Source organism: Mesoplodon bidens (genome assembly GCF_964165515.1).
Source record: "Mesoplodon bidens genome assembly, chromosome: X".
Lineage (NCBI taxonomy): Eukaryota > Metazoa > Chordata > Mammalia > Artiodactyla > Ziphiidae > Mesoplodon > Mesoplodon bidens.
Window position 1 is genome coordinate 28,468,182 of NC_138163.1, and position 123,489 is coordinate 28,591,670.

At 41.5% G+C, this 123,489-nt stretch overlaps 2 protein-coding genes across 5 annotated transcripts; one reads left to right on the forward strand and one right to left on the reverse strand.

Moving 5' to 3' along the window:
• The first annotated feature begins 31,765 nt into the window (after positions 1-31,765).
• ZNF280C (zinc finger protein 280C) lies at positions 31,766-91,452 on the forward strand. 2 transcript variants are annotated; one of them, XM_081221261.1, is made up of 20 exons: positions 31,766-31,877; positions 40,939-40,984; positions 41,108-41,154; positions 45,354-45,503; positions 56,210-56,275; positions 56,375-56,511; positions 59,516-59,630; positions 62,742-62,912; positions 63,053-63,162; positions 64,973-65,187; positions 68,552-68,709; positions 69,437-69,537; positions 70,292-70,438; positions 76,121-76,252; positions 80,088-80,386; positions 80,849-80,989; positions 86,208-86,270; positions 90,170-90,288; positions 90,707-90,743; positions 90,870-91,452. In XM_081221261.1, the coding sequence occupies exons 3-20, from the start codon at positions 41,124-41,126 to the stop codon at positions 90,883-90,885; spliced, it is 2,208 nt and encodes a 735-aa protein (XP_081077387.1). In that variant the 5' UTR covers positions 31,766-31,877; positions 40,939-40,984; positions 41,108-41,123; the 3' UTR covers positions 90,886-91,452. The 2 variants fall into 2 exon arrangements, with proteins under 2 accessions (XP_081077387.1, XP_081077386.1); XM_081221260.1 differs by lacking the exon at positions 31,766-31,877 and adding an exon at positions 31,894-32,123 and having other exon boundaries at positions 90,701-90,743.
• Positions 91,453-109,734: 18,282 nt separating this feature from the next.
• RAB33A (RAB33A, member RAS oncogene family) lies at positions 109,735-119,425 on the reverse strand (the record flags this gene model as incomplete). Of its 3 annotated transcripts, none has more annotated exons than XM_081221851.1 (2): positions 109,735-110,298; positions 119,168-119,425. In XM_081221851.1, 2 exons carry the CDS (start codon positions 119,423-119,425, stop codon positions 109,849-109,851), a joined length of 708 nt encoding a protein of 235 aa, XP_081077977.1. In that variant the 3' UTR covers positions 109,735-109,848. The 3 variants fall into 3 exon arrangements, with proteins under 3 accessions (XP_081077977.1, XP_081077976.1, XP_081077978.1); XM_081221850.1 differs by having other exon boundaries at positions 109,735-110,304; XM_081221852.1 differs by having other exon boundaries at positions 110,131-110,304; positions 119,151-119,425.
• Positions 119,426-123,489: the final 4,064 nt, after the last annotated feature.

Genomic DNA, 123,489 nt, shown 5'->3' on the forward strand with positions numbered 1-123,489 from the left:
GAGGGGCTTGCAAACAAAGAATTAAAAGGTGGTAGCTTGCTAGGTAGAGTAATCTTGGGTTGTAGGTTTTTCTTTCATCACTTTAAAATATGTCCTGCCACTCCCTTCTGGCTTGCAGAATTTCTGCTGAAAGATCAGCTGTTAAGATTAGGGGGATTCCCTTGTGTGTTATTTTTTTTGTTTTTCCCTTGCTGCTTTTAATATATTTTCTGTGTATTTAATTTTTGATAGTTCGATTAACATGTGTCTTGGCGTGTTTCTCCTTGGGTTCAGCCTGTATGGGACTCGCTGCGCTTCTTGAACTTGATTAACTATTTCCTTTCCCATATTAGGAAATTTTTAGCTATAATCTCTTCAGATATTTTCTCAGTCCCGTTCTTTTTCTCTTCCTCTACTGGGACCCCTATAATTCGAATGTTGGGTCATTTAATGTTGTCCCAGAGGTCTCTGAGACTGTCCTCAACTCTTTTCATTCTTTTTTTCTTTATTCTGCTCTGCAGTCGTTATTTCCACTATTTTATCTTCCAGGTCACTTATCCGTTCTTCTGCCTCAGCTATTCTGCTGTTGATTCCTTCTAGAGAATTTTTAATTTCACCTATTTTGTTGTTCCTCAGTGTTTGTTTGCTCTTTAGTTCTTCTAGGTCCTTGTTAAACATTTCTTTTATTTTCTCCATACTATTTCCAAGATTTGCGGTCATCTTTACTATCATTACTGTGAATTCTTTTTCAGGGAGACTGCCTATTTCGTCTTCATTTGTTTGGTCTGGTGGGGTTTTGCCTTGCTCCTTTATCTGCTGTGTGTTTCTCTGTCTTTTCACTTGCTAAACTTACTGTGTTTGGGGTCTCCTTTTCACAGAATGCAGGTTCCTAGTTCCCTTTGTTTTTGGTGTCTGCTCCCAGTGGCTAAGATTGGTTCAGTGGGTTGTGAAGGCTTCCTGGTGGAGGGGACTAATGCCTGTGTTCTGCTGGGTGGGGCTGAATGTTGTCTTTCTGGTGGGCAGGACGGCATCTGGTGGTGTGTTTTGGGGTGTCTGTGAACTTATTATGACTTTAGGCAGCCTCTCTGCTAATGGGTGGGGTTGTGTTCCTGTCTTGCTAGTTGTTTGGCCTAGGGTGTCCAGCACTGTTGCTTGCTGGTCGGTGAGTGGAGCTGTGTCTTAGCGTTGAGATGGAGATCTCTGGGAGAGCTTTCTCCGTTTGATACTACGTGGAGTGGAGCCCGGAGGTCTCTGGTGGACCAGTGTCCTGAACTCGGCTCTCCCACCTCAGAGGCACGGGCGTGACACCTGGCGGAAGCCCCTGGACCCTGTCAGCCACGCGGCTGAAGGTCAGGAACACCGTCCCCTCACTGGGGCGCCGGGGGGCGGTGTGTCTGGGAGGGGCGGGGGAAAGAGATCCAGTCGGAAATCGCAGTGGAAATCTAAAGGCTCACGAGATTAGCAACGGTCTGGAGGCGTGGACTCGGAGCGCGCCTCTGCGCGCGGATAAAGAAGGCTGCTGCGTCACGAGGGTCCGTACGTGCCGTGGCGCCCCTCCCCCGCGGCCGAGCCTGGCCGGGCGCCATACCTGGGCGTGTGCTCCGAGGAGCGACCGGGGCTCGGGCAAAACGGGGCGGGGAGCTCGGCGAGCGCCCCGCGTCTGCGGCTTCCTCTCGACGCCCGAGCCTCCGCGGAGCGAGCAGAGGACGCGCCAAAGAGCCAGTTCCCCGCGCCACGGCGCGCCCAGCCTCGCGGCCCAGCCCAGGTAACTTTCCTGCTTCCTGAGTCCTTTTTAGCATGATCCAGTGATCTTTCATATTTAACTTCTGATATGACAGGATGTTCCAGAATCATATTGTAATTTCCTGCTCCAATCCTAGAGTCAGCTATATCTCCAAGAAGACCTGGAAAAGATGATTCTCAATGGCTGCATCTTATGGATGTACGAGTTCTTATTTAACCAGTCCACTATTTGGAGGGAAAGAGCTTTAGATAGTTTCTGTAACTCTTCTGTAGTATAACTTAAATACTGAGATGTTTTATAGAAATAGTATATATAAGTGAGCGATGACGACCTTATAATTGTTTTCTCTATTATTTAATATTTTTAAAAAGCCTAGTCAGTTGACCCACCTAAGGCGTGACGCATAAACTGGTGTGCGTCATTCACCTGTTAGAGATATCTGCTTCTAGAGAGGGGCTTGCAAACAAAGAATTAAAAGGTGGTAGCTTGCTAGGTAGAGTAATCTTGGGTTGTAGGTTTTTCTTTCATCACTTTAAAATATGTCCTGCCACTCCCTTCTGGCTTGCAGAATTTCTGCTGAAAGATCAGCTGTTAAGATTAGGGGGATTCCCTTGTGTGTTATTTTTTTGTTTTTCCCTTGCTGCTTTTAATATATTTTCTGTGTATTTAATTTTTGATAGTTCGATTAACATGTGTCTTGGCGTGTTTCTCCTTGGGTTCAGCCTGTATGGGACTCGCTGCGCTTCTTGAACTTGATTAACTATTTCCTTTCCCATATTAGGAAATTTTTAGCTATAATCTCTTCAGATATTTTCTCAGTCCCGTTCTTTTTCTCTTCCTCTACTGGGACCCCTATAATTCGAATGTTGGGTCATTTAATGTTGTCCCAGAGGTCTCTGAGACTGTCCTCAACTCTTTTCATTCTTTTTTTCTTTATTCTGCTCTGCAGTCGTTATTTCCACTATTTTATCTTCCAGGTCACTTATCCGTTCTTCTGCCTCAGCTATTCTGCTGTTGATTCCTTCTAGAGAATTTTTAATTTCACCTATTTTGTTGTTCCTCAGTGTTTGTTTGCTCTTTAGTTCTTCTAGGTCCTTGTTAAACATTTATTTTCTCCATACTATTTCCAAGATTTGGGATCATCTTTACTATCATTACTGTGAATTCTTTTTCAGGGAGACTGCCTATTTCGTCTTCATTTGTTTGGTCTGGTGGGGTTTTGCCTTGCTCCTTTATCTGCTGTGTGTTTCTCTGTCTTTTCACTTGCTAAACTTACTGTGTTTGGGGTCTCCTTTTCACAGAATGCAGGTTCTTAGTTCCCTTTGTTTTTGGTGTCTGCTCCCAGTGGCTAAGGTTGGTTCAGTGGGTTGTGAAGGCTTCCTGGTGGAGGGGACTAATGCCTGTGTTCTGCTGGGTGGGGCTGAATGTTGTCTTTCTGGTGGGCAGGACGGCATCTGGTGGTGTGTTTTGGGGTGTCTGTGAACTTATTATGACTTTAGGCAGCCTCTCTGCTAATGGGTGGGGTTGTGTTCCTGTCTTGCTAGTTGTTTGGCCTAGGGTGTCCAGCACTGTTGCTTGCTGGTCGGTGAGTGGAGCTGTGTCTTAGCGTTGAGATGGAGATCTCTGGGAGAGCTTTCTCCGTTTGATACTACGTGGAGTGGAGCCCGGAGGTCTCTGGTGGACCAGTGTCCTGAACTCGGCTCTCCCACCTCAGAGGCACGGGCGTGACACCTGGCGGAAGCCCCTGGACCCTGTCAGCCACGCGGCTGAAGGTCAGGAACACCGTCCCCTCACTGGGGCGCCGGGGGGCGGTGTGTCTGGGAGGGGCGGGGGAAAGAGATCCAGTCGGAAATCGCAGTGGAAATCTAAAGGCTCACGAGATTAGCAACGGTCTGGAGGCGTGGACTCGGAGCGCGCCTCTGCGCGCGGATAAAGAAGGCTGCTGCGTCACGAGGGTCCGTACGTGCCGTGGCGCCCCTCCCCCGCGGCCGAGCCTGGCCGGGCGCCATACCTGGGCGTGTGCTCCGAGGAGCGACCGGGGCTCGGGCAAAACGGGGCGGGGAGCTCGGCGAGCGCCCCGCGTCTGCGGCTTCCTCTCGACGCCCGAGCCTCCGCGGAGCGAGCAGAGGACGCGCCAAAGAGCCAGTTCCCCGCGCCACGGCGCGCCCAGCCTCGCGGCCCAGCCCAGGTAACTTTCCTGCTTCCTGAGTCCTTTTTAGCATGATCCAGTGATCTTTCATATTTAACTTCTGATATGACAGGATGTTCCAGAATCATATTGTAATTTCCTGCTCCAATCCTAGAGTCAGCTATATCTCCAAGAAGACCTGGAAAAGATGATTCTCAATGGCTGCATCTTATGGATGTACGAGTTCTTATTTAACCAGTCCACTATTTGGAGGGAAAGAGCTTTAGATAGTTTCTGTAACTCTTCTGTAGTATAACTTAAATACTGAGATGTTTTATAGAAATAGTATATATAAGTGAGCGATGACGACCTTATAATTGTTTTCTCTATTATTTAATATTTTTAAAAAGCCTAGTCAGTTGACCCACCTAAGGCGTGACGCATAAACTGGTGTGCGTCATTCACCTGTTAGAGATATCTGCTTCTAGAGAGGGGCTTGCAAACAAAGAATTAAAAGGTGGTAGCTTGCTAGGTAGAGTAATCTTGGGTTGTAGGTTTTTCTTTCATCACTTTAAAATATGTCCTGCCACTCCCTTCTGGCTTGCAGAATTTCTGCTGAAAGATCAGCTGTTAAGATTAGGGGGATTCCCTTGTGTGTTATTTTTTTGTTTTTCCCTTGCTGCTTTTAATATATTTTCCGTGTATTTAATTTTTGATAGTTCGATTAACATGTGTCTTGGCGTGTTTCTCCTTGGGTTCAGCCTGTATGGGACTCGCTGCGCTTCTTGAACTTGATTAACTATTTCCTTTCCCATATTAGGAAATTTTTAGCTATAATCTCTTCAGATATTTTCTCAGTCCCGTTCTTTTTCTCTTCCTCTACTGGGACCCCTATAATTCGAATGTTGGGTCATTTAATGTTGTCCCAGAGGTCTCTGAGACTGTCCTCAACTCTTTTCATTCTTTTTTTCTTTATTCTGCTCTGCAGTCGTTATTTCCACTATTTTATCTTCCAGGTCACTTATCCGTTCTTCTGCCTCAGCTATTCTGCTGTTGATTCCTTCTAGAGAATTTTTAATTTCACCTATTTTGTTGTTCCTCAGTGTTTGTTTGCTCTTTAGTTCTTCTAGGTCCTTGTTAAACATTTCTTTTATTTTCTCCATACTATTTCCAAGATTTGCGGTCATCTTTACTATCATTACTGTGAATTCTTTTTCAGGGAGACTGCCTATTTCGTCTTCATTTGTTTGGTCTGGTGGGGTTTTGCCTTGCTCCTTTATCTGCTGTGTGTTTCTCTGTCTTTTCACTTGCTAAACTTACTGTGTTTGGGGTCTCCTTTTCACAGAATGCAGGTTCTTAGTTCCCTTTGTTTTTGGTGTCTGCTCCCAGTGGCTAAGATTGGTTCAGTGGGTTGTGAAGGCTTCCTGGTGGAGGGGACTAATGCCTGTGTTCTGCTGGGTGGGGCTGAATGTTGTCTTTCTGGTGGGCAGGACGGCATCTGGTGGTGTGTTTTGGGGTGTCTGTGAACTTATTATGACTTTAGGCAGCCTCTCTGCTAATGGGTGGGGTTGTGTTCCTGTCTTGCTAGTTGTTTGGCCTAGGGTGTCCAGCACTGTTGCTTGCTGCTCGGTGAGTGGAGCTGTGTCTTAGCGTTGAGATGGAGATCTCTGGGAGAGCTTTCTCCGTTTGATACTACGTGGAGTGGAGCCCGGAGGTCTCTGGTGGACCAGTGTCCTGAACTCGGCTCTCCCACCTCAGAGGCACGGGCGTGACACCTGGCGGAAGCCCCTGGACCCTGTCAGCCACGCGGCTGAAGGTCAGGAACACCGTCCCCTCACTGGGGCGCCGGGGGGCGGTGTGTCTGGGAGGGGCGGGGGAAAGAGATCCAGTCGGAAATCGCAGTGGAAATCTAAAGGCTCACGAGATTAGCAACGGTCTGGAGGCGTGGACTCGGAGCGCGCCTCTGCGCGCGGATAAAGAAGGCTGCTGCGTCACGAGGGTCCGTACGTGCCGTGGCGCCCCTCCCCCGCGGCCGAGCCTGGCCGGGCGCCATACCTGGGCGTGTGCTCCGAGGAGCGACCGGGGCTCGGGCAAAACGGGGCGGGGAGCTCGGCGAGCGCCCCGCGTCTGCGGCTTCCTCTCGACGCCCGAGCCTCCGCGGAGCGAGCAGAGGACGCGCCAAAGAGCCAGTTCCCCGCGCCACGGCGCGCCCAGCCTCGCGGCCCAGCCCAGGTAACTTTCCTGCTTCCTGAGTCCTTTTTAGCATGATCCAGTGATCTTTCATATTTAACTTCTGATATGACAGGATGTTCCAGAATCATATTGTAATTTCCTGCTCCAATCCTAGAGTCAGCTATATCTCCAAGAAGACCTGGAAAAGATGATTCTCAATGGCTGCATCTTATGGATGTACGAGTTCTTATTTAACCAGTCCACTATTTGGAGGGAAAGAGCTTTAGATAGTTTCTGTAACTCTTCTGTAGTATAACTTAAATACTGAGATGTTTTATAGAAATAGTATATATAAGTGAGCGATGACGACCTTATAATTGTTTTCTCTATTATTTAATATTTTTAAAAAGCCTAGTCAGTTGACCCACCTAAGGCGTGACGCATAAACTGGTGTGCGTCATTCACCTGTTAGAGATATCTGCTTCTAGAGAGGGGCTTGCAAACAAAGAATTAAAAGGTGGTAGCTTGCTAGGTAGAGTAATCTTGGGTTGTAGGTTTTTCTTTCATCACTTTAAAATATGTCCTGCCACTCCCTTCTGGCTTGCAGAATTTCTGCTGAAAGATCAGCTGTTAAGATTAGGGGGATTCCCTTGTGTGTTATTTTTTTGTTCTTCCCTTGCTGCTTTTAATATATTTTCTGTGTATTTAATTTTTGATAGTTCGATTAACATGTGTCTTGGCGTGTTTCTCCTTGGGTTCAGCCTGTATGGGACTCGCTGCGCTTCTTGAACTTGATTAACTATTTCCTTTCCCATATTAGGAAATTTTTAGCTATAATCTCTTCAGATATTTTCTCAGTCCCGTTCTTTTTCTCTTCCTCTACTGGGACCCCTATAATTCGAATGTTGGGTCATTTAATGTTGTCCCAGAGGTCTCTGAGACTGTCCTCAACTCTTTTCATTCTTTTTTTCTTTATTCTGCTCTGCAGTCGTTATTTCCACTATTTTATCTTCCAGGTCACTTATCCGTTCTTCTGCCTCAGCTATTCTGCTGTTGATTCCTTCTAGAGAATTTTTAATTTCACCTATTTTGTTGTTCCTCAGTGTTTGTTTGCTCTTTAGTTCTTCTAGGTCCTTGTTAAACATTTCTTTTATTTTCTCCATACTATTTCCAAGATTTGCGGTCATCTTTACTATCATTACTGTGAATTCTTTTTCAGGGAGACTGCCTATTTCGTCTTCATTTGTTTGGTCTGGTGGGGTTTTGCCTTGCTCCTTTATCTGCTGTGTGTTTCTCTGTCTTTTCACTTGCTAAACTTACTGTGTTTGGGGTCTCCTTTTCACAGAATGCAGGTTCTTAGTTCCCTTTGTTTTTGGTGTCTGCTCCCAGTGGCTAAGGTTGGTTCAGTGGGTTGTGAAGGCTTCCTGGTGGAGGGGACTAATGCCTGTGTTCTGCTGGGTGGGGCTGAATGTTGTCTTTCTGGTGGGCAGGACGGCATCTGGTGGTGTGTTTTGGGGTGTCTGTGAACTTATTATGACTTTAGGCAGCCTCTCTGCTAATGGGTGGGGTTGTGTTCCTGTCTTGCTAGTTGTTTGGCCTAGGGTGTCCAGCACTGTTGCTTGCTGGTCGGTGAGTGGAGCTGTGTCTTAGCGTTGAGATGGAGATCTCTGGGAGAGCTTTCTCCGTTTGATACTACGTGGAGTGGAGCCCGGAGGTCTCTGGTGGACCAGTGTCCTGAACTCGGCTCTCCCACCTCAGAGGCACGGGCGTGACACCTGGCGGAAGCCCCTGGACCCTGTCAGCCACGCGGCTGAAGGTCAGGAACACCGTCCCCTCACTGGGGCGCCGGGGGGCGGTGTGTCTGGGAGGGGCGGGGGAAAGAGATCCAGTCGGAAATCGCAGTGGAAATCTAAAGGCTCACGAGATTAGCAACGGTCTGGAGGCGTGGACTCGGAGCGCGCCTCTGCGCGCGGATAAAGAAGGCTGCTGCGTCACGAGGGTCCGTACGTGCCGTGGCGCCCCTCCCCCGCGGCCGAGCCTGGCCGGGCGCCATACCTGGGCGTGTGCTCCGAGGAGCGACCGGGGCTCGGGCAAAACGGGGCGGGGAGCTCGGCGAGCGCCCCGCGTCTGCGGCTTCCTCTCGACGCCCGAGCCTCCGCGGAGCGAGCAGAGGACGCGCCAAAGAGCCAGTTCCCCGCGCCACGGCGCGCCCAGCCTCCCGGCCCAGCCCAGGTAACTTTCCTGCTTCCTGAGTCCTTTTTAGCATGATCCAGTGATCGTTCATATTTAACTTCTGATATGACAGGATGTTCCAGAATCATATTGTAATTTCCTGCTCCAATCCTAGAGTCAGCTATATCTCCAAGAAGACCTGGAAAAGATGATTTTCAATGGCTGCATCTTATGGATGTACGAGTTCTTATTTAACCAGTCCACTATTTGGAGGGAAAGAGCTTTAGATAGTTTCTGTAACTCTTCTGTAGTATAACTTAAATACTGAGATGTTTTATAGAAATAGTATATATAAGTGAGCGATGACGACCTTATAATTGTTTTCTCTATTATTTAATATTTTTAAAAAGCCTAGTCAGTTGACCCACCTAAGGCGTGACGCATAAACTGGTGTGCGTCATTCACCTGTTAGAGATATCTGCTTCTAGAGAGGGGCTTGCAAACAAAGAATTAAAAGGTGGTAGCTTGCTAGGTAGAGTAATCTTGGGTTGTAGGTTTTTCTTTCATCACTTTAAAATATGTCCTGCCACTCCCTTCTGGCTTGCAGAATTTCTGCTGAAAGATCAGCTGTTAAGATTAGGGGGATTCCCTTGTGTGTTATTTTTTTGTTTTTCCCTTGCTGCTTTTAATATATTTTCTGTGTATTTAATTTTTGATAGTTCGATTAACATGTGTCTTGGCGTGTTTCTCCTTGGGTTCAGCCTGTATGGGACTCGCTGCGCTTCTTGAACTTGATTAACTATTTCCTTTCCCATATTAGGAAATTTTTAGCTATAATCTCTTCAGATATTTTCTCAGTCCCGTTCTTTTTCTCTTCCTCTACTGGGACCCCTATAATTCGAATGTTGGGTCATTTAATGTTGTCCCAGAGGTCTCTGAGACTGTCCTCAACTCTTTTCATTCTTTTTTTCTTTATTCTGCTCTGCAGTCGTTATTTCCACTATTTTATCTTCCAGGTCACTTATCCGTTCTTCTGCCTCAGCTATTCTGCTGTTGATTCCTTCTAGAGAATTTTTAATTTCACCTATTTTGTTGTTCCTCAGTGTTTGTTTGCTCTTTAGTTCTTCTAGGTCCTTGTTAAACATTTATTTTCTCCATACTATTTCCAAGATTTGGGATCATCTTTACTATCATTACTGTGAATTCTTTTTCAGGGAGACTGCCTATTTCGTCTTCATTTGTTTGGTCTGGTGGGGTTTTGCCTTGCTCCTTTATCTGCTGTGTGTTTCTCTGTCTTTTCACTTGCTAAACTTACTGTGTTTGGGGTCTCCTTTTCACAGAATGCAGGTTCTTAGTTCCCTTTGTTTTTGGTGTCTGCTCCCAGTGGCTAAGGTTGGTTCAGTGGGTTGTGAAGGCTTCCTGGTGGAGGGGACTAATGCCTGTGTTCTGCTGGGTGGGGCTGAATGTTGTCTTTCTGGTGGGCAGGACGGCATCTGGTGGTGTGTTTTGGGGTGTCTGTGAACTTATTATGACTTTAGGCAGCCTCTCTGCTAATGGGTGGGGTTGTGTTCCTGTCTTGCTAGTTGTTTGGCCTAGGGTGTCCAGCACTGTTGCTTGCTGGTCGGTGAGTGGAGCTGTGTCTTAGCGTTGAGATGGAGATCTCTGGGAGAGCTTTCTCCGTTTGATACTACGTGGAGTGGAGCCCGGAGGTCTCTGGTGGACCAGTGTCCTGAACTCGGCTCTCCCACCTCAGAGGCACGGGCGTGACACCTGGCGGAAGCCCCTGGACCCTGTCAGCCACGCGGCTGAAGGTCAGGAACACCGTCCCCTCACTGGGGCGCCGGGGGGCGGTGTGTCTGGGAGGGGCGGGGGAAAGAGATCCAGTCGGAAATCGCAGTGGAAATCTAAAGGCTCACGAGATTAGCAACGGTCTGGAGGCGTGGACTCGGAGCGCGCCTCTGCGCGCGGATAAAGAAGGCTGCTGCGTCACGAGGGTCCGTACGTGCCGTGGCGCCCCTCCCCCGCGGCCGAGCCTGGCCGGGCGCCATACCTGGGCGTGTGCTCCGAGGAGCGACCGGGGCTCGGGCAAAACGGGGCGGGGAGCTCGGCGAGCGCCCCGCGTCTGCGGCTTCCTCTCGACGCCCGAGCCTCCGCGGAGCGAGCAGAGGACGCGCCAAAGAGCCGGTTCCCCGCGCCACGGCGCGCCCAGCCTCCCGGCCCATCCCAGGTAACTTTCCTGCTTCCTGAGTCCTTTTTAGCATGATCCAGTGATCTTTCATATTTAACTTCTGATATGACAGGATGTTCCAGAATCATATTGTAATTTCCTGCTCCAATCCTAGAGTCAGCTATATCTCCAAGAAGACCTGGAAAAGATGATTCTCAATGGCTGCATCTTATGGATGTACGAGTTCTTATTTAACCAGTCCACTATTTGGAGGGAAAGAGCTTTAGATAGTTTCTGTAACTCTTCTGTAGTATAACTTAAATACTGAGATGTTTTATAGAAATAGTATATATAAGTGAGCGATGACGACCTTATAATTGTTTTCTCTATTATTTAATATTTTTAAAAAGCCTAGTCAGTTGACCCACCTAAGGCGTGACGCATAAACTGGTGTGCGTCATTCACCTGTTAGAGATATCTGCTTCTAGAGAGGGGCTTGCAAACAAAGAATTAAAAGGTGGTAGCTTGCTAGGTAGAGTAATCTTGGGTTGTAGGTTTTTCTTTCATCACTTTAAAATATGTCCTGCCACTCCCTTCTGGCTTGCAGAATTTCTGCTGAAAGATCAGCTGTTAAGATTAGGGGGATTCCCTTGTGTGTTATTTTTTTGTTTTTCCCTTGCTGCTTTTAATATATTTTCCGTGTATTTAATTTTTGATAGTTCGATTAACATGTGTCTTGGCGTGTTTCTCCTTGGGTTCAGCCTGTATGGGACTCGCTGCGCTTCTTGAACTTGATTAACTATTTCCTTTCCCATATTAGGAAATTTTTAGCTATAATCTCTTCAGATATTTTCTCAGTCCCGTTCTTTTTCTCTTCCTCTACTGGGACCCCTATAATTCGAATGTTGGGTCATTTAATGTTGTCCCAGAGGTCTCTGAGACTGTCCTCAACTCTTTTCATTCTTTATTCTGCTCTGCAGTCGTTATTTCCACTATTTTATCTTCCAGGTCACTTATCCGTTCTTCTGCCTCAGCTATTCTGCTGTTGATTCCTTCTAGAGAATTTTTAATTTCACCTATTTTGTTGTTCCTCAGTGTTTGTTTGCTCTTTAGTTCTTCTAGGTCCTTGTTAAACATTTCTTTTATTTTCTCCATACTATTTCCAAGATTTGGGATCATCTTTACTATCATTACTGTGAATTCTTTTTCAGGGAGACTGCCTATTTCGTCTTCATTTGTTTGGTCTGGTGGGGTTTTGCCTTGCTCCTTTATCTGCTGTGTGTTTCTCTGTCTTTTCACTTGCTAAACTTACTGTGTTTGGGGTCTCCTTTTCACAGAATGCAGGTTCTTAGTTCCCTTTGTTTTTGGTGTCTGCTCCCAGTGGCTAAGGTTGGTTCAGTGGGTTGTGAAGGCTTCCTGGTGGAGGGGACTAATGCCTGTGTTCTGCTGGGTGGGGCTGAATGTTGTCTTTCTGGTGGGCAGGACGGCATCTGGTGGTGTGTTTTGGGGTGTCTGTGAACTTATTATGACTTTAGGCAGCCTCTCTGCTAATGGGTGGGGTTGTGTTCCTGTCTTGCTAGTTGTTTGGCCTAGGGTGTCCAGAACTGTTGCTTGCTGGTCGGTGAGTGGAGCTGTGTCTTAGCGTTGAGATGGAGATCTCTGGGAGAGCTTTCTCCGTTTGATACTACGTGGAGTAGAGCCCGGAGGTCTCTGGTGGACCAGTGTCCTGAACTCGGCTCTCCCACCTCAGAGGCACGGGCGTGACACCTGGCGGAAGCCCCTGGACCCTGTCAGCCACGCGGCTGAAGGTCAGGAACACCGTCCCCTCACTGGGGCGCCGGGGGGCGGTGTGTCTGGGAGGGGCGGGGGAAAGAGATCCAGTCGGAAATCGCAGTGGAAATCTAAAGGCTCACGAGATTAGCAACGGTCTGGAGGCGTGGACTCGGAGCGCGCCTCTGCGCGCGGATAAAGAAGGCTGCTGCGTCACGAGGGTCCGTACGTGCCGTGGCGCCCCTCCCCCGCGGCCGAGCCTGGCCGGGCGCCATACCTGGGCGTGTGCTCCGAGGAGCGACCGGGGCTCGGGCAAAACGGGGCGGGGAGCTCGGCGAGCGCCCCGCGTCTGCGGCTTCCTCTCGACGCCCGAGCCTCCGCGGAGCGAGCAGAGGACGCGCCAAAGAGCCAGTTCCCCGCGCCACGGCGCGCCCAGCCTCCCGGCCCAGCCCAGGTAACTTTCCTGCTTCCTGAGTCCTTTTTAGCATGATCCAGTGATCGTTCATATTTAACTTCTGATATGACAGGATGTTCCAGAATCATATTGTAATTTCCTGCTCCAATCCTAGAGTCAGCTATATCTCCAAGAAGACCTGGAAAAGATGATTTTCAATGGCTGCATCTTATGGATGTACGAGTTCTTATTTAACCAGTCCACTATTTGGAGGGAAAGAGCTTTAGATAGTTTCTGTAACTCTTCTGTAGTATAACTTAAATACTGAGATGTTTTATAGAAATAGTATATATAAGTGAGCGATGACGACCTTATAATTGTTTTCTCTATTATTTAATATTTTTAAAAAGCCTAGTCAGTTGACCCACCTAAGGCGTGACGCATAAACTGGTGTGCGTCATTCACCTGTTAGAGATATCTGCTTCTAGAGAGGGGCTTGCAAACAAAGAATTAAAAGGTGGTAGCTTGCTAGGTAGAGTAATCTTGGGTTGTAGGTTTTTCTTTCATCACTTTAAAATATGTCCTGCCACTCCCTTCTGGCTTGCAGAATTTCTGCTGAAAGATCAGCTGTTAAGATTAGGGGGATTCCCTTGTGTGTTATTTTTTTGTTTTTCCCTTGCTGCTTTTAATATATTTTCTGTGTATTTAATTTTTGATAGTTCGATTAACATGTGTCTTGGCGTGTTTCTCCTTGGGTTCAGCCTGTATGGGACTCGCTGCGCTTCTTGAACTTGATTAACTATTTCCTTTCCCATATTAGGAAATTTTTAGCTATAATCTCTTCAGATATTTTCTCAGTCCCGTTCTTTTTCTCTTCCTCTACTGGGACCCCTATAATTCGAATGTTGGGTCATTTAATGTTGTCCCAGAGGTCTCTGAGACTGTCCTCAACTCTTTTCATTCTTTTTTTCTTTATTCTGCTCTGCAGTCGTTATTTCCACTATTTTATCTTCCAGGTCACTTATCCGTTCTTCTGCCTCAGCTATTCTGCTGTTGATTCCTTCTAGAGAATTTTTAATTTCACCTATTTTGTTGTTCCTCAGTGTTTGTTTGCTCTTTAGTTCTTCTAGGTCCTTGTTAAACATTTCTTTTATTTTCTCCATACTATTTCCAAGATTTGCGGTCATCTTTACTATCATTACTGTGAATTCTTTTTCAGGGAGACTGCCTATTTCGTCTTCATTTGTTTGGTCTGGTGGGGTTTTGCCTTGCTCCTTTATCTGCTGTGTGTTTCTCTGTCTTTTCACTTGCTAAACTTACTGTGTTTGGGGTCTCCTTTTCACAGAATGCAGGTTCTTAGTTCCCTTTGTTTTTGGTGTCTGCTCCCAGTGGCTAAGATTGGTTCAGTGGGTTGTGAAGGCTTCCTGGTGGAGGGGACTAATGCCTGTGTTCTGCTGGGTGGGGCTGAATGTTGTCTTTCTGGTGGGCAGGACGGCATCTGGTGGTGTGTTTTGGGGTGTCTGTGAACTTATTATGACTTTAGGCAGCCTCTCTGCTAATGGGTGGGGTTGTGTTCCTGTCTTGCTAGTTGTTTGGCCTAGGGTGTCCAGCACTGTTGCTTGCTGCTCGGTGAGTGGAGCTGTGTCTTAGCGTTGAGATGGAGATCTCTGGGAGAGCTTTCTCCGTTTGATACTACGTGGAGTGGAGCCCGGAGGTCTCTGGTGGACCAGTGTCCTGAACTCGGCTCTCCCACCTCAGAGGCACGGGCGTGACACCTGGCGGAAGCCCCTGGACCCTGTCAGCCACGCGGCTGAAGGTCAGGAACACCGTCCCCTCACTGGGGCGCCGGGGGGCGGTGTGTCTGGGAGGGGCGGGGGAAAGAGATCCAGTCGGAAATCGCAGTGGAAATCTAAAGGCTCACGAGATTAGCAACGGTCTGGAGGCGTGGACTCGGAGCGCGCCTCTGCGCGCGGATAAAGAAGGCTGCTGCGTCACGAGGGTCCGTACGTGCCGTGGCGCCCCTCCCCCGCGGCCGAGCCTGGCCGGGCGCCATACCTGGGCGTGTGCTCCGAGGAGCGACCGGGGCTCGGGCAAAACGGGGCGGGGAGCTCGGCGAGCGCCCCGCGTCTGCGGCTTCCTCTCGACGCCCGAGCCTCCGCGGAGCGAGCAGAGGACGCGCCAAAGAGCCAGTTCCCCGCGCCACGGCGCGCCCAGCCTCGCGGCCCAGCCCAGGTAACTTTCCTGCTTCCTGAGTCCTTTTTAGCATGATCCAGTGATCTTTCATATTTAACTTCTGATATGACAGGATGTTCCAGAATCATATTGTAATTTCCTGCTCCAATCCTAGAGTCAGCTATATCTCCAAGAAGACCTGGAAAAGATGATTCTCAATGGCTGCATCTTATGGATGTACGAGTTCTTATTTAACCAGTCCACTATTTGGAGGGAAAGAGCTTTAGATAGTTTCTGTAACTCTTCTGTAGTATAACTTAAATACTGAGATGTTTTATAGAAATAGTATATATAAGTGAGCGATGACGACCTTATAATTGTTTTCTCTATTATTTAATATTTTTAAAAAGCCTAGTCAGTTGACCCACCTAAGGCGTGACGCATAAACTGGTGTGCGTCATTCACCTGTTAGAGATATCTGCTTCTAGAGAGGGGCTTGCAAACAAAGAATTAAAAGGTGGTAGCTTGCTAGGTAGAGTAATCTTGGGTTGTAGGTTTTTCTTTCATCACTTTAAAATATGTCCTGCCACTCCCTTCTGGCTTGCAGAATTTCTGCTGAAAGATCAGCTGTTAAGATTAGGGGGATTCCCTTGTGTGTTATTTTTTTGTTCTTCCCTTGCTGCTTTTAATATATTTTCTGTGTATTTAATTTTTGATAGTTCGATTAACATGTGTCTTGGCGTGTTTCTCCTTGGGTTCAGCCTGTATGGGACTCGCTGCGCTTCTTGAACTTGATTAACTATTTCCTTTCCCATATTAGGAAATTTTTAGCTATAATCTCTTCAGATATTTTCTCAGTCCCGTTCTTTTTCTCTTCCTCTACTGGGACCCCTATAATTCGAATGTTGGGTCATTTAATGTTGTCCCAGAGGTCTCTGAGACTGTCCTCAACTCTTTTCATTCTTTTTTTCTTTATTCTGCTCTGCAGTCGTTATTTCCACTATTTTATCTTCCAGGTCACTTATCCGTTCTTCTGCCTCAGCTATTCTGCTGTTGATTCCTTCTAGAGAATTTTTAATTTCACCTATTTTGTTGTTCCTCAGTGTTTGTTTGCTCTTTAGTTCTTCTAGGTCCTTGTTAAACATTTCTTTTATTTTCTCCATACTATTTCCAAGATTTGCGGTCATCTTTACTATCATTACTGTGAATTCTTTTTCAGGGAGACTGCCTATTTCGTCTTCATTTGTTTGGTCTGGTGGGGTTTTGCCTTGCTCCTTTATCTGCTGTGTGTTTCTCTGTCTTTTCACTTGCTAAACTTACTGTGTTTGGGGTCTCCTTTTCACAGAATGCAGGTTCTTAGTTCCCTTTGTTTTTGGTGTCTGCTCCCAGTGGCTAAGGTTGGTTCAGTGGGTTGTGAAGGCTTCCTGGTGGAGGGGACTAATGCCTGTGTTCTGCTGGGTGGGGCTGAATGTTGTCTTTCTGGTGGGCAGGACGGCATCTGGTGGTGTGTTTTGGGGTGTCTGTGAACTTATTATGACTTTAGGCAGCCTCTCTGCTAATGGGTGGGGTTGTGTTCCTGTCTTGCTAGTTGTTTGGCCTAGGGTGTCCAGCACTGTTGCTTGCTGGTCGGTGAGTGGAGCTGTGTCTTAGCGTTGAGATGGAGATCTCTGGGAGAGCTTTCTCCGTTTGATACTACGTGGAGTGGAGCCCGGAGGTCTCTGGTGGACCAGTGTCCTGAACTCGGCTCTCCCACCTCAGAGGCACGGGCGTGACACCTGGCGGAAGCCCCTGGACCCTGTCAGCCACGCGGCTGAAGGTCAGGAACACCGTCCCCTCACTGGGGCGCCGGGGGGCGGTGTGTCTGGGAGGGGCGGGGGAAAGAGATCCAGTCGGAAATCGCAGTGGAAATCTAAAGGCTCACGAGATTAGCAACGGTCTGGAGGCGTGGACTCGGAGCGCGCCTCTGCGCGCGGATAAAGAAGGCTGCTGCGTCACGAGGGTCCGTACGTGCCGTGGCGCCCCTCCCCCGCGGCCGAGCCTGGCCGGGCGCCATACCTGGGCGTGTGCTCCGAGGAGCGACCGGGGCTCGGGCAAAACGGGGCGGGGAGCTCGGCGAGCGCCCCGCGTCTGCGGCTTCCTCTCGACGCCCGAGCCTCCGCGGAGCGAGCAGAGGACGCGCCAAAGAGCCGGTTCCCCGCGCCACGGCGCGCCCAGCCTCGCGGCCCAGCCCAGGTAACTTTCCTGCTTCCTGAGTCCTTTTTAGCATGATCCAGTGATCGTTCATATTTAACTTCTGATATGACAGGATGTTCCAGAATCATATTGTAATTTCCTGCTCCAATCCTAGAGTCAGCTATATCTCCAAGAAGACCTGGAAAAGATGATTTTCAATGGCTGCATCTTATGGATGTACGAGTTCTTATTTAACCAGTCCACTATTTGGAGGGAAAGAGCTTTAGATAGTTTCTGTAACTCTTCTGTAGTATAACTTAAATACTGAGATGTTTTATAGAAATAGTATATATAAGTGAGCGATGACGACCTTATAATTGTTTTCTCTATTATTTAATATTTTTAAAAAGCCTAGTCAGTTGACCCACCTAAGGCGTGACGCATAAACTGGTGTGCGTCATTCACCTGTTAGAGATATCTGCTTCTAGAGAGGGGCTTGCAAACAAAGAATTAAAAGGTGGTAGCTTGCTAGGTAGAGTAATCTTGGGTTGTAGGTTTTTCTTTCATCACTTTAAAATATGTCCTGCCACTCCCTTCTGGCTTGCAGAATTTCTGCTGAAAGATCAGCTGTTAAGATTAGGGGGATTCCCTTGTGTGTTATTTTTTTGTTTTTCCCTTGCTGCTTTTAATATATTTTCTGTGTATTTAATTTTTGATAGTTCGATTAACATGTGTCTTGGCGTGTTTCTCCTTGGGTTCAGCCTGTATGGGACTCGCTGCGCTTCTTGAACTTGATTAACTATTTCCTTTCCCATATTAGGAAATTTTTAGCTATAATCTCTTCAGATATTTTCTCAGTCCCGTTCTTTTTCTCTTCCTCTACTGGGACCCCTATAATTCGAATGTTGGGTCATTTAATGTTGTCCCAGAGGTCTCTGAGACTGTCCTCAACTCTTTTCATTCTTTATTCTGCTCTGCAGTCGTTATTTCCACTATTTTATCTTCCAGGTCACTTATCCGTTCTTCTGCCTCATCTATTCTGCTGTTGATTCCTTCTAGAGAATTTTTAATTTCACCTATTTTGTTGTTCCTCAGTGTTTGTTTGCTCTTTAGTTCTTCTAGGTCCTTGTTAAACATTTCTTTTATTTTCTCCATACTATTTCCAAGATTTGGGATCATCTTTACTATCATTACTGTGAATTCTTTTTCAGGGAGACTGCCTATTTCGTCTTCATTTGTTTGGTCTGGTGGGGTTTTGCCTTGCTCCTTTATCTGCTGTGTGTTTCTCTGTCTTTTCACTTGCTAAACTTACTGTGTTTGGGGTCTCCTTTTCACAGAATGCAGGTTCTTAGTTCCCTTTGTTTTTGGTGTCTGCTCCCAGTGGCTAAGGTTGGTTCAGTGGGTTGTGAAGGCTTCCTGGTGGAGGGGACTAATGCCTGTGTTCTGCTGGGTGGGGCTGAATGTTGTCTTTCTGGTGGGCAGGACGGCATCTGGTGGTGTGTTTTGGGGTGTCTGTGAACTTATTATGACTTTAGGCAGCCTCTCTGCTAATGGGTGGGGTTGTGTTCCTGTCTTGCTAGTTGTTTGGCCTAGGGTGTCCAGCACTGTTGCTTGCTGGTCGGTGAGTGGAGCTGTGTCTTAGCGTTGAGATGGAGATCTCTGGGAGAGCTTTCTCCGTTTGATACTACGTGGAGTGGAGCCCGGAGGTCTCTGGTGGACCAGTGTCCTGAACTCGGCTCTCCCACCTCAGAGGCACGGGCGTGACACCTGGCGGAAGCCCCTGGACCCTGTCAGCCACGCGGCTGAAGGTCAGGAACACCGTCCCCTCACTGGGGCGCCGGGGGGCGGTGTGTCTGGGAGGGGCGGGGGAAAGAGATCCAGTCGGAAATCGCAGTGGAAATCTAAAGGCTCACGAGATTAGCAACGGTCTGGAGGCGTGGACTCGGAGCGCGCCTCTGCGCGCGGATAAAGAAGGCTGCTGCGTCACGAGGGTCCGTACGTGCCGTGGCGCCCCTCCCCCGCGGCCGAGCCTGGCCGGGCGCCATACCTGGGCGTGTGCTCCGAGGAGCGACCGGGGCTCGGGCAAAACGGGGCGGGGAGCTCGGCGAGCGCCCCGCGTCTGCGGCTTCCTCTCGACGCCCGAGCCTCCGCGGAGCGAGCAGAGGACGCGCCAAAGAGCCAGTTCCCCGCGCCACGGCGCGCCCAGCCTCCCGGCCCAGCCCAGGTAACTTTCCTGCTTCCTGAGTCCTTTTTAGCATGATCCAGTGATCGTTCATATTTAACTTCTGATATGACAGGATGTTCCAGAATCATATTGTAATTTCCTGCTCCAATCCTAGAGTCAGCTATATCTCCAAGAAGACCTGGAAAAGATGATTTTCAATGGCTGCATCTTATGGATGTACGAGTTCTTATTTAACCAGTCCACTATTTGGAGGGAAAGAGCTTTAGATAGTTTCTGTAACTCTTCTGTAGTATAACTTAAATACTGAGATGTTTTATAGAAATAGTATATATAAGTGAGCGATGACGACCTTATAATTGTTTTCTCTATTATTTAATATTTTTAAAAAGCCTAGTCAGTTGACCCACCTAAGGCGTGACGCATAAACTGGTGTGCGTCATTCACCTGTTAGAGATATCTGCTTCTAGAGAGGGGCTTGCAAACAAAGAATTAAAAGGTGGTAGCTTGCTAGGTAGAGTAATCTTGGGTTGTAGGTTTTTCTTTCATCACTTTAAAATATGTCCTGCCACTCCCTTCTGGCTTGCAGAATTTCTGCTGAAAGATCAGCTGTTAAGATTAGGGGGATTCCCTTGTGTGTTATTTTTTTGTTTTTCCCTTGCTGCTTTTAATATATTTTCTGTGTATTTAATTTTTGATAGTTCGATTAACATGTGTCTTGGCGTGTTTCTCCTTGGGTTCAGCCTGTATGGGACTCGCTGCGCTTCTTGAACTTGATTAACTATTTCCTTTCCCATATTAGGAAATTTTTAGCTATAATCTCTTCAGATATTTTCTCAGTCCCGTTCTTTTTCTCTTCCTCTACTGGGACCCCTATAATTCGAATGTTGGGTCATTTAATGTTGTCCCAGAGGTCTCTGAGACTGTCCTCAACTCTTTTCATTCTTTTTTTCTTTATTCTGCTCTGCAGTCGTTATTTCCACTATTTTATCTTCCAGGTCACTTATCCGTTCTTCTGCCTCAGCTATTCTGCTGTTGATTCCTTCTAGAGAATTTTTAATTTCACCTATTTTGTTGTTCCTCAGTGTTTGTTTGCTCTTTAGTTCTTCTAGGTCCTTGTTAAACATTTCTTTTATTTTCTCCATACTATTTCCAAGATTTGGGATCATCTTTACTATCATTACTGTGAATTCTTTTTCAGGGAGACTGCCTATTTCGTCTTCATTTGTTTGGTCTGGTGGGGTTTTGCCTTGCTCCTTTATCTGCTGTGTGTTTCTCTGTCTTTTCACTTGCTAAACTTACTGTGTTTGGGGTCTCCTTTTCACAGAATGCAGGTTCTTAGTTCCCTTTGTTTTTGGTGTCTGCTCCCAGTGGCTAAGGTTGGTTCAGTGGGTTGTGAAGGCTTCCTGGTGGAGGGGACTAATGCCTGTGTTCTGCTGGGTGGGGCTGAATGTTGTCTTTCTGGTGGGCAGGACGGCATCTGGTGGTGTGTTTTGGGGTGTCTGTGAACTTATTATGACTTTAGGCAGCCTCTCTGCTAATGGGTGGGGTTGTGTTCCTGTCTTGCTAGTTGTTTGGCCTAGGGTGTCCAGCACTGTTGCTTGCTGGTCGGTGAGTGGAGCTGTGTCTTAGCGTTGAGATGGAGATCTCTGGGAGAGCTTTCTCCGTTTGATACTACGTGGAGTGGAGCCCGGAGGTCTCTGGTGGACCAGTGTCCTGAACTCGGCTCTCCCACCTCAGAGGCACGGGCGTGACACCTGGCGGAAGCCCCTGGACCCTGTCAGCCACGCGGCTGAAGGTCAGGAACACCGTCCCCTCACTGGGGCGCCGGGGGGCGGTGTGTCTGGGAGGGGCGGGGGAAAGAGATCCAGTCGGAAATCGCAGTGGAAATCTAAAGGCTCACGAGATTAGCAACGGTCTGGAGGCGTGGACTCGGAGCGCGCCTCTGCGCGCGGATAAAGAAGGCTGCTGCGTCACGAGGGTCCGTACGTGCCGTGGCGCCCCTCCCCCGCGGCCGAGCCTGGCCGGGCGCCATACCTGGGCGTGTGCTCCGAGGAGCGACCGGGGCTCGGGCAAAACGGGGCGGGGAGCTCGGCGAGCGCCCCGCGTCTGCGGCTTCCTCTCGACGCCCGAGCCTCCGCGGAGCGAGCAGAGGACGCGCCAAAGAGCCGGTTCCCCGCGCCACGGCGCGCCCAGCCTCCCGGCCCAGCCCAGGTAACTTTCCTGCTTCCTGAGTCCTTTTTAGCATGATCCAGTGATCTTTCATATTTAACTTCTGATATGACAGGATGTTCCAGAATCATATTGTAATTTCCTGCTCCAATCCTAGAGTCAGCTATATCTCCAAGAAGACCTGGAAAAGATGATTTTCAATGGCTGCATCTTATGGATGTACGAGTTCTTATTTAACCAGTCCACTATTTGGAGGGAAAGAGCTTTAGATAGTTTCTGTAACTCTTCTGTAGTATAACTTAAATACTGAGATGTTTTATAGAAATAGTATATATAAGTGAGCGATGACGACCTTATAATTGTTTTCTCTAGTATTTAATATTTTTAAAAAGCCTAGTCAGTTGACCCACCTAAGGCGTGACGCATAGACTGGTGTGCGTCATTCACCTGTTAAAGAGGGGCTTGCAAACTAGGAATTAAAAGATGGTAGCTTCCTGGGTAGAGTAATCTTGGTTGTAGGTTCTTTTCTTTCATCACTTTAAATATGTCCTGCCACTCCTTTCTGGCTTGCAGAATTTCTGCTGAAAGATCAGCTGTTAATATTATGGGGATTCCCTTGTGTGTCATTTATTGTTTTTCCGTTGCTGCTTTTAATATATTTTCCGTGTATTTAATTTTTGATAGTTTGATTAATATGTGTCTTGGCGTTTTTCTCCTTGGATTTATCCTGTATGGGACTCTCTGCGCTTCCTGGAATTGATTAACTATTTCCCTTCCTATATTAAGGAAATTTTCAACTATAATCTCTTCAGGTATTTTCTCAGTTCCTTTCTTTTTCTCTTCCTCTTCTGGGACCCCTATAATTCGAATGTTGGGTCATTTAATGTTGTCCCAGAGGTCTCTGAGACTGTCCTCAACTCTTTTCATTCTTTTTTTCTTTATTCTGCTCTGCAGTCGTTATTTCCACTATTTTATCTTCCAGGTCACTTATCCGTTCTTTTGCCTCAGTTATTCTGCTGTTGATTCCTTCTAGAGAATTTTAAATTTCACCTATTGTGTTGTTCCTTGGTGTTTGTTTGCTCTTTAGTTCTTCTAGGTCCTTCAGTGTGCCTTTTGTTCCAGAGGTTGCAGGATTGTAGTTCTTCTTGCTTCTGCTGTCTACGTGTATGAGGCTATCTCAGAGGCTTGTGGAAGTTTCCTGATGGGAGGGACTGGTGGTTGATAGAGCTGGGTGTTGGTGTGGTGGGCAGAGCTCAGTAAAACTTTAATCTGCTTGTCTGCAGAGATTTCAGAAACAGACTTTTGTTTACCAAAGGGGAATTGTGGGTGGGAGGGATAAATTAGGAGCTTGGGATTAACATACACACACTACTATGTATATTATAGGTAACCAGCAAGGACCTAGTAGGTAGCACAGGGAATTCTACTCAGTATTCCATAATAACCCATATGGGAAAAGAATCTGAATAAAAAGGAAAATCTATGTATATGTGTAATTGAATCACTTTGCTGTACAACTGAAACTAACACAACATTGTAAGTCAACTATACTCCAATAAAGTGAAAAAGAAAAAAAAGAAGTACATACAGGGACATCAGTACATTGGCTTGAGAGCCTGAGGACTTAGTGGGCAATCCCAGCTTGGCCACAGACACCCTCTGGGACCTTGGCCAAGTTAGATCAACTCTTTGTGTCTTTGCTGCTTTCTCGTAAATTTAATTAGAGTTTTCTTATCTTTCCCTATCTCACAAATATGTCATAAAATAAACAGATACCTGAGGTGAAAATATTGAATGTTTCTTTTTTGGGAGGAAAGGGAGTGGCAGGTAAAAGGCACTCTACATGAAGATTCAGTAGAAAGAAGCCTTTTGACCTTCAGTTTAGAAACCAATCAACTTCAAATAAATTCAGTACACATCTGTTGAGCACTAACTCTGTATATGCAGCATTCTGGGCTGTGTGGTATGTGGCCTTCATAGACGTTATAATCTAGTGGAGCCACATTCATTCCTGCGTACTCTGACCTTCTCCCAAGCCTGTGCCAGTTCCCAACCCTGAGTCTGGGCTGTTTTCATTCACTCTATTCATGCTCAAAGGCAGTGGAGCATTCTAGATAATGCACAAAATGGTGCTGAATTTGGGGTCCGCCACTTGAGCCTAAGCTGTGATTTGGGGTTCAGACATGTCAGATTACCTCAGTGACTGAGGAGCCTCCTGGGAGAGAACATGTCCTCAAGGAAGAAGGAGCCAAACACAATAAGCTTGAGCCAAAAGCAGAGCCCAGGTCATCAGAAGAGAGGGATCCTCCGACTCCAGTCCTGTGTTTCCTAGCCCATGTCTGAGTCCAGTGGGAGGTGGGGTAGGGATGGTGTGAGGGAAGGGGGGCCAAGGTGAAAGCTGAAATATCTGTTTCAAACTTTTCAAATCCCACACCTCATATTTATCACACATGCTTTCACTTCTTACTTTACTCCAAGGGATCAAGGAAGGCATCAGTACAAGTGCAACAGAATACCTGAGTAGAAATGACTTTTTTTAAATGGCTATGTTCTGATAAATCTTTTTTTAATATTTTTTTTATTTATTTGGCCTTGTCAGTTCTTAGTTGCGGCACATGGGATCTTTGTTGTGGCATGCGGAATCTTTTCCTTCTGGCACAGCCGTCTTCTCTCTAGTTGTGATGCATAGGCTCCAGGGCTCATAGGCTTAGTTGCCCCGAGGCATGTGAGATCTTAGTTCCCTGACCAGGGATACAACCCGCGTCCCCTGCATTGGAAGGTGGATTCTTAACCACTGGACCACCAGAGAAGTCCCCAGAAGTGACTTTTTAAAAATAAAGAAATGTATTAGCTCATAAAATAGGTTTGGGGGAAGATGGTTCCAAGATTGGTTAATTGGGTAGCTCAAGTATGTCATCGAAGACCCAAGTGGATTTCTTCTTCCTGCTCTGCCATCCTCAGAATGATGGTATATTTCATATCACTTCCTGGCAAGGCTACACCATGGCTTCAGCATTCCTTGATGTCAGATGCAAATGGGGGCATCCAGCAAAGAGCTGGGATATTGCCTCCCATACTTGTGATATTCATATTCTTTCTCTCTCCCCCTCTCCCCCTCTCCCCCTCTCCCCCTCTCCCTCTCTCTTCGGGGAACTTTGTTTCTCCCAGAAGGCTCGGCTTGAAATTCATGGCTCTCTCACAGGGACTAGAATGGAAACAAAACCTAAGAGCAATGCTGAGTTGTAAACTCTACAAAGTATATAACCCATGTTTTTGTCCTTCACAAACAACTACTATTATTAGTCTAAATTATTTTGATCTTTATATAATTCATAACATATTACATTTTTCATTGAGGCCATTGTTTCACACAATTACAGTTTCCAACAAGATAAGCACAGTGTAGGGCAATGTACTTGTGGTACTAATGCTTTATTAACAATATGCCATGTCAACTGAGTGGGCTAGGCCATGGATGGATGATAACAGCAAAAATGGAGCCTATATCTGATCCAAGTTTATGTATCATCAGAGTCATTCTCCTTTCTCTGCTCATCGTCAGAACCTATCAGATTATTCAGCAGAACGATTTGCAGATGCACCGTCAGGGGACAAAATATTTACTATTACTTACACTCCTTTGGCTACACTTGCTGGAGGATATGTAGTAAAGTAAAATTTTATTTTCTTTTTTTATGCTTCAAAATCCACCCAAGTTATCATTTCCATTTTTGCTCTTAGGAAAAAAATCTCCAAAAAAGTGCTACACTATATAGAAAATCAAAACTCCCTTGTTATATAGCAGTTCTGCTTCTGAGGGTATCATGGACCCTTGGTGTCTAATTTATCCTGACAGTGTCTAAAGTGGAAGTAAAGCAATTCAGAAATATGAGTCTGAGAAGGTGGATGTAGCAGAAGTGAAATGAGAGCGTTTAAATGAAATGTGAACCCCAGTCAGAGGGTGCCACTTCTAAATTCATCTTCAGCTCATTCCTCTTCTTACTTGACACATTCTACTAGGTGAGTTCACATACCCACTAACCTATCCCAAATCTTTATCTCCAACTCAGAATTACCTCTTGAGTTTTAGACTTCCATATATGATAAATTGCTGGACATCTTAATGTCCCATACATGATCCATAGAGCAACAACCCAAACATATCCTAAATGGAACTTGAAGCTGATGATTCCTCTCATATTCTCTACGCAGAAGCCCACACTACAGAACTGGGCCTCATCCTAGGTTCCACCTTCACACTTAATCCCCACAACCAGACATTCACCAAGTCCCTCCAGTTTTTCTGCCTAAATATTAATTAAATTCTTCTCCTCTTCCTTCCTATTGTCACTGTCGTTTTTATTCCTTTCTAAACCACCACAAAGGCATCTTAATTAGTCTTCGTGCATCTAGCCTTTTTTTCTGTTCTACTTAGCCAATACTTTAATTTTTTTAAGCTACAAGTGTAAAATAATAATAAAAGAGAAAAAAGATAGCAGTTATTGAGCTTCTACTCTGTATCAGGTACTATGCTAGGCATGTATTAACTATATTATCATATTTTATTTTAAAATGATTCTGTAGAGTAGATCTTCCCACCTATTTTAAAGATGAGGAAACAAAGGGTCAGACTAAATTACTTACAAATACTACAAATGCTACCATATTACAAATATGCATAATAAGTAGGAGAGGCCAGATTTAAAATCAGGTCTCTTGTTCATGCATCTAGCCTTAACTCCTTCAAGTCTCTCTTCCACTTTGAGTGCAGAGAGATCAAAACTAAATCACAAATCTGCACTTCATTCTTCTGTAAAAATTTTCAATGGCTCCCTATGTCCACAGGCTTAAAGTCCAAGTTCCTGTGTAAGGTATTCAGTGCCCTCAGTCATCTGCCCCACCCCCACCCGCATCTACCTCTCCACCTGATTTCCCTCCACTGGCCCTTACCCACAAGTAATACTGCATGATTTCTTGTTCTCCTCCATATATTTTGCTGCTTTGTGTCAGTTTAATTCCTCAGAAAAGCAGAGGTCAAGACAGGATTGGACATGCAAAATATTTATTGGAAGAACCATTTGTAAAGGATAAGAAGGGAGGGAGCAGCAGTAGTTGGGAAGAGCTTAGAGACCATGATGCAGGTCTGACACCTGTGAAAGAAGAGGAAAGAAGGATTGAGAAGGAAGAGCCTCATACTGCAATGAAGTTCTAAAAAAGTCTTGGACAAGGTTGACGGGGATTAACCAAGCAAAAGTTGCCCATTAAAAGAATCCAACAATGGGCAAAAAATGGACTGATACTAGTAACCCTGCTATGCCCAGTCTTTGAGAATCCCCCGGGGGGAAGCATGGCCTGATGGGAACACTGCAATGGATTCAAGGGTGTTGTAGCTAGAGTCTGTCATCAGTGATCTCCACAGCAGGTACTCTCATAGGAAGATCTGATTAGGCTGTTGCCATGGCTGCTACATGATCCTACTCATGTAGGATTTGCCCATGCTTCTCTCTGCCACTCTAACTGTCCTCCCCACTTTTGATTGGTTGAATCGTACCAATAATTTAAGCTCAGCCATCACTTCCTCCATGAAGCCATCCCTGACACAGCCAAGCTGAGTCAGGAGCCCACTTCTATCATAGCACTATTATGGTTATGAATCTGTTTCTACTACTTGAATATAAGCAACTTGAAGGCCAGGATTGGGTCCCATTTATCACAATATTCCCAACACATGACATTGTGCTCACTTAGCATTTGCTCCATGAATGAATGAGTAAATGAATAAATACCTAACTTCAGTTCCCTTACCCCTGATGCACAATATCTGCTCTAACAAAGTGGTCCATTTATTGAGTCATAGAAGCATTATCTATGGTTGGTTTCCTTCATGTCTCTCCTCTTACCTAAAATGCTCTTCTTTGTGTTATCAAGTTGCGTTCATCTTGCAAGACCCTGCTTAGTTTAAACTCATTTTCAGACCAGGCCTTCCACATCTATTTCCATCTGCTCTAATATCCCATTTCTCTGAATTCTCACTCTGCTTGACAGTCTGAATCACACACTTGATTATAAGTGTTCTTGCATTGCTCACTAATCATTTGTGGGGTGTTGAGCCTAGCTTGCCAATTAGATTGTAATGCCATAAGAGAAGGGTCTATGTTGTATACTTCCTTTTCCCCCCACCCTTTAACATATAGTATAATGCAAAGTACTGATTACAAAATTTTAAATCTTTCAACTTTGAAGGGCTAAGTCAATCTCTGCATACAGTTACCAGAGGAGTGGGAAGACTCTCTTTTCCTAGAAATTATATAAGTGGGCTGATATCCTTGAGACTTGTTCAAGAGCCCTCTACTAAGCCCTCTAAGTGGTTCAATCAGAAATGTGAGGGACATAGAAAGGCTTAACTAGAATCCTAGAGGCCTAGTTGATTAAACATATTTTTTCCCACCAAAATTTATGACAAGTGTGACTTTTTCTTAATAAAAGATTCATTCGACTTACTCTGTTGCACTTATTCTACATTGTTTGATGTTCCCGTTATTTGATATGTCCCCAAGAATCTCTGATCCCACTATCTACTATCTATTCATTCATTCATTCATTCAACATATATTTATTGAACATCTGAAGAGAAGTCAGTCTAATGGCTTAGATTCCAGATGCTAGAGCAGGAATGCCTGGGTTCAAATCCTGGCTTTATCACTTTCTAGTTGTACGACTGCAAAGTACTTACCATCTTTGTGCCATCTGTAAATGGGGATGATAAAAAGAGTACTTTCCCGATAGAATTGTATTGAATAATTAATATTATAAAGTACTGAGAACAGTGCTTGGCACACACTAAGTGCTATATAATTTTTTATAATTTTTTAAATTACAGTTGTAATCATTACTGTATACCCAGTGCCTCTACTGCTACTTCTCCTTTCTTTTTTTTTTTTTTTTTTTTACTTTTTGCGGTACGTGGGCCTCTCACTGTTGTGGCCTCTCCCGTTGCGGAGCACAGGCTCCGGATGCGCAGGCCCAGCGGCCATGGCTCATGGGCCCAGCCACTCCGCGGCATGTGGGATCTTCCCGGACCGGGGCACGAACCCATGTCCCCTGCATCGGCAGGCGGACTCTCAACCACTGCGCCACCAGGGAAGCCCCTCTCCTTTCTTTCTTGCATTCAATTTCTTCCATTCACTAAAATGTTCTGAGCGGGAATTTCTCTAGAAGGCCCCACTCATAATCAGCATACATTACTGGGAACTTTGGTTACTCCATCAGATATACTACTTGACATCTTTGTTTTTTTCATGGGATGAGAAACAAAACAGGGAAATTGTAATGTGGGACCATTGAGTAAAAATAGGAAGAGCATTAGACTGGGAATAGGGAAACCTAGGTTCTAGTACTTGCCCTGCCATTTTTCTCTTGTCCTTTGTGTGATATTGGACAACTCTTTTTAACCGTTCTAATTTTCCATTGACTCATCTTCAAAATTAGTTGGTTGGCCTAGAACAGTAGTTTTCAAATGTTTATTATTTATTTTATATCAGTGGAAACTTTTCTTCACATAAATATTAGGTAGGAGTTCAAAATATAAACATGGAGTTGATCCTTTGGTTAAAAAGAAGATGAGGCGCTTCCTGAGGCACCCCTTAGTTAAGCACTGGGCCACAGGCATTGAGACCACAGAATTTAATCAGTGTTGTGTTGGTAAATCGGTTCTCCTAGAACCAATGAACCCTAATTAGTAATTTTCCTACCATGGCCAACTTTCAAGGGTTAAAATTTGCCATACTTTTCTGTGTGCAACCACTCTTTAGGAGCAAAACCAGTCCATTGGCCCAGGTCAGTCAGTTACAATAGCTACCTAGCAAAGAGCAAGTCTCTGAGGGTTATGCTAGAGATAAGTAAGATTTCAGAGAAAAATAAGGGCAACAGATAAGAATAAAAAGAAATAGAATGAGACACTTTCTGGAGAAGGCAAGCTCAGGTAGGTATCATAAACACACAAAGGCATCATGAATTTCCAGGGTACTGGAGTGTGTTGGCAGTAGGGGAAGAAACATGGAAAGGGAAGAAGGAAAAGGAGTAGCAGACAAACTTGTTTCACAGTATCACCATTTTGCTTAGAAATGGCCTTTTTTAACCAGTGGAGGGAAATGGAATCAAGGGTATCCCACAAAAGATGCAACACTCACATGTTTTTCTACTTGAGTTTGGAATAATTTTTTATTTTCATTTGAATATATGTCTGTATCTCAATAGAGAACTATATCTCAATAAAGCTGTTTTTTAAGTCTTGTACACCAGTGTTCACAGCTGTATAGCTGTATTATTTATAATAGCCAAAAAGTGGAAATAACCCAAATATCCATCAGCTGAAGAATAGATAAACAAAAATTGGTATATCTATACAATAAAATATTATGCAGCCATAAATATGGAATGAACTACTGATACATGCTACTACATAGATTAACCTACCTCAAAAACATTATGGTTAGTGAAAGAAGCTAGACACAAAAAGCTGCATACTGTGATCCTATTTATGTGCAATGTCCAGAACAGGCAGATCTGTAGAGACACAAAATTGGTTGATAAAAAGTTGATAAATTATTCCAAACTCAAGTAGAAAAACATGTGAGTGTTGCATCTTTTGTGGGATACCCTTGATTCTATTTCCCTCCACTGGTTAAAAAAGGCCACGGGGTGTGTGTAGGAGGGAATTGGGAGTGGCTATTAACAAGTATGGGGTTTCTTTTGGGGGATGATGGAAATGTTCTGATTAAACAGTGGAGAGGGTTACACAATATTGTGAGTATATTAGAAATCACTGTATTTACACTTTAAAATGGTGTATTTTTATGTTAACTTATCTCAATTAAAAATTGCCCACAAAAGGCTATATAGGAGTAAATCCTGATGAATGGTGGTCCTGGAAGAAAAAAGAACACGTGGACAGTTAGTCAAGAGAATCAAAAGAGTGGTTTCCTAGAAGCTTGGGGAGGAGTTTTAAGGATAGAGTAGTCAAAATCATCCGAACAATTTCCCTTGTGCTGATTCCATTCTCACCAGGCGTCCTTTTTATTATAATTTGGCTTCTCATGTACATTTCCTTTTGAAAGAAAATTTGCTGACCAGAGTTTTTCAGTCTTCTTGGCTGTTACATTTTTTCCTGAAGAAAGAATAAATTGGATTGGAATTTTTGTTTGTTTTATAACAATTTCTGGTCCTCCCTCTGAGGCAGATTGACTCTCCCTCCTCCTAATTTTAGTTCAGATGTGCAGGCTCATGACACTATACACAGAATTTGAGAGAAATTTTATTACTCAAGGGGCCCCCCACGGAAAGCAGGGGGGCCAAAATGGTCAGGACTGTCTTGAGAGAGAGGCAGAGGGAGTGCGTTGGGCCTTTATAGTCTTTAGGCAGGGGACTGGGGAAAAGCACTCCCTCATTAGCTGTAGGTTTGCAAGTTTTAAATTTCCCACCTGCGCCAAAGGAGGAGTCAGGCTGGAGAGTTGCGAGTTTGAAATTTCCCACGAGGGTGAAGGCGCCAGGACTGTAAATTTGCTAGTTTTAAGTTTGCTACTGACAACATGGAAGAGGGAGCTGGGCTTTCTTATCAGCTTGTCCAGAAGTGGGGAGCAATCTATGAATACTTTAAGATTTTGGAACTTTAAACTTTCCAAGTTCGTTATTTTGATTATTCTCTGTATATCAGGGCCAGTAGCAAAGAGCAGTATAGGTGAGAAAGAAGAAACTAGCTCAAATAGAAGAATTGGTAGAGTTCAGTGGCTGATTGAGCTTACATGTGTGTTAAGGAACTACTGAGGCAAGATTTTAAGTCTTAAGAGGAGGAACACTAGTGCCATAGACCTTGTGAGGAAAATTGGGAGATAAAATTTTCTATACTGTTTAGTACACATTGTTTAGAATATGTCTGTGCAAGCAGTATCTTGCAAGTGTTTTTCTTGTAAATGTATTTTTTCTTAACATTTTAATAACTATTATAGACGACTATATGACCAAGTTAGGAATAATAGAGATGCAACCAAAATCATATTTTTAAAAGTAAATTTAGTAAAATTAACCAGTTATTTAAAATAACCTGATTTTTATTCCTTTCACTCATCTGATTTATGTCTTCACCTCTTGGGTACAGTATTTTTTTTAATTGGTGCTTCTAGCCCTTACACACTGGGAGGACCCAGAATTCACGTTTCCATGTGCTCACATTTCATGTGTAGCCCTGATTTCGGGATTGCAACACGGGCTAGACAGTTGTCTGGCCGAGGAGATAGGCATCAGCCCAGACCCTCGTCCTGACGCGCGGAATGTGGCCCACAGCACACCACCCGCAGGCAGAGCACCGCTGCCTTCGAGAATGTGTAAGGCCGCGCACATGTCCTCGCCCGCCCTCCCTGGTCCGTTAGAAAAGAAACCCGGATGTTTGGGGGGCGGGGGAGAAGCTGGCGTCTACCCATGAGTCAGCGCGCGTAGTTATATACTTCTCCCCTCCTCAGAGGTGCTCGTTCCGCGCCGATAGTCGCCCCAGGAGGTGGCTGTGGCTGAGGCCGCCGCCTAATTTTTTCACGCTCCTCCCTTTCCTCCTCCTCTTTCTCCTCCTCCGAGTCCCAGTCAGCCCGACCTGCTCCGCTCGCGGTAAGTGTCCCCCGCCCCCGCCTACGCCACGCGGAAGCAGGCAGGGGCTCTCCCGTGAGGCGACGGCCACCGTACTCTGAGGGCAGCTGAGGTGGCCCGGCCGTGAGGACTGCAGATCGAGGGTCTGGATGCTGGCGTGCGTCGCCAGGATGGCCCAGGGCGCGGGGGAGGGGACGGACTTGGGGGCGCGGTGGCGGGTGGGCCACCATCTTGCACCAGCCCGGCGGGGGGAGGCATCTCGGAAAGGTAACTGCTTGGCGGCAGCCGTTGGCGGCCTGAGGGCTGGGGTCACTCGGGTTGCCACTGCTGCCTCCTCACCTTCCGGGACCTATGTGTCGGTCGGTCCCAGCCTGGTTTTGGCTTTTCTTTCTGGAGGCAACTCCCTTTGGTCTTTTGTATATATTATGCCGATGTTTGGCGAGACCCGCCCATCCCCGGCTCTTCAGTCATAGGGATAGAAACCAGAGAGGGTTCCGAACTTTCTGGCCTCAGGGCCTCTTGGGCCCCTCCTTTCTTTCTGTCCTGATTCCCCCCCACCCAGGTTACTGGTCATTCTAATGCTCACACCCTTGTTCTTGCCAAAGGGACTTCTCTCCTCCGTCATAGAAATCGTGCTCCATTCCGTTATTGTCTAGAGGAGAAGAGCCCTGAGGAGAAACGTGGAGTTAAGAGACACAGTTTTTTTAAGTGATCTTTGCAGGTTTTACTTAATGAGACGGAAAAAATTATCTCATTCTGAGGTTTTATCCTTCTCTAGACACGGAGGGAGTTCCTCTTAACTCATCTCAAGTTTTAATGCTTTTTTTAAAAAGGAGAAATCAGAGAAGAAAATGTCAAGTGAACCAGCTTCTACAAGCACAGGAGGTCTACATCCAAAGAGTTCTCTTTGTTTGCAAAGATTTTTTTAATCTGTGAACTTAAATTTTGCTTTTATTATTTTCAGGTTTCAACTGTGATTTCTAATGCCTTTTAGTGCCATTAAACATAAAATTAAAACCAAGAAGTAGAGTTTTAACTACAGAAGTCTGGTCTTAGCATTTGTGATGTGTCTTGCTTTGGGGGGGTTACAGTGAAAGCTCAAACTGTCTCCTTAAGCAGAAGCTTTACTAAGCCTATGAAGACACTGGGTTGCTTATAAAATTAAGGCTGTGTGCCCTTGATGTTTTAACATTTGTACAAGTCCCACTGCAGTTGTATCTTGCATTTGTATATCTCATGGCTATTACCTCTTTTGAGGTGGGCTGTGGGGTGTTGATAGAACTGTTTAGAAGGTGAGGAAACAGCCTCAAGGAGGAGACTTTACCGAGGTCATGGAGCTAGGAGTGATAGAACCAATTCTCGAACCTAGGTCTTCTGACTCCTCACCCAGTGCTCAGTTCACTATATTATGATCCATTTTTTTAATGAGAGTGAGGTGGTCAAGGAGAATAAGCATGGAGGCTCACCTAAAATATATAAGTAACACTTTTCAATTCTCTTTTCCTTTATATTTAAAATATTTAAGACTTCATATCAACACAACATTGTAAATCAACTACACTTCAGTAAAATATTTTTAGAAGACTTCATATCTTTTCAACTTTTTTAATTTAAATAATATTGTTATTATTCCCAAGCATGTTGAAAAGTTGAAAAAAGTTCTACGTTGAAGGGATCCAAATTTCAGCTTCTTCTCTTCAACCCCTTTTCCCCAGTTGAAGGGATCCAAATTTCAGCTTCTCTTCAACCTCTTTTCCCCAGTTAAGTTTTCTAGTCCAATCTGATTTTTTCAGCCCAGGGTTTTACTTCTCAGCATCAGCTTTCTTAGTGGAAGAGGAGAGTAAGGGGAAAGGATATATAATTCTGTACCTCCTCTTCTATCCAATTTGTTTTCTTTATTCAAGAGGACATTTAGAACCATACCCAAATTTTTCTGTTGTTCTTGTTATACCAGTTGGACAGGGGCAATACCTAAATGAATAGCAATTTTTGTGAACAGAAAGTAACCCATAGTTTTAGTGACAGATAGGATATTGGAAATTTATATGGAAAATGTGCTTTATTTCGAAAGTGACTTTTCAAAGATCAGAAATATTTGACATATTCACTAATTAAATACGTAGCCCTGAATATTTTTTCTTCTTGCTTCAGAGAAGGACTTAAAATATATATGATTTTCAGTCAGGTTGTTTTAAATAATGACCCCAGAAGACTTGTTTTACTCAGTAATTTGTATTAAACGTGTCTAGACTTTTTAAATTCATTCATTGCAAAGCAGTTTTCTTTTAAGAAGTGTTTTTAATAATAGTATATCAGGAAAAGTAGTCATCCCTATGTACCATCTGGGTCCAATGGACAATTTTTATTTCATCTTTTATATTATAAGTCATTTTAGAAATAATTTACATAAGAATAAAGAAATAGTGAAACCAGTTTTATTAGGTATTTAATAAGTGTTTAGACATGGTGTACTTCTTTGTATATACCTAGAAGAACTAAAAAATACATTCCAGAAGCTGATAAAAGAATCCACTTTTCTTTTTTTTTTTTTTTTTTTTGCGATATGCGGGCCTCTCACTGTTGTGGCCTCTCCTGTTGCGGAGCACAGGCTCCGGATGCACAGGCCCAGCAGCCATGGCTCACGGGCCCAGCTGCTCCGTGGCATGTGGGATCTTCCTGGACCGGGGCACAAACCCATGTCCCCTGCATCGGCAGGCGGACTCTCAACCACTGCGCCACCAGGGAAGCCCTCCACTTGTCTTTTGTTAAGACAGATATTAAAGACACTTGCAAAAACGTAAATCATTGTCATTCTTCTCCTTAAATTTTTTGTTTTTGAAATTGGTTATTTTAATTAAAAATATTTATATGGACATGTAATGGACTTATTATTACTTTAAATAAATTAATATATATTGAATTTTTTCTCAGTTTCAATTTCTAATATGGTAAGTATCAAGAGATATAATCCACATAAACAGGAGGCTCATTGGGGTCCTCAATAAGTTTTAAGAATGAAGAGTGGACCTGAGCCCAAAAAAGTTTGAGAACTGCTGATCTGGTGTTCTTTATTTGTGACAGTATTTTAACAGTTCTATACGTGAACTAGAATTTTGTTTCTTCTTAGTGCTTATATTCATCAACTTGTATGATTTTCAGTAAAGAAGGAACATTTGAGCAAAATAATGCAAAGTATTGTACAGTAATTTTTCATGTGCTTCATTTAACCTTCCAGTAGTGCTGCAAGGAAGGTGTTACTGTTTTCATTTTACAGATAGAAAAACTAAGTTCAAAGAGGCCAGTTAAATATCTGTAGGTTTGGCAACCAGAAAGTGGTAGACTTCAAATTCCCACTCAGTTATTCAGCCCCTATGTCCAGTATTCCCATAATTGTGCTCCATATTTTTACTTGATATTTTCCCAGTGGATCAGTTTTATTCCTATAAAATGTGAATTAATTAAGAATATATACTCCCTGAAGTTACTTTAGGAATTAGTGATTATAGAATATATTATGAAAGGGACTTCCCTGGTGGCACAGTGGATAAGACTCTGTACTCCCAATGCAGGGGGCCTGGTTCGACCCCTGGTCAGGGAACTAGATCCCACATGCATGCTGCAACTAAGAGTTCACGTGCCGCAACTAAAGAGCCCACCTGCTGCAACTAAGAGATGGTGCAACCAAATAAATAAATATTTTTTAAAGAATATCTTATGAAACTTATTAAAACATTTATTATATAGTTTGTCTTTGAAAGGCCAATTATGCATTTGTCTTTTCTCCAGGTTATATCTTTTACATAGCAATTACAATAAAAACATCTTATAGATAAAATCTTTACCCTGAATATGATCTAAAAATTACTTTGCAGAAAGTAAATTTTATTAGAGGGGTGGTCCATCCCAAGAGCTAATTTTAAAATGTTTTAAAATATAGACAATCTTTGCAAAGTATTATGCTAATGAATTTTAAATCTTAGTGTCAACTAGCAATTTTCTACATATAGATGAAGTATGAAAGTCAACAGACAAAAGTTGAAAACTTAAATTAGGGGGGAAATAGTAGAGTTATTAAAGATCTGCTCAAAATGTACATGGACTTCATGTGTTCAGGCTTTCAAAAAAATAAATCATTTCCACAATATAAAAACTTCTTGGACAAAGAAAAGATGATGAGTCTATATTTTCCTTCTAAATTATATGTGATTTGTTCCCAAAACCTGGTTTGAGAGTTTGAATTGTTTAGGTGCCAGTGAAATTGTCTAAGAAACCAAGGTATAACCCAGTGTTTCTTGGATTTGAGTACCGTACCAATTAATTCCTATTATAAGGAAAACATTTTCACAGACACCCTCTTACTTAAAATGTTTAAATATTCTTAGAGTTCTTGTACAATCATAAAACAAAATAATGAAAACTGCAAAATCAGTGCCATTTGAATCAACTTTAATACATTGAATAATGTATTTTGGAGAAACAAAGTCACTGACTACTTTTTTTGAGTTTTTCATATCCATGATTCATATCTATCTAAACAGTAGCAAGATTTTTCTGTTTAAACTTTTTCAATACCTTCATTTCTCTAGCTAACCATAAATACTGTCATTTTCCTTGCATTTAGTATAAATGCCTCATTTAGATATTCCCTCCTTCTGTTCTTTTATTATTAGCCAGCAGCAGTAAAAGTGATAGTACTTGATGACAATGCAATAGTAAATACAGACAGAAACATGAGTACTGGTATGATCTAACAGTTCCTCTTCTAAGTATTTATCCAGAGGAAACAAAAACACTAACTCAAAAAGATATCTGCACCCCCATGTTCATTGCAGCAGCATTGTAGTATAATGTTATAATATTATTGTAATAGCCAAGACATGGGAAAACCTAAGTGTCCATCTTTAGATGAACAAATAAAGAAAATGTGGAATACTATTCAGCCATAAAAAAGAAAGAAATCTTGCCATTTGCGACAACATGAATGGACCTTTAAGGCATTACACTAAGTCAGACAAAGACAAATAACATATAATCTCACTGGTATGTGGAATCTTTAAAAACACACACACACACCTCATAGATACAGAGAACAGATTGGTGGTTGGGGGAGAGGGGGACAAAATTGGGTGAAGGTGGTCAAAAGGTACAAACTTCCAGTTATAAAATAAGTCCTGGGGATGTAATATAGTGTGGTGACTACAGTTAATAAGACTATTGTATATTTGAAGGTTGCTAAGAGAGTAGATCTTAAAAGTTCTCATCACAAGAAAAAAAAATTGTAACTATATGTGGTAATGGATGTTAACTAGACTTACTGTGGTGATCATTTTGCAATATGCACATATATCAAATCATTGTGTTGTACACCTGAAACTAATATAATGTATGTCAGTTATATCTCAGTTTTAAAAAATGTGAGTACTGAAATTATGTGACAGAGCTTCATTATAAAGTAGTCATTCAGATGATCCTTGGAGTATGCTTATGTTAATTTTTTAGATAGCAAAACAATGTATTGTTTTAGAGCTTTCTTGTACCATCTGGAATATAAGTATTTTCCCAGAGGTCTGTTAGTTTCAAAAATGTTGGGGTAATTTGTTGGAAAGTGCATTATTAATCTTGAATGTAAGTACCAGAAACTTAACTCAAAGTAGTTTGACCAGAAATGAACAATTATTCCCTCTCTTAACTGAAAAGTTCTAGTAGCTACTTTGCCTCCAAGCATGGCTTAGGTGTTTAGATGGTAGCAAAAGAACTTGAATGTCTCCCTGTCCTACCCTCTTTTTCTCTACTCCATAATCTTATGGTTTTGCTATTCTCTTTGTTGGCGTCTTTCTTAGGTAGTCTTTCTCCACATAGGGACTTCCATCACCACCAGACTTATATCCTACCAGCTTAATACATGCTTAACAGCTTTATTGAGCTATAATTCACATAACATACAATTCACCCATTCAATGTACAATTCAGTGATTTTAGTACATTCACAGTGTTGTGCACCCATCACCACAATCAATTTTAAAACATTTTCGGACTTCCCTGGTGGTGCAGTGGTTAAGAATCTGCCTGCCAATGCAGGGGACACAGGTTCGAGCCCTGGTCCGGGAAGATCCCACATGCCACGGAGCAGCTAAGCCCGTGCACCACAGCTACTGAGCCTGTGCTCTAGAGCCCATGAGCCGCAACTACTGAAGCCCAAGGGCCTAGAGCCCGAGCTCTGCAGCAAGAGAAGCCACCGCAGTGAGAAGCCTGCACACCACAACAAAGAGTAGCCCCCGCTCACCGCAACTAGAGAAAGCCCGTGTGCCACCATAAATAAATAAATATTTTCTAAAAAACAAAAAAAATTTAATCACCCCATAAAGAAACCCCCCATACCCATTAGAAGTCACTCCTTATTTTCCCCCCAACCCTCCCAGCCCTAAGCAGCCACTACTCTACTTTCTGCCTTTATGGATTTGCCATTTCTGGACATTTCATATAAATGAAATCATACAATATGTGGTCTTTTTGACTGGTTTCTTTCATTTAGTATAATGTTCTCAAGGTCGGTCCATCCATCCATCCATTTTGTAGTATATATCAGTACTTCATTCCTTTCTATGACAGTATTATTCCATTGTATGGATATATCACATTTTGTTTCTCCATTAATCAGGCATTTGGGTTGTTTACTTTTTGCTATTATCAATAATACTGCTATGAACTTTCATCTGCAAGTTTTTGTGTAGACATACGTGTTCAATTCTCTCTTGCTAGGAGTGGAATTGCTGGGTCATATGGTAACTTTAAGTTTGTGAGGAATTGCCAAAGTGTTTTCCACAGTGTCTGCACCATTTTATACTCCTACCAGCAGTGTATGAGGGTTCCAATTTCTCCATATCCTTGCCAACACTTGTTATTGTCTGTCTTTTTGGTTATAACCATCCTAGTGGGTGTGAAGTTGTATCTATTACTTTTTAAAATATTTTATTTTGTGGTAAAATACACATAACATACAATTAACTATTGTAACTATTTTAATCCACTAATGTTTTTTTTTTAATTTTTGTAGAATTAACTCTTAAAAGATAGTTGAATTTTAGATGCATAAAAGCTGAAACAAAATATATGTATGTAAATTATAATTATAATTATTTATACATGCAGTCTCCAAAAACTGAATGGGTTGTGCTGGAGGAGGTCTTTCATTAGTCAGTTACTTGGAATTAGTCAGTTACTTGTCAATAGCTGAGGTGGAGAGTTCTTTTCCGCTTATTTTGGTGCCAACTCTGAGTTGCAGAACCTAGAGACCGTTTGGAGTTGCTCTTACAGGGATTCTAAGATACTTCTTGCATATTTTGCTAGATATTCCATTTCTCTAACAGATGATTTAATGTCCCATGGAATTCCTTGCCTTGCCACCAAAACTGTTAGTTTTTGGGGGGGCTCAACTACCTTATTGGATAGCACAGCTTTAGACTGAAGTTATGGTTCTAATGGCATCTGAGAGTGTTTATGAATGTACCAATTGAGGCTCCTTGGTGGCTGCTATCAGCCTCAGAAGGTACCGCTGTAGTCATGGGCAGTGGATATGACTTGTTTATATAGACTACTTGTACATTTAGTACCAATTTAGGGTATTTGTACCAATAGATATTGTATATGATCATTTAATAAAAGGATTCTGTATGAATCTCAAATGCTGTACAGTTGTGACTCTTAAAAAATGTTCTGTATTCTTCATAGCAGTAGGTCCTTAATGCTGAGCGAGAATTGTCGTGTATTTATCTACTTGACATATGCATTACCTTAATTCTCGTTTAGGGACAAGCAATAACTATTCAAATAATTGAGTTCAGAGGTTTCAATAGCCAAACCTCAGAAATAGGGGTATTTACTTAAGTACAGAATTCACTAGAGATTCTTGTAATAGTAATTCAAACATTTATACCAGTAACTTCTTCTGGAGTTAAAGTCGGTTTTTTCCTTTGATCTAATTCAGTCTAAATGATTTGGAATTGGAAAAAGCAAGAAAGCTTGCTTTTGCTACTCTGAGGATTATGACAAATGTGGAAACTCAGTTAACTCTATTTATCTTAATACTTTAGATTATTGATGTTTAAGTTTTAACTTTTTTAAATAGCTGAAATAGTTTTTTAAGCATGTTTATCTTGTATGTAAAAAGATGTGTATGTGCATGAGAATTCAGAACAGAAATTCCTGTTTTAAAGAAAGCAATTTAAATGTTTTTTTGAAAATGTTTAATGTAACAGCTTTTTTTTTTTTTTTTTTTTTTTTGTGGTACGCGGGCCTCTCATTTTTGTGGCCTCTCCCGTTGCGGAGCACAGGCTCCGGACGCTCAGGGCAAGTGGCCGTGGCTCACGGGCCCAGCCGCTCCACGGCATGTGGGATCCTCCCGGACCGGGGCACAAACCTGTGTCCCCTGCATCGGCAGGCGGACTCTCAACCACTGCACCACCAGGGAAGCCCTGTAACAGCTTTTTTAAAAGCCCAAAGAAACATAGACATTATTAGATTGTAAACTTCTGAAGGCAAGGACTATGATTTCTTCATCTTAATTTTTTCCCTAGAACTGAGCACATTTCATTGAGTACAGAAGGCAAAGAGTAATTATTTTTAATGAGTTAATCTATGATCAAATGTATCCAACTAATTTTCTGTTCTTTTGTTAGTGTTGATAAGAAACAAAACCTAAAAATTTCTTTGAATGTGTTTTTTTATAATATTAATTTATTTCTGAAATGTAAAGAACAACAGTTAAAGATTAATATTACTTAGCATTTCAAAATTCAGATTTACTAAAGCATGTATTACAGGGTGATTACTCATTTACAGAAGGGTCTCTTTCAAAAATTATTTGTAATTTAATAATTTCAGATTTCTTCAAATAATAAATGCTTATTACATTCAGCATTTTATTTACAAAATTTGCATTCATTCAGGAATGAGCCAATTATGGAAAGTGAGTAGCATGTGTATATCAAACTCAAAAGGTAAACTTTTTGTAGAGAAAAATATTTAATGTGTGTACATTTAATTTAACAAATCCACCCTAATAGTAAGTATCTTTATTTTATAGGGCAGAAAACTAAGACCTAACTTGCTACCTTGTGTGGAGTCACGTGGTGAGTTTCTGGAGATTGAAATTAGACCCAAAGATTTCTGAATCCCAAGTATCATGTTTCAGTATATTTGGTGTTACTTAAAGTGACTCATAAAATTGATTGATGTCATGTGTTAATGCTTAGGTGAGTCTGCAACTTGATGGACAACGACAACCCTTTTCAACCAAAAAGTAAGTATTGCTGCTGCAAGTGATACTAGTGTACGTGGGTCTTGTACTGATAACCTTGCTTCATGAGAAAAGGTGAGAGAGACAGAGGTGGGCACGTTAAAAAAGCACACAAAAACATTAAAGTAATACCATAGTAAAAAAGAACTACATACAATAAAAATGTCAGTAAAGTAGAAATGAAGTGTTTCTTCCTCATTTCCAGAGATAACTACTATTATCGGTTTGGTATGCATAATCACAAACTGTTTTCTATGCATAGACAAAAAATAAATTATTTCTAAATAAGATCATACTGTATATGCTATTATGTGCCCTTAAAATTTTTTACTCAACCACCTATCTTGAATATATTGACAGTGTCGGTACCCAGTTAAAAAGAATGAGGAAGACCTATGTATCAACATGACATTAAGACCATGGTATTAACGTAGATATAAATTTCTTTATTATCAGTATACATGGGTCTCTCATTTTTTAAACTTGGCATTGCCTGACTTTGCCTAGTTCCTTAGCCCTTAGATTACCGCATGTTAAGTGCCTACTGCATATCCAGTAGACTACTGTGTGTAAAAGGAAATGTAAAGGAAGAAGAAAATATGTTCTTTACTCACAAGGAGCTTACTTTGGAGCTAGACATGTACAGTTAAGACACATTAAGAAATAGCAGTTGGAGATTATATATAGTATATTCTGAGTTGCCTGGCATAGGCTGTCAGTGTAGTAAAAGGTGGAAGAAAAACAGGGTCTAATAGTTTATCGAGGAGTTACAATTGAACCAAGAGTTGGGAAGGAGTAGGGAATTAATATTTTGTTGAGTATTGCTTGAAGTTAGATACTTCATATAGCTTTTCCCTAAATCTATATTACCACTTCTATTAGGTAGATATTACACCCATATTTTAGGTGAGGAAACAGATTCAAGTAATTTCTCCAGAGTTACATTAGAAATGGTGCAATGAAGATTTGAACTATTCAATTTGATGTCAAGTCCATGCTCTTTCTACTATACTTGAATAATATGGACAGTATAAGGTAAGGAGGAAGGGTATTTTAGATGGAAAAACAGTACAAATGAGGGCTCTGAGGGACACAATATGCAAATGCTAAACTATGAATTACACTTTTAATTATTTCACTTAGAACATTCTGTATATATTTTTTTAAGTAAGGTTTGGAAAAGAGGTTCTTAAAATTGGTTACATTTGGGAGAGTGGAAGATTTTTTTATTTTGTTTTATGGTAGGTGAACTACTAAGCATTAAACAACACTATGCTAAGAAATTATTTGTATAGAAGGGGAAACTACATTTTAAAAATTTGTTAGAAAATAGCACCAATTTATTAAAGTGTTTCTTTTGTATGCCATCCCCAAATCATTATATTCACATGGTACCTTTTAATTTTGAGTCAAAAGTAGAAATGACATTGTTTTAATCTAGTAAAATTACCTTTAGAAATTATTTAAAAGATAAATGTTAGATATCATTGTCTAATAAAAAAAGGATATCACTGTCTAAGCCAGAACTCTAGAGTTATTATTTTGTTTTGTTTTTATTTTTTCAAAGTTGTTAGCCCATCCACATCTTACTCCATATATCTAGTGCCACTTATATCCATCTTCATTGCTATTATTTTAATTTGGGTGAATTTTTAAAAATAATATATAATTTTAAAAAGACAATCAGAAATTTATAGGTTGCATACCCACAGATTCTTGAAAAGTGAGAGAGCAAGCAAGAGAGAGGTGTGTGTGTGTTTTGGGCCTATGTACTCCCTGTTTTTTCAAGACATCCACTTTGAATAGTTTAGCTGTTTTTCTAATAATTAGTTTCATATTTCTAAATTTTTGAAATATGTACTGCTGTCTCTTGAATCATCAGTTTTTGACATTATCTAATGATTTTTCCATTAAGGAATAGGAGGATTTTAGTTTTCGTACACTTAACCACCACCCCCAAGCACCTCCCAATGTAGTTATATCTCAATTTTTGGTTAAATCATATTTGATGTTTTTATTGTGATGACTGTAACAAATATTGTTTGCTGATGAGCATAGTATTGATATGATGGTAATAATATATTATGGATACATTTCCTTTTTTTAATATATATCCAGCAATTTAAATTTTTTGGTTTTTAAAATTTGCTAAATTTTATTAAAATTTATAGCCAAGTCTTCTCACACCCTTTTGTAGCCTCTTAAGTTGATTTTCTATATGGTAAAACTTGTCAGGTAATCTAACAATTTGATTGTTAATCTGTGTGTGTGTGTATGTGTATGTGTGTGTGTTTGGTCTCCTAGAGACATTCCTCCTGGGAGTAATGGTCGTCTCTACTCTGGCTGGTTGCTTTCTAGACCTGTTGAACAGCTATTGTCGTAGGACTTCCCTTTGTCTTTGTATTGTGTTCAATGTCATGTTTTCTGCATTCTGTGTCTTCCTCCTTAAGTCTCATATTTTGCTGGGGTCTTCCTAAGAAAGAAAGGGCGAATGGGAGGTAAATTTTGTGTGATGTTGCTGGTCTTTATTCTTTTTTTTTTTTTAAAGGTTGTGTATTTATTTATTTATTTTATTCATTATTTATTTTTGGCTGTGTTGGGTCTTCGTTGCTGCTCATGAGCTTTCTCTAGTTACAGCGAGCGGGGGCTATGCTTCGTTGCAGTGTGCTGGCTTCTCACTGTGGTGGCTTCTCTTACTGTGGAGCACAGGCTCTAGGCACACTGGCTTCAGTAGTTGTGGCACGCAGTCTCAGTAGTTGTGGTGCATGGGCTTATTTGCTCCGTGGCATGTGGGATCTTCCCGGACCAGGGCTCGAGCCTGTGTCCCCTGCATTGGCAGGCAGATTCTTAACCACTGCACTGCCAGGGAAGTCCCACTGGTCTTTATTCTTGCTGAAAGAATATGTAACTTCATGCTTGACAAAAATCTTGGCTGGGTATAGAATTCTAAATTGAAAATTATTTTTACTAAGACTTTTGAAATCATTATTCCAACTTTCTTCTCTCCCTCTCTCTCTCTCAGATTTTAGGATATTCTCTTTATTTCCAGCATTCTGAAATTTCATGATTTGTCCATCTACTGTAGGTTTTTTTCTTCATCATTGTGCTAGGTGCTGGTGGGCCCTTTCAATCTAGAGATTTATGTCCTTTAGAACTGGGAATTTTTCTTGTATTTTTCCTTTGATTATATCCTCTTTTTTCCTCTGTTCTTTTCTGGGCCTTTATTACATGAGTTGTACCTTTGAAATTGATTTTATAGCCAACTTGTCTTCTCTATTTAGTATATGTATACTTTTTGAGTTTTTCCACTTATGGGCTGTTTACCCAAATTTGGCATTTTATTTTTCTTTACTGAATTTTGGCTATTTTTAATCTTTTTGCTTTGTGAATATTACTATTTATAACGTTCCTGTCTTATCTCTTTAAAAATGCTAATTACAGTCTCTAATGTTTTCTCTTGTTCTCTGTATTATCTGTGTTTTCTTTAATATCTTTTGGTCCATTTTATTACTTTGGTCTTTCACATTGGAGATTTCAGTCATATTTCTGGGGCTTATTGGGTGTCTATCCATATTTAAGAATGAGGCACTAAAATGCTTCCTGGTATCTCTGTGTGATTGGTCAGCATTTGTAGGCTGGTGGTATCCACAGTATGTTCTTTACTTAGTTTCTTGAGGTGAGAAATGCGTAATCTGCTCTGGGATGGAATAAGCCTCACTTAATTATCCTATTTTCGTTCCAGCATCTCATCCCTGCCTTGTCCTGTGCCTGGTATCCCTGAATCTGGTTCAGTTTTTCTAGCATATCTCCCACCTGTTGCTTCTTATTCTCAGTTTATCTCCCTTTTGTTAATACAGAAGTTTGTGGGGGGGTTTCAGATAATAGGTACAGTTCTTTCATGGATATAATCATATTCTAGTCATAAAACTGAAACTCACTTTGATTGGATTTGATTGTTCCTAAAATTTATTAGCCACTGTAAATAACTACTGTCATCCATTATCTATCTAGCTAGATTAATTTTACTAGTTTAGATATTAGAGGTTGAGTTCCAAGTTTCATACTTCTGTTACCATTTACTGACAAATACCAGTTCAGTAATTGCTATCAGAATATTAAAGTACATCTTAAATATCATACTATGTATTGCAAAAAAAAGTGTTTAAAAAAATAAAATTTGATTCTCTCTTTTTGAAAATTAGATAATTCCAAAATGGCACAACTGTTCATGGAATGTGAAGAAGAAGATCTGGATCTATGGCAGAACAAAGTAGTAACAAGTAAGGATGAAGATGAGGAGGAGGAGGTGATCTTTATTGGAGAGGTAAAACCTTCAAGACCAGCCATTTCAAGTAAGCATTCACTTTGAGTGAAGCAAAGCTTTATAAGATGTTGCTTCTAATGGAAAACCTGGGGCTGTCTTATATGTCCTTGTTACTCTATAAGGAGCTGGAGGTGAGAGAGAGCATAGAGGTCAGTAAGAATTTGTGAGAATTGGAGGGAGAATGTGGTTGGGGAGTTGAACAAGGAGGTTGTGAGAGGTAAAAATGTCATATGAGAGAAAAGGAAAATGTTAACTAAATTACCTAAAGGTTAAGATTACCTAACAACATTGTAGGCCTTTTGAGATTAGAAATCATAATTTTATTGAAGCCAAGTAGCCTATTTACTTGTTTGTTAATTTTTCTTTTTTTCCCTTAAGCTCAAATGTACCCAGAAAAGGAAGTGTTGGAATGTTTTGCTTAAAATATCAGACTACTAAATAAGTTTTTGTTAGTCTCTGATGGAGTTTCTTACACACAGGCAAGTGCCTCATCAGAGTCATCTTGATTCATGGCTACAAAAATTAAAGGTGCTGGTCTGTGTGCCAACATGGCCGGTAGCTTCTGGCCACACCCATCTTTCAGCAACTCCTGATTACTGTATATTCATGAAGAATATACAGTGGCCTGATCTTCAGCTGCTATATTGGGATGATGCAAGCAGTCAGCACACTTAATCCTTAATCCACACTTTCTAGGAGAATATGTCCAGTGCCTTTGTGGATTTCTCGTAGAGTAATTAGACTTGACATTGTTATAATGTTAAAGTGAAGATATTAATGATACTTGTTAAGATGTCCAATCAGAAACGTGTAAAATGCAGAGGAACAACATACTGAGTTTCAGCGGAGAATGAAGAAACAGATTCTCATTATACTTACTTTTGTTAAGCCAGGAGAATTTACCAAAGAATGTAGCCAGCCTACCAGTGTTTTCTTACTTACTATGGCAGTGCATAATAGTGTAGTTTAGAGAAAAGTTTGTAACTTTCTGAAAGCCTAGTTCTTACTTCTCTTGACTCTAAACTTAGAATAGCACTTCTATTCAGTTTTATAAAAGGTAGAATAATTTAATTTAGTTTAATTCTCGGTATCACTTCCTGTGGCAAATTGAGAGATGCTAAGTGGAGTGCGACTTCAAGGAAGTAGGCATGTTGGCATACTTGCTGCTGATAGAGAAACAGAATATTATATTCTCTTAATGATTCCTAGTCACTGTGATTATTTTTATACTGAAATATCACCATATTTCAATATTATTCACATCATCTTATTGAAAGCATGACAGTTCACATTGGATTTATATCAGTTATAGATGACTAGTACTCAACTAGAATAATGTGTATTAGTTTTTTTTTAAATATCTATTTTTTAAATTAATTAATTTATTTATTTATTTTTGGCTGCATTGGGTCTTCATTGCTGCGTGCGGGCTTTCTCTAGTTGCAGCAAGCGGGGGCTACTCTTCATTGCGGTGCACAGGCTTCTCATTGCAGTGGCTTCTCTTGTTGTGCAGCACAGGCTCTAGGCATGCGGGCTTTAGTAGTTGTGGCACATGGGCTCAGTAGTTGTGGCTAGTGGGCTCTAGAGTGCAGGTTCCATAGCTGTGGTGCACGGGCTTAGTTGCTCCGCGGCATGTGGGATCTTCCGGGACCAGAGCTCGAACCCTTATCCCATGCATTGGCAGGCAGATTCTTAGCCACTGCACCACCAGGGAAGTCCTGTATTAGCTTTTTTTTTTTTTTTTTTTTTTTTAGTTTCTGCTTTATAACAAAGTAAATCAGTCATACATATACATCTGTTGCCACATCCCTTCCCTCTTGCATCTCCCTCCCTCCCACCCTCCCTATCTCACCCTTCCAGGCGGTCACAAAGCACCGAGGTGATCTCCCTGTGCTATGTGGCTGCTTCCCACTATCTATCTACCTTACATTTGGAACTGTATATATGTCCATGCCTCTCTTTCACTTTGTCACAGCTTACCCTTCCCCCTCCCCATATCCTCAAGTCCATTCTCAAGTAGGTCTGTGTCTTTATTCCAGTCTTAACCCTAGGTTCTTCATGGCATTTTTTTCTTAAATTCCATATATATGTGTTAGCATACAGTATTTGTCTTTCTCTTTCTGACTTACTTCACTCTGTATGACAGACTCTAGGTCTATCCACCTCATTACAAATAGCTCAGTTTCGTTTCTTTTTATGGCTGCGTAATATTCCATTGTATATATGTGCCACATCTTCTTTATCCATTCATGCGATGATGGACACTTAGGTTGTTTCCATCTCTGGGCTATTGTGAATAGAGCTGCAATGAACATTTTGGTACATGTCTCTTTTTGAATTATGGTTTTCTCAGGGTATATGCCTAGTAGTGGGATTGCTGGATCATATGGTAGTTCTATTTTTAGTTTTTTAAGGAACCTCCATACTGTTCTCCATAGTGGCTGTACCAATTCACATTCCCACCAGCAGTGCAAGAGTGTTCCCTTTTCTCCACACCCTCGCCAGCATTTATTGTTTCTAGATTTCTTGATGATGGCCATTCTGACTGGTGTGAGATGATATCTCATTGTAGTTTTGATTTGCATTTCTCTAATGATTAATGATGTTGAGCATTCTTTCATGTGTTTTCTGGCAGTCTGTATATCTTCTTCGGAGAAATCCCTATTTAAGTCTTCTGCCCATTTTTGGATTGAGTTGTTTGTTTTTTTGCTATTGAGCTGCATGAGGTGCTTATAAATTTTGGAGATTAATCCTTTGTCAGTTGCTTCATTTGCAAATATTTTCTCCCATTCTGAGGGTTGTCTTTTGGTCTTGTTTATGGTTTCCTTTGCTGTGCAAAAGCTTTGAAGTTTCATTAGGTCCCATTTGTTTATCTTTGTTTTTATTTCCATTTCTCTAGGAGGTGGGTCCAAAAGGATCTTGCTGTGATTTATGTCATAGAGTGTTCTGCCTATGTTTTCCTCTAAGAGTTTGATAGTTTCTGGCCTTACATTTAGGTCTTTAATCCATTTTGAGCTTATTTTTGTGTATGGTGTTAGGGAATGATCTAATCTCATACTTGTACATGTCCATGTCCACTTTTCCCAGCACCACTTATTGAAGAGGCTGTCCTTTCTCCACTGTACATTCCTGGCTCCTTTATCAAAGATAAGTTGGCCATATGTGTGTGGGTTTATCTCTGGGCTTTCTATCCTGTTCCGTTGATCTATCTTTCTGTTTTTGTGCCAGTACCACACTGTCTTGATTACTGTAGCTTTGTAGTATAGTCTGAAGTCAGGGAGCCTCATTCCTCCAGCTCCGTTTTTCATTCTCAAGATTGCTTTGGCTATTCGGGGTCTTTTGTTTTTCCAAACAAATTTTGAAATATTTTGTTCTAGTTCTGTGAAAAATGCCATTGGTAGTTTGATAGGGATTGCATTGAATCTGTAGATTGCTTTGGGTAGTAGAGTCATTTTCACAATATTGATTCTTCCAATCCAGGAGAATGGTATATCTCTCTATCTATTTGTATCATCTTTAATTTCTTTCATCAGTGTCTTATGATTTTCTGCATACAGGTCTTTTGTCTCCTTAGGTAGGTTTATTCCTAGATATTTTATTCTTTTTGTTGCACTGGTAAATGGGAGTGTTTTCTTGATTTCACTTTCAGATTTTTCATCATTAGTGTACAGGAATGCCAGAGATTTCTGTGCATTAATTTTGTATCCTGCTACTTTACCAAATTCATTGATTAGCTCTATTAGTTTTCTGGTAGCATCTTTAGGATTCTTTATGTATAGTATCATGTCATCTGCAAACAGTGACAGCTTTACTTCTTCTTTTCCAATTTGAATTCCTTTTATTTCCTTTTCTTCTCTGATTGCTGTGGCTAAAACTTCCAAAACTAAGTTGAATAAGAGTGGTGAGAGTGGGCAGCCTTGTCTTGTTCCTGATCTTAGTGGAAATGGTTTCAGTTTTTCACCATTGAGGACGATGTTGGCTGTGGGTTTGTCATATATGGCCTTTATTATGTTGAGGAAAGTTTCCTCTATGCCTACATTCTGCAGGGTTTTTATCATAAATGGGTGTTGAATTTTGTCGAAAGCTTTCTCTGCCATCTATTGAGATGATCATATGGTTTTTCTTCTTCAATTTGTTAATATGGTGTATCACATTGATTTGCATATATTGAAGAATCCTTGCATTCCTGGAATAAACCCCACTTGATCATGGTGTATGATCCTTTTAATGTGCTGTTGGATTCTGTTTGCTAGTATTTTGTTGAGGATTTTTGCATCTATGTTCATCAGTGATATTGGCCTGTAGTTTTCTTTCTTTGTGACATCCTTGCCTGGTTTTGGTATCAAGGTGATGGTGGCCTCGTAGAATGAGTTTGGGAGTGTTCCTTCCTCTGCTATATTTTGGAAGAGTTTGAGAAGGATAGGTGTTAGCTCTTCTCTAAATGTTTGATACAATTCGCCTGTAAAGCCATCTGGTCCTGGGCTTTTGTTTGTTGGAAGATTTTTAATCACAGTTTCAATTTCAGTGCTTGTGATTGGTCTATTCATATTTTCTATTTCTTCCTGATTCAGTCTTGGCAGGTTGTGCATTTCTAAGAATTTGTCCATTTCTTCCAGGTTGTCCATTTTATTGGCATAGAGTTTCTTGTAATCTCTCATGATCTTTTGTATTTCTGCAGTGTCAGTTGTTACTTCTCCTTTTTCATTTCTAATTCTATTGATTTGTGTTTTCTCCCTTTTTTTCTTGATGAGTCTGGCTAATGGTTTATCAATTTTGTTTATCTTCTCAAAGAACCAGCTTTTAGTTTTATTGATCTTTGCTATCGTTTCCTTCATTTCTTTTTCATTTATTTCTGATCTGATCTTTATGATTTCTTTCCTTCTGCTAACTTTGGGGGTTTTTTGTTCTTCTTTCTCTAATTGCTTTAGGTGCAGGGTCAGGTTGTTTACTCGAGATGTTTTCTGTTTCTTAAGGTGGGATTGTATTGCTATAAACTTCCCCCTTAGAACTCCTTTTGCTGCGTCCCATTGGTTTTGGGTCGTCGTGTCTCCATTGTCATTTGTTTCTAGGTATTTTTTTATTTCCTCTTTGATTTCTTCAGTGATCACTTCGTTATTGAGTAGTGTATTGTTTAGCCTCCATGTGTTTGTATTTTTTACAGATCTTTTCCTGTAATTGATATCTAGTCTCATAGCATTGTGGTTGGAAAAGATACTTGATACAATTTCAGTTTTCTTAAATTTACCAAGGCTTGATTTGTGACCCAAGATATGATGTATCCTGGAGAATGTTCCATGAGCACTTGAGAAAAATGTGTATTCTGTTGTTTTTGGATGGAATGTCCTATAAATATCAATTAAGTCCATCTTGTTTAATGTATCATTTAAAGCTTGTGTTTCCTTATTTATTTTCATTTTGGATGATCTGTCCATTGGTGAAAGTGGGGTGTTAAAGTCCCCGACTATGAGTGTGTTACTGTCGATTTCCCCTTTTATGGCTGTTAGTATTTGCCTTATGTATTGAGGTGCTCCTATGTTGGGGGCATAAATATTTACAATTGTTATATATCTTCTTCTTGGATCGATTCCTTTATCATTATGTAGTGTCCTTCTTTGTCTCTTCTAATAGTCTTTATTTTAAAGTCTATTTTGTCTGATATAAGAATTGCTACTCCAGCTTTCTTCTGATTTCCATTTGCATGGAATATCTTTTTCCATCCCCTTACTTTCAATCTGTATGTATCTCTAGGTCTGAAGTGGGTCTCTTGTAGACAGCATATATATGGGTCTTGTTTTTGTATCCATTCAGCCAATCTGTGTCTTTTGGTGGGAGCATTTAGTCTATTTACATTTATGGTAATTATTGATATGTATGTTCCTATTCCCATTTCCTTAATTGTTTTGGGTTCGTTATTGTAGGTCTTTTCCTTCTGTTGTGTTTCTTGCCTAGAGAAGTTCCTTTAGCATTTGTTGTAAAGCTGGTTTGGTGGTGCTGAAGTCTCTCAGCTTTTGCTTGTCTGTAAAGGTTTTAATTTCTCCATCAAATCTGAATGAGATCCTTGCTGGGTAGAGTAATCTTGGTTGCAGGTTTTTCTCTTTCATCACTTTAATTATGTCCTGCCACTCCCTTCTGGCTTGTAGAGTTTTTGCTGAGAGATCAGCTGTTAACCTGATGGGGATTCCCTTGTGTGTTATTTGTTGTTTTTCCCTTGCTGCTTTTAATATAATTTCTTTGTGTTTAATTTTTGACAGTTTGATTAATATGTGTCTTGGCGTATTTCTCCTTGGATTTATTCTGTATGGGACTCTCTGTGCCTCCTGGACTTGAGTAACTATTTCCTTTCCCATATTAGGGAAGTTTTCAACTATTATCTCTTCAAATATTTTCTCAGTCCCTTTCTTTTTCTCTTCTTCTTCTGGGACCCCTATAATTCGAATGTTGGTGCGTTTAATGTTGTCCCAGAGGTCTCTGAGACTGTCCTCTGTTCTTTTCATTCTTTTTTCTTTATTTTGCTCTGCATCAGTTATTTCCACTATTTTATCTTCCACCTCACTTATCCGTTCTTCTGCCTCAGTTATTCTGCTATTGATCCCATCTGGAGTATTTTTCATTTCATTTATTGTGTTTTTAATCTATGCTTGATTCATCTTTAGTTCTTCTAGGTCCTTGTTAACTGTTTCTTGCATTTTCTCTATTCTATTTCCAAGATTTTGGATCTTGGAAATAGAATCTTGGATCATCTTTACTATCATTATTCTGAATTCTTTTTCAGGTAGACTGCCTATTACCTCTTTATTTGTTAGGTCTGGTAGGTTTTTATCTTGCTCCTTCTCCTGCTGTGTGTTTTTCTGTCTTCTCATTTTGCTTATCTTACTGTGTTTGGGGTCTCCTTTTTGCAGGCTGCAGATTCGTAGTTCCCGTTGTTTTTGGTGTCTGTCCCCAGTGGCTAAGGTTGCTTCAGTAGGTTGTGTAGGCTTCCTGGTCGGGTGGGGGGACTAGTGCCTGTGTTCTGGTGGTTGAGGCTGGATCTTGTCTTTCTGGTGGACAGGTCCACGTCTGGTGGTTTGTTTTGGGGTGCCTGTGGCCTTATTATGTTTTTAGGCAGCCTCTCTGCTAATGGGTAGGGTTGTGTTCCTGTCTTGCTAGTTGCTTGGCATAGGGTGGCCAGCACTGTAGCTTGCTGGTCGTTGACCGAAGCTGGGTGCTGGTGTTGAGATGGAGATCTCTGGAAGATTTTCCCCGCTTGATATGTGGAGCTGGGAGGTCTCTTGTGGACCCGTGTCCTGAAGTTGGCTCTCCCACTTCAGAGGCACAGCACTGACTCCTGGCTGCAGCACCAAGAGCCTTTCATCTACCCAGCTCAGAATAAAAGGGAGAAAAAGTTGAAAGAAAGAATTAGTAGAAGAAAGAGAGAGAGAAAGAAAGGAAGAAGGAAAGAAAGGAAGGAAGAAAGAAAGGAGGGAGGGAGGGAGGAAGGACAGAAAGAAAGAAAGGAGGGAGGGAGGAAGGAACGAAAAAGAAAGAGTGAAAGGAAGAAGGGAGTTAGGGAGGGAGGAAGGAAAGAAAGGAAGAAAGAAAAAAAGAAAGAGAAGGAAAGAAAGACAGGAGGGAGGGAGGGAGGAAGGGAAGGTATGAAAAAAAGAAAGAGCAGGTAAAGTAAAATAGAATAAAGTATAAAATATAGTAGCATTATTAAAATTAAAATAATTATTGAAAAAAAACTGATAGAACCCTGGGACATATGGTGGAAGCAAAGCTGTACAGAGAAAATCTCACACAGAAGCATACACATATACATTCACAAAAAGAGAACTGGGGAAAAAAATCGAAAATTTTGCTCTCAAAGTCCACCTCCTCAATTTGGGATAATTCGTTGTAAAAAGAGGAAAAGGGGAAAAAGTCTGAAATCTTGCTCTCAAAGTCCACCTCCTTAATTTGGGATAATTCGTTGTAAAAAGAGGAAAAGGGGAAAAAGTCTTAAATCTTGTCCTCAAAGTCCCCCTCCTCAATTTGGGATGATTCGCTGTCCATTCATGCACTCCACAGACACAGGGCACATCAAGTGGACCGTGGAGCTTTAATCCGCTGCCTCCGAGGCTGCAGAGAGATTTCCCTGTCTCTGCTCTCACAGCTCCCGGGTCTCAGCCTTGGACCTGGCCCCGCCTCTGTGCGTAGGTCGCTGGAGGGCGTCCGTTCTTTGCTCAGTCAGGACGGGTTTAAAGGAGCCACTGATTCGGGGGCTCTGGCTCACTCAGGCCGAGGGGAGGGAGGGGCATGCAGTGCGGGGCGGGCCTGCGGCGGCAGAGGCCAGCGTGACATTGCACCAGCCCGAGGCGCTCCGTGCGCTTTCCCGGGTAAGCCGTCCCTGGGTCCCGGGACCCCGGCAGTGGCGGGCTGCACAGGCTCCCCGGAAGGCGGGGTGGACAGTGACCCGCGCTCGCACACAGGCCTTGTGGCGGCAGCAGCAGCAGCCCCAGCGTCCCACGCCCGTCTCCGGGGTCCACGCCTTTAGCCGTGGCTCACGCCCGTCTCTGGAGCTTCTTTAAGCAGCGCTCTTACTGCTCTCTCCTCGTGCACCAGGAAACAAAAGGGAAGAAAAAGTCTCTTGCCTCTTCGGTAGCTCCAGACTTTTTCCCCGGGCTCCCTCCGGGCTAGCCGTGTTGCACTAACTCCTTCACGCTCTCTTCCTGCCGCCAGCCCCAGTCCTCTCCCTGCACTCCGACTGAAACCCGATACCCGAGCCTCAGCTCCCAGCCCCACCCGCCCCGGCGGCCGAGCAGACAAGCCTCTCGGGCTGGTGTGTGCCTGAGGGCACCGGTCCTCTGTGCTGGAATCTCTCCGCTTTGCCCTCCACACCCCTGATGCTGTGCTCTCCTCCGCTACTCCGAAGCTTTCACCCTCCGCCACCCGCAGTCTCTGCCAGCGAAGGGGCTTCTAGTGTGTGGAAACGTTTCCTCCTAAATGGCTCCCTCCCACTGGTGCAGGTCCCGTCCCTATCCTTTTGTCTCTGTTTATTCTTTTTTCTTTTGCCCTACCCAGGTATGTGGGGAGTTTCTTGCCTTTTGGGGGGTCTGAGGTCTTCTATCAGCGTTCAGTAGGTGTTCTATAGGAGTTGTTCCATGTGTAGATGAATTTCTGATGTATCTGTGGGGAGGAAGGTGATCTCCGCATCTTACTCTTCTGCCATCTTCCTCCGGTCCCCAACACCAATCTTTTTCAAGTTCCACGTGCTGATCCAGACGTTTAGGACGGTGTTGGAGTCGCAGGCGCAGCTACGTTAGCTGCAAGTTGCGCACCTCTTCCCCGACTCCTCATCCAGAGTCCTAGCAGTGGCGGGCGGGTGAGCTTCGCAGCTTCCCCCGCCGGCCCCGCCCCACTCGCTCCCCTCCCACCGGCCCCAGCCTCAACAGAACCCCACAGGCCGCGCTTCGCCGGGGTGTCCCAGAGGCCCTGCCGCCCCCTGCAGCAGGATAGGCAACACTACCGCCCCTCACGGCCTTGCTCTACCAGGCCACCCGCCTAGCAAACCGCTCACCGCCACTGGGCGTTGGGGGCTGAGGCAACTCTCCCTGTATTAGTTTTAAGTGATTCTGTCAGAAAGAAAATTGACCCCAGTGAAATATCTTTTCTAAATAACTCAGAATTTAAATGATTTTATTGATGTTTTATGTGTGAGCCATAAAATATTTTAGCATATGGAACATGAGCTAAATATTTTAAAAGAACCACTGTAAGAGGGGGGATAAAAACTTGTGTTTGATACACTGCATTCACCAAAAAGTACTACAGGAATAGCTCTTTACTGGCTTGGGTAAGTACTTACCTTGAATTTCTGAACGAAAACAATACCAAGTTGTTTGAATGAGCAGATTTTTCTCCTAGAAGACTTCTGTAGCGCTTAGTCAGAAACCCTACTTTTGTGTGACCCTTTACTTTATAGAATTATTTTATGAGATCTGGTTCTTTTCTACTAGGAGGGGAAAAAGGAAATTTTTTGATGTCTTATGGGATTTTTTTGTCTGCTTTGTATCTTCTCCTGATTAGCAATTTTCCAAATTTTCATTTGATTTCTCAATAACCTAGACGTTATGGGTTCACATGGGTATAAGAGTGAGCAATTTTAAACTGATAGAGAAGGTCATGTCAGGCTCAAATTGACTTTTGGTGTAGTAGGTAGATATGAGATACTTTTGTAAACTCTAGATTCAATTTAGTCTGCAGTCTATGATGGTATCCCTTTCAGAAGTCAAGAGTAATGGTACAGGTAACCCATCAGCTTGCCCTTAATGAAACTTCCAGGCTTTTAGGGGTGTGAATGCGGCATGGAGATTGGGGAAGGGCTTGATTTCCAGTCACAGTAACCCAATTCTATGTACAACCCTGTCACCATTAAGAGAAAAAAATATACTTCAGCTATTGGTTATATATGGATATATTTTTGGAAAGTTTTTTCTATTATCTTAATATATATTTCATTCAAATAAATTTTTTTTTTTTTTTTTTTGCGGTACACGGGCCTCTCACTGTTGTGGCCTCTCCCGTTGCGGAGCACAGGCTCCGGATGCGCAGGCTCAGCGGCCATGGCTCACGGGCCCAGCCGCTCCGCAGCATGTGGGATCTTCCCGGACTGGGGCACGAACCCGTGTCCCCTGCATCGGCAGGCGGACTCTCAACCACTGCGCCACCAGGGAAGCCCCCAAATAAAAATTTTTTAAATAAATATAATTTTTACAGATATTTTGAACAGAAGTAGTCCCCGCTCATCTTCAAATGGAACGAAGAATGAGACAGTCAGACAAGGTATAGTATTATTGTATTACTTTAATTTTAAAGTGAAATATTTTGACAAAATTGGTTGTGTAGAGAAGTATTCAATATTTGTGTAATCTTAAAATACAGGTGTTACTGGTGATTTGCAGCCTACAAGTGAATACTACAGACACCCGACGTCAGATCCAGTGGCTGCCTTGCCTAGATTTCGTCCTGAATCTAAATCTTCACGTAGCTCTGGTATTGTTCAGAGCATGTCTGAACCTGTAAGTGTTTCTAAAACTACAGAATTAGATCAGAGACACAGTGGATATTATTATACCCAGTCAGAATTGTGGACTATCATAGTTAGTCACCATCCCAGTAGAAACATAATCACTATCAGAAAATGTCACCATCTTCAAAGTGAGAGAGTGGCATGGACATATATACATTACCACATGTAAAATAAATAGCTAGTGGGAAGCAGCCGCATAGCACAGGGAGATCAGCTCGGTGCTTTGTGACCAACTAGAGGGGTGGGATAGGGAGGGTGGGAGGGTGGGAGATGCAAGAGGGAAGAGATATGGGGACATATGTATATGTATAACTGATTCACTTTGTTATAAAGCAGAAACTGACACACCATTGTAAAGCAATTATACCCTAATAAAGATGTTAAAAAAAAAAAGGAGCAAGGGAAAGTGGAAGGGCTATTATAAACAAGGAGTCTGTGATTGGGAGATTGGGATTGACACATATATACCATTTTTTTAACATCTTAGAGTATAAAAAAAGAAAAAAAAATGTCACCATCTTTATGATGGCTCAGCCAATACCCAAAATAATAGCTGCAGGAACTAACTATCCAACCTGTCAATAAATCAGGTAATATTCTTAAATTAAATAGGTGTAATATTGAAAACTATGCTATCTAAAGGTGAGTAAGTATAATCAGTAGTGAATATTGCATAATGGCAACATTCTTAAGACAGTAAACTGTGAACCAGGCATTCTTAATTGGGAAGATTTTTCCAAGGTCATTATTATTTTTTTTTTTGCAGTACGCGGGCCTCTCACTGCTGTGGCCTCTCCCGTCGCGGAGCACAGGCTCCGGACGCGCAGGCCCAGCGGCCACGGCTCACAGGCCAAGCCGCTCCGCGGCATGTGGGATCATCCCAGACTGGGGCACGAACCCGCGTCCCCTGCATCGGCAGGCGGACTCTCAACCACTGCGCCACCAGGGAAGCCCCAAGGTCATTATTGCTGTTTATTTTGAAAACATACTTTCATAGTTTAGTTTTTAAAACTTTTAACAGAAATAATAGATAATGGTAATATTAAACATTTGTTAGTCTGTCACCATGGGTAAGTCTTAGTTCTAGGTGCTATACATAAATTAATCTCTTTTAATTCTTATGACTTTCTTATGAGGTAAGTGCAGTTATTTCCCCCATTTTATAGTTGAGGAAACTGAGGCTCAGAGAGTCTAAATGATTCTCTCAAGGCCACACAGCTGGTAATGATGGATCTGGGATTTCAATCCAGGTTAGCCCAGAGTTTTTAAAATATGCACATACACACATCCATACATACATTTAAGTATGTGCTTTTAAAAACAGAAGCATTGCCTTGGAGCAGTGGTGTATTTCACAGACCATTGGGGTTCCCTGAGACCCTCAGTAGTCTGTGAGGTCAAAACCATTGTCATACTAACACTAAGACATTTGCCCTTTTCACTCTGTTAACATTTGCACTAGTGGTACAAAGGCAATGGAGGGTGAAACTGCTGGTGCCTTAATATGAGTCAAGGCAGTGCCACCCAACTGTACTAGTAGTTTTTGTATTGGTGGCCACCAAGCACTCACAGTAGAAAAATTCCACTTTCACTTAAGAATATTCTTGAAGAAGTAATAAATTGTTTCTAGTTTTATTAACTTTCAACCCTTGAATACACTTCTTTTTAAATATTCTGTGTGACAAAATGGGTAGTATGCATCATAAAGCTTTTCTGTATCTGCAGTATGAAGTTTTTCTTGAGGAAAAGCACTTGTGAGATTGAATTGCAAGCTGAACTAGCTGGGTTTTTTTTTTTAATAGAATGCCATTTTTACTTGAAAGGATGACTGACAAAGCACCATGGAGTAATTATTTATTGCTGCTTAACAACAGTACCACCAACTTAGAAGCTTAAAGCAATATATACTTATTATTTCATGGTTTCTATGAGTCTGGAGTCAGGGTATGGCTTAACTGCGTCCTCTGCTGGGCCAGGCTGCATTCAAGGTGTCAGGCAGAGCTGCAGTATCAGTTAATACTGCTCCCAAGCTCACATTGTTGTTGGCAGTATCCAGTTCTTTGTGGGTTGTCAGACTGAAGGTGTCAGTTCTTGCTGCTGTCAGCTGGAGACCGTCCTCAGTTCCTTGCCATGTAGGCCTTCCTAACATGACTTGCTTGCTTCCTCAAAGCCAGCAAGGGAAAGATGGCCTATGTAACATAATCTTGTACATCCCTTCACTTTTGCTATACTCTCTTGGTTAGAAGCAATCACAGGTCCCGCCCACACTCAAGGGGAGATTATACAAGTGTAAATATCAGGAGGAAATTATGGGGGCCACCTTTAGAGTCTGTCTGCCACACACAGTTTTTCAGTACTCAGACATATACAAAACATGCCTATCATGGAAGAAAACTGATAATATTCTTGCCAATGATAAAATTTGAGCTTTGAAGCAAAAAATTCAATTTTGGCAAACCTATATCTGTATTCCGAAATTATTATCAATCATAATATGAGCCCTGGATTAATGGTCCAAGAAACCTGGATTGAAAATGAGACTTGAATGCTGATTCTGTCTTTGTTCCTAAGTAGAGCATTGTCACAACCTCTGTGGGCCTCACTTTCTTCATTTCTAAAATGACAGCCTTTACCCAGACCACTGGCTCTCAAACTTGGATTTAAAGCCCTTGATAGATACTCCCAAAATTTCCTTGCAGAAAAGTTATACCAAAATATAACCTTTACTTTGCTAGTAATATTATCATTATTTTTAAATGTTAACTGTTCATTTAAAACTAACTTTAGATCTTCAGAAAAATTACAAAAATAATCCAGAGTTCTCATGCACCCTTTACCTAGTAGATGCTGATTTTGACAGCAAGTAATAAATATCTTTGTGTTTTATAACTTATTAGTAATTGAATCATTAAGGTTATCTTTATAGTATTGACATACAGTTAAATTTACCTTTATAAAACTTTGTAAAACAAAATAATTATAACTTATTACAGGATTTTACAAAGAATCCATCACAAGGTGATTTGGATGATTCTTCAGATCTAGTGTTCGACTTGATCCAGGATACAATACCACCATGCCAAGGTGGATCACCAGTTTATGTAGAAGGTGTGGTTTGGCAGTTTTTATAAATATAATAAAAAGAGACTTGATGAATATATATATACGATGGATTTCTATTTTGAGGCCTGTATCTTCATGCTATGTTTTTCATATATTGTAAAATGGAAGCTAATCATTCCTGAATGTCTTTCTTGGGTGATTTTATATAAAATCGTATTTAATGATAGAATATTTTATTTCTTTTTATTAAGTTGGCTAACATATTCTTTGAGCTCATTCTCACTTGGAGCCAGCCATGCACTGAAAAATCTTAATATAATTTCTGTGAGTTAGGGAAGTCCCCTGATACCCTAATACTATGGTTTAAAAAAAAAGTATTAATTACTTGGTAATTAGTATGAGAAAAAAATGCATGGCTATAGTTGATTTCTTAATAGGCTAGAGTCTTTCTATCGAAATTAATGTCGTAGATGTGATAGTTAAATATGGTTATAGGCTAGTAGTACAAAATGGCAATACTAAAGAAATAAGTGATTTGCACATAGTAACTACTCAGTAAATATCCATTGAAGGAATAATGAAAATTTCCAATTGAAGAATTACAATTCTTTGATTGTATACCATAACAAAGTTCTTCATTAACCTGAAATAGTATGCCATGAAGGAGTTTCATCTAGTTGAAAAATTCCCTGTTATCAAAGCAATTATTGTTTCTATGTTAGCAAATTTGATGTATTTCACTAACTGGAGAAAGGTACACAAAAATTTTTTGTGAATATTTAAATTGTTTACTAACAAATTATTATATATTTACAAAACCAAAATAGAAATTTATAGTAATATGTGTGCCAAAAACATTTTCCCTTGATAATACTTGGTTTGATAATCACTTACCTAGGCGCCACTTATCTAGTGAGTAAAATAACCAAGAACCAAAATAAATAAGAAGATGAAATAGATGTCTGAAATCTGATTTTATAATGCGCACAGTCTTTATTCATAGAAAAAATCTGAATTCTTGAAGCTTCCACTCTCTCTCTCTCTGAGTTGTTATACTGCAAAGAGTGGAACTTTGCCGTGATGGTAAATAGGGTTATAGTTGATTAGGAAGATATAGGCTTGAGCCTCTATTCTAAATATTTCTGTAGCCTTTATTAAATCACCTAACCTCTTTACACCTCAATTTTCTCATATTATTAAAATAGATATTTTTATTTTTCTCACGTAATGCATTCATTTTCTAGACCTGAAATCAGCCATTTAGCTATATATTTTTTTTTTTTTTTTGCAGCACGTGGGCCTCTCACTGTTGCAGCCTCTCCCGCTGCGGAGCCCAGGCCCCAGACGCGCAGGCCCAGCAGCCATGGCCCACTGGCCCAGCCACTCCGCGGCATGCAGGATCTTCCTGGACCGGGGCATGAACCCGCATCCCCTGCATCGGCAGGCAGACTCTCAACAACTGCGCCACCAGGGAAGCCCTAGCTGTATAATTTTGATTCTTGCTCTGTTTATCTCAGGGCTTTTTTGAGGCTCAAATGAGATAAGTGAGAAGTGAAAAATTCATTAAAGCTTTAAAAGACTTGACAATAAACATTGTTAGCATGATAATTATGAATAATAATATGCACTATATGTTCAGAAGCATGATTAATGGACTCCTGTCTAGGATGATCATAGGATCTTGGAGACGGCTGGATTTGAACTTGATTTTGAAGGAGGAGAATGGGATTTTTATTGGCACTTGAGGATAGCGAACAGCACAAGCCAAAGGCAACACAGATAAATAAGTTGAAGAATCAGAATTTAAAACTATTGAGCTCAGAGTGGTTTTATTTAACTTGGAGATTTATGCATGCTTAAAAAATTATATATAAAACAGCCTATTAGATAACTAGTTGCCTAGTCCAAAATACCAGCACTCATTGGTTGTTCAGTTAACCTAAGCAACTGGGAAGAATGTTAGTGTGATTACACAGAAATCAGTCCTAAGTGTCTGCAATATAGCTGTCAGTAATCATGTGCTTGAAGATGGAAAAAAATCATTTCTGTGTTATCTCAAAGAATGAAACGCAGATTTGACAGAGGAGCCCACTGGTGTAATACTCTTATTTTCCTGGCATATATCTATTCTGCTTCTCCTATTAGTATACAGTTGGGAGCATTAAAACATGTGCAGTTTTAGAATCTTTATCACAAAGTACAGTTGTGTGTTATTTTCAAAAGGGACTTTTTCTGGGTCTGGTTATAGCCTAAATAGCCCCACTTCTCTTGCAAATACCCTGAATTGCATAATTCTTTAGCCTTTAAGGTGATGGTTTTCAAACTCAAAACTATTTTTAGCAATGAAATCTCTATTCAAACAGAATTTTATGTAAACGTCTCATTTTTTTTTAAAGTAAAATGAGAATTTCTCTATCTGACATGCCCACTGAATTCCCTAAAGCAGAACCATTAGGCTCAGGGGAACATAGTTTGAAAGCCATCATACTGACTCCAGACCTTTTCATATGAATAAGTGAGGTATTGTCATTCAAGATATTTAAGATTAGTTGTTTCTACTTTGCATTTAGGAATTAAATAGATAATTTAAACTACCCATAAGGTTGTTAAGTGGGAAAAGAACCAACTTGGTTTTCCATTAGATATCTTAGGATTGTTTTTAAAGTATCTTAAGGAGTTTCTCTAAATTTTTAGATTAGAATATAAATTGTTTTTGTTTACAAGCTCAAATGCATTTAAGCATCTGAAGAGAAATTCATTTTTTGGAACTGAGCTTTTAGAGTATTCTCTCTGCTGCCTTTTTTTTGGGAGGGGGTGCTTGGGATTTTTTGGTCTGACTTCTTTCATGATACCTATTTATATATTAATTTGAAAGCATCTTTAGAATTTTCTTGCATAAAAAGTTTATTTCATGAATTGTTCAAACTGTAGTCCATAATAATGGTTATTTGTGCAGTTTCTTTCTACCTAATGATCATATAAATTTTGGTCATTCTTTATTGTCAGTTGTATGATATGGTAATTAAATTATATTACCTTTATCTCCAAAGTATTCTCACTTAATTCTATATGTAAGGCCATTTTAGTAGCATTTGTAAGCAATATTCTATACTAAAACAATTTCAAATATCTTTTCCACTATTTTAATCATTGTAGGTCTAGATGAAACTCCGCGTATAATAGAATGTTCTTCTATTTCTGAAGTAATCAGTGTTAATCCAGAAAAGCCAAAGACCAGCGAAAGAGTTTCTGACAGAAATCCTTGTGCTTCATTGTCTTTAAAGCACTCTCCTTCAGTGACATCCTCCCATATCTTGGTATCAAAAGGTAAATATGAATCTGGCATATAAAAAAGAAATTGTATTATTTATACATAAATTGTGATGAAGTTTAAAACTGTTATTACTGGTTGGGTTTAAGGTTAAAAAAGGAGAATTTGACTCATGAAACTCCTTAATTTATTTTAGGTACAAATACCTCACCAAGTCTCTATAGAACTGCAGCACCTTTACTAAGATCTTGTCCAAAGTGCAATGTTCAGTTCAATCTTTTGGATCCTTTGAAATATCACATGAAGGTAAAACTTCAAAATTTGATTTTTAAAAATATTCACAAATCTCTGAAAATATTAATATTAAAATACTAAGGATTGATATATAGTAAATGCTAGTTTATCCAGATGTTTAGATAAGAAATCTTCTCATTGGTGTTTTCATATAACTTAAGTAAAAATTGATACTCATAATGATTAACTTGATAAGAGATTTAAAAATCCTTCCCAATCATTAAATTATTTTATTTATTTATTTATTTATTTATTTTTGTGGTATGTGGGCCTCTCACTGTTGTGGCCTCTCCCGTTGTGGAGCACAGGCTCTGGACGCGCAGGCTCAGTGGCCATGGCTCACGGGCCCAGCCGCTCCACGGCATGTGGGATCTTCCCAGACCCGGGCACGAACCCGTGTTCCCTGCATCGGCAGGCAGACTCTTAACCACTGCGCCACCAGGGAAGCCCCCCAATCATTAAATTATTAAAACTAAGTTTACAAACACTTCATATTATATTTTAATTTTTAATGAAATAATATATTAATCAGAATATTTTATTGACTAGGTCATGCCATTCTTCAAACTTCTTGTAAAGCAGGCATTTTATTAGGTGCTTAATCTTTCATGTAACTTAATTCCTTTTTTTTACGTTATTTTTTGTCCATGGTGATATATGCATGTCACATTACTCAATGAAAATCTTAGCCTTGCATTTTAATTTTTAGCACTTAGACATAAACTCCTAATGGTGGAGCATTTCATATGAAATGATAGTTTTAACTCAATCCAGAATATAGTATGTGTAGTTGTTATAAATTAATTCTAGATTTATATTGGTGTAAGAAGCTCTTGAAATTAGGTTTTAGGTAATTTTCACAGTACTAATGAAAATATTTTAAAATATTTTAGTAGATACTACAGTGTCCTTTGTGTCTTTGGAAAGATAGTCCGTATTCTTTTTGTATGCCCAGTATAAATGGCAGGAAGGGGGGAAGGAGGCAAGAAAAAAGGTCGTGTAGAATATATGCAGGAAAGAAGGGATGAGAAGAATGCAAGGTAAAGAAAACTATTTAGTAAAAGTTATTGCTCACTATTTCAAAGATTGGCAATTTTTTCATTGAAATTCAGCATTTTACAAAAAAATGTAGAAAGAAAAGGAGCATCCTGGAATTCCAATTACAGTCTCTTTATTCTTGGGCAAAACTGTATTTGATCTATCACTATTTCCATCTCCCTGAGTGTGACTTCTGTTAACTGGACTTTGGGCTTTCGTTTTAAAAGTAAGAAGTAACTTCTACAGTGCTTTCAGGTTTCCTATTTATGTAATATTGTGTAGAGATACACAATCAAGTGATGTTTTTATGTTTTGCATCATAGATAGAGAAAAGAAAGGAATGAGTTTGTTAGTTATCTTTAGTTTATTTTATTTGGGGGTAATTATAGTCACATGATTCAAAAAGTATAAGAAGGAATACAGTGAAAAAATCTCACCCCAACTCCTGTTTGCCTAGTTTTCAATACAACTCACAAAGGAATCATTTTTTATTAACTTGTTTTGTATCTTCTTTGATTTCCTTTCTGCATATACAGGCACACGTGAATGTTCTTATTTTCCATCTATTAATATATACAAATCATAGCATGTTATATATACTTCTGCACCTGGAGAAAGTGACAGACTTTTTCTAAAATGTAGCTTTAATTTATTGTTTGTGATTAAAACTATGTGAGACTGTCTTTCCACATGAGCTGGCCCTAGTTATAAACACAGAATCATTTTTTTGTGTCTAATTTTTAAAAGAAATATAAATAAGGCTTATATATTTTTTATCTTTCAGCGTTGTTGTCCAGACATGGTAAATGAATTTTTGGAAATGCTTAAAGTACAACTTTCCTGTATTGAAGATAAAAATGATGCAGAGAATGGAAAATTGATTATGTTAGTTAGTGACTTTTACTATGGAAGACATGAAGGAGCTGCTGATGTGGAAGAGAAGACTTATACAACATATAAATGCTTCAGTTGCTTGAAAGTTCTTAAAAATAATGTTAGGTATGTAAATACTTATTTCTGTTTCTATTGGAAAATTGGGATGCTACAGATGTAAATATTGTATTTCTTTTTCTGTGCCATCCCAGATAAGCAATTTTAACTTTCTACTAAGAATAAAGGCAGATTTTCATGATGAAAAGCTTTTATCTTTTGTATTTTTAGGAGTTTGACACTTGGATCCACTTTAGTTGTATTTCTTTCAGATAGCTTAAGAAAGGACAAAATTTATTTTAAGCTAGGGGAAAATCATTCTTTCTCTGTATCATTGAACTAGGAATTTCCATGAGATATTTTTATTTTTTAACTGCTTGTGAATCTTATTTTTCCTGTCACAAGAAGAACCACTTTATCCAATTTTACCTCCTCCATGTTTGTCTTATTTAATGTTCTCTTTTACAATTCATATTTATAATTTTAGTACATTTTCCTTACAGAAAAAGTGATTTTTTAAATCTTCTTTAGAGAAGTACCAGTTCTTTTTTTTAAAATTTATTATTTATTTTTGGCTGTGTTGGGTTTTTTTTGCTGCACGCGGGCTTTCTCTAGTTGCGGCGAGCGGGGTCTGCTCTTTGTTGCGGTGCGTGGGCTTCTCATTGCGGTGGCTTCTCTTGTTGCAGAGCACCGGCTCTAGGCGCACGGGCTTCAGTGGTTGTGGCACATGGGCTCAGTAGTTGTGGCTCGCGGGCTCTAGAGCGCCGGCTCAGTAGTTGGGGCACATGGGCCTAGTTGCTCCATGGCATGTGGGATCTTCCTAGGCCAGGACTCGAACCCGTGTCCCCTGCATTGGCAGGCAGATTCTTAACCACTGTGCCACCAGGGAAGCCCAGAAGTACCAGTTCTATGCAACATGTCTGCTTTGATTTTATAGTTTAACACATTTTCAAAGTAGAGATTTAATTCTCAATGGAATTCTGAGGAGTTATACATGTATGCTTCAAATTTTAGGAACTTATACTTTGCAGTCTTTGAGTTATATGACATATTACATATCTATCATCCTAAGTGAAATATAACAAGAACAAGGTAATGAGATATATTGATTGGTATTTTTTAATTGGCTATATAGCCTGACATTGTTTTTCCAATATTTTGTTATAAAAAATTTCAAATAGCAAAGTTGAGAAAATTTTACAGTGAACATCTCTATATATTTACCACCTCAATTCTACCATTAATATTTTACTCTACTTGCATTACTACATATCTATTTATCCATAGACCCATCTGAGTTTTTTATACTTTTCAGAGTAAACTGCAGATATCAATGCACTTCCCTTAGGTGAGATACATATATGTATATCTCTGTCTGTACCTATATTGTGACACATACACGCTTATAAACTTTTAAAAATATTTACCCTTGAAAACCATCATTTATAAGTAGCATTCTTAAACATTCTATAGGTAGGTCGTTTCTAAGCTCAGCATTTATTTTTTCTGGTGAATTCTTGGGTCCAAAATGAAGTACATAGAAAAACACTGAAATACACTGTAATATAAGCCTAAAACAATTGTGAATGCTACATTTATGGTAGCGTTTTATAGTTTTCAAAGACCTTTCACTTATTCATATGAGTTTTCACACTTCATTACCTCCTTTTATCAAGCCCTACCAGCCATCAATTGCTAATGGTCCCAGTAGCTTAACAGAAGAGAAATTGTTATTTGCGATATAACACTGAAACAATGTTACGATAAAACTCTGTGACTCAGGGCTTCCCTGGTGGCGCAGTGGTTGAGAGTCCGCCTGCCGATGCAGGGGACACAGGTTCGTGCCCCGGTCCGGGAGGATACCACATGCCACGGAGCGGGTGAGCCCGTGAGCCATGGCCATTGAGCCTGCGCATCCGGAGCCTGTGCTCTGCAACGGGAGAGGCCACAACAGTGAGAGGCGCACGTACTGCAAAAAACAAAAAAAACACACAAAAAAACAACTCAGTGACTCATAAAAACAGAGTAGAACAATACTTACCAGGGATGGGGGAATTGGGGATACGTTATTTAGGGGTACAAACTTGCCACTTTTTATAGATAAATAAGTCCTGGAGATCTAATGCAGAGCATAATGGTTATAGACAACAATGCTGTGTTATAAACTTCAAAGTTGCTAAGAGACTAAATCTTAATGATTCCTACCATAAAAAAAGAAATAATTATCTGATGTGATAAAGGTGTTAGTTTATGCTACTGTGGTAATCATATTGCAATGTATAAATTATCAAATCGATACATACCTTAAACTTGTACAGTGGTATGTATCAATTATATCTCAATAAAAATAAAATAATGCCAAAAAACACCTAACTCATGACCTTTATATGTAAATATTTAGGCAAGACTGGGATTTTTAAATAGATTTTAATAGAGATGATGTAAAAATGAAAGGAGGGAAAAAGATATTTCAAAGTGTACCATAAGCAGCTCTTAAAGAGAAGTGGTATTTTGGAGGTGTGAAGAGATAAATGTTAAAACCTCTGTAATAATTGCTGCCTAGGTTGCTGACATTATTACTTCATTTCAAGATTATTTCCTTTACGGACTCATAGTGACTAGCTATTAATACTTGACCCAGACTTGAGATTGTAATTTTGATTAAATAACTTTACTTTGAAATTCAGTAAAACATTTCAGTAAGCCGTTTGAAATAGATATGCCTTTTTATATTGTACTCACTGCCATTAAAGGTCATAGTTCTTCTCATAAGAAGCCTTTTAGGGAATCTGACATAGCAGAATGTAGAACTGAAAAATGGACTGTGCTACAAAGGGCACAGTCTGCGAGTTAAAATGAACTGTTTGTGCTAACAGTAAACCTGTATCATTAAATAAAACAAAAGATTCTTGTAATTACAGGTATTAAAATTGCTATTACATGCATGTAGAAACCAAGAAACAAATAAAAATACTAACAATTTGTCTTTTAAGCAGCTGAAAGCTATTGTATATCACAAGGCCGTCAAAAGATTTCTCTCATGATTCTGTAGCTGCTCTTGGTGGTAGAGTTTCCTTTAAGTATTTTATTTTAAAATGTAAATAGTATTTCATGTATGGAAAAGAAGCCTGCTGTTTTTCTTTACAAAAAAATTTTAATCTGAAATAATGGTGAGGAAGCAAATTAGCAGTATTTCGTATTAACTATATTAATGGATTATTTTAAAACAAAGATGCAAAGAAGAATGTTCGCTGATGCACTTAATGAAAGTGATCATTTGAATTGCACACTTTTCCAGAGGACTGTATGGCTTTGGAGGTGTTATTTTGAGTAATACAACTGCATTTTTAACATTTAGGTTCAGATACTTATTTGTGAGATTTGTCTTTGGTTATAAATTTGAATATTTGCACCTGTTAACAATCATCTATAGGTTTATGAACCACGTGAAACATCATTTGGAACTTGAGAAGCAGAACACTGAGAGCTTGGAAACCTACCCCACCTGCCAGCACTGCTACCGTCCGTATCCCACACCATTCCAGCTGCAGTGTCACGTTGAGAAGACACACACTTTCTATGAGTTTTCTAGTAAGTCACAATTTTATTAAAATCCTGAACATTAATGATTTTGATTATCTACCCTATGAGGAATCCTTAAGAATTCTGATGGAAAAATAAGAATTAAGAAATAGATTTTGTAATTTGGGGGCAAAGTTGAAAGCATATTTTAACTTGTATAAACTTTTCAATAAAATTACTTACTAAAATTGAAGTCCCTCTTGTAAATTGAAACTTTGTTGGCATAACTTATGCATTGTATGTAGGAAGTAAATTATAAAACTCAGATTCCCTGGTTTGCAAATATAAAATTAATGGTCTTCATTTACACTCTAATAAGAAAAGTAACTGCAGTGATAGTTAAAATCACAGAGTCTGGAGTTAGCTTGGATTCAAATCCCAGCTCTGCCTCTTAATACAGCTGTGAGATGTCAGTCAAGTTAATTAATCTTTCTGTGCCTCAGGTTCCTCATCTGAAAAATGGGGATAAAAATTAACAGTACAGCTGTCAGTGATGGTATGAGAATGAAACAAGCTAATACTAAGTAAAGTCCTTAGAACAGCGTTACAAAGTTAACCACAGTAGAATTGTTGGAACCACCATCACCACTATTATTATTATTATTATTATTATTATTATTATTATTATTATTATTATTATTATTATTACTTGTTGTTGCTGTTGTTATGGATGTGCAAACTGAATCTTTGATTTATATCCTTAAAATGATGTAATGTTTTTTTTTTTCCATTTCAGCTGTTTGTAAAATCTGTGAATTATCATTTGAAACAGAACATTTTCTTTTACAACATATGAAAGCCACTCATAAACCCGGTGAAATGCCATATGTTTGCCAGGTACACACACATTTTATTGTGTATTTAGGTGTTTAATTTTCACATGCTGTGAAATAGTATTGTTCTTTTGAGTTTTTTTAAATAAAGATGAAGACCCTCTTCAATAGTTGAAACTCTTGGTTTAACTCATGTATGTGTGGGTGGTGGGTTGGATTTGACCTGTGGGCCATAGTTTGCTGACCCCTCTACTAGACAAACAAAAAGCCCTGCTGCAGAAAGACAAACATATTGACTTTCTTACACTGTAGGAAAGAATATAGACGTGTTAGAGAAATAGGAAATACTGTTAGTTATGGGGAACTCAACTAAAAGCTTTGGGGCCAGTATTTTTCCAGAATTTCAAGTGGTTCCCAGTAAGACAGCAAGATAAAGATAAATTGCTTCTGTTATAGCCTGGATGCTATTTAAAATCCAAAGAAGAGAATCCTCATTTGATGTAACAGGAAAAACTTTATAGGTCAAGAGGTGTCAGACTGAAAATTCAAGTCAGGATGGGGATGGGGGATAGTAGATCTGAAAAGAAGGGAGTCTACTGATGTTTAGGAATATATCCCTAAACTTTGAAAGACAACTTTTCTGCTTCAGAAATTATCTGTATTACTTGCAGTATCAGGATCCTTGGTTGTATAGGCAGCAGAGCTGAATTAGTAGTACATCATGTTACTCTATAAACAAATGACTTATTGTTGCTACTTTGATATAATTGCATATTGGTTATAAATTTTCAAGTTAAATTAAATCTTTATATTTCTAGGTTTGCCAGTTTAGATCATCAACATTTTCTGATGTAGAAACTCATTTTAGAGCATCCCATGAAAATACTAAGAACTTGCTGTGTCCATTTTGCCTCAAAGTTAGTAAAACGGCAGCCCCCTACATGAATCATTACATGAAGCATCAGGTGAGATTTAGCAATTCGTATTTGTTCATTTTGTCTTAGTGAAAAGGTTATATATATAAACTTAGAACATTGGTTAGATTTGTTCTAGAAGGAAAGCAAAGTTGTTCCAAATGACACCATTAATTTATAATTTATGCTGAAATACTTGTGAAACTTCCACTTCTTTTCCTTGTCTGCTTCCTGGTGATGATGAGGCTCATGAATAGTAAAAATTCTGAAAGGTAGGTACCAATAGGAGCCTAGTGTGGAGGGGAAGAGGAAAGATGAGTGGAATATTTACATTGGACGTTTCAAGGGTTTAAGAGTGGTGAGAATGGGAATGATTTTAAAGAGCAGGGGAAATGATAAGTTTGAACTAAGGAAGATAAGATTGAGGATTCACAATCTTCTGTTTTCCTCTTTCTCTTCAAACTTTATCTCCACTTTCTAGTCCACCTTTTTTTTTTTTTTTTTTTTTTTTGCCCCACCGCTTGTGAATCCCAGTTCCCTGACCAGGGATCAAACCAGGGGCCCCTGCAGTGGAAGTGCAGAGTCCTAACCACTGGCCCTCCAGGGAATTCCCTAGCCCACTTTTTATTATGAGAAGACATGTGGTTGTCATCAGTGATCCAGGATGGTCTCTTGTAGCAGCCAATGACAAAGGAAACAGCAATGACACATTTCTAGATAACGTGAACTATGCCAGAGAACAGTGTTTAGGTTATAACTTGTTTCTTAGATAACTTTTACCAGTTCTGATTTTGTAATTTCTGGAATATCAGTACTAGTGCTTGCACCTTTCCCTTGAATTTTCATTTTATGCTTGCTGGTTCTTTTCCTGACACAATTAGATCATCCTTTCTTTGGGCTGAAAACTTGATAAAACAGTGAGTCTATTCTTGAGTGCTTGAAAGAGCAGTCATACATTTGCCAAAATCAGAAGTCAATGAATTTACTGAATCTGATTATGTAATCAGGTTTTGCCTCCTCACTGATCAGCTTATTATATTTCCTTATTATTGAATGCGTTATCATGGCCATTTTATTCAGCACTTGTGCTAACATTGCTTTCAGTTCCAGTCATTAGATAATCATGAAATCAACTCATAGTTGTTAATTGGAAAAAATCATAAATATAGAATATCCAAATGCATTCAAGATCACCTGTGTTATGGCAACATGCTTATTTTTTTATCCTGGTATGTCACCTCACTGTTAAACTCTGGCAAAATCTTTCTATTCTAGAGTTTCCCCCATGTTCCATCAGATGTCAAATAGATGTTCTACTCTAAAATTGTTCCTGGAAAAAGAAATTCAGTAAATGGCTGCCCTTACAAAATGAATAGTTTTTTGTTTATTTTAATAGGATTTTTCAGAGCTTTTAACATGCTAAAAAATGCTTAAAAGATCATAAATCTCCAAGCAAGTGATATTGTATATGTTGTTCCCAAAATTTATTTGACCATTGAATCCTTTATTTGCACAATACATATTAACATTTCTTGAGGAATAGAGTTTTTGAAACACTGATCTTGAGGCTCTCTATTTCATCTTTTGACCTTTGATTTTAAAAGAAAGAACGAGATATAAAGCAGTAGCTCTATTTTATTATGAAGCTTTTAATGTAATTCTTTCTCTTGTGCTTTACTAAGCTCCAGAGTGAGGTATAGATGTGGAGGGAGTAATAGATGCTTAGAAAGGTAAGAAAGAGACAGATGGGCTTGCTATGTGGACTGTGTCTCCTAAATGGTTTAACCTGATCTGTAGTCACTCTTCATACCGTGAGCTGTATGTCTTAACTTGCCACATACATAGGAAAGCGTTAACCCAGCAGGTCTGAGTTGCTCATATATGCACATTTTCAGAAGAGTCCACTTGCATAACTAGCCCTTGGCTAATTCTGGAAACTGAGCCTTTGTTATTAATTGATGAGTGTTTTACACGCCTGGAACCTTGAGCCATGTGGTACCAGCTTTTCTAGATCTTGTGCAAAAATATGATTATGGTGAATGCCTGCTTTTCTTCTGGAGTCTGAAGATTTGGTGACTGAACCCCATGAAAAACCTGGGCTCTTAGACTCAAATAGAGCTTCCCTGGAAAACAAAATAAAACAACACAAAACAAAACAAAACCAAAAAACTTCATACCTGTTGCTGCAGTTAGTTGCTGAGGGATTTATGAGCATGTCCTATGCACCTCCACTGGGAGAGGGCACTTGGAAACTGGTGCCAGTATCCTCCAGACTTCACCCAATGCACTTTTTTCCTTTATTAATCCTGTTCTGTATCCTGTCACTGTAATAAATCATAGCTGTGAGTGTAACAGCTTTTAAGCCCTATAAGTCCTTCTACTGAATCATCAAACTGGAGAGTAGTCTTGGGACTACTGACACACCATGGGTGCCCAATTTTTTTTGTAAGTTTGGAGTACTTAAGAGGTAGGCAGTCAGCAATCAATAGAGGAAAGACTCTCAGTTTGTATGTAATTGTTCACAAAAGACTCAAAAAACATAGCTGAGCAAGATTATAAGCTTGTAATTGAGATGATATTAGGGCAATTTTAGACCATAAGAATTGTTGAGTCTGTGGCTCATTTTATTCTTTTTTAAAAAGACTTTGGTTGTAACCTTTTCCTTACAAGAATAGATTATTATGTATTGAGTGATTTCAGAGCTAACAGTATAGTTTGTACAACTTTTAAGAAAGGATGAAGGATTTCAGATGTGTTAAATAGCCTCATTAGATCTTTATAGTAATAACAAGCAGTTAACATATACTAATCACTTGCTGTACAACAGCCACCAGTGCTTTTACTTGCATTATCTTGTCTGATCCTTACAACCACTCTGCAAAGCAGGTATGCGATCATTTCCATTTCATAGATAAGGAAACAAACTTTATAGAAAGTAAGTTACCTTGCCCAGTGTCACATTCTCTAATAGTTGTCAGAGCCAAAAATTGACCTAGGGCCCAAGCTTTTACCACAGAGTCATTCTTCACTGACATTAGGTCTAAAGGCAGATATTACAGAGAGTCAGAATTAGCCTTGAAATCCCTCAAATCACCCAAAAGATATAGTATCCTTGTCAAAAAGTTCAACACAATTTTTTTCTCTATCCTTGGAATAGGTCACCATTTTTTTGGTTGAACATCATGTTATTTAAAAAACGTACTGTATTATTCTCAGCACATCACAGGTATACATGCATAAGAGAGAGATGAAAGACTTGAGTCCATCTAAGGGAATAGTAGGTTAATGTCCCCATCTCAGGGCTCTGGGCAAATGCTCATTGAATGGAATGGCAGACATTTTGAACTAGTTTAATTGTGCTTGCTTCTCATGTGCACTCTCTGTCAGTCTCTTGCTGCCTGCCTTACTGGTTATTAAACAGATATTTATTTACTGTTTAATATATGCCAGGGGCTGTTTTACAGAAGTGAGCAAAACAAAGTTTGTGCCCTCTGGAATTTGCATTATGGTGGCAGGGGGGAGAGAGAATGAGAATATGTATTATGTCTGAATGTATCTGTATGGCAGCTGGGAATAAGTACCATAGGGAGGAAATACATGAGGATAGGGGACGCCAGGGCTTAGGAGGTGAAAGAGTAGCTTCTGTTTTTTTTATGCAGGGTGGTCAAATAAGTCTCTCCAGAGGAAATAAGGGATTAAGCCATGTGGCTATCTGGGAGCGAATGTTCCAGGCAGAGGGAACAGTAAGTAGGCAGGGTGAGCATATATCTAGATGTTCAAGAAGCAACAAGGAGGCCAGTGTGGCTGGAGCATGGTAAACAAGTGGGAGGAAGAGTAGTAGGAAATGAGGTTGTAGCAATAGAATGCGGGGAAGATAGTATATGGCCTTCTAAGCCAGAGTCAGGATTTTGGAGTGTTACGGGAAGCCATTGGAGTGTTTAGGCATGTGAGAGATTATTCTGGCTGCTATGGAGAGAATAGACTGTTAGGAGGAAAGGGTGGAAACAAGAAGGTAGGAGGCTATTGTGAGAGTGCGGGTGAGTGTCTTGGACTCATCTGGTGGCAGTGGTCGGAGGTGATGACAAGTGGAAAGATTATGCTTTTGAAGGTAGAGCTGAAAGGTTTTATCAGTGGGGTGTGAGAGAAAGAGTTAAGAGTGACCAAGTTCTTTCGTCCTGAGCAGCTTTAAGAATGATGTTCCCATATATTGAGATATTGGGAAGACTAGGGGAGGAACAAATTTTTTTAAGGGTGGATGGGGGAAAATCTAGAGTTTAATTTTGTCCATGTTGATTTGAAGTGCGTGTTAGATATCAAGTAGTGATGTTGAGTAGGCAGTTGGATGAATACTATTTAAAGTCATGGAACTGGATGAGATATAGGTACAGGTAGAGAAGAGATTTCTGGGACCTATATCTGGGGAACTTTCTGTCATGTTACCTTGCTATCAGCTTCTTGACTGAGTTTTTTTTCCCCCTCTTCCCCTCTCTTGAGTACATATAGGTGAATCTGTTTATGTTGGCTGTACCTATGATATGATCCAATTAACCATACTTCTTAAGATGAAACTAAAATAGTAATGCAAGTACATTATATTTACCTATTGCTTTGAACTTTGTAAGGAATTTTTATTTATCAAATGCCTGCTGTGCACCAGTAATGGCTAGGTACTTTAATGTATGTTACCTCATTTGATTTTTCCTAAATGTTTATTTGTGTTTTAAATGCAAATAGTGATGAACCTGTGAAGATACAGCTTTAGAGAAAACATTTTTATATTTGTACGTTGTTCCAAATTTACAGATGAATGTACAATACATGTTTTAATTGATGACAGCATATACAAAAAAACTGCAGTTGCTAATATGTAGTAGAAAGAACACTAACTAGCTATGAGCAAGTGCCTTACATCTCTCTTCGGTCCTGTTTCCTATTGGTAAAATAATAATATGACCAGGTTTCAGAAGGAACATAGTCAAGGGGTTCTCAAATAGTAAATTCAGATCAGTTGTTCTGATTTATGCTTCTGTAACCATGCCATCCAATATCAGTCACTAGCCACATGCGTCTATTTAAATTTAAATTAATTTAAAATTAAAATTAAATGAAATTTTAAAATCGATTTCTCTGTTGCACTTGCCACATTTCAGGCACTCAATAACCACATGTGGCAGTGGATACCACATCAGGCAGTGCAGTATAGCACATTATCATCACTGTTTAAAGTTCTGTTGGACAAACACTGACATATACAACCATTTCTATAACATAACTTTCTTGGGAGTGTCTGGTTAAATTTGTTTGGTTTTAGAAAGTTCAATTTATGTTACCAACTTGTGAAACAAATGGAAATAACAAAAATGATTTGATATTTCCAAGAATAAAAGTATAATATAGCTCATTTTCATGGTATCATATGTTTGAATAGTTTATACTTCAAATTAATAATTAAATAAACTCACACTACAAGTAGTATAGGACTTGTCCCATTGTAATCTAATTGATATAATTATCATATTGATTGCCTGTATGATAAATACTTTTGAAACTCAAATACTAATGCAAGAAATACTTGTAAAAAATGAAATACTTTGGAATTATTTATGATAGGATGTGGTAAAATTCTGGTTTTAAAATTCTTTAGCTATTAGAATTAAGAGCAATTTCAGGTCTCGGGATTTGTGGTGGTAGAAATTATTTTCTAATGTTATTTCTAATATTTATTGTAAACAGAATAAAGGAGTTCATCGTTGTACAAAATGCAGACTACAATTTTTGACCTACAAAGAGAAACTGGATCACAGGACCCAGCATCGGACATTTATAAAGCCTAAGGAGCTACAAGGATTGCCTCCTGGTACACAAGTGAGTTTTAAATATGTTGTGTTTTAACATTGTATGATAATAGAAATAAATCCCTGCCTGTTTTTATTTATTCAATATAATATTAAAAATTGACTTCTGGTTGTCATAAAAATTTTAATTGTAGGTTTTATCATTCTTATGCTTGGAAAGAAAATTTTTTATCCATTTTTTAAAATTTATTTATTTATTTATTTATTTGGCCGTGTTGGGTCTTCATTTCTGTGCGAGGGCTTTCTCTAGTTGCAGCGAGTGGGGGCCACTCTACATCGCGGTGCACGGCCTCTCACTGTCGCGGCCTCTCTTGTTGCGGAGCACAGGCTCCAGACGCGCAGGCTCAGTAGCTGTGGCTCACGGGCCCAGTTGCTCCGCGGCATGTGGGATCTTCCCAGACCAGGGCTCAAACCCGTGTCCCCTGCACTGGCAGGCAGATAGATTCTCAACCACTGCGCCACCAGGGAAGCCCTGTCCATTGTTTTTTGAGGTGATTGAAATGTGCTATATTGGAGCATATTCCTTTGCAGTGAGTGCAACTATATTAACTGTAGACTGAATCATTGTATTGTTTCAATATTCTATAGTCTGGGGACTTCTCTGGTGGCACAGTGGTTAAGAATCCACCTGCCAATGCAGCAGACACGGGTTCAAGCCCTGGTCCAGGAAGATCCCACATGCCGCGGAGCAGCTAAGCCTATGTGCCACAGCTACTGACCCCACGCTCTAGAGCCCACGAGCCACAATTACTGAAGCCCACACACCTAAGAGCCCGTGCTCCACAACAAGAGAAGCCACCGCAATGAGAAGCCCACGCACCGCAATGAAGAGTAGCCCCCACTCGCCACAACTAGAGAAAGCCCATACAGCAGCAAAGACCCAATGCAGCACACACACAAAAATAATTAATTAATTAATTTTAAAAAGTACTTAACTTAAAAAAATATTCTATAGTCTGTTTTTGAGCTTTTTCAGTTGGCAGTGTACATGTCTGCTTCAGCTGGTGAGGAATCATGTTTTATCTTTGTGTCTCCAACATCTGTCATAATGCCTTGAATGCTGTAGTTTGTTGAAGTTGGTATTACTGAGTCACCTCTTCGAGAAGCAAATTCTCTTAATGAGCATTGCACTGTTAAGTGAGCAAACACACATCTGACTACAAATTTCATTTTCCTTCTGCCTTACGTACATCTGTCTTCTTTGACTTCTTTTATGTAAAGTCAGCTTTTGACTATTTGCTCCAGTAGAGGGATGCACAATCCAAAGTGAAATAATTCCCAAACATTTAGTACTTATGTTTGAGTACTAAACTTTGATGTGATTATGTCTGCTATTTGAGTTCATTAAAATAATATAAAAAATGCTCTGAAGCTCTAGAGGGAGAGAAGCTATCCAGTATCCTTCCCTGTAGTCCATTCATTCCATGCTGGAACAAGACATGCAGAATACTAACATAAGCAGTGCAATCCTCTCTTGTATCTTCCCTTATTAATAATAATAGTAATAATTAGTATACTATAATATAATTATGATATTATTAATAAATGATACTAAATGTCTTGTTAGCACTTCAGAATTAAGCTTTCCATGTGCTTTTTCATACATTCTATTATTTAATCCCTGTAGCAAACCAGTGAGGTAGAGAAGGCAGGTATTATTCCCATATTACAGATGAGGCTTAGAGAGGATAAGTTACTTACTCGAGGTCACATGGCTAGGAAGAGGTAGTACTGAAATTTAACCTCAGGTCTTTTGACTCCTAGTTCAGTGCTTTTTGTATGATACCAACTATATAGGTGACTGTTTTTCATTATCAACCAATGGGTATAATCAAACATTTCTTTTTCTGCATATTAAATGAGAAATTTTATATTAGTTCCCTCTAAGAAAATTCTGAATATTATTAAATTCTCCATGCTGTATGATGAATTGATGTAACCTCCACAGTAACCTTTGCCCAAAGAACCCCCAGAGAGAGAAGGTCACATTTACTGGAGGTCTGGGTTTTTTGGGGGTGTGCATTATTGTTTTTAATTGAGGTATAGTTGATGTACAATATTATATAAGTTTCAGGTGTTAACAGTGATTCTGGAGATCTGTCTTATAGTTACCAAAGATTAATGCATGCCTTTCCAGAGTTATTTCAGAATTTGAGATTTAAATTTTGACCTCTATATTTGCCAAAGCTATTTAGTTATATCAGAGCATAAAATAGCCATAGAATGTGCTCTTCTGACCCATTACTATCTGTGTTAACATATAAATGCTGTCAGTACAAAACTAGTATTACAATAGTAAATAAATACTGAGGTAAATTTCATTTAATTGGTATGACCATTTAGAATAAGTGCGAGACTTACCTGATTGTAGTTTATACTCTGATGTTTAACTTTTTGTATTGCAGTGATTTTTTTTTGGTAACAGCTTTATTGACATGTAATTCATATACCATATGATTCACCCATTTAAAGTATACAATTCAGTGGTTTTTAGCATATTCACAGAGTTGTGAAAACATCACTACAATCTATTTTAGAACATTTTATCACCCCCTAAAGAGACCCCATATCCATTAGTAGTCACTCCCAATTTCCTCTCCACCAGCAACAGGCAAACTTTAATCTGTTTTCCATCCCTGTGGGTTTTCCTATTCTGGACATTTCATACAAATGGAATCATACAATATGTGGTCTTTTATGACTGGTTTCTTTCACTTAGCATAATGTTTCTGAGGTTCATCCATATTGTAGCTTGTATCAGTACTTTGTTCCTTTTTAAGGCTGTATTAGTACTTGTGTATCAGTACTTTATTCTTTTTATGGCTGAATATTGTTCCATTGTATGGATATACCATATTTTATTTATTCACTCATAAGTTGATGAGCATTTGGGTTGTTTCCACTTTTTGGCTGTAATGAATAATGCTCTCATGAAAATTCATGTACAAGTTTTTGTGTGTACATTTCTCTTGAGTGGAATTGCTAGGAGTGGAACACCTAGGATTATATTATAACTCTTATGTTTAACATTTTGAAGAACTGCCAAACTGTTTTCCAAAGCAACTGCACCACTGTACATTCCCACCAGCAATATATGAGGGCTGCAGTTTCTCCACATCCTGTCAACACGTGCTGCTACCTGTCTTTTTCATTATAGTCATTTAGTTGGTCTGAGGTGATACATTACTGGAGTTTTGATTTGCATTTCCTTAATGACTAATGATGTTGAGCATCTTTTCATGGGCTTATTTCATGTGTATATCTTCTTTGAAGAAATGTCTATTCAGATCATTTGCCCATTTGTTAATTGGGTTATTTGTCTTTTAATTGAGTTGTAAGAGTTCTTTATATATTCTGTATACAAGTCCCTTATTAGAGATATGATTTGCAGATATTTTCTCTCATTCTGTGGTTATCTTTTAACTTTCTTAATAGTGTCCTTCGAAGCACAAAAGTTTTAATTTTTACCAAGTCCATTTATTCTTTCTTTGGTTGCTTGTGCTTTCAGTATCATATTTAAGAAATCATTGCCTAACCCAAGGTCATGAGGATTTACTCCTATGTTTTCTTCTAAGAGTTTTATAGTTTTAGCTCTTACAGTCTGGTCTTTGATACATTTTGAGTTAATTTTTGTATTTAGTATGAGGTAGGGGTCCAAATTCATTCTTTTGCATGTAGATATCCAGTTGTCCCAGCACCATTTGTTGACAATACTATTGTTTCCCTCACTGAATTGTTTTGGCATCCTTGTCAAAAACCAATTATGGCCTGCATAATGTTTGATCTTTTTAATATTAATGTGATGCTTAATTTTCTAAAAATATATATTGCCTTCATTTTTATAGGTTACTATTCGAGCTTCAGCTGGACCTCTTGGTTCAAGTCTATCAACTACATCTTCCAGGTGTACTCCAAGCACTTCTTCTTGTCAGGTCTCACCTTCAGTGTCTACAAGTAAAACTGCTGAAAATCCTACAAAAGCTCATGAAAGTACATATAATACAAGAAGCACTCGTGCAACTACATCCACTGCAAGTAAGCAAGGTGGAGGTGCATTTCAATATAAAGCAAAAACCCATTATTGCAAGCAAAAGGAAGAGCGCAAAAGGAAGAATAAAATCGGCATAGCTTTGAAGAACTTAAGGTAATATCTTCTATTCCTGATATACAATCCTAATCTAATATTAAATATGAAAGGTTATTTAAATATAGCTTAGCATATCACTAGATATGCACATTTACATGATAATCACTTATCTGGCATGAAGGCCAAGAAAATAATAAAAAGGTACTTTTTACAACTGCTGAACTGAACTTGAATTACTGAGTTTATTGTATAATTGTCATCCTTTACACTAATCTTATATTTTATTCTTATATCTTGTGATAGTTGAATTGTTAACGTGATCCTTTTTATTCCAAGGAAACATTAACTGGTATTAGACTTTTTTTACTTATTCTAGCTTGTTGTTTCCAAGCAAATTTTCAAATTATAAGTTTCTATTTAAAGATTTAATTTAAACACCTTGGCTTCAATTAATAAAACATTAATAAGCCTCTACCTTATTTTTTTGTTTTACAATATATTTTTTTCTGTCTCCATAAGGTGTCGTTGGGGAGTTCCCAAGTGCATTGAGTGTCGTTCCAAAATAAAAGATTTTGCAAGCCACTTTCCAATATATATCCACTGTAATTTTTGCAGATACAAAACAAACTGTAACAAAGCCTTTATAAATCATATGGTGAGGTGAGTTAAACATGTACACTGCCAGTCAAAACTGCCATTCAAGATATTTGGTTTTTGGGCTTCCCTGGTGGCGCAGTGGTTGGGAGTCCGCCTGCCGATGCAGGGGACACGGGTTCGTGCCCCGGTCTGGGAAGATCCCACATGCCGCGGAGCGGCTGGGCCCGTGAGCCATGGCTGCTGGGCCTGCGTGTCCGGAGCCTGTGCTCCGCAACGGGGGAGGCCACAGCAGTGAGAGGCCCACATACGGCAAAAAAAAAAAAAAAAAAAAAGATATTTGGTTTTTGAAAACAAAGCCAGTTTGTCACATCAAGGATCTAAAAAGATCTAGCAACAGGGAACTTCTAGGATGTTACCCAGTACTGTTTTCCAGCGTAATAACTCATGAAATTAGTGGAACAAAAATTTTAAGAACAGTTAGACTAATGAAATTAGAATAAGTTTGTTAAGGAAATTATTTTTCAAAGCCTTTCAAAAAGTGGTCCATAAAATTTTAAATGTTTCCAAAATATTTATCAAATAAATATATATAACCATGTGAGTGTTATCCACTTCAAAGCAGTCAACTTTTAGAGACTTCAGCTTTGTCAAAGACGCTAGGAACATCATCGGTGCTCACATGCTCACTCTCTCGCACTCTCTCTCTCTTATCCATCTGTCTGTCCATTTGTCTTTCAAGCCATCTATCTTTGCATTCATTTGATGAATGTGAAATGAGAGAGTACAGGGATATTCCGGTCATGACGCTACTGTTGGAATTTCTTTTCATATATCAATTCTATTTACATTATTTGAGCACCTACCATGTACTCTGTTGCTAGAGAAAGACTTCAGAGCCCACATTACTTTCATTTGAACCTCATTGGTACTTTATGCCTTCGGCATAGATTTTTTTTTTTTTTTTTTTTTTTTTTTGCGGTACGCAGGCCTCTCACTGTTGTGGCCTCTCCCGTTGCAGAGCACAGGCTCCGGACACGCAGGCTCAGTGGCCATGGCTCACAGGCCCAGCTGCTCTGAGGCATGTGGGATCTTCCCGGACCAGGGCACGAACCCGTATCCCCTGCATCGGCAGGCAGACTCTCAACCACTGCGCCACCAGGGAAGCCCCGGGGTAGATTTTTTTTAATAGACAAAAATTATTCAGATATAAATATACTAAGTTGATTATTCAGATTGAGGTAGTTCCATTTATTTTCAGTCAGAAATAAGGTATAACCAATAAAAGTGGATTTCTTGCAAATCATAACAAGACCTCTACATTACTTTATGGTCATAGTTAACTACCACTTTCAAGGATTTGCCCACATTTTTTAATGCCTTCAGAACTTAGCTCTCAGGTTTTTTTTCCCCTTGATGATCAGCCTGTCATCATGTTGCCTTGACTTCTTTAATGCCAGCACTTCACATCCACCTCTGAGGTGTTGTACCCCCTTCTTTACCACCATCCAATTTTACCTCATCATATACAATATTCATTCGTTTTGAAATCTCATTACCCTAGGACTTTCAGTCTTGACCCCTCTTTTCCAGTCCAGCATCACCAATCCAGTCGTATAGTCAACTTCACCCTCAAGTTCATCTGTTTTGAATGTTGCTCTGTTTTTTTGTTCTAGAATCCTTTACATCTTCAATCATGCTTAACCTTGCTATCCTTGACTCTCTTACCCTTTTTGATCTTTTTCTATGCTCAATTCTAGAACCCAAACTGTGCTTGATTCAGTCAGCTCTGGATTCCTGATCTTTAACTTTAATGTGGTCCTGTCTTTTTAAAAGTACCTCTTTGTTTTTATCTACAACATGTTTAAATCCTTTTCAGTACCTTCAAGATTTTATTCTAGTCTCTCAGTTGTTAACCTTGCCTACTAATTACTCAGAGGTCATCCTTTTCATTTTTCCCAAGGTTAACCTCTTTCTACCTCGTTTTTTTTTTCTTTTTTTCTTTTTGCGGTATGCGGGCCTCTCACTCTTGTGGCCTCTCCCGTTGCGGAGCACAGGCTCCGGATGCGCAGGCCCAGCGGCCATGGCTCACGGGCCCAGCCGCTCCGCGGCATATGGGATCCTCCCAGACCGGGGCACGAACCCGTATCCCCTGCATCGGCAGGCGGACTCTCAACCACTGCGCCACCAGGGAGGCCCTCTACCTCGTTTTTTTTCCTTCATCCAAACATTAATCTCAGAAAAAGATATGTCCTCTTTTTCAAAGTTAATCCTGCCCCTCATCTCCTCCATTTCCTCCATAATCTTATGCACCTACATTTCATCTTTTCTCTCTACCACATTCCTTCTGCCTGCAAATATTTTCAGGTTTTTTTTTTTAGGATGAGGGAGATTTGCCTTTACTTTGCATATTTTCTTATCTTCCTTTTACTGTCAACATTTGTAAAGAGTATTCTTCACTATCTTGTTTGTCATTTCTTTACCCTTTGTAATTTGAGTATCACCCCCATCTGTCAGTTCAAGCTGCCCCTTTGAAGGTTATTAGTCATGTCCTAATCACTCAGTGTACTCACTGCTTTTCATTCTTACTCCTCCATGACTGCTATAGAGTATTTGATACTTTTGATCACTCACTTTTGAAACTCTTCTCAACTTCTCAAACTATTACCACCATTTTTTTCTTGTTTGCTACTCCTCTATTTCATTACCTTTTCTTTCTTCAGCTCTTCTTGCCTCTTTACGTTTCTTTTCTTGGTACTTCAACCACTCTCAGAGTTTTATCTTTTACCTTTCAACTGTAAATCCTCCAATTTCAATGCTGAGTTTTCCTGAGATCCAACTCTTCATGTCTAACTATTTGATAGATATTTTCACCTTTAACTCACTGGCATTTATACAGGACACAAATAAGTCAAACATTTTTGTCTGTCTAGGATCCAAACTCTTATCACCCCAGTACCCTTTAAGCTCAGTCTGTCTCCACACATTATTTCCATAAATGTGGAGCATCACCTGGAAATAATACACTTTAATAAGTTTCTGAAGCCTATGGAGTTCTCTTGGATCTGCCACCATTCATCATGGCTTCCTGAAAGTCCATCTTCTGTAATTTACCACTCTGCCTCACAACTACTGCAGTGGTTCTGCACCCATACCTCAGTTGTTCCAAAGCAGACCACAGCCAACCTTTCTCTCAGTATACTGCTGGGGAGAATGCTGGTCTCTTATTCTGTGCCAAACACATGGCTGCCCCAGTGGGGCTTTAATTCTGCCCCTAATTTCCAAGAGATTAAATTGGAAATTATCTTTGGTGTTTCTTAAACCCATGGATCATTCTGTCCTCTCCTTTCCCATTTTCCATAGGCTCCTCAACTGTCCTGTAGGACTTCTGACCCCATTCTATCCCAAAATATTCCCAGTTGGCTCCAGGCTTCCTTCATAGCCCTTTTCTAATTTCCAGTTAGCCCCAACCCTGCACTGCATTGTCATCACGCACACTGATTGCTTACTCATCGTTAGCCTCATACAGAACTGAAATCTTCCACTTCTATTCTTCTAAGGGCCTTGAAGCTCTCTCTGTGTTTCCCCTACTTCATTGGTGCCTTGCTTCCCTGGTTGCCTCAAGTACCTCCCCATTAATTGGATACCCTCACTCCGACCCGTGTGGACTTTTGTCATAGGATAAAGCTCTGTACATACAGAAGCTTCATTTTTCTCAGAGGTTGAGTATCTTTATTCTCAGCCCATACCAACTCTGTAATCATACAGAAGTCAAGCCTCCCAGATTAATTAATCTTCCCCAATGTATAGTTTGTCCCATATTCAATATCTAAAGTGACTTTTCCTTATTTGGAATGCCCTTCCCCTTCCCTTTCATTTTACCTTCTGTGAAGTATCTGATCACCACAGCCACTCATAGGAATCAGTTGTTTCTTTGAGTTCTGTACTACTCAGCTATTCTGCCTCATATTAAATGTGTCTGTCTTACCTACTTGAGAGAGCAGTTCTTTGTATTCACCATAGCACCTATTCTGAGGATTTTTTCTTGGGATTATAGGTAGCCATTCTTTTCCCATGTATACGTGGTATGCTGATGATAGTTACTGTGTGTCTTAGGGTAACCATTGACTTGATGTGTTTTCTGGTTTGGGTCTGTCAGTGCAAGCTAGGGCTAGTACTTTTCAAACTTTATCTTGCATAAGAATCATCTGAGGGCTTCCCTGGTGGCGCAGTGGTTGAGAGTCCGCCTGCCGATGCAGGGGACGCGTGTTCGTGCCCTGGTCCGGAAGGATCCCACATGCCGCGGAGCGGCTGGGCCCATGGGCCATGGCTGCTGAGTCTGCACGTCTGGAGCCTGTGCTCCGCAGCGGGAGAGGCCACAGCGGTGAGAGGCCCACGTACCGCAAAAAAAAAAAAAAGAATCATCTGAAAAGCTTGTTGAAACTGATTTCTGGGCTCCACCACCAGAGATTAATTCAGTAAGTCTGGAGTGGGAGCTGAGACTTTGTATTCCTAATAAGCTCCCAGGTGATACGGATGCTGCTGGTCTGTGGACCACAGTTTGAGTAATACTGTGCTACACTAATCCCAGCTAATTCTGCGTGACTTTCTAATACAGGAAAGCTTTCCTTATCAGTTTAAAAGGGGGTATAAAAGCTATTAGCATTCGCTGCGAAATGTGGTTAGTGGTTTTCTGTTCTGTGTGTAGAGAAAGTATTGTTTTAACTCATGAGCTCTGCTTTTAATTCGTGTTCTTTAAAAGTTCTCCTAGTAATTGCAAAAGATTCTTTAAATGTTTCATTTTTACTGATGGTAAGTAATGTCATTTGGCCCAAGAAACAGTTACTTTCAGGATCATTCAGATTGGTCCCCTGGGCTAAGTATATCAAGATTAGAAAGTAATAATTATTATTCATAACAATTTATATTATAGCGAAATACATTATTAGCCAATACCTTTTAAGTTGTTCTCAACTCTTAACAGTTGAAAAACTTAATTTGATGCTCTTTGTATTTTTAACTCTAAAGGTTTTTTTTTTTTATAATGGTGAGGTATGATCATTTAAGATTATTCTCCGGGAAATATGTTGTTCGAAAACACACAGGGAAAATGAAACGTAAGATAAAAATCTTGAATTAAACAGAGATGCTAATAGAGTTTTATAATTTAAATCATGGTCTTTTATTCAAAACTAAGAAACTAAGCATAGGCTTGAAAACTGGTCATAAAATTAATTAATGACTTATTGTATAATAAAATCTCATTTGTCTTTTGTCTCTCCAGCTCTCATAGCAAGCAGCCAACTAAACGGTTTGATCTTTTTAAGAAGCACTCTGGAACTCTCAGGTAAGTACTCGATCTTTTTTCATTCTCTCTGCTGAAAAATTATAGTAGCTTTTTAACCTGATGCTGGAGTGCCTAGTTTGGAAAATGAAGTGATTGCTACTAGACATAATAGAGTTCTGTACTTTATATCCTTACCTCAAAGAGGGAATTGCCTATATTCTCCAGCTAAACTTGTTTCAGTGATGTCAGGCATTAAGGTGAAACCTGCATGAATTTGCATTATAAAATTTAAAAAAAATAAGGCTCTCCAGCAATATTTGAAAATTTAAAAGACTTTTAAGATACCTAGTAAAGTGACTAACACTACTTTGGTTGTGATCAATATATAGCCTTCATAATCCTTGGGGCTTTTTTATTTTTGAAATAAAAGTACACAACTTGTTTACTGTTCGGAGGAATTGTTGTGAACATTTCTAAAGGCATTGATAATTCATTTTGGTTATACCACACACACTTTGCTCAGAATTCACTAAGCACCATTTTTTCACATTCTTCTAATTCCTTTTCACTCCATATTCCTTTGTTTAATTATTTTGTTCCATGTTCTCATTGCTATTTGAAATACCAGTGTCAAGATCTTTGTAGCAGGAGGCTAAGACATAGACTTAAGTTTAGCCAATACTTGTTTTGATGCTTTGGGTTAGTGGAAAATTAGAAGAGGGGTTGCTGTGTCTCAGGACCTTTGTATTTATTATTCCTTTTGCCTCATTTCCTCTTCCCCGGATATCTGCATGGGTAGCTAGCTCCCATGGTAGCTAACTTTAGGTAGCTCCTTTAGGTCTCTCCTCCAATGAGTGAGCCTTTCCTGGACCACCCCATTTAAAGTAGCATCCGGGCTTCCCTGGTGGTGCAGTGGTTGAGAGTCTGCCTGCCGCTGGAGGGGACACGGGTTCGTGCCCTGGTCCGGGAGGATCCCACATGCCGCAGAGCAGCTAGGCCCGTGAGCCATGGCCGCTGAGCCTGTGCGTCCGGAGCCTGTGCTCTGCAACGGGAGAGGCCACAGCAGTGAGAGGCCCGGGTACCGCAAAAAAAAAAAATAATAATAAAAATAATAATAATAATAATGAGGTAGCATCCTTTCCCCGGGCCCCACCCCTAGCACTCCCTATCTCCCTTTCTTGCTTTATTTTTACTTCATGGCAGCTTTTTACTGTTCAATGTATTGTATATTGTATATTTCTCCCTCTTGTTTATTGTCTATATCTTCTCACTAGGATGTGTGTAGTTCAGATACTGAGCTATGCCAGACATTTGCTGGGCATTGAATAGTGCCTGACACATGATAGACATTCCATAAATATTTGTTGAATAAATTAATATTGAAAGTGACATATGTGGAGTATGTGGATGATAGACAAATAGCTCATAGGCAGAGGAAAGTTTGATTCCATTTTTAAAATATATTCGTGCTATTTTTAAAATATTACTAAATTCAAGGCATTAGAAGATTCTAATAAACTATATTTAGGTATTAACCTGTACTAAAAATTTTTATAGTAATGAAAAGGATTTGTAAAGATGAGAATTTAATTTGATTTTTACCTCACTGTTGTCAAACACAGTTGTGTGCTTGGTTCTTAAATTAACTGCATGTCTTTAAAGATCTGAGGGGCTTTTTTCTTACCTTGGGTGGATCTCAAATTTAAACAGAAAATTGGTTATTTTCTGTGTATGGGAGTTTACATACTTGAAATTTTACAAAACAAATTTTGTAATTAATATTTTGTTAAAATGCAGTGTTCATTCTTTAGCTATTTATTGTACATCTATTATGTATAACACAACGTAGCAAGTCCTGTAAAGATGACAGTGATGAAGAAGGCTTGGTACCAGCCTTCAAGGAATGTACCATTTACAGTAAGGTGTGAACATAACTACAGAAATTAATGCAAGGAGGTTTGTAATAAGTGCAATGAGAGTTACTGATTTCAAAAGAAAGAAAGCTTTCTACTTATAAGAAGAGGCATGGAGCATTTTAGTTGGAAGACATAGCATGAATAAAAATGCAGACAGGAAAAAAGCAGAAGACATACACAATGAATGACAAGTAGTACAGTTTGAATGGAGCATGAAGTTCATATAACATAGCATTAAGTTCAGAGTCTGGGGAAAATAGTTCTGAGCTGAGATGCAGATTGTGGAATCATTGAAAAAGGCTGGGGAATTTGGACTTAATTTTAATTTGAGGATGTTGGGAAAGCCATCGTGGTTTTGTGTAGAATCAAGGGTACTGAAAGAAGATGAATTTGGAGGGGTATACAAGGTGAGTTGTAGCTACATGAGGCACATAGACTGGTTAAGACTATTGCAGTAGTTAACACTAATTTAATAAGATAACCTGGGTTAAGGTGGCGAGGTGGTGTCATGTCACATTTAAGAATATGGGCTCTGAAAGGGAACCCTCTTGAATTGGTGGGAATGTAAATTGATACAGCCACTATGGAGAACAGTATGAAGGCTCCTTAAAAAACTAAAAATAGGGCCTCCCTGGTGGCGCAGTGGTTGAGAGTCCGCCTGCCGATGCAGGGGATACGGGTTCGTGCCCCGGTCTGGGAGGATCCCATATGCCGCGGAGCGGCTGGGCCCGTGAGCCATGGCCGCTGGGCCTGCGCATCCGGAGCCTGTGCTCCGCAACGGGAGAGGCCACAAGAGTGAGAGGCCCGCATACCGCAAAAAGAAAAAAAAAAAAAAAAAAACTAAAAATAGAACTAGCATACGACCCAGCAATCCCACTACTGGGCATATACCCTGAGAAAACCATAATTCAAAAAGAGACAGCTCCAGGCTTTTTCCCAGACTGCCTCCCGGCTAGCCATGGCGCACTAGCCCCTTCAGGCTGTGTTCAAGCCGCCAACCCCAGTCCTCTCCCTGGGATCCGACCGAAGCCCGAGCTTCAGCTCTCAGCCCCTGCCCGCCCGGGCGGGTGAGCAGACAAGCCTCTCGGGCTGGTGAGTGCTGGTCGGCACCTATCCTCTGTACGGGAATCTCTCCGTTTTGCCCTTTGCACCCCTGTTGCTGCGCTCTCCTCCGTGGCTCCGAAGCTCCCCCTTCTCCGCCACCCGCAGTCTCCGCCCGAGAAGGGGCTTCCTAGTGTGTGGAAACCTTTCCTCCTTCACAGCTCCCTCCCACTGGTGCAGGTCCCCGTCCCTATTCTTTTGTCTCTGTTTTTTCTTTTTTCTTTTGCCCTACCCAGGTACGTGGGGAGTTTTTTGCCTTTTGGGAGGTCTGAGGTCTTCTGCCAGCGTTCAGTAGGTGTTCTGTAGGAGTTGTTCCACGTGTAGATGTGTTTCTGATGTATTTGTGGGAGGAAGGTGATCTCCACATCTTACTCTTCCGCCATCTTGAAACTCCCTGCATGATTTATTTTTAAGGCCTCCTTTCTTTTCTGATTTTATCATCAACTAAATAGGGCATTAGATTGTAGGCCTCACAGAGTGTATCCTTTTTTGTTCACTCTTGTATCCATAAGACCTAGTAGTACAGAGTATGTAACGAAGGTTCTCAGAAAATGTGTATTGAATGGATGAATATTGTAGCCTTGCTTTGCAGATGGGCAAAGGCATGGAAAGATTGTACCTTGCACAAGTTATATAAGTTAGTGGAGTCATGACTGGGCTTTAGTTCTCTTCACTCATATCTTTTGGAAACTGGCATTAGAGGGAACAGCTTATAGAGCACTAAATGTTAGCATAATTTAGACATGGCTATGCCATTTTCTAGAGACATGGTTATACCATCTCATATATATCGGGTTTATATAACAAAATTTGCAAATGGTGATCATGACACATAAAAAACAAATCAAGTTATTACATGGAAAAAATAATGATTGAACTTGTATATGGATTTTCATAAAAGATAAAAACCTTTTCTTTCTGTCTTCTTTTTTTTTTTCATAGGGACATTACTCTGGTGTGCCTTAAATGTGATTTCCTAACTGATTCTTCTGGTTTAGATCTTATGGCTAAACACTTAAGTCAATGTAAAACTCATACTTGCCAAGTTATAATGGAGAATGGTACGTATATAATTGTGTTACTCTGGATTTCTGATACTTATTCCAGTATTTTTGATCAGCCACAATATGGCTCTTACATATTAAAATGATAGTTTCATTCCTCATATATTCTTAAAGAAAATTTTTCATTGAAGTATAGTTAGTTGATTTACAGTGTTGTGTTAGTCTCTGGTGTACAGCAAAGTGATTCAGTTATACACATATACATAGATTCTTTTTCGGATTCTTTTCCACTATAGTTTATTACAAGATATTGAATATAGTTCCCTGTGCTATACAGTAGGACCTTGTTGTTTATCTGTTTTATATATAGTAGTTTGTATCTGCTAATCCCAAACTCCTAATTTATCCCTTCCCCCCTTTCCCCTTTTCATTCCTCATATATTCTATTTTAAATGTAAAACTCTTCTAGTTTCAGTTGCTGGAAGTATCTCAGCTTCTGGACCCACTTCTGCGTAAGTTTAATATTCATTTAGTGCATTTTTCTTTGATGGATTTTAGCACTGTTGCATTTTTTAAATGTATCATTAATAGAAATGAAAAATATTAAAGTGTTTTTGTTTTTGTTTTTGTTTTTAAAGCCGCTTGTTGAAATAGATTCCTGCTCTATGGAGCTCGTGCAACCTGGTGCAAGACAAGTTGGAATTTCCTAAGTTCAAAGTTCTGAAGTGTTTTCTTACACAAAGGCAGTTTCCTAAGTTCAAAGTTCTGAAGTGTTTTCTCATACGAAGGTGGTTAAACAGCCAAGTTCATGACACTAGTTCTCATTATTCAGCTCTTTTCAGCTTTCAGATGGCACTAGAGTCTTATTCCACCTTATCTTTGTGTCAGGTTAACATATCTTAACATATGCTTTTCTCTCTAGTTGGCTCTCTTCAAAAATAACTTTTGTTGCTATGGTCTTTTCTTGCTTTGCTTAAAATAATTTGTGTTTTTCTCTGCTATACTTGCTTTCAGAATATTGCATTCCCAAAGATGTGACTGTTCATCTTTTTTTGTCTGTTTTGTCTGGTTTCTTAGTTAATTTCTTATAAGTCTTAAAATTTTAGGTCAGATAGCTGTCTTTTTCCTCCTTCCTTGTCTGTCATTGTTCTATTTTTCATATTTTTCAGATGCAGAAGCAACACAGAAATTTCCAAAAAAATCCAGGGTACTCCTGGTCAGTGTCCCCCTTCGATGGACACATCTGATGCCTGTTCTCTCTTTCCAAGGAATGTGAATTGTTTGACTGTGAGACCTCCTCTAGGTTGTGGCCTTAAGAAATCAGATCTTAGGGAGAGTCCGTTCCTTCATGACTGTCCTCCCATAAGACTGATGCTAATGTGTCCAGAGATGACCTCAAGGCCCACCAAGTTGAGCACAGCTTCCCACTGGGGGCTTTGGTTCGTGATCTTAAGCTTATAGATTGATCCTGACCAGGAAAAAAGCCCATCAAATCAGTGCTTCAACATCCAAGTTGAAGTTTAATCATTTTGGCTGCTGCCCTTTAATCTTTCTCTAGCATGCATGCAGTCCAAGGAATATAAAAACTGGTTATGTAGGGAACCAAGTTTATTTCCATGTTCTTGGAAAACAAATTTCTAAAATTACAGTTCTAAAGTTAGTTATTTTTACTAGTCATTTAAAGTTTTATCCAGTGTTAAAGTTAAACCCTAGGAGTTTTCAGCAGTACTAATATTCAATTTTTTTAAGTCTAATTTAATTTTGTTATCTTGGTTTTATGTTGTCTTCACCAAATTTATTAACGTCCATTTTGTCATGTCCTCTTTTATTTCTTTTCTTTAAAACTTGTGTTTGTTTTGTTTCATTAGTAGCTCCCCCCAAAATCCTTACAATTCTCCACAGATTTTATGTAGCTACCTATTGGTAGCTTCTTAATTTGGTAATTGTTTAGACCATTAGACATTATTATATCCTCTGTCTATCTTGGGACTATCATTAACATCTTAGTGATTGTGAGGTCAAAGACATAAAGAATTAGCAAAAAAAACACTTCCTACAGACCTTAAAACAAATTTTAAAGTTACATTTTCTGTACATCTAACACATAATGTCATCTTAGCCATTAATGTAACTCCTTTGGATAAAGATAATATATCCAGAAAATATTGGGACCAAAAACTGCACTGTTTCTTGTCCATATATATATAGATGTATATTTTTTTTTATTTGGTGTTTATTTTGGTTACATTGAATATAGATTTGCTGAACAGTTTTGATAATAAAGTTTGTTTGTTAAAGTGCCTCTGGAATTATTTTCTAACAAATAACTTCGAATAAAAGCTGTAGATTTTGTCATACAACCAGGAGCATTGCTTTGCTTCTTACATGGAAGCCTGATTACTTGGCCTACAGACTGAGAGCTTTATCTGTTGAATCCATCTTCTGGTTTTTCCTTCAGCGCAGTTAAAAGCTCACTATGTAGGGCTTCCCTGGTGGTGCAGTGGTTGAGAGTCTGTCCGCCTGCCGATGCAGGGGACACAGGTTCGTGCCCCGGTCCGGGAAGATATCCCACATGCGGCAGAGCGGCTGGGCCCGTGAGCCATGGCCTTGAGCCTGCGCGTCCGGAGCCTGTGCTCCACAACGGGAGAGGCCACAGCAGTGAGAGGCCCACGTACCACAAAAAAAAAAAAAAAAAAAAAAAAGCTCACTATTTATACTTTACTAATTTTTAGAACTTTAAGCGGTGGCAAGAGTCCCTTTGTAATCCTAATGACCGTAAAGGTGGGCAGGCTCAGAAGTTGTTTGGCTCAATCATGAGTGGTTTTTTTCCTCTTAACATTAGAACTTCTTGAATTGTACTTTGAAACTTGGTCCGTTTGTGCTGCTATAACAGAATTTGGTGGCTTATAAACAATAGAAATTTATTCCTCATTTTTCTGGAGCTGGAAGTCCATGATCAAGGTGCTGGCAGATTCATTGTCTGTTGAGGACCTGCTTCCTGGTTCATAGACAGTCGTCTTCTCTCTGTGTCCTCACATGGTGGGAAGGGCAAGAGAGTTCTCTGTGGTCTCTTTTACAAGGGCATTAATCTCATTCATGAGGGCTCCACCCTCATGACCTAATCACCTAATGATGCCTCACCTCCAAATACCATCACACTGGGGACTAGGTTTCAACATTTGAATTTGGCTGGTGGGAGGGGGAAACATTCAGCCTATAGCAGAAACATATTGAAAGCCAATTTCAAGGACCACTTGATATGTAGTCTACTTGTAACTCATAGTCAAAAGAGTTGAATTTATTAGTTTTAATTTTCCAGACTGATTTCTGCTGAAACGATTTTCCAAAATTTCCAAAAGTTGCTTGTTTCTTAGTAGTGGACTTGGCGATATTTCTAGTCTTTATTTCCATATCTGTCTCTAAGATGTTTTTTCATTCACCATCCTTCTATCCATTTTTTTTTACTTTTCAAAAATTGTGGTAAAAATATATAACATAAAATTTACCATTTTAACCATTTTCAGGTGAATAATTCATCAGTATTAATTGCACCAAGCTTTAAACTTTTGCCCAGAAATAATTTTGTGGTTTTAACATAGGTTCTCTTTTTATATACAGATATTTTCTCTGCCTCTGTCATAGTTCACAAATAACGATAAACCACATTCTTGCTATAGGAATATTTTAGGCAGGGGTGCACCTTTGTGTTCTTCCATAGGATTCTATTTCTTACAGTATATGTTAGGTTCATTTTCGTAAAGTATAATGCTCTTAAAATTCTGTACCCCATAGCATCATTTTTTTACTTCATTTAAATAAGACATCTCAGTCGGTACTAAGCTTGCTTATTATAGGCAGTTAGTTCAGTTTTAATTGGTGCTAATGAATTTTAGCTTGACAGTCTGATCTCTTCACTTTCAGGCTATTCTAAATAGTCCTTTCACCTGATTTAGAAATAGCCATCTTACGCACGCATGCTTCTTGGTTACAGCTGAATAAAAAGTGTGATTGGCTCAGTTTCAATCCATCACCATTATTAGAAAAATAACCTCTGAACTACAAAGACTTTCTTACTCTGTTTTGTCAAACTTTGCCAAAGCACCTCTTTGGACCTCATTTATTTGTTTAGTAAATATTTATTGAGCACTTACTATGTGCCTGACACTATTCTAGGTGCTGGCAAAACAGACTGAAATCTCTGCCCCTGTGGAGCTTATTTTTCAGTGTTGGAAGATAGACAATAGAAAATAAGAAAAGTGTATAGTATGTTAGATGATGATCAATATTCTTGAGAAAAATTAAGTACGGAAGGAGGATAGTGAGTACAGATTGGTAGTTGGGAGGTTGCAGTTTTAAATTTGGTGATCCGAATAGGCCTCCATGACAGGATGACAACTGAGTTAAAGACCTGGAGATAAGGAAGTGAGCCACTTGGATATCTATCAGAAGAGCATTCCAAAGAGACAACAGCAAAGGCAAAAGCCCTGAAGGGGGAGTTAGAATCCTCATTCGTTGCTGATGGTAATGCAAAATGGTTCAGCCACTGTGAAAAACAGTTTGGTGGTTGCTCAAAAAGTTAAACAATTACCACATGACCCAGCAGTTCCACTCCAAGGTATGTATCCAAAAGCCTCGAAAGCAGGGACTCAGATACTTGTACATGCATGTTCATAGCACAGCACATGTTCACAACAGACAAAAGAGGGAAACAGGCTAAATGTCATAAACAGATGAAGGGATAAACTAGTATATTCATAAAATGCACTATTATCTAGGCATGAAAAGGAATGAAGTAATGATACATGCTACAATGTGGATGGACCTCAAAAACACGATGCTAAGTGAAAAAAAATCACAGGTCACATTGTATAATTACACTTATATGGAATATACAGAATAGGCAAATCTATAGAGACAGAAAGATTGGTGTTTGCCAGGGGTTATGGGGAGGAGGGTCCCTAATGGGGAGCGACTGCTTAATGGGTACAGGGTTTTCTTTTCAGGGTGACGACAGTGTTGAGGAACTAGACAGAAGATGGCTGCACAACATTGTGAATGTACTAAATGCAACTGAATTGTTCACTTTAGAATGGTTAATTCTATGGCATGTGAATCTTCTACAAAAGAAACCAAAAACAAAAAAAAACCTTAGCAAACTAGGAATATGAAGGAAACCTCCTTAACCTAAACCTAATAAAAATCTATAGCTAGCATAATGAGAGGAAGAAAAAGAAGGGCCCTGAAGTAGGATCATGCCTGGTTCAAGGAACAGCAACAAGACTGATGGGTCTGCAGTAGAGTTGGGGAGAAGGGGGGACAGTAGTAGGAGATGGAGCCTGAGAGGTAATGTGGACCATGTAGTATAGAGCCTTACAGGCAATTGTGAAGATTTGGCTATTACTCTGGGAGAAGAGGCCATTAGTGGATTTTGAACAAAGGAGTGTTGTTTTTATTTTTTAATTTTTATTTCTTATTGAAGTGTAGTTGATTTAGAATGTTTCAGGTGTACAGCAAAGTGATTCAGTTATACATACATATATATTATTTTCTAAGTTATTACAACATATTGAATATAGTTCCCTGTGCTATACAGTAAATCCTTGTTGTCCATTTTATATATAGTAGTGTGTATCTGTTAATCTCAAATTCCAAATTCACCCCTCCCCCCTTTCCCTTTTGGTAACCAGAAGTTTGTTTTCTATGTGAGTCTGATTCTGTTTTGTATTGTTTTGTAATTTAATTTAATTTTTTAAATTTTTATTTTATTTTTGGCTGTGTTGGGTCTTTGTTCGGTCTTCGCGCTTTGTGCAGGCTTTTTCTAGTGGCGAGCAGGGGCTACTCTTCATTGCGGCGTGTGGGCTTCTCACTGCGGTGGCTTCTCGTTGCGGAGCGTGGGCTCTAGGCACGCGGGCTTCAGTAGTTGTGGCACACGGGCTCTAGAGCACAGGCTCAGTAGTTGTGTTGCACGGGGCTTAGTTGCTCCGCGGCATGTGGCATCTTCTCGGACCAGGGCTCGAACCCGTGTCCCCTGCATTGGCAGGTGGATTCTTAACCACTGCACCACCAGGGAAGTCCTATTTCTGTTTTGTAAATAAGTTCATTTGTATCATTTTTTTAGATTCCACATATAAGTGATAGAGGATGATATTTGTCTTTCTCTGACTTACTTCTGTTAGTATGATAATCTCTAGGTCCATCCATGTTGCTTCTGATGGCATTATTTCATTCTTTTTTATGGCTGAGTAGTATCCCATTGTGTGTGTGTGTGTGTGTGTGTGTGTGTATCCCACATCTTCTTTATCCATTCATCTGTCAGTAAACATTTAGGTTGCTTCCATGTCTTGGCTATTGTAAATAGTGCTGCAATGAACATTGGGGTGCATGTATCTTTTTGAGTTAGAGTTTTCTCCAGATATATGCCCAGGAGTGGGATTGCTGGATCATATGGTAGCTCTATTTTTAGTTTTTTAAGGAATCTCCATACTGGCTGCACCAATTTACATTCGCACTAACAGTGTAGGAGGGTTCCCTTTTCTCCACACCCTCTCCAGATGAATACAGGAGTGTTTTATACCTCAGTGAAAAACAAAAATTGTTAAGTACAGTGAACAGGATCACTCTAGCTGCTGACTTGAGAATAAGATGCAGGGGACCAAGGGCAGAATCAGGGAGATCAGCTAGGAAGCTATTGTAATAATCCAGGTGGGAGATAACGGGTTTGGAGTAGGATGGTAAGAGTGTACGTTTATAAGTGGTTCAACTGGGGCTATATCGTGAAAGTTGAGCCAACAGAATTTGTTGGATGTGAGGTGTGAGAGAATAAGTGTTGTAGGGGACACCACAGTCATTAGCCTAAGCACCTGGGAAGATAATGTTGATATTAACTGAGGTGGAGAAGACTAAAAGAGCAGATTTGGGAGGGAAGATGAGGACTTTGATTTGGGACATGTTTGAATTTGAGATGCCTATTAGATATCCAAGTGGGGATGTCATGGACATTCTCATGTGTGAGCCTGGAGTTTAGGGGAGAGGTCCAGGCTGTCAACATTTAAATTTCTTTTTAAGTCACAAGGTGGTATGAGATCTCCGAGGGATAGAGTAGAGGTAGAGAACCGACAAGGTCCACAGATAAAGCCCTGGGGCATTCCAACAATAAGCGGTTAGAGAGGTGAGAAGGAATCAGCAGAGGAGACTGAGGCGTGGCTAGTGATGTGAGAAGAACACCAGGGAAGTGGCAGTATCCTTGACTTCAGATAGCCTATTTGTAAAATGTGGGTACTAACTTGTTCTGGAGTTCTTGGATTTTATTATTGTATTTTTGTTATACCTAAACATCACTTATAATTTGTTCTTAGAAGAAAGTGAATTCAGAATGTCACATCCACTCTCCCCAATAGCAGAAACAGTTTTTCCCCAATAGCAGAAACAGTTTTTATACATTGAGAGAATGAAATACCCCAATTATTCCTAGTCATGGTTAACTCTCTACATGTACTCTTGTAAAAGCAATACTCTTCCATTTCTGCAAAAGAAGGGATCTAGGTCTAGAGTTGTCCATAATTTGTAAATGATCTGCATAATAAAAGTGCCATGGTCAAATAAATTTAGGAAATGCTGGGTTACAGTTAAATAGATTCTTTATTGTGGGATTTTTCATGCTACATGTGGTTTATGGTTCTCTAAGAAAAAAATTAGCAGACATTTATTTATTTATTTATTTATTTTAAGTTTATTTATTTATTTTTTTAATTAGTTTCTGCTTTATAACAAAGTGAATCAGTCATACATATACATCTGTTCCCACATCCCTTCCCTCATGCATCTCCCTCCCTCCCACCCTCCCCATCCCACCCCTCCAGGCGGTCACAAAGCACCGAGCTGATCTCCCTGTGCTCTGCGGCTGCTTCCCACTATCTATCTACCTTACGTTTGGTAGTGTATACACGTCCATGCCTCTCTTTCGCCTTGTCACAGCCCACCCTTCCCCCTCCCCATATCCTCAAGTCCATTCTCAAGTAGGTCTGCGTCTTCATTCCCGTTTTGCCCCTAGGTTCTTCATGACATTTTTTTTTAAATTCCGTATATATGTGTTAGCATACGGTATTTGTCTTTCTCTTTCTGACTAACTTCACTCTGTATGACAGACTCTAGGTCTATCCACCTCATTACAAATAGCTCAGTTTCGTTTCTTTTTATGGCTGAGTAATATTCCATTGTATATATGTGCCACATCTTCTTTATGCATTCATCCGATGATGGACACTTAGGTTGTTTCCAGCTCCGGGCTATTGTGAATAGAGCTGCAATGAACATTTTGGTACATGTCTCTTTTTGAATTATGGTTTTCTCAGGGTATATGCCCAGTAGTGGGATTGCTGGGTCATATGGTAGTTCTATTTGTAGTTTTTTAAGGAACCTCCATACCGTTCTCCATAGTGGCTGTACCAATTCACATTCCCACCAGCAGTGCAAGAGTGTTCCCTTTTCTCCACACCCTCTGCAGCAGACATTTATTTGACTCTGGAATTTCACCCCCAATACTTAATAACTTCTAAACATTAATCTCCATAAGATACAGTATAGAGAATGCTGACCTAGAATAATCATTCGATTTTCTGAACTGGGAAATAAAAAATAGTTGGGTGAGAGTGTTGACTAAGATGAACTTCTAGACATTTCATTCACGTTCATGAATCATTTGTAAGATGGAGTATGAAACTGGAGGCTAGCAATATCCATTTTCATAGTTTTGGAAATTATATCAGGAGAAACTTGTGTGCTCATGATTGTGGTTGTAAAGTATAAGAAATACATAACTGGAAGAGACCAGTAATTTGTGTTGGAGTATATGGTCACTTTACATTGTTTCAAACTCAGGAGGCTTCAGACTCTTACTGAAATTATGTCTAACTTCTCTCTGTAACTCATGCTTATCAAATCTACACATTTGCCTACTTTTCTTGAAACTATTACTATTTTCAGCCAATTTTTAATCTGTTAAGGACTTTCTTACTCTGTAAAGTTTACTTCCTGCTTAAACAGCTTCAAGAGATTTTCCTTGATACTAAGATTACGAGCTTCGATCCCAAACTGCACAGTAAAGCCTCCCTGTACCTTAAAGGGGCAGTTCAGTGGGGTGGCTAAGAGCCCAGGGCCTGCAGCAGACTACCTAGGTTGGAGTTCCTGCCCTGCCAGCAACTAGGTATTTTACTCTGGGCTCTGGGCTTCAGTTTCCTCATTTGTGAAATGCAAATAACAGCACCTACTCATAGGGTTGAGGGAATTAAACGAGTTAATACATGTATATAGCACTTAGAACAGTGACTGGCACCCAGGAGTGTAAGTCATCTGTGTTACTATTATTGTTAGTCTATTACTAAACTTCCTGATTTTATTTCTACCTTCATTTTATTCAGATAGAATGACCCTAATCTCCCCCCTATTTTTCTTTCTTTTTTTTAACATCTTTATTGGAGTATAATTGCTTTACAATGGTGTGTTAGTTTCTGCTTTATAACAAAGTGAATCAGCTATACATATACATATATCCCCATATCTCCTCCCTCTTGCATCTCCCTCCCATCCTCCGTATCCCACCCCTCTAGGTGGTCACAAAGCACTGAGCTGATCTCCTTGTGCTAAGCAGCTGCTTCCCACTAGCTATCTATTTTACCTTTGGTAGTGTATATATGTCCATGCCACGCTCTCACTTCCTCCCAGCTTACCCTTCCCCCTCCCCATGTCCTCAAGTCCATTCTCTACATCTGCGTTTTTATTCCTGTCCTGCCCCTAGGTTCATCAGAACCATTTTTTTTTTAGATTCCATATATATGTGTTAGCATATGGTATTTGTTTTCCTCTTTCTGACTTACTTCACTCTGTAATGACAGACTCTAGGTCCATCCACCTCACTACAAATACCTCAATTTCGTTCCTTTTATGGCTGAGTAATATTCCATTGTATATATGTACCACATCTTCTTTATCCAGTCGTCTGTCGATGGGCATTTAGGTTGCTTCCATGTCCTGGTATGGTAAATAGAGCTGCAATGAACATTGTGATACATGATTCTTTTTGAATTATGGTTTTCTCAGGGTATATGCCCAATAGTGGGATTGCTGGGTCATATGGTAGTTTTATTTCTAGTTCTTCAAGGACCCTCCATACTGTTCTCCATAGTGGCTGTATCAATTTACATTCCCACCAGCCTCCTCCCTATTTTTCATTCCCACCTTCCAACACCACTTTCACAATCATTTCTGTTAACTTTCTTTTCCTAACCCAGTATATCTTTCTTGAGAATCACTGTTGAAGCACAGAGTACTAAAGGTAAGGCATACCATTAGCTTTTGGTGTCTCAAGCTCACTAGACTTCTATTTTTAGGGAACGTGTATGAACGCTCCTAGGTTCGTTTGAGTCATAACTGTCTTTTATAAATAGTATTAGGGTATTTCTCCTAAATTACACTGCCTTGTACTTGATCACACAATGGTTCACCTCATACTCATATTCATACACCTCGATTCTCTGATTTTGAGATCCTTCCATAGCCTCACTCCTGTCACTTTGGTATTCGACCACGTGGAAAATCTTGTTGTCGCCAAGCAACTTGGAGAGGCTACTGTGCCCCTCTTCTACTGTTTTTAATCCTTCACACTGAAAAATATCTATTTATTGATACCACTGGGATGTATGGTGGTATGAAGGGAATTCAGGCTTGAAATACGACAGTCCTAAGTTTAAATCCTGGGTTTGAACCTAGCCAGCTGTGTAGCCTCGGGTGAATTACCTAAGCTTGTCACGCCTCAGGCTCCTCATCAGTGAAAAGTGTATATATATATATATATATATATATATATATATATATATATATATATGTAATTTGGCACTGGCCTGACAAAAAGTAGGCGCTTGATAAATGCCATTGCTTACCCTAGTACTACTAACATTAGTGTCATTCCTGCTGCTGCTCCTGCTGTGATTGCTTTCACTGCTGTTACTTACTACTATTGCTACCGCTGGAAGGAGACCCTGGGAACTACACATCAGTGGAATATTCTCATTGACAGCTTTAGAGGCAATCCATCAGCACTGTGGTTATCTGTAACTTTGGCTTGTAGTTCAGATGTCCTGCAGTACATTCCTCCAGACTGCAGGGTGGATGACATCACAATGCTTCAATTACACGTGGTATAATTGTCTAATGTCGGAAATGAGGGTAGTTCTGGCTTTTCCTGTCAAGACAATGAAAAGACACCGCCTTGTTAAAAATGAGTACAGAATCCAATCTGCTTTGGGGGAAAACATTCCTTTTGTGCTGAGAGAATCCCATCTTTACAGGAAAATTTTTAATGATTATTACCAGGAATTCATTTCCAGGAATCTCAGCTTATCTAATACCAGTAATTTGATGAAAAAGTATAATTGTAAATACCAGCAGTAAAGTGGCCTTTCCTTTAGTAGGACTTTGAAATGATTAAAAAGTACCTGCTTTTCTCAGAAGTTAGGGATATTTTCATTCAGCCTGGGAATTGCTCCATCTGTTTGCCCCTTATCTCCTTTCCTATCCTCCATTTTCTCCAGTATATCTACCTGAATAATTATAACATAGAACAGAAGGAACGTTTGAAGTTGTACAAGTTTCTCTTTCTTGATAAAATGTTGAGAACAGAATGGGGTATTTCTATCTAGCAAATCTTCAGAGCCTCAAAGCATAAGAATCCTTGGGTAAATCAATAAATATCTCAAGCTTAGAAAATTAGGCTATTTAACCAGTTGTCTATTTACTGATTGACTCAAATGTCCTAAAGACCACAATTTGAAGTGATTTTAAAAGTTGATTAAGGGACTTCCCTGGTGGCACAGTGGTTAAGAATCCGCCTGCCAGTGCAGGAGACACGGGTTCGAGCTGTGGTCCGGGAAGATCCCACATGCCCGCAGAGCAACTAAGCCTGTGCACCACAGCTACTGAGCCTGCACTCTAGAGCCCGTGAGCCACAACTACTGAGCCCGGGTGCCATAACTAGTGAAGCCTGCACGCCTAGAGCCTATGCTCCACAACAAGAGAAGCCACCGCAATGAGAAGCCCACGCACTGTAATGGGAAGTGTAGCCCCCGCTCACCACAACTAGAGGAAGCCCACGTGCAGCAACGAAGACCCAACGCAGCCAAAAATGAATTAATTATTTATTTTAAAAACTTGATTTAGTTATCTCAGTAACTTTCAAGTGGCTTTGTGGTCAAATTACCTCAGTTCTGAATAATTTAAGAGAAGAATTTATTCAATACTGCTTTATTTTTAAAACTGAATGATCTGGAAAAACCTGAATAGTCTTCCATTTTTGTTTCTTCCTAATGCCCTTTATATTAGGGGAATTGAATAAAGTATAATATACAAATGTTTACCCGTACACTACATTTCACATGCTATCTTATTTAAATCTTCAAAAAATCCTGTAAAGATGTTTTTCAATCCCATTTTACAGAGGAACAAACAGGTTACTTATTCTGAAAATAAAATGGTATCAGGAAGTACTGACTCGGAAGCACCATCCTCCCTGCCCCAGCTTTGGTCAAATCTGAGCATCTTCTCTAATGGAAGATCTGCACAATTTCAAAGCAGACTTCTGATCTGCAGACAGGGAAGCAACTCTTATCCAAAGGCCTAAAACGTCATTATCTTCATAGCTGGCTTAAAATGCGTACGGCCATCGAAAAAAAGCTAGTGCACAATCACACTATTCTCGGTGTTGTCCATATGAATGTAGAACTGGAAAGGTTCATGAAGGTCATTTTTTCCCATCTCTCAAATGGTGCAAGAAGCTCTTCTAAAGTATCTCTTTTTTAAAGTTCCAACTGTTAGAGCCAGCCCATTCCTAGCCTTTCCATACCCCTGCCCTGCCCTCTCTTCCTAGGAGGACAGTTCGATCCTCAGGTACCTACTCAGCCCCTACACCCAGGTTCTGGACCTACCCCTGGGCTAAGAGTGATTTCACCAGATCAAGCCCTGGCATCTAGGATCATCTCCCAACTAATCTACTACTTAGTCCTGAATGCAGCAGGAGCAGAGCCATTAGTCCCAGGCCCAGGAGCACAGCTTCCTTCCAGGCTTGAAAGAAATAGAGATAAGAGAAGTTAGCATTGTGGTTCTGGCTCTGCAGTTAGACCTGGGTTAGCCCCTGCTCTGACCCTGGGCAGCAGTGTGAGTCTGGGCAAGTTGCTTTGATCATTCTGTGCCTCAGAGTTTACTGTGAAGATCAAGCATGGTAGTCCATGTTAAGCACATAACAGAGTACTTAGCAGTGCAGAGTAAACAATAAAGATTAGCTGCCATTAATAATTGTCATTATTTGAGTTGGAGGTATAGAGATTGAAAATTAGGCTAGATCTGATATCATCCTTCCCATGGAGTGATCCCCCTGGAAGGATAGGCAGGACCACTATACCTGTGTAATTCCCCTTTATCTGAAGCATCGGGGTTTCTACCTGGAATTGGTGAGTAAGAATCAGATAAGCCAGGTTTCCTATCCGAGCTTTTACCTGACGCTTCCTCCAATACTTTAAGATTAAACGCGATAAAGCAGAAACTAACACACCATTGTAAAGCAATTATACTCCAATAAAGATGTTAAAAAATGTTAAACGCAGCGGGTCACAATCCTTACTTTATTACTGGAGAAGAGACTAAGGACCAACCACAGAGCTCAGGTCATGAAGTCCATTTCTGTCTATTTCAACTGTGTCATGGCTTAGGGGACTCTCCCTGTGACCCCAGGGGTCTCTCTTAAGGCTCCCAGGGTTACTTCCCTTGGATAGATTCAAAATCTATCTTCCTGGACAGGTGAGGTGCTTCTCAATGTCTCCCCTCCCTCTCTGCTGCCAGGCTTATAGTTCTCACCAGGGGTCACAGATTTCCCTTAAGAGAGTTAAGCCCCAGTGATTTAGTGAAGGTAGCTTACTTATAAGAGTAACCATTAACATGAGATCCACCCTCTTAACACATTTTAAGTGTTCTTGACACAAAAACGTGGAGCACAAAGAAACTTTTGGAGGTGATGGATATGGTTATTACCTTGACTGTGATGATGATTTCACGGGGTGTGTGCATACGTCCAAGCTCATCAAATTGTATAAAGTCAATATGTTGTTTTTATATGTCAATTACACTTCAATATTTTTTTAAAATTATTTATTTATTTGGCCGTGTTGGGTCTTCGTTGCTGCGCACAGGCTTTCTCTAGTTGCAGAGAGCAGGCTTCGTTGCAGTGTGCGGGCTTCTCATTGCGGTGCCTTCTCGTTGCAGAGCATGGGTTCTAGGCGCACGGGCTTCAGTAGTTGTGGCTCGCGGGCTCTAGAGCGCAGGCTCAGCAGTTGTGGCACATGGGCTTAGTTGCTCCGCAGCATGTAGGATCTTCCCAGACCAGGGCTCGAACCCGTGTTCCCTGCATTGGCAGACGGATTCTTAACCACTGCGCCACCAGGGAAGTCCACTTCAATATTTTTTAATTAGTAACCTTTCTAGTTCCCAGTGTCTTAAGTACCCAAACTGGGACCAGGATTAGCTCCTTCTGTATGGGCTTCCTTGCCAGGACATGGTCAGCACCCATTAAAAAAACTACCGGTATACATATACATATATCCCCATATCTCTTCCCTCTTGCGTCTCCCTCCCTCCCACCCTCCCTATCCCCCACTCCAGGTGGTCACAAAGCACTGAGCTGATCTCCCTGTGCTATGCGGCTGCTTCCATGACTCACTTTGTTATAAAGCAGAAACCAACACACCACTGTAAAGCAATTATACTCCAATAAAGATGTTTAAAAAATAAAAAGAAAAAACTACCGGTAAACACTTTCCAGCCTTCACTAATTTTACCAGCAGAGGGCGCACAACAGACATGCAATTTCTATTGAATTATCAACCTTGCGTCCAGAGTGGTCCTCATAGTGCAGAGCTGTTTATGCTCCGAATTAGTTCTTCATTGGCCTCTCATGGTTAAGAGGCTCTTGCCTACTAGTTTCAGACGCACAGCCCAAGGACGTTTGGTATGACTGGAACAGTTTCATTTATCCTAGGTAAGGATCCACCTCACCAGGCTGGATTCCATGTTAACTAGACCACTAATTTTGAAGGCGTGGTTCAGGAAAGGTAGTTGCAGATCTTAGGGTTTATCAGGAAGCCTGGCGATGGGGGGGGAGGGAAAGACCTGGAGACACATCAGAATCAACTATGGATATTAAAAAAAATAAATTCCTGGGCCTTGCCCCCAGATCTAGTAGATCAGAATGTCCAGGCTGGTGCCCCAGGAATCTATACTTTAACACTGTGCCAACGGATTTCATTCAGTCAGATGTGAACCAGCGTTTGGGAACTGCTAATCTAGGGCAATCTCTGGCGTTCCTATCTCAGTCTTGCTGCTGCAGCTCCAGCCCTTAGGGACATGGACAGTCATGGAGTCAGAACTAGGTGTGAAACCAGTGGGGCCTAGGCCAGCCCTTCCAGAGGGAGCAAGGCCCCTCCCAGTGAGGGGATGAGGGATGGTGGGTGGAGGGAGGCCTCTATAAGTTAAGGCAGCAACTCTGTCCCCTCAGATGCTATAAGAGAATAATCACTGACCCCTCTCTGCATCTGCCGCTCAAAGTTGCAGGAGAAGCTAAGCCTTGCTTTCCAGGGAGCTCTCAGCACGTCTCCAAGCCCTCCATCCCCGCCCCGCATGCACACAGGGTGGGCTGCACTCAGCTACACTTGGGGGGTGGGCTTCTCCAGCTATTCCGGCCTGGGTCTCCCTCCCCAGCACTGCTCCAGGTGGCGGTGCTCAGAGAAGCATTTGGTCTTGGTCTCTCTGACTGAAGGACCCTGCTGAAACAGTTCTCAGCCACACTGAACTCAGCCAGAGCCAGTCCTCAGGCTGAATCGGGGTCCTGAGCAAATGTTCCGATATTGGGGTGAGGGTGGTGCTGGGGGTCCCAGTGACAGGATCCTACAGCCCCCAAAGGCTGAGCTGCGGAGTCTGGCTGGCTGTGTGGTTCCTAGCTATTGTCCAAGCCAAGGACATCTCAGGGACTCCTTTGGCCCGGAGCTGACACTTCTTCTGTCAGCCAATTGGATTTCCTGGAGGATGTGGTCAGGGGTGTCCCATTCAGGGAGGAATGTCCCCGTCTGGCCTCCCGGATATTGAGTGGCCTCTTGGTCAAGCCTCCATAGGTCAGGGGGACTGGCTGGAGCAAACCCACAGTCCCTGCAAGGGGAGAAATCCTGGAGCTTGGAACCAGCTGGAAAGACAGTATAATATCATAGAAAGAGCCTAGACTTGAAGTAGGACAAATTTCCCTTCACCAGTTACTACCTTGGACAGGTCAGCACCCATATTCATATCGGTAAAATGGAAGGTATTATCCCTACCTCACAGGGTTGAAGGAAGATTAAATGAGCTAGTGAAAAAATATAAAGTGTTTTAGTACAGGGTCTGGTATCCACTAGGCATTGAAATGTTCGTAGTTATTTCTCCAGGTCCTGTCTCTGTTGAAGCACAGTTGAAGACTCAAGGGTACAGGTCTGGAAAGTGAAGGGGAGCTGTAGAGGGGAGATACTGGCCATCATGCATCGTTCCAGAGCTTTACTGAGGCTGAATGAGGAGCCTGTGTCTCTTGAAGCCCCCCGCTCCTCACCACCCTCACAGCAACAAGGGTGTCACCGTTTTCTGGCCTCCTGAGTCCCCTTCCTCTGGGTGCACTCTGGGAACAGCCCATTCCCAGGTCCTCTTGCTCAGTCTGTGGGAGGCCTGGGCACCACCATGCCACCCTGCTGCTGCCAGCAGGAAGTTCTGGGGCTGGGAGACTGGATGGAGCCCAGAGCTTCTCAGGATTCCTGGGGCCACAGTGGGGAACCCCCTGACTTCTTGGCTGTCCCCAGGTGCCTGAGCGAGAGCAATGTCATCCTACAGGAAGGGACGGGATTGGGCAGGTGAGCTGCAGAAGATACAGGCAGGTAGGATTGGTGAGTGCCTGCTTTTGGCAGCAAAACTACCAGAGCCTTGGCGGTACCAATTATCAAAAGGTAATTGTCTGGGGGCAGTTTTCAAGCCTGGATTTTAAGGTGGGGAGCAGCCAGCATGGAAGGGACATCCCTGGGGCCCACACTCAGGAGGCACCCGGGAAGGCTGCCTATTCCTCTCAGAGGAGCTAAGAAAACTGGAGGCTTTTTCCCCTTGCCGATCAGTAAACCTGCTGAATCTTCCCAAAGGTTACTGAATCTAGATGATGCTAAGCCCTTCCACTGGCTTCCCACTGCACTTAAATAAACCGACATTCTCCTCCCTGCTTGCTCAGCCCCACCAGCCCCCTTTCTGTTCCTCAAATGCACCAACCTTACCCCTGCCTCAGGGCCTTGGTATCTGCTGTTTCCTCTGCTTGGGGTTCTTTTCCCTCACAGCTGGTTGCTTTCTTTCATTTAGGTTTCAGCTCAGATGTTCTCTCTTCAAAGATGCCTCTTGTGACCACTGTATCTAATATGTTGCCCTCCCCTCACCTCCCGCACTTTCTGTCCATTTACCCCATTTTATGGCCCTTGGAGTCCTTATCACTCTCTCAGATGATCTCATTTATATATCTCATTTCTTGTTTAGTGTCTGTCTCCTTTATGAGAGTAGGATTTTATTTTGTTTACCTATGTATCCCCGGGGCCTAGAACAGTGGCACACAGTAGGTGCTCAGTAAACGTTTGTTGAATGCCTGAAAGGTGTCAGAGGCAATCCTGGTCAGAGGACTTGGAATGTTGTCATCTTGACCCTGTTAAAGCAGAAACGGGTGTGACCAAGACGGGCCGGGACCCAGACTAAAATGCATCCATTAGTATGGACAAGTGTCCCCGCAGCCACTGAGAGGTGGCCCGGCCCTGCAGCCAGGTCACGAGAGCCAAAAGATGCCACAACAGTAGTCCGTATCCTGGGCAAGAAGTCGGCATCTGAAGTTTGAGACAAGGTCCTGGGGTATTCCATCGGGGAGAAGCACAGCGACAGGGGCTTCAGCGGGCAGTTCACCAACAGACAACAGGACCCCAGCCCCTCGGGTGAGAGTCGGGGGCAGGACGTTGGGTGGGACAACCGGTCAGAAAACACAGCCTTAACTGGGGGTACTAGGAAGACTCCAAAAACCAGGATCCAGGCAGAAACAAAGTGATGAGAACCAGACTGGCGGCTGGGCCGAGGCTGAGACCAGGCGGGAGTGGGGTTGGGTGGGGAAGTAGTCAGTGAGGGACACAGGAGCAGACAGGCTGTTTGGGTGGGAAGCACATCTGTTACCCTTTACTGTCAGGGGCAGGGCCAGAGCTGCGTGTGCCTATCAGAGGACAGTGCTCAGGGGCTATCTGTCTGGGACCCCCTCCCCTCCTCTTGGGCTTCCAACAAGAGGGCTGCCTTTAGGAGCACCCCCAAGCAAAGAAATCTACGTGGGGCTGTTGTACAATAGATACACCTTCAGAGCCACTTTTAGTTTCTTTAACCATTGGACAAGGAGCTTTCACATCCATAGGACCAGATGTACAAGAAATACCTACAGGACTTCTGCTGGAGAGCCACCAGAAGTTCCCACTGGCTCAAAAAGCAATAAACTGTCCTGCCTGGGGCGTGGGCTGCTCAGCTGTCAGTGGGCCAGACTCCTAGCTGTCCTCCTGCCCAAGCCCCAGGGTCATTCCTGCCTCCCTACTTTTGCCTACTCCCCTCCTCTTTACCAATCCAAATATTACACTTTATTCAACAACCAAAATAAGTTCAATGATTTTTTTGGTGACTCCTCCCTGATGTTGAGTATATGATGCTCTCAAGTTCCATAGCACAGTCTTGCACTTGGTAATATTATTGTCTAATTTTTGTTCCCAAGTAGTTTCAGTGTGTACATTGTTCTCACAACTAAATCAGAGGGTCTTGGAACGTAGGGGATGAATCCTCCTGTTACATTTCTTCCAGCAAAGATCTGGGGACATCATAGACCTATGTTAGCTTGAACCCTGCCCTCTTCAAGAAAGGGCAGGGGGAAAGAAATACTTTTGGTATCAGGGGCTGCTTGGTGAAAAGTGGGGAAGCAGGAGCTAACGGCGTTGGAAGGAACTGGGCCTGTTGGGCAACCTATATTTTTATTTTTAAATTTTGGGAAATAAGAAGAGAGCAGCCTACTCTCGACATCCAAGGAACCTAGGAAATAATGATGAGTCAATGTCTCCTTTCAAAACTTCTCTATCCCTCTGCCTGCACTGACTCCCTAGAACCACATACCTGTCCTGTATTCCACCCCCTCCGGGTGTTTCTGCCCACTGATGACATCATGTGAGAGAATGAATTAGTCCTGAAGAAGTGACTCAAAGGATGAGCATTTCAGGCAGCGTAGAAGGCTGGTAGGGAGTGTGCCTTTCTAGCAGGGCGAGCTGCCTCTTCTACTCATCACAATCAGAAATGTCTTCTTGGAGGAAAGCAAGACATGAAGGCATATGATAATCTATACAAATTTTATTTTAATATCAATTTGTATGGAAACAAGCAGGTGTCAGTGTTACACAGGCATGGAAAAAAGGGAAAGAAAAAAACCTCCAGTGATAACTGCTTTTGTATTTACACCGTTTGGTTTCAACAGGGACAGGAAGTTTTACTGTTAGCTTCCTGTGGGAACTCCAGTTTCTGCACCTTCCCCTGCTGCCTCTCAGCATCACGATAGAGCAGGGATTTCTGAGCCTTCAGTCGGCAAGCCAGGCACATGAAAATTGACTCCACGTTCTGGCTCTCTTTGGGGTCCTTGGCCGATGTCTCAAATAAGAGCATGTTGTGGGCATCGGCAAATTTCAGGGCTAAGTTGGAGGGCACCTGGATCTGTTCCCTCAAGTCACACTTGTTGCCCACAAGCACTTTCGGGACTAGTGGAGGCACGGCATGCCCATTGCATTCTTGGATCCACATTTTGAGGTTGGTGAAGGATGTCATCTTGGTGACGTCATAGACAAAGACCACGGCATGCACATTGCGGTAGTAATGCTCGACCATGCTTTTTCGGAAGCGTTCCTGACCGGCGGTGTCCCACACCTGAACCTGGAAGATACAAAGACCCGTATTTGGAGTCAGAAAGTGAAACATGAACAGATAGGAGAAAACATGGTTCTGTGGCATTATAAAAGTGAGGTGACAAGCCCTGACACAGGAAGTGGTTCTTCGACAAATTGGCAGAATGGACTTATCAACATATAGAGAGAAGTTTCTTTCAGGGTTTATTAAGTCTTTCTTAAGGTTTTTAGTTGAAAAACTGGAATGTAAATTGGTCAACTTTCCTGGAGGGCAATTTGGCAGTATTATCAAAAACCTTAAAAATGTACAAAACTCTTAGAGCCTAGAATCCCACTTCCGGAAATCTATACAAAAGAAATAGCAGATAACGTAAATAAGTACTTGGGATATAATATACAGCATGATGACCATAGTTACCACTGCTGTATAATATATATGAAAGTTGTTAAGAGAATAAATCGTAAGAATTCTCATCACAAGGAAAAACTTTTTCTTCTTTTGGCTTTTTCTTTTTATTGTATCTGTATGAGATGATGCGTGCTCACTAAACTTACTGTGGTAATTATTTCACAATATACGTAACTCAAACCATTATGCTGCACACCTTAACCTTATACAGTGATGTACGTCAATTATATCTCAATAAAACGGGGGGAGAGCAAAAAAAAGAAAAGAAAGAGATATGTGGTCAAAATTCTGCACAAAGATCTTAATCACTTAAAAAAAAACAATAGGAAACAACCTAAATATTCACTAGGAGAGGAGCAGCTAAAATGTATGTATTGGGTTGGCCAAAATTTTCATTTGGGGTTTTCCATATGATGTTATGAAAAACCTGAATGAACTTTTTGGCCAACCCAATATATATCTATACAATGGGCTATTATGCAGCCGTTAAAATAACCTTTTCATAGAATAAATGGTGTAGAAAATGCTCATAAAATGTAAGTGAAAAAAGTAGGAAACAAAATTTTTCATATGCTATGGTCCCAATTTTTTTAAAAAAAATTAAACATAGACAAATGCATAGGAAAGACTGGAAGTGTATAGGCCAGGACATTAATGGTTATTTATGAACAGTGGAACTTAGGTGATATTTAGTTTCTTCTTTTTTTATGTTTTCCAAATTTTCTACTGCATGCATACATCACTTTGTGTTTTTTTTTTGTTTGTTTGTTTGGTTTGGGGTTTTTTTTTCATGACTTTTTAAAGAAAACAAAGTTAGTGTTAAAATCTCACCGTGTGGCTCAATTGATTTTAAGTTCACTTCTTTGTTATGTAAAAGGTAATTTAGCTCACTGGATTTTTCTTCTGCATCTCAGCTTTTGGGATCACGCCAATCAGTAACATATGTAAAGATACAACTCCCAGGGGATACTCTGGAGTCTAAACACATTCAGCCCAATCTATTTCCCGTTATACATCCAAAGTCTTGAACAAGAGAAATCATGCTGAGAACGACAGTCCCAAGGCCTTATACAATTCTCAGTTATGAAAGAAAATGTGATTATGGTCACTAATTGACTACTGTGGTTCTTAAAACGAAGTATAGCCTTTATTTGGAGTTAGCAGTCAGTAAGTATAATCTAGTAAATATAATTAAATCTCTTTGCTGAATGAAGATCTTACAGGGCCCCAGAGTCATCATTGTGAACATCAGTTTTCATTGTCCAGGCTTCCCTTCATCTCCTCAATGGAGATGGCCTCCATATTCCTTTGGCACGACATTCGAATTCATCTCCTTCTTCTATTTAGATTTCCATGTCTCTTGGTCAGACTCTCCTCTCCTCACTCCTGGATTACAGCAAAGTCTTTTGGATTCTAGACGTCTCCACTCCAGTGCCTCTTGCATACCACTTTCAAACTAGCCTTCCTAAATCCCTGCTTGTATCAGCATGTCATCCTCCTCTTCAGCCAATTCCGATAGCCCTCTACTGCATGTGGCATCAAAATGGAAACATTTGTCTGCCCTAATCGGACCCCACCCAAGCTGGTTTCCAACTACTCAGCTGCACCTGCTTCATTCTCTCTGTCCCTTTGGTCCTTCTAGTCTACCTTCCCCTACAGAAGTGGTTGCCCCCTCATTGCTCTATCCACATCTCACCCATTCTTCCAGGTTCGGCTCACACTGTACCTTCTTCCTAAAACCTTCTCCAACTTTTCTTCAATTCTCTTTCCTTAGGCATTCCTATCGCACTTTGAGTCTGCACCACACCATTTAGAATATATTTATTTGTTCTCTAGTCGTTTCATCAGTGTTCTTGGCATCCCTCCAGCTAGACTGTAAGCAGTCTTTTTCTGCATCAGATCACTCGTCATCATGCTTGTCAATAATCGTCGTCGTGATCAAAAAGCAGTACTGGCCTGAGCCAGCAAAACTACTGTCTGGCATCCTAGGTATCTGCCACGGTGATTTCAGAGACAACATTTGACTTTGGTTACCCAGAAAAACATAAGTCCTCAAAGGCTGATTTGCTTCGGCAAGCAGAGACGGAAGAGATTTTCATTTCTTCCACCTCTCTGGTGCTCTGAGCAGGAAGAAAGAGGAGAGCAGGCCAGGAAAGGAACGGAGGTCAGTGGGAAGAGGGCAGGTATCCTGCGAGAATATCATTACCACTTGGCTCCCACCCCCACCCTCCGGTAGTCGGAACTCTTGCCTCTGAGTAAGGCTGAATGCCTACCAGCCCTCAGGCATGTGGCAGATGCTTTAACACCATGAGCTCAGGACTCTAAAAATACCTGCCACTAGCAGGAACGTGGGTGGGAGTGTATGAGGTGTTTGGGGCTGAGTAGTTTGGCTGTTTGGCTTTTCTATGGCTTCAGAATTATGCACGCCACCCAAGCTGCCAGAACTGCAGGGAGGGCCCTCTCTGCTGGAGACCTCCTTTGCCTTTCCAGTGCCTGGGGAGCCTTGAAGCTTTTATTAGGAGGCTCAGAATTTCAACAACTGCTCACATTCCAGTTCTTTAGAAACCCCACCCCAGGTTCTTTGCACCTCTGTCTGTGGTGGGAGGGGAGCCAGGAAGCAGGCTGTTCACAGCAGAGAATCAAAAGAGCCAATGCTGTGGCCTCAAGAGCCATCAGAAAGGGACAGCACGGCAGTCAGGATCGCTGGAACACGACCGACCTCATTTTGTTTCTGGGTTTAGTGTCCCTGTCCTTCTCCGCATCCTCATAAACCCCTGGCCTCTGTCGGACAATGAGAGCATCTCCTCTCCCTTTGGCAGCTGGCGGTCCCTCACCCAGTCCTCCCTTCCTGTGGGCACTGCATCTGACGCCTGCCCCTTAGCCACACACATGCCCCCAGGACCCTCTTTTCTCTCCAAGGGCCAGTGGGGTATAGTGGAGTCAAACCAACTAGGGTGCAAATCTCAACCCAATCATGTCCCACTAGTTAGGTGTCCTCAGTCAAGTTACTTTATCTTCAGTGTCCTCCTCTGGAAACTAAGGATAAACACAGCAATCTGGTAGGGATGCTGTGAGGATTAGCATTCCTTGTGAGTACAGGACACAGTGCCTAATACACTCCCCCTTCGTCCCTGGCCTGAAACCGCCACCATCAAGTCTGGCCTGACAGCTAATTGGGCTGGCGCTGTTGGAAACGCAGCAGTAGATGTGGAATTGGGAAAGCCGGGTTCTAGCCCCTCAGCTTTCTAGCTGAGTCAATGACCAGCCAAATGAAATAACATGCGAGGAAGAGCTTTTGCACAGTATAAAGTGCTCTGCAAATATTAGCTGTTGCCATTGTCTCAGAGGGCCCATGAGCCCTGTCCTGGTAGCACTGCTCCTTGGATCTGTTGGTGCTCATCCTGGAAAGCGCAGAAAGCTTGGCTTCTTTTTTTGGCTGCGCCACACAGCATATGGGATCCTACTGCCCTGACAAGGGATTGAACCTGTGTCCCCTGCATTGGAAGCACGGAGTCTCAACCACTGGCCCGCCAGGGAAGTCCAAGCTTGGCTTCTTGATGATGAGATAGAGCCAAGGCAAACGCAGTCAGTGGGGAGGGGGAAGAGAGAGGAAGGCCAGCAACATGCCATGGGTGGCTGGGGGCAGGCCCAAAGTGACAGGGGCTCTGGAGAGTCAAGGGGCACAGGGTGGGGAGCTGCCAAAGATAAATCTAGCCTTGTAAACCATTTTCCTGGGGCTACTGCTGCCTGAGCAAGCTTCGGCAAGTCCCTCACCCCTGCACGTGCTCTTAGCTGACATGGGTATTTCTTATCCCTAGGGAACATATCTGGCATCTTTCTACAGATGAGGCATGAATGTCCTTTTGTTGGAGGCTGGTGGGGGGTGTGGGGTAGAAGTGGGAAAAGAGAGAAACTACATCTGTAACCTTTGGAGGATGCCCGAGTGGATGACAGGAAAAGTTTAAGATAACTCTTCAGCTAGCTGGCTGTCCCATCTGCATCTAAGATACACCACGTTCACACACCAGGCTGACACAGAGAACAGCAAAGGAGGACAACAAAGAGAAACTCACCCACAGCAAGAGAGGCAGCAATGGAGACAGAGAAACAACAGAACGGCTGGATAATTTACCATTCAGCTAACTGGCAGAAGATGGAAGCTCAGAAGCCCTAAGGAAGACATGACGTCATTCTGACTGCGGGCAGCTTCCAAGGGAACGCTTAGCTCAGCCACTCGGTAATGTAACACACGAAGGTGTTTTTCCAAGTGATCGGCAGAGGAAGAGAAATCCACAATCCTGAGCAGCACCTGCCCACAGCCTCGGCTGTCCTGCAGCGAGCGTGCCTGGTCTGGAGTGATGGGGCAGAGGGTTGCCCAGGCTATAGGAGGAGCCCAACTGGACAGCAGGGGGTGCTTGCATGAAAATTTACAAGGAATGGCTCAAAAGTTAGAACTGAGCCTCCCCTCTACTACCTGCCCACCCCCAAACACACGCCCCAGTTGGCATCTTCCAATGCTTTTAGACTGAGACAGGCGCAATATGATTTAGCTAAACCTGTAAGGTGAGAGACACATAATGGTCATTAAGGGAAGCTCCACCCTGCCTTTGGGGACTGGGGGAGGCCTCCATCCTTCCTAGGCTGGTGTCAGGGAGGACTGTCAGCTTTCCCATATGATGTGTCACCATGTCCCTGTCACAGGTAACTTTGTGGGTTGGATGGACGATGAGGCTGGCCCAGAGTGGGGATTTACATGCTCTTCTAAGCCAGGCAGCATGGTGTATGGAAAGAGCACCGAAAAGGGAATTAGGAGACCTGAGTTGTAGGCCGGGCCCTGGGTGATCTTGAGCAAGTCACGTTCCCTCTCTGAGCCTCAGTTTCCTCTCTGTAAAACAAGGAAGTCGGATTAGAGATGCTCTAAGGTCTCTTCCATCTCTGAACATCCTCTGATTCTCATACCCAAGATGAGACAGTCAAGGTGCAAAAAGTAAAACCCAGGTACTCGGCTCTATGTCTGGGGTGCAGCTGAAGGTGACATCTTGAAGGCTCCTGGGTTCTGGGGCTGAAACCCTGAGCCCCTGGCCTAGAAGAGACCATAAGGCTGGTTGCCCGGCATGCCACCTCCCCCTGAGCACAATGCCCCCCCCCCCAGCCAGATACTGCCCCGCTAGAGGAGAGAGCAGTAGGAAAGAGCATGAGCTCGGAATCTAGGTTGAAATCCTGGCCCTGTCACGGGGAAGGCAGGATAGTGAGATGGCAGAGTGCTTGGGCTCAAGAGTCAAATACTGAAGGTCAGATCCACGTGCCTTGGGGCAAATTATTTAATCTCTCTAACTTTGGACTCCTTAACTCTAAAACAAGAATGGTAATAATAGTCCTAATTTCATAGGGTTGCTGAGAAGACCAAATAAGATAGTGCATGGAAAGTGCCTAGCCTGTGCTCTTTGCTTCTTCAATAAATAGAACTTGTTGTTGTTATTATGATTATTGCCTACTCCTTGCAGGCTTTTCTTGATGTTCTTGTGAACCAGAAAATGCTAGATTATAAATCTTGTGAGGGCATGGGGGACACATTGATTGGAGATACCAAATGGGGCTTCAAGGCCCTAGGGATGGCCCTGGTAATTAAGACAGTAGCCCCAAATATGCTAAATTAGTCGTCCCCCTGCAGGGGTTGACAGTATGCGCTACCCTGGGACACAGCGGGGCAGCCCAGGAGAGGCCACACCCTATTCTTAAACTGAGAGAAGGGCTTGCTGAGACCTCTCTGCCACTCTCCTGTGAGCACTGGCATTTTAGAGCCTGACAGCCTTCTGTTGCTGGCTGTGGTCTAGGGCCACCTCAGCCTGGGGACTTTTCTCCCTTCCCCAAAGGCAGTCACCTCCTAGCGTGACTTTGGTACCTGTTCCTTGAGAAACTTCAGGCCAGCCGGAGTATGGGGCAAAATCATCTCCTATGGAGCTCATTTGCTAGCTGCCATTCTCTGCCATCTCCCCAAGGACATGCTGGTCTCGCCTGCCGGCTTGGGCCCTGAGCTTGCAGCAGCTTTGCCAGAGGCAGGGTCCCCATCCCGCTGCTCCCACACCCCACCCTGAGCTCCTTCAGAATCTGCACTCAGAGGGCTCCTCCATGAGCAGTGTCACAAGATTTTGCCCTCTTGAAAATATCATCTTCCCAAAAAAGCCTGTGTTAAGCATTTATCTGCACGTGGTGCTGTGCTGGGCTCTGTTTCTAGTGAGTCACATTGTCACAGGCTCTGCCCTCTGGGAAAAAGTCCGGAATCTTTGGCAGAGACTGTAAAATCCAGTTTGATCAAGTACTGGATGTTAGAAGGGAAGGAATCTTTGCAAAATTTCCCCAAGGCCATTGGGTAGTGACCCTCTTCCACTCGTTTTCACCTCCCACTTTCTGGCTTCCTCCTCTCCTCTCCCCTTGTTCTCCTTCCCTAGACTCCCAAACGCTTCCGTTTTCCTCCATCTAAATTTCAAGGGGACTTATTTCCCCCTCTGTTAAATCCAGAGGACTCGTTGGCTCAATGTGACACGATTTTAAACAAGCGATAGCATTAAATTCAAAAGGTTTTGAGGGTTTAAGAGCACATCCATAAGTACATTTCTATTTGGGATTTTAAAAGGCATGTTTTAAAAATGCCAGAGTCTTACAATGTTACATTAAAAGAAGTCCTAGCCAAGCAGATATTGACCTACTTTGACTTTTGAAAGGAAATGTAGCAATTCCCTCCAAAATGCGAGGGGCAAAAAAGATCACTATTTCCAAACAGTGCCCTGTCTTCCTGATCCTGGGTCTCAGTTGTTTTCAAGAGCACTCCCTTACCAACACTGAGCTGCCCATATTCCTGACATCTAGTGCCTTGGCCTGGTCTCTGAAGCCATTTTAAAACACATTCATTTTAATAATGAAGGAGTCAGGAATCGTGTACAGTTTAGAGCATTTCATCATTCTCCTCAGTTACTCAGTCCTTCTCTCCACATCACTCAGAAGAGAGGCCCTGTGGTCACTGGGGCTGTTTACCCACCAGGGGGGGAGGGTTGCCTTCACCCGACAGTGTCCGACCATAGGCTCAAGAAAAGGCCGGCTGTGGGACTTCCCTGGTGGCACAGTGGTTTAGAGTTCGCCTGCCAATGCAGGGTACATGAGTTCGAGCCCTGGTCCAGGAGGATCCCACATGCCACAGAGCAACTAAGCCAAATGCGCCACGACTGCTGAGCCTGTGTTCTAGAGCCCACGAGCCACAACTACTGAGCCCGTGTGCCACAACTACTGAAGCCCACGCACCTAGAGCTGGTGCTCCACAACAAGAGAAGCCACCGCAATGAGAAGCCTGTGCACTGAAGGAAGAGTAGCCCCCACTCGCTGCAACTAGAGAAAAGCCCGCGTGCAGCAACGAAGACCCAGCACAGCCAAAAATTAATTAATTAATTAATTAAAAGACAAAAAGAATTAAGAAAAGGCCAGCTGTGGGTCTAAAGAAGTTGGTCTTGAGTGCCCAGTGCCTTCTGAGGTGGCTTTCCTGCCCATAACCTCTGACACATGAAGCTGCCCTTGCCATGTCCTCCCTCCCTCCATCCTCTACACATTGAAATATTACTGTCCTATCGAGTTTCTACCTTTTATGAACCAAAAGTGAGCACAAATGGTCAGACAAGAATACCTGTACTTAGCCTACTTGACAAACCAAAGAGAGGGGGCACCAAGACACTTCCCTTAGCCCTCAGATAAGTTGCTCTGCATTTTTACAAAGGCCTGCTGAAGACAATACCCACAGAATGAGTAATGGGCATTAGGTACCCAGACAAATAAAGAAGATACCACTTAAGGGGTACTTTCCAAAAGAACTAGTTTTATCTATTATGAAGTGTTGGCAGGTAACCCTGTCTCAATTTCTTTAAAAGGGCTCATGGCTTTGTGCCAGAAGCACCCCACACCACTCCCATTCCAAATCAGCCTTAAACTTAATTATAACTTGTAATTTAAAATAAAGCAGCTTTCATTCTCTATGGATTTCCATCTCCCCCCACCCCCGCAAGGCCTGGGGGCTTAGCTAAAGCAGGTTTTTGCAACCTATTGGCACCCACGAGGTAGAAGGGACCTCAAGATGTGTAAAGCGCTTTGGGATCCATCCCACAGACCAGGACGGAGATTCTTCATACCGCCCTCTGCCCACAGGTGCCGCTGCTCCCGGCTCAGGGTCAAGGATAGGATCAAACAGGCTTTTCATAGTGGGAGCTGTCAGGCAGGGGCAAAGGGCATGAATGCAGCCACTCCCGCCTGCCCTCAGAAAACGGGTGAGGTGGGTACTGGGCCACTGAGAGAGGCGAAGGGGATGAGGACGTGCCGAGGGTCTTGGGCTCAGCAAGCGGCGACACAGCCACGCGCTGGACATTTACAACCACTAGAGCAACGCCTCTGGCAAGGCCCCCTCCCAGATCCCTCCCTTCCCGGACCTGACCGTCTGGATCACCTTGATCTTCTCGCCCTCGATTTCCACGGTCTTCTCCCTGAAGTCCACGCCGATGGTGGCCTCAGTCTTGTCCGGGAAGGTCCCCCCGCAGAAGCGGAAGGTCAGGCAGGTCTTGCCCACGTTGGAGTCCCCAATCACGATGATTTTGAAGATTCGAATCTGCACGTACTGGTCCAGCGACGAGTCCAGCTCCAGGGATGCCAGGCCAGCGGCCGAGGTGGGCTGCAAGTTCCCATGGCCCAGGATGGGCTGCGCCATCTCCCCCGGACCGGACCCGGGCCCCAACCCCCCTCGAGGGCTCCACACAAAGAAAACGGCCACGTTAGTGCGCTCGAGGCGAGCGAGCTTTGTGCGTGTGTATATGTGTGTGTGTGTGAGAGTGTGCGTGTCTGTATCCGCGCGTGTGTGCGTGCGCCAGCAACGTGTGCGCGCGCGCGCGTGAAGGGGGTGCCTCTCACCCCAGGGCCCCCCCTCCTCCAGCGCACCCTACTAGCAGCTCTGAGACAGCGACACAAAAGCCAGGGAGGGGAGGAGAGATGGAGGAGAGTGGGCAAACGTTCTCCCTGCGCCTGTGCGCTGGGACGGGACGCTCGGGCGTGCGATCCTACCGCGCTCCGCAGGCTGCCGCGGCCGCCACCGCACCTTTGCTTAGACCCTCCTCTGCCTGGACTCCAGGGACACACCGGAGGGAGGAAGCCTAAGGAGGAAAGGGTGGGTGGAGAGAGCCGCACACACCACCCCAGGATGGTCTTCCTTTCTCCTTGCCCCCATTTATTTTATAGGTTTATAGGTTTCGGGCTCCCCACCCCCACTTTCTCGGAGCGCACGGGGTCAGCGGGCACAGCTGGGGAGGACAAAGAGAGCTGCACCCTCAGGCATCTCTGGAGCACCTCGGCCTCGGAGCGACACTACTCGGCGGGGGTGGGGGGTGGGGCGGAGATACCTCCTTCACCAAGCGGCCGGCAGCTGCACCGCGCCTCCGCAGCCCCCTCCCAAGCCTTAGGATAAAGTGATGCTCTGTCTTATTGAGAAAGCAGGTGCGCTCGCGCGCCCCAAGGAGATGGGGAGGGTGCTGCCAAGACACGCTGTGGGTTATGGGGGCCCGCGCAGCTGCGAAAGGTAGGCAGGGGCACGGGTGTGCGTGTGTAGGGGGAGTTAGTGTTTCTGTCACAGACTTGTCAGATGTAGGGGGGCGCGTGCCAGGCGCCAACCTCCCCTCATCACACCACGAGCACCCATCCTCTGAATGTTCAGGAGAGTGGCTCCCATTGGCTGCCGCAGTCGGTTGTGTTTGTCTGGCCAATGGGGAAGGCCCGCCACGGGAGAGGGCCGAACATGGGGTAGAAGAAGGGGGAAGCTGGTGGTGGCAGCTTCAGCCAAAGGGGACTTTGTTTCCGGGGCTAACCATTCCAGGTCCAGGTGGAGGGATCTTGGGACACAGCATAAACCTCACAGTGTGTTGCATTCCCGAGCCCTCCATATAATCATAAATTCTTCCAGAATGGTGGAGTTTCAAAAGGAATTAGAAACCCCTAGGAGCGTTCACCCCTCTGCAACTGAATGTAGAACAAAGTGGTTGGGTCTAATTTGCCAGAAGCCTAGGTTATGCTTGGAAGATGATAAATGAACAGAACTTTCTTACGGTGTTAAGAGGGCAGCTTCCCAAGGCTTAATAAGCATAACACATCTTGGTCAAGACCAGTATTCCCTCTGCCGGAAGTGATTTGCAGGTTCAGAATTTGTTTGAAATCAACTCTGCTGAGGTACAATTTACATACAATAAAATGTGCCCGTTTATGTTTGCTTTTAAGACTTTATCCCTCCTCCCACATATTTCATAAGCTAAGGTAATATTGACACATACCAATAGCACCGATGTAGGAGTTATTTGCTAACGCCATCAAGGTCAGGGATTCCAGCAGCCCACGTGGGTTACCATCTTATTTGTGTGTGAGGCTGAGCTGCAGAAGAGACAAATATGACTAAATCCATTCCCACTATGAGGAAAACAATTCAGTGCATCAGTGATAGATCTCTAAGCAAACTGGAATGTGACTGCTCAGCCAAGTCCAAGTTACTCAAAATGGCTAGGAAAATGGGGTCTTCTAGTTAAGAAGCTTTTTAAGCTGAGTTAGCAGATATATTTATAGCTAACTCTTTTAGCATATATGTGGGTCACCCATTTCTAAAACCCTAGATTATACTATTCAGTATTAAACCTCGAGAAGGATTTAATCTTAGTTGGCTAATCGAAGGTCATCATTATGAATACCAATTATCATTGTCCAGTGTGAATAGTAATCCTCATTGTACAGTATTTTGTTTCTGATTGGTTGATGTCTACATAATAGTTTGCCGGATCATGGTGATCATTATCTACAGAAGAGTAGCTATTTTTTTTAAAAAGGTAACTATTAATTAGGCATATCCAGTAGGTAAGAGTGAAAAGAAGGGCTTCCCTGGTGGTGCAGTGGTTAAGAATCCGCCTGCCAATGCAGGGGACACAGGTTCGAGCCCTGGGCCGGGAAGATCCCACATGCCGCGGAGCAACTAAGCCTGTGTGCCACAACTACCGAGCCTGTGCTCTAGAGCCCGCGAGCCACAACTACTGAGCCCGCGTGGTACAACTACTGAAGCCCGTGCGCCTAGAGCCCATGCTCCACAACAAGAGAAGCCACCGCAATGAGAAGCCCACACACGGCAATGAAGAATAGCCCCTGCTCGCTGCAACTACAGAAAGCCCGTGCGCAGCCATGAAGACCCAACACAGCCAAAAAATAAAAAAAGAGTGAAAAGAAGCTTTGCTAATTCATAGCCATAATTAATGCTAACTTTCTGGGAGATATAAAAAGATATTACATCCACATAAGTTTATTTAGACATATGCTCCCAGCAAAAACTTGTCACTGAGTCTGAGCGTTCACATTATATTTGTAAGGTAGAAACACTGATTTCTGGAAATGTGGTATATCAAAATGGGCTTCATGCCCTAATAAAATACTCTGTGGAGTGAGATTTTGGGGAACTTTCACTTATAGTTTTGGAGTTATTCAATATGTGTAAGTTGCTTTTGCCACCCAAAATGATAAAATATAATTTTTTATTAAGAGGACAAGAAAACCTCATTGTACCTATTGCAAAAATAAATGTGCTGTACAGTGTCTTTTTTGTATGTTAATTGTGCATCATTAAATGACTATCTTTCAAATACACCCAGTTGTTTTCATACGTATATGATCGTCATGATTTTGATAGTGTTTTCCAAAGCTTCTTTCACCAACAGATATGATTAACTTTGTATTTAATCAATCCATGTTTATTATTGGCTTTTAGAAATAGCAATAAATTTCAATGTCTGCAAGACCTTTAAAATATGAAATAAGTAGAAATAATTTTTTACCTTATTGTGGAATTGATATTTTCAATATTTATCCCCCCAAAGAGCCTTAGGTTAAAAGGCAACTACTGAGACCTCCCTGGTGGCACAGTGGTTAAGAATCCACCTGCCAATGCAAGGGACATGGGTTTGAGCCCTGGTCCAGGAAGATCCCACATGCCGCAGAGCAACTAAGCCCATGCGCCACAACTACTGAGCCTGCGCTCTACAGCCTGCAAGCCACAACTACTGAGCCCACGTGCCACAACTACTGAAGCCCACACACCTAGAGTCCATGCTCTGCAACAAGAGAGACCACCGCAATGAGAAGCCCGCACACTGCAACAAAGAGTAGCCCCTGCTAGCTGCAACTAGAGAAAGCCCGTGCACAACAACGAAGACCCAATGCAGCCAAGAATAAAAATAAATAAATGTTTTTTTTTAAAGGCAACTACTACCTGCACTTCTGAACATTAACCTATTCTTAATGAGTAAGGGAGCCCTGGATCATTTTCATGCAATAAATACTGCTTCCTGGGTTAAACTTCCTAAAACAACTTTGTAATTTCATTCTTTATCCCTATTCCACTAAAGATAATAACTTCATCACCTACGATATTAGGGCCAAACTCTTTTGCCTGTTCATATCTGGCCCCACCATATTCACCCATCCTTACTTACTTCCTAGTATGTACTCTCTACCATTGTCCCCTGAAAACGTGCTGGGTTTTGTTTTATACCTCCAAGCAGCATGGTGCTTCCTCTAAGATACTTTACAAATATTAGCTCATTTAATCTTCATAACAACCCTATGAGATTGGTAAAAGAGGAAAGTGAGGCACAAGTTAAGTGACTTGCCCAAGTGGCAGAGCCAGGATTCAACCTGGGGCAGACCGGATGCAAAGTCAATGGTGCTTAACCACTGAAAATATTACCTTTGGTCCCA

Excerpts from the sequence above, each read along its gene's own strand:
- ZNF280C (XM_081221260.1), top strand. The coding sequence starts at position 41,124 with ATGGACAACGACAACCCTTTTCAACCAAAAA. Across the intron at positions 70,439-76,120 it reads ATCATTACATGAAGCATCAG|AATAAAGGAGTTCATCGTTG; the intron begins GTGAGATTTAGC and ends TATTGTAAACAG. Across the intron at positions 86,271-90,169 it reads AAGCACTCTGGAACTCTCAG|GGACATTACTCTGGTGTGCC; the intron begins GTAAGTACTCGA and ends TTTTTTTCATAG.